This window comes from Fringilla coelebs, assembly GCF_963513975.1.
Source record: "Fringilla coelebs genome assembly, chromosome: 27".
Taxonomy (NCBI): Eukaryota; Metazoa; Chordata; class Aves; order Passeriformes; family Fringillidae; genus Fringilla; species Fringilla coelebs.
In genome coordinates, this window is record NC_140053.1 from 2,406,180 (window position 1) to 2,520,286 (window position 114,107).

At 59.4% G+C, this 114,107-nt stretch overlaps 10 protein-coding genes across 15 annotated transcripts; 7 read left to right on the forward strand and 3 right to left on the reverse strand.

Annotated features, from left to right (window-relative positions):
* Window positions 1-11,894: 11,894 nt before the first annotated feature.
* LRRC3C (leucine rich repeat containing 3C) lies at window positions 11,895-16,271 on the reverse strand. The gene is made up of 2 exons (XM_084222031.1): window positions 16,183-16,271; window positions 11,895-14,422 (listed from the first exon to the last, which is right to left on the reverse strand). Exon 2 carries the CDS (start codon window positions 14,367-14,369, stop codon window positions 13,575-13,577), a length of 795 nt encoding a protein of 264 aa, XP_084078157.1. The 5' UTR covers window positions 14,370-14,422; window positions 16,183-16,271; the 3' UTR covers window positions 11,895-13,574.
* Window positions 16,272-19,519: 3,248 nt separating this feature from the next.
* Window positions 19,520-29,042, forward strand: ORMDL3 (ORMDL sphingolipid biosynthesis regulator 3). The gene is made up of 4 exons (XM_084222294.1): window positions 19,520-19,620; window positions 23,524-23,724; window positions 24,902-25,053; window positions 25,166-29,042. The coding sequence occupies exons 2-4, from the start codon at window positions 23,551-23,553 to the stop codon at window positions 25,299-25,301; spliced, it is 462 nt and encodes a 153-aa protein (XP_084078420.1). The 5' UTR covers window positions 19,520-19,620; window positions 23,524-23,550; the 3' UTR covers window positions 25,302-29,042.
* Window positions 29,043-29,895: 853 nt separating this feature from the next.
* LOC311163286 (gasdermin-A-like) lies at window positions 29,896-36,526 on the forward strand. Of its 2 annotated transcripts, none has more exons than XM_084222071.1 (10): window positions 29,896-29,987; window positions 31,072-31,337; window positions 31,503-31,698; window positions 33,030-33,195; window positions 33,268-33,361; window positions 33,775-33,852; window positions 34,028-34,323; window positions 34,517-34,667; window positions 35,386-35,459; window positions 35,591-36,526. In XM_084222071.1, the coding sequence occupies exons 2-10, from the start codon at window positions 31,118-31,120 to the stop codon at window positions 35,825-35,827; spliced, it is 1,512 nt and encodes a 503-aa protein (XP_084078197.1). In that variant the 5' UTR covers window positions 29,896-29,987; window positions 31,072-31,117; the 3' UTR covers window positions 35,828-36,526. The 2 variants fall into 2 exon arrangements, with proteins under 2 accessions (XP_084078197.1, XP_084078198.1); XM_084222072.1 differs by having other exon boundaries at window positions 34,085-34,323.
* Window positions 36,527-38,584: 2,058 nt separating this feature from the next.
* LOC311163234 (gasdermin-A3-like) lies at window positions 38,585-43,373 on the forward strand (the record flags this gene model as incomplete). The annotated part of the gene is made up of 11 exons (XM_084222004.1): window positions 38,585-38,804; window positions 38,989-39,184; window positions 39,423-39,588; window positions 39,661-39,754; window positions 40,132-40,185; window positions 40,417-40,571; window positions 40,766-40,916; window positions 41,634-41,707; window positions 41,844-42,073; window positions 42,870-42,996; window positions 43,065-43,373. The coding sequence occupies 11 exons, from the start codon at window positions 38,585-38,587 to the stop codon at window positions 43,371-43,373; spliced, it is 1,776 nt and encodes a 591-aa protein (XP_084078130.1).
* A 102-nt stretch (window positions 43,374-43,475) lies between these two features.
* On the forward strand, window positions 43,476-49,113 carry PSMD3 (proteasome 26S subunit, non-ATPase 3). The gene is made up of 12 exons (XM_084222066.1): window positions 43,476-43,676; window positions 44,446-44,636; window positions 45,716-45,853; window positions 46,021-46,157; window positions 46,293-46,483; window positions 46,650-46,753; window positions 47,444-47,558; window positions 47,778-47,897; window positions 47,973-48,076; window positions 48,285-48,440; window positions 48,535-48,585; window positions 48,670-49,113. The coding sequence occupies exons 1-12, from the start codon at window positions 43,505-43,507 to the stop codon at window positions 48,745-48,747; spliced, it is 1,557 nt and encodes a 518-aa protein (XP_084078192.1). The 5' UTR covers window positions 43,476-43,504; the 3' UTR covers window positions 48,748-49,113.
* A 2,202-nt stretch (window positions 49,114-51,315) lies between these two features.
* CSF3 (colony stimulating factor 3) lies at window positions 51,316-53,249 on the forward strand (the record flags this gene model as incomplete). The annotated part of the gene is made up of 5 exons (XM_084222312.1): window positions 51,316-51,331; window positions 51,746-51,915; window positions 52,259-52,366; window positions 52,495-52,641; window positions 53,079-53,249. 5 exons carry the CDS (start codon window positions 51,316-51,318, stop codon window positions 53,247-53,249), a joined length of 612 nt encoding a protein of 203 aa, XP_084078438.1.
* A 2,898-nt stretch (window positions 53,250-56,147) lies between these two features.
* MED24 (mediator complex subunit 24) lies at window positions 56,148-73,477 on the reverse strand. Of its 2 annotated transcripts, none has more exons than XM_084222110.1 (25): window positions 73,101-73,477; window positions 70,809-70,891; window positions 70,317-70,355; window positions 68,909-68,982; window positions 67,619-67,842; window positions 67,021-67,132; window positions 66,386-66,536; window positions 66,081-66,194; window positions 65,309-65,356; window positions 65,081-65,163; window positions 64,677-64,763; window positions 64,266-64,377; window positions 63,561-63,703; window positions 62,886-62,923; window positions 62,178-62,260; window positions 60,781-60,959; window positions 60,575-60,674; window positions 60,096-60,271; window positions 59,389-59,653; window positions 59,113-59,294; window positions 58,773-58,866; window positions 58,331-58,430; window positions 56,820-56,897; window positions 56,564-56,712; window positions 56,148-56,477 (listed from the first exon to the last, which is right to left on the reverse strand). In XM_084222110.1, exons 1-25 carry the CDS (start codon window positions 73,228-73,230, stop codon window positions 56,361-56,363), a joined length of 2,961 nt encoding a protein of 986 aa, XP_084078236.1. In that variant the 5' UTR covers window positions 73,231-73,477; the 3' UTR covers window positions 56,148-56,360. The 2 variants fall into 2 exon arrangements, 1 of the variants encoding a protein (XP_084078236.1); XR_014616782.1 differs by lacking the exon at window positions 56,148-56,477 and adding an exon at window positions 57,236-57,353 and having other exon boundaries at window positions 56,675-56,712.
* A 4,438-nt stretch (window positions 73,478-77,915) lies between these two features.
* On the forward strand, window positions 77,916-91,021 carry THRA (thyroid hormone receptor alpha). Of its 4 annotated transcripts, none has more exons than XM_084222056.1 (10): window positions 77,916-78,052; window positions 83,286-83,334; window positions 84,195-84,497; window positions 85,670-85,731; window positions 87,274-87,374; window positions 87,458-87,605; window positions 87,936-88,141; window positions 89,025-89,171; window positions 89,258-89,516; window positions 90,410-91,021. In XM_084222056.1, the coding sequence occupies exons 3-10, from the start codon at window positions 84,445-84,447 to the stop codon at window positions 90,658-90,660; spliced, it is 1,227 nt and encodes a 408-aa protein (XP_084078182.1). In that variant the 5' UTR covers window positions 77,916-78,052; window positions 83,286-83,334; window positions 84,195-84,444; the 3' UTR covers window positions 90,661-91,021. The 4 variants fall into 4 exon arrangements, with proteins under 4 accessions (XP_084078182.1, XP_084078181.1, XP_084078183.1 ...); XM_084222055.1 differs by having other exon boundaries at window positions 84,247-84,497; XM_084222057.1 differs by having other exon boundaries at window positions 77,929-78,052; window positions 83,289-83,334.
* A 2,559-nt stretch (window positions 91,022-93,580) lies between these two features.
* NR1D1 (nuclear receptor subfamily 1 group D member 1) lies at window positions 93,581-100,710 on the reverse strand. Its single transcript, XM_084222053.1, has 8 exons — window positions 100,579-100,710; window positions 97,705-98,052; window positions 97,535-97,623; window positions 97,306-97,450; window positions 96,248-96,711; window positions 95,906-96,091; window positions 94,317-94,527; window positions 93,581-94,061 (listed from the first exon to the last, which is right to left on the reverse strand). The coding sequence occupies exons 1-8, from the start codon at window positions 100,604-100,606 to the stop codon at window positions 93,862-93,864; spliced, it is 1,671 nt and encodes a 556-aa protein (XP_084078179.1). The 5' UTR covers window positions 100,607-100,710; the 3' UTR covers window positions 93,581-93,861.
* Window positions 100,711-107,563: 6,853 nt separating this feature from the next.
* MSL1 (MSL complex subunit 1) lies at window positions 107,564-113,062 on the forward strand. Its single transcript, XM_084222188.1, has 8 exons — window positions 107,564-107,795; window positions 110,346-110,569; window positions 110,895-111,277; window positions 111,938-112,002; window positions 112,173-112,240; window positions 112,451-112,575; window positions 112,653-112,725; window positions 112,837-113,062. The coding sequence occupies exons 1-8, from the start codon at window positions 107,652-107,654 to the stop codon at window positions 112,925-112,927; spliced, it is 1,173 nt and encodes a 390-aa protein (XP_084078314.1). The 5' UTR covers window positions 107,564-107,651; the 3' UTR covers window positions 112,928-113,062.
* The last annotated feature ends 1,045 nt before the right edge of the window (window positions 113,063-114,107 follow it).

Here is a 114,107-nt window from a genome sequence, read left to right on the forward strand (position 1 = left end):
TTCCCCCCTGGTCCCCCTGTACTTCCCTCTCCTTATCCCACAGCCGGAAAAACCACTTTAGAGTAAAAGACACAGCTCACTGCGCATTGTGGAGGAGCGATGTGGGGTTGAAGGGTGACAACGGACGCGGGAGGGGGTGGCCGGGGCCGCCCTTCGCTGCCAAGCGCCTCAGGGGCCTGAAAACCAGACACAAAAAAAAAAAAAAAAACAACACACCTCCCCACAACTAAATACTCTTTAAAAATCTCAGTGAAATGCTGGCGAGGATGCTTTTAAAACTGTATAAAAAGCACGGGGCGTGGGCGAGGGAACGGAGAAGGAGCGAGGGACCCCGGCGGGGACACCCCACCCTTCCCGCCCTCAGCCCTGAGGGGAGGAAAAAGGGCGGGAAGCGCCGTGCGCGCGCGGGGCTGGAGGCGGGGGGAGGGGGGGCCGTTAGCGCCCCCTCGCGCCCGCCGCGGCCGTTGTGAGGGGCGGCGGGAGGATGGCGAGGGGCGGCGGGAGGATGGCGGGGGGCGGCGGGCGGCCCCGCTGCCCCCCGGGCGCTTTCCTCGGCGTGGCGGCCGTGGTGGTGGCGGCAGGATGGGGTGAGCGGGATTAGCGGTGGGAAAGCAGCTGCGGGGCTGTGTTGGTGCGAGGCTGGTCCGCTCAGGGGGTGGTAGAGAGGGTCGGAGCGCATCAGCGGTCCCGCTTGTTGAGCTGAGGGGGGGGGATCTCCATAGAACATTCCCTCAGAGGGGCTGATTGAAGACCCTCAAGAGGGGACAGAGTGAGCAGCTCCAGCGACAAGCCATTGGTGGGTGCCCCTCCACTGTGAGGGGACAGATGTCCCCCAAAAAATTTCCCTCAGAGTGGGAGATGAAGCCCCTCAAGACGGGACTGGTGGGTTCCATTAACACCCCATTGGTGGGTGTCTCTCCACTGTGAGGGGACAAATGTCCCCAAAAAACTTTCCCCTCAGAGTGAGAGATGAAGCCCCTCAGGAGGGGACAGGTGGGCTCCATTGGTGGGTACTGCTCCACTGTGGGGGACAAATGTCCCCAAAAATCCTTCCCTCTGAGGGATAAATATCCCCAAATAACCTTCCCCCAGAGTGGGAAATGAAGCCGCTCAAGAGGGGACAGGTGGGCTCCATTAACACCCCATTGGTGGGACAACTCCACTGTGAGGGGACAAATGTCCCCAGAAAACCTTCCCTCAGAGTGGATGATGAAGCCCCTTAAGAGGGGTTGTCATAGGTTCCAGTGACACCCCACTGTCCCCCAGGCTCTACCCTGGGACACAACAGTCAGGCAGGACCCCCCCCAGTGGGCCCATGGCCTGAAAAAAAAAATCCCTATTTCCGATAATTTCCACCTCTCCTTGGGATTCTTGCCACAGAAACCTTCATGCCCGCCATCAGCCTGCTGTTTTCCAGAAGGGAAAGGGCTGAGAGATCCCTGCCCTGTGTCTGCTCAGGGTCATACTGCATAATCTTTACTTTATAGTCAGATTTTATAACTGTTTTAGTGGTTTTTTTGTAAAGAGGAAGGTTCATCTGGTCTGGAACCCAGTTCATCCAGGCGGGTTTGCAACGTGGACACTAAAACAATTAAAAAGTGACAGGTCAAAAACAAGGGCTCCTGCTTGTTGCTAAGAAAAAAGCATAGGAAAAAAGGAAAAGTAAGGCAAAAGAAACAAAATGAGATGAAAGCCAGGGTGAAATAAAAGATTAACAATCACACATTTAGATTGATCTCTAATATTCCAATTACATTTCCCTGCAGTGAGAGCAGAACAGAAGGAAGAGCAATCTATTGATTTAATTGGAAAGAATGAAGTTTATGGTGACATCAGGCATGAAGGTAAACGTAATTTTTTCCTATCTAGATTTAATTTTTTACTAGAATTTGTAGTTGTAAGCCCAGGAATCATTATGTAGCACCAGTACACATGGAACCTTTTATGTGTAGGAACAAGAGAAAGAGGGATGGAAATATATTTCATCCCATAGTGCTGCTGGAAGCACTGATGAAAATTTAAAATCAAAGTGAGGGTTTCTCTGGAAAAATCTGGTGCTTTTTTTATCCCTGTACCACAGTTTGTGTGTAGGACACAAGTGTCTCCCTCTAACAGTCAGCACCAGCCACACTGTGGACAGTTCCAGGATATTAATTAAGAACAAATGGAGATTAATCTTAAATATTACACTTTGCAAGTCCAAAACTGAAAAACACACTTTAAACACAATTTTCAATGAGGTGGGGTTTTTTTGGTGATTTCATTCAATGTCAGCCTTTTACATAATTTACCTGATTCTGTGTTGCAGTGAATGTGTATGTTAAGGTGTTCACAAACAGCCCATTCCTGGTCTGTATGGATTTGGCTCTTTCTCAGGAAAGAATAATAGATCCCAACTATTTGTGGACGGGTCCAGATGGAAGAGTTTTACAAGGTTAGTTCAGACTAAAAATATCACATATTTTTCTTCTTTCTATTCACACCCCCAGTGGTTTCTTAGCCCTTTGCCAGATATTTCCACAAGTTCTGACATTAAACTCCATTTCCCTTCTTCCTCTAAAAGTTACAAATACTTTTGCTAAAAAGGAAATTTGTAGTAAATCCTAAAAGTCATAAATTTTAGACCATTTCAAGCTAACGTGAACCAGCATCATTATGCACAGGAGCAAGATTTCTTCTTCAAATATTCTAAATGCTTTAAAAAGTGGACATTTCTGGTAATCCAATATTTTTATTTTAGGGCAAAGCTATGTGAATCTGACAGATACAGGGAAGCTGATGGTGTTGGGTTTCATGGTGCCAATGTCTGGTGCCTACACTTGTACTCTCTCCCACAAAGTCATCGAAACCACAACACAGGAAGAAACAGAAATGGTTGAGGCCTATAAATTCATGGTTTATGGTAAGATTGCTAAGTTAGGAGTAAGCACATTGGTGGGTTTGTGAGCTCTGTGTTTATTGCAAGGCTTGATTAAAAAAACACCAAAATAATTAGTTAAAATTTTATCCCGGAATAGAAAATAATTTTTTTTACTTTTACTACACATGAACCTTTTTGTGGTTTTGGAAAAAGTTTAATATTACTGTTCCCAAGAATATATGGCAATAAAATAATATCTACTCTTAGGTACAGAATTAACTGCAAGAATTCCAGAGTTATCTGAGATCTGCACTCCAGCCCCTTCCACCTCTTGTAACCACTCTTCATCAACATCACTTCCCACCCACAGCACAACAACCCCAAAAATGCTTGAGAAACACTGATTGTTAAAATAATAATAAAATTATTCCTACACCATAATTGCATAGAATTGGCACCAATCTGTTTTAGACACACAGCTTTGCAGACATGCTGGTTCTGTGCCATTTTACTAGTCACCTCCTTTTTTTTGTTTTTATTACTGGGACAGAATCTCTAGTAAGTACACAAATTCCTGCATACTTCAAGCTAAAATATCTCTTACTATTGAGTCAGCTCTGTCAAGGACGAACATGTGACACAATTAATGACAGTGCTTTATTTATTTTATTTACTTTTGAATAAAACCCCATATTTCAGACACAAAGAACTGATAATCTAATATTCAATCTGTGATTACACCCCAGACTCACACCCAAGCTATTTCCTCCCAGCCTACAGGGAAGCTGACCATGCCTATCAGGTGTCTGTTCGCTTCAGCACGATGGGTTGCAGGCTGAGAAACAACGATTTGTTCATCAAGATATTAAAAAAAATCCTCAACAGCAGCATCTCCCACCTGACCTGCCACATCACAGGGTCATCCCACAAGTGCCACTCGATCAGGACACCAAAGGATGGCCTCCAGTATGAGCTGTTTGTCAATTTTCTAGGTAATCGATTTCAGTGCTTGTTTGGGAGGGATCGTTTATTGTTATGAGTAACTTGTGAGTGCTACAAACAATGTCTGAAAAACAGCAGAGTCAAGAGCACCTCTGAAAGTTGTTCCGGGTATTTTTCTTTTTGTTTGGGTTTGGTTGTTTTGGGGGTTTTTTTTGAGTCCCTGTATTTTTTGTTGCTGCCCACAGATGGAGCTAAAACGCAGTTTTTATGTTAAATTTAGCGTTCAACTTTTTACAGTCCTAGAGAGAGCTTAGAGAGGATTGTCAGAAGGAAACAGCCCATAATATACTCTAATGTCATTGTTGTATTTAGGTTTTCAGTATTTGATTTTTAGTAAGTCTGGGACTACTCTGGTTTTAGAATCATAGAATGATTTGGGTAGGAAGGGACCTTAAAGCTCATTCAGTCCCCCCCTGCCATAGGCAAGGACACTTCCCACTAGACCAGCTGGAAAGTCCCATCCAGCCAGCCTTGAATTTTTGCTTGATTCTAGGAAACTGCACAGAGCTAAAGCAAAGCCTCACAGCTCCCTCATGGCAATACTGAGGTGGTTTCACCTCTCAAACAAGTGAAATCAGCTGATGCTGCCTTGAGTTAGAGATGGTTTATCACTGAGAGAAGGAAATTATTCTTTAATTCTCTGACCACATTCACTCCTGTATCTGTTCTCACCACACACCAAGAGGGACCGTCAACAGGTTATGAAACAGTTTTGTGGATATTTTTTACTAAGTAAAGTCAAGAAACTTTCATAACACAAAGATTTTTAATTTTACATAAAACTTCAGCCCTTTTAGGACCCTGAGGTTGCTATGTGAGACATTCCTTCCACTCTCTCATGTAATTATGTATTTTCCCCCCCAGTTTTATATTGGTTGCTTTCTGACTCCTACTAAACAAAGGAAGGAACTGGATAGAAACCACAAGGACCTAATCTAGCTCTTTTCCCCTTTTTCATGGTTCTTTTTTCCTCCATCCACAGTCAATCCATTTGCACCAGGATGGGAAGAAATTTGCCCAGAGTTTCCTTATGATTGTGAAGATGTGACAAACAGGAGAGTCCGACAGGTTCTGTGTCAGTCACCTCGTGTCTTCTCTGCCTCTTTATCACCCACCTCTGCCTTAGCTCCCGCAGATATGACTGGTAGTAATCCATCTTTACCCAGATTTTGTGGGATTAATATTGTAAGTGACGATTCATGGGTTTAAAATAATTCCATTCAGGAAGAAAAATGGGTTTAGAAGTCAAATTGATACAAATAGCTTTAAAAAAACCAGTTAAAACATCAGGCTCATTACTTGCTTTGTATTTGCTTCTAATAATAAAGAAGGATAAACATTATAATTTATATTGAGCTCCCAGTCCTCTAAATGAAATTTTTTATTTATGGTTTGGTCAATGGAATGCAATTTAAAGTAAGTCTACTGTAACAAATTTCTAAAATCTGTTCTCTCTGCCTTCTAAATATTAAATCCTGAGATCATCTCACATCCTAGGTCTGAATCCAGCCCCCTTGAAGCCAAGAAACACTCCCAATAAAGGTGACAAGTCAGTGTGTGGAAATCAGGACTAGAAAATATTTCCTGTTATTTTTAAATCAACAAAAATCAACCAACTATGCTTTTTTTTCTCCCAATACTTCTGAATTTCAGGCAGCAGAGCAAATTGGGAAGTTTTTCCATCAGCTGAGGCATGTTTTGAAGTATGAGTTTCCGGCTGTTCCTACAATACAGTACGTAGACAACAGCTTCTCCATGACTCCCATCGACAGCTGTCGGCCAGGTTTTGGGAGAAACCACCACACCCACCAGAACTGTGCCAGCTGCTGTGGTAAATATAAAATACATCCATTTAAATATAGCTCATTGATTTAAATATAGCTGATTAGAGCTGAGCACAGAGCTCTAGGGAGGATTAGGGAAATATTGGGGTCAAAAGCAGGGATATTTCTGTTCATCCTTTGGGAGGATATTCACATTATGGCTTTAAAGTAATGATAGGAAATGAGCCAGTGGAGCGTGTCAGTGCATTCACAGGTGTAGTTGCATTTTCAAGCAAAGTAGAAGTAGTGCAGTGGGTTTTTTTCCTTCCAGGTGTCACTGGTGAGTGACAATCCTCAGGATCCAAAACCTATAAAAACCAATTCCCCTCATGGAAGTCCTGCTAGAAAATTCTCTGCTGATTTTTCAAGTTCTTTTGCAGCACCTGCTGCAGGATGTAGAGTTGGGGGGGATTTAGCCAGAGGCTGAGGGAGCTCTAGAAGGGTAGGAGCTCTCACAGGGCACTGGGAAGGCTCACAGGGATGTCTGATGGCCCCCCTGAGATGGGGGGAAAGTGGCTGGAACCCCGATTCTGTTCTCTTCACAGTGGTTTGTGATCCTGGAACTTACAGTCCCAACAATGAGGTGACGTGTCAGACCTGTGCAAGGCCTGAAGCCAGAATGTATGGAGCAAAATCCTGCCATTAAACTGGCAGAGACTGGAAAGCCAAAGAGCAGCTGTGAAAGAATTCTTGGTGTTGTGGTGTTCTTTTCATTTTAGCTGCCAATCCTGGAATCCTCCGTTCTCTTTGGAACAAAACATCCTCATTCATACACCCCTAGGTTTTCCGGTGTTCAGGGACCCCTTAACTGGAAAAAGCACTGCTTAAAACACAGTGTTCATGCAAGGAAAACTAATTAAATGGGAAAAAAAGGAAGTTTGTCACGTGGCTTAGTGCAGAGTCTGTTACTTGGTGGTGACACCAGACACGCCACAGCTTTGTGCTGCTCAGAGAACACAAAGGAGCTGCAAACAATTCCAGGCAGGATAGCAGGTGGCTGTGGTGGAGTTATGTGCCAGACTGGCATATGCCAAAATCTCTGTGAGGAATTTCTAGCAGATATTAACAGAAGTATTTGATCTTTGAGATTTAAAAACATTACGTTCCCCCCTGCTTTTTTTTTTCCCCTACATTTCTTTCACTGTTTCTGAAATGTTCCAGCCTGAACATGAGGAGAAAGGAAAATCAGGTCTCCAAGACAAAAGAGAGTGTGAGTAACAGATTACACAGCCCAGCATTCAGGAGGATTAAGAACCCAGATTATGGTTCTCTCCTTATCCCCAGAATAAAGATGGAATATTCCAGAGGGAAGCAGAGAATCTGCAGAGCCTCTTCCACCTCCTCCTGCTGCACCAAAGCTTCGTGCAGGGCCCGGCTGGCCCCAGGTGCTGCAGGAACAGCCGATCCTCTTACACCAGCTGTGAATTCCTGACGAGTTCACCGGATGATACAAATTGCCAAAGCACTGAGCTAATGGGAACGTTTTCTTCCCAGAGAAACCTCACCCCAAGCTGCTTTGGAAGGTTAGCTGCTGGATCTGCAGTGATCCATCACCCTGCTCACAGAGTGAGTAAAGATTATTTGAGCACTCTCAAGAACTTCATGCATAACTCCAACTGTTCCCCAGTCCCAGCTGAGCCTCCCGTGGCACAGCTCCTGGAACACAGGCTTTCAGAGCTTCTTTCTAAGCTGCTCCCTGTGGGAGTTCCTACCTTCCAGATTAACTTTATTGAGGGACATCAGAGAACTCTGTTTCTTGAAAGCAGTGCCCAGCTTTCCCTCCTTTCTTTCACAAAGCAAAACTAAATCAAGCAAAAGAAGCATCTCCCATTCAACCACCCCAACTCCTTACAACATCTTGAAATTCCTTGGTGAGTATTCATCCAAAAATCGACCCAATTCAACCCAGTTTAACTTATCCATAGTGACAGGAACACAGCAGGAGACAGCATGGGCACAGACCCTGCTCCGAGCTTTTCAGAGTCATTACTTATTAAATACTAAGGAATAAAGTGTGCTGTAATGAGCATTTCCACTGCCCTTGGGCTGATTATCCTGGCTGCCAACTGGACACTGTGCACAGCTCAGGCTGAGACAGATGAAGCAGCCAGGCTCAGCGGTGCTGCCTGCTTCTCTTGGCCTATTTCAGCAGGAGGAAATGCCACATGCATCAATTATGAGGGGAAAAAAGCTGTAAGTACCTACTAAGTGCCATGGAGAGTCATAAAGGAACTTCCTCCTGAAAGCTCTTACAGCACCTTCACTTCTTCAGTGGGTCTCAAACTGAGTGGGAAAATTTAAGTTGGATACACAGAGGAAATCTTTCCCTCTGGGGGTGGTGGGGCCCTGGCACAGGTTGCCCAGAGGAGCAGTGGCTGCCCCTGGATCCCTGGAAGTGTCCAAGGCCAGGCTGGACAGAGCTTGGAGCAACCTGGGATAGTGGAAAATGTCCCTGCCCTGACAGGGGGTGCGGCTGATGGGTTTTAATATTCCTTCCAACCCAAACCATCTTGGAATTCTATAATTCTAAAAGCAGAAAAATAGTTCAAATATTTAAGTATCACATTGCAAAGGAGTTTATGTCAGCAATTCTGCGGAGACTCATAAAAACCTGACAGGAAGTGGCTTCTCTCTGACCTTTCCTGTGTGAAAGTCCTCTGCATCCGGCTGGAGCTGGGTGCCTGGGGCAGCAGTTGAGCATTTCATGGCTGACACCATCCCTCACACCTCTCTCTTCCCTGTCACACCTCAGAATGTACAAATCCCTGTATCAGCTCTCACCTCAACTGTTCCCATCCTTCTCTACCTCCCACAGCTGCAACAGCTCTGCAAGATCTTCCCTCACTGCTTTAAACTCTCCCAAATCCTCCTCTTCTGCTTGGCTCTGGTTTTACAGGAGGAATCATGGAAAGCTGTGCTGTGCCTGATGCTGTTGGTGACGTGGGGCAACTCCATCACACCTGGAAGTCTCAGCCCTTTGAACCCCCACTTCAACCTGCCCTGGTCCCACAGCTCCAACCTCACTCTGTGTCAAGGACCAGCACAACACCTTGACAACACTGAGGAGTTGTCACAAAAAATAAATTTAGAATTTCAAACTTCCTGTCCTCTTCTCCACACAGACCTCCTGGATCTCAGCACGTACTGACAGCACACGAGAGCTTTGAAACATCCACAAATGGCAAAAATAACAGGAATAATCTGCCAGCTGGAAGCTGCAGCCCATTGTTTTCCCATCAGAGCTGCCTGGAACAACCCACTTGAGAAACACTTAAGGAACACGTGTTCAAACATTCACTGCAGAGCTGCAAGCAGTGATGGGACTCATCCATCGGGTGACAGTGACACTTTGGCTCCGGTGGGAAAGTTGTCTTGTAACTCCCTGCAGCATCTTCATTAACCCACAATCAAGATGTTGCTCTAAATTTAAGCCAAGAGGAGTTGAATGAGCCACAGAGCTGCAGAGGACACAACTCATGGTCCCTGCTCACAGGTGATAAGGAGAGGGGCTGTGGGAAGCAGGCAAAGCAGGTGCCCTGGGATTGGCACATCCCAGGTACTCATCACACCTGGCTAATCCAAGAACTCCTGGCTAATCCAGGAATTCCTCCAAGGACACAACCAGGAGCCATTTTGGTGGAAAGATGCTTGAAAACAAAGCTTGACCAAGAGTCGAGGATGTTCCAAGGGTGCTCAGGTGACACTGAAAGTGCCACAGACACAGATCCCTGGCGCTTCCACTGGAGAATGAAGCTGAGTCCCAGACCATGGATGCTGATGGTCCTGGGTCTTTTAAGACAGGAAAAATACCTGGAAATACAACATTTCCCTCTGAGAGTGAAAACTTTGAGGGTCACACAATTTTATTAATTGGTACAACTTCATCCTAAAAGAACAGCTGGTGGAAAATGAACCCTGGACTCAGCCATGCCTGCCTTGGACGAGTGATGAGAGGGAAAATCACCAGGGAGTCTGGAGGGGAGTGTGTGGCTGGCTGAACCGCTGAGCTCTCAACCACAGGCACAGGAAGTGCTATTGTGATTTTTAGCTCTGCTTCATTTTCCTACCCACTGAAATTAAATTTTCTCCTGCCCAAGCCCAGTGACCACACGATATGCCCAGCATCCTTCCTAGAACCACTGGCATCATTGGATTAATGAGTCCTGTGCAGGCAGTGAACAAGGATGATTCATTTTTGGCAGCAATGCAGCTGTACATGGATTTTTTTGGGGGTGAAAGAAATAAATAAGGTCCCTGAGTGAAAGGCGGGTGATGAAGTGTAGCCTGGCTTTAATCCCAGTGTAATTGCTGCCATCACTCCTAATTATTGATAAATATTTTTCTAATTGTGGAAATTAAACAATTAGACATCCTTCCTTCCCTCTTGGAAATCTAATCAGTTCAAAGTTCAGGATGCAGTCTGGGAACACGCTCCACTTGTAGGCAGGGGAAAACAAGGCTTCTCCCAAAACTTCCCCCAAAACTTTCTGCCAAACCCCCCCCTGCCTTTAGCTCTGCGGCTGGGAGCATGGACCCACTGGCAGGGTGTTCCCTGGCATATCCTGGGGGTTTCCTAGGAACACTCCTCCATCCCTGTGATCCTAAGGGATTCCAGGGCCAGGCAGGCAAAGAGTCATCCCTGCCAAGAGGATTCAGGTCACCAATCTTGCCCCAGTGACACGTTTTCCTCCATCCTGGAGAGGAGAGCAGGCCGGTTAATGACCGGGCGGGCAGAGCTCCTTGGAAGTTAATAACGGAGATTTACCGGCGTGCTGGAACGCACAGAAGGAGGTCACGCTGTTAATTCTCCTGCTGCTGATCCCTGTGGATAAATCTACATCAGGAAACGAATTACCCAGAGAGGGGTATTAAAAGGGATGATTCTAATTCCTTGCTGAAGGAGAAGTGCTGCCTTTAACGCTGAGCCCCTCGTGCCCACCGTGCCGAGCGCCAGCTCCCGCTCTCAGCAGGGTCTGGCCCCACAGCACCTTGCAACTGGAAAGAGTGGGGTGAGAAAAATCCCTCCTCGAGATTGAAGCCATCTGGCAAACTGTGTCCCCCTGCTCCCAACACCCCAGGTTGGCCACAGCACCCCCAGGAAATATCCTCAGAAAGTAATTTTTCTGTTCTTCCCCACTCCCTGTCACACCTGATTAAATATCTGACAGTACTGACAGCCTAAATCCAGCACAATTCCATCCCACACCAAGTGACCTTCCCACATCTTACTGCAGATTTTTGTTAGACTTCTTGTGTATTTTATCCCCCTGCACACCCACACAGGCCAGTGGCTGTTCCACATCCAGACAAACCCCTGGAATCCATTTCCTTTCCCCCGTGCTCATCAGTGTGGGCTGTAATGAGCCTGATGGTTTCTATCCAAGCAATTCCAGAGACAGGATCCAGAGCAGGGCTGACCCCGGGGGACTCAGCATCATCCAGCCCCGTGAGAGGGGACACCTGCAGGACTCCAGGGAGCCACGGCCCCACGGACAGGGTGGCAGCTGGGGACACGTGTCCTTCGTGTCCCCCAGCTCTCCCCAGCTGCTCCGGGAGCCGCGGGAGGAGGATCCCCGGGGAGTGACCGGAGAGGGGACGGCAGCCATCTGCTGCAGAGCCCGGGGTCTGCGTCTGGAGACAGCCGAGTGACAAACAAGGTTAATGTCCCACGAGCGGGAACTGTCACTCTGCGTTAGGGCCCGGCTTTCACCTTCCATGGCACAAGACTCCAGCACGGATCACGCGGGGAGAGGCGTCGGCAAACCCGGACGGGGCTGTGAGCGGAGAGGCCTCTTGTGGGGATCGGTGGGACCGTGGTGTTGGAAGGGCTTGTCCCTCCCGGCCGTCAGGATCCTGCCCGGGTACCACGCGATGCCGGGGGCTGCTCGGGTGGGGACGGGAGGGCAGCAGCGGAGCAGAGCCCTGGGACACCACTCCACGGTGTCCTGGGTGTTGCGGGGACCGGCACGGTGCCAGCGACCTGAGCCGGGCCGCGGGTGTTCATTATTGAAGGCTGGGGCAGGGTTACCGGAGGGACGGGTGTCCTGTTTCTGCAAGCGCCTGCCCACAAAGCCATCGGTTGTCGCGGGCACCTCCGTCCTTCCTTTGCAGCCACAACGTCACCAGGGCCCGGTGACCCACAGACACACACACCTGCACACGCCGGCCACCGGCTCCAAAGTAAAAGCCAACTTTATTGTCGTATAAAGTAAGAACTAAAATGTCCCTTAACCCAAACACAGATGGGTCAGGAGGTCCCGGCACAAGCGGTGGCCTGGGGGGAGCAGCCTGGGGGGGTTGAGTCGGGTCCCCCCCCGCCCCTTTTCTCTTCAGCCGGTTGTAGAGAGGGAAGGAGCTGCCGTGGGGCTGCGGGGATGCCCGGATGGGAGCTGGGGCTGAGGTGTTTGTGCGTTGCAGAGCTCCTGCTCTCTGCTGGAATCAGGCACTTGTGGAAGGGTGGGCCCTGCTCCTGGCCGGCTCAGTCCCACGGCTCCCACCAGCACCGGGACACGAGGGTACAGCTGGAGCTGCCCACACCAGGGGCTGAGGCTGGGCCTGGCAACAAGGCAGCTCTGGCCCGGTACAGAGGAGGTTCTAGCAGCTTTGGTTGGTGCTCTTGGTGAGTTAAGGCAATTTAGCATTGGTTGGTTTTAAAAAAGGCCAAAACCAGCAAAACCAGATGTGCCACAGGCCAGACAGGCAGGTGGAAGAGTCTGGGGCTGTTCTGGTTTTGCTCTGAGTTGCCACTTGGATCCTGCAGGCCCAAAAGTGGGCACTGACCCCTGCCTGTGCCAGCCCTGTGCTCAGCATCACCTCCACCACTGCCACCAGGGACCTGCAGCCCAATACTGGAAATGTCAAGAAGGGACTTTGGGATATTTTAGGGGAGATTCAGACTCCTGACAGCAGTGCAGGGGTGGGGAGAGGACAGAGGAGCCATGGCAGCTCCCTCTATCCTGCTTCCCATCACAGTGACTGGTCAGCAGCTTGTGAGGTGGGAGCTCCCCTCTGGCAGTGACACGAGCAGATGACCAAGGGTGCTGCCAACACCCTCCCATGTGGTGCCCGAGAGCACCGAGGGGAACCCCACTCCCCCAACATCCCAGCAGGGCTGGACCCACTGCCAGGACCCCCAGCTGCCCCTCCATCAGCACCCACATCCCTTGGCAGCCCCCAAGGGAGCTCATTCCCTGTTTGGTTCTCGTTCCCCACACTCCAAGAGGAAAGGCCCTGGGTTTGCCCATGTCTAAGTGGGGACACCGATACCCCTTGCCCCACCTGGCCTGAACACCGGGAAAGGGGCAGGGAAATGAAACGGAAGATGGGACGGCACCAACCGGTGTGTCCCCACCCCCTGCCCCACCTCTTGGTCCCGTTGGCTGCGGCCGCAGCCTGTGACCCTCCAGGGCCAGTGACGTGGCAGGGCACTGGCCTTGCACCCGTACTGCTCCTCCCCACTGCCCTCCCAGCAGGGATCCAGGCCCAGGCTGCCCTGGGCTGCCGTACCATCCCTTGGGCAGCCAAGGGGGAGCCGGGGAGAGATGAAAACACCGATTCCATAATGCCCCAAGGGATCTCTGCAAAGGAAATATAAAAAGTTTTAGATGAAGTCCAAATGTCCAAGTCAGTCAGAGCAATGGCCACATGCCAGGGGATGCTCCGGGTTGTTCCAGTCCTCCATAACTTGGGAGGATGCTGCAGATCCTCCGTGCTCATATCCATCCCTGACCTCAGCCACCAGAGCCAGGGACTCATCAGCCGTGGCTGCTGCTTCCAGGAGAACAGAACAAATCCAGGAGTATCTCTGTGCGATGCCAGTGGCTGGTGACAGCTCCTGGAGTGGCTGGTCCCCATCTCCACACGTCCCCATGTCCTGCAGGATGCCGTGCTCACACCACAGTGCTGATGGTGGACGACTCCTCCGATCGCCGCTGTTTGCTGGGCAGTGACTTGAGATACTCCAGGTGCCGCCGGGCGTCCTCCTGGTTCTGCCTCACGTAATAAACCAGGTAGGAAATCACCATGGCGAACCAGCCGAACATGGTGACCAGCATGGCGATGTCCGTGGTCTTCTTGTACACGTTGCAGAAGTCTGTGTCGGCAATGACCTGCAGGAAAGCTTTGCCCACGTGCTCCTCCTGCGTGGAGGAGTCGCACACGATGCCCCCCGAGGAGTCGGCCGCCAGCTCCACAGCACGGATCAGCTCCTGCAGCCGACAGTCACACAGCCACGGGTTGTTGGACAGGTTCACCTTGGCTTTCAGGCTGCTAAAGGCGTCTTTGCTGACCGACACCAGCCTGTTGGAAGACAAGTCCAGGGAGTGCAGGTGCTCTGCCAGGCCCTGGAAAGCCCCAGTTTCAATTCTGGTGATGGCATTGTGGGACAGATCCAGCTCCAGCAGGAGCGGCAGGTCCCGGAAGGCATCGCGAGGCAGGAAGGGGATTTGGTTGAAGTCCAGGTAGAGCTTGTTGGTGTCATTGGGGATGTCCCTGGGGACCTCGGTCAGCTGAGCGTTGCTGCAGCGAAAGGTCTTCAGCCCCTCCTCTTCTGAGGGGTAACAGCCCTTGGGGAAGGCAGCAGCTTTGTGGAGGCAGGAGCCCAGGAGGAGGAGGAAGAGGAAGAGGCTCTGCAGGAGCAGTCCCATGGTGATGGGGCGGAGGAGAACCCCCTGTGCCGCAGTCATGGTGCTGCACTGCCTTCCTCACACCCACAGTGCTTCAGCTGGACTTGGCACATCTGAGACAGGGACAACAAGGGGACAGTGTCAGGCTGAGACAGGGGCAGAACTGTCACTGAGCTGGCTGTGAGCACCACATTGACCCTAGCCATGAAGCAGGGACAGGGATGGGGACCAGGACAGCTGTCATGGCTCACACTTTCCCCCATGCCCGGCCATCACCTCGCTCTAGGCCCCTGCGTGGCAGGATCAGGCCCCAGGGGCTGGGCACGTCTCCTGCGCCGGCAGCTGGGTTGTAACAACCGGAGGCGCTCGGGCTGAGCCAGAGGCGGGGTGAGCTCCCGCCCTGCCAAGGTCACGGCGCCGCGATCGCTGCTCGCAGGAGGCCGATGCATCCTGCGGCGGCCGGAGGACGCACCAGAGCGAGCCCCGGCTCCGGGCGAGCGGCCGCTGCAGGCGGCCCCCGGGGAATGGCACGGAAAACATGTGCAGGCAGCGGCTCAGCAGGTTCCTGCTCCCGGCTCCACTCTCCGGGAGCTCCCGGGGCACACGCGGACGCGCGGCGGGTTTTCTCCTTCCGAGGGGACCGGCACAGGTGGGTGCTGGGTGCTGCTGTGCTCTGCCCGCTGCCAACCCACTGTGGGGTCGGGCTGCTCACACCACCCTGTAACCATGGGCCCCATCCAGCCCCTGATTCCGGAGGGGAAAAGCGTCAGCAGGAAAGAAACAAAAACAGAAAAAGGAAATTCACTGGAGCTGAGCGTGTAACGAGTTCCCAGGGTGGTGGCAGCAGATAAGGGCCGTGTCTGAGCGCTCCGAGCGCTGCCCGGCTCTCCCAGCCCTGGCTCCCACCACGGCCAGGGGTCGCAGCCTGTCCCTGTGCCGGCCGTGGCAGAGCAGCTCTGGGGGCAGGATCCAGGCGCTTTCCCACCCTCCCAAAATCGAAGCCACTGGCGCTAACAGGCACCTGTGTCAGCCGGTCGGGCAGAGTTCAGAGCTGCTGCGGGAGCCCCGAGCTATGCCACCAGCAAAGCTGCCTCTGGTCCCTCTGCTCCCCGGAGCACCCCAACACCGGCAAACCCGCTTCGGGGTGCTGACCGGGGCTCCTCGGTGTGGTGCAGAGGCGGCCACGCGAGGGTGGTCCCCAAGCACAGGCAGGAGAGCACCCGAGTGCTGGGCACTGTCACAGCCCTGCCACACCGACACACCCCAAGGTCACACCTGTGCAGAGCTCAGCCTGCACTGCTGGAGCCCCGGAATCCAGGAGGGTCCTGAGAGGGAACCAGAGCTCAGGGCACACCAAGGGCACCGGGATCCCGGAGCCCACGCTGCACCAGCCCCCAGGTCTTCCAGAGGTAACCCGGGATAAACACAACCCTTTGGTACCCTCTTCCCTCTGCCCGGGAAACCACTGGCATGAGCCGGGACCCGGCGTCCCGGGAGGGGGCTGCTTCGTCCACGGAACCGGGACACCCCTGCGGGTGGGACGCGGACCAGAAACGGCAGCGACGACTGCCAGCCAGCCCTTGCCCCTCCGCGGGTTTCCCAGCCCGCAGCAGGGCGTGGGGATCCCCAGCCCGACCCCGGGGGTCGCCGCCAGCGCCAGGAGATGCTGTTGAGGAGCCGGGGGTAATCCGGACGCCAGGATTCTCCGTGAGCCCGGGGATGCCCGGGGATCTCCCCAGCCCCGCTTGGCACCGGGGGCGTCGCAGGCGAGGGAAGCCCCAGTGCTTCCCCGGGGGAAGCTCCGCTCTGCGCGGCGCTGCCGGCCCTCCCCTCCCCGCCTCCCGCCCCACCGGAGGTCCCGTTGCGGACTCACCTGCCTGTGCAGCCCCCGGCGGCGGAGCGGCCCCGCGCCCCGGGCCGGAGCGGCCGCGCCCCGCGCAGCGCGGCGGCCCCGGAGCCGGCGGCGGCGGCGGGGCCGGTGGGCGGGATCCTCCGCCCGGGCCTCCCCGGGGCTCCCCGCCCCCGACCCGCCCCGCCGGGGGGGCCGTGCAGCGCCGAGCACCCTCGGCCCCACGCCCGAAGCCTTGCCAGCTCCTCGCCCCACGGGAGAAGCGCTGCCCCGGGTCCTCAGACAGGGAAGCGCGGGAAGACACCGGAGAGACCCAGTGAGGAGCTGTCGAGACCCCCGAGCCGGGGGCAGCTGGGGCCGGGGCGTCCCGGGACACTCCATGGCCTCCGTCCCCCCGCGTCCCCGCCGAACTCCGGTGGGAACCCGCCCGGCCCCCGGGCCCTCGGTGCCCCCCGGTCCTGCCCCCGTAACCCCCCAAGAATCCCCTCATCCCCTCCCCAGCTCTTCTGGGGGAGCAGGACCCCCCTACTCCCACTCCGGCCGGGTCACGGTCCCCCCCCCCGCCCCGCACCGGCATCGCTTACTCGGGGAAACCCGACCCGCAGCGGTGGCACCGGGAGGGGCGAAATCCAGGGGAACCGGAGTGGGTCCCCAGCTCAGCCCCCAGCTTTCCGCGCCGGGGGCCGCCGGGCTGGGCTGCGGCTCGGGATCCCGCCGCCCCGGGGCACCGGCGAGTCTGGCTCAGGACCATGGAGAGCGGCCGCCGTTACCGGCCCCCGGGGCCGCGGGGAGGGACGCGGCTCCCGCTGCCCCGGTCCCGGATCTCCGCGGCAGGGGAGCCCGGCCCCGGGCACTGACGTTCTCCCGCTGCTGCGGGGGGATAAAACGTTTAGGAGGCGCCTGGCCTGGATCTCGCTTCAATTAGGAAAAGGGAACCTGACGGCAGCCAGACCCGGCCGCGGACAGATCCTCCCCAGAGACCCCCGCTCTCCCCCGAGCCCTGCGCTGCCCCGGGGCCAGGCCATTGCTGGGTCTGGAAGTGTTCAAAAAACCTGTGGATGTGTACCTGGGGACATGATTTAGTGGTGAAGGTGACAATGCTTTGTTGTTGGTTGGAGTCGATGATCTTAGAGGTCTTTTTGATGTTTCCATGCCCGTAGCCAAGTCCGACTCCGACCCGATGCCAGGCTCACCGGGCAGAGTTGTCCCGGGACACCGCAGGCAGCAGCAGGCAGCCACAGTTGGTGCTCTTGAGCGCTTCTCTGGCATCTCCCCGTTCGGCTGGGGAGCGGAACAGCCCCGTGCTGCCCAGCACCATTCCCAGCGCCGCCGGGATCTCTGCACGCAGCAGGAGCAGGGATGGGCGTGTTGGGATGTGGCGGCTCCAGTGACACAGCCCCACGCCGCGGGACGGGGCCAAGGGGCCAGGGTGACAGGCAGGTGTGTGGGGGGACTGAGCTGGGAGAGATGGGTGATGCCGGCAGCGGGAGCAGCCCCAGAGCTGCACCCCACGGGGGTCCCCCACGGCACCCGCCAGCACAAAACCTGCAGTGCAGCACGACCCACACGGACCCTTCCCACCGCAGGATGGCTAAAAATAGCTGGCACTGACTTCCCGCTGCCACCACGGAGCTAAATATAACCGGCATCGACCGGGCAGCGGGACCGGCAGCAGGCAGAGCGGGAGCTGAGCACGGCCCGGCACCGGCAGGGGCCGGGAGCGAACGAGGCCTAGGAATCCACACGGGAACGGCTCCCTGAGCACGGGGGGAACGCGGGTGCAGCTGCCGGTGAGCGGATGGGGCCGGGTCCCCCCAGGGAACTCCCCGCCCCCGGTGCCGGTGTTCCCTGGGCGGGTGAACGCGGTGTGGGGAGCCCAGGGAACGGGTCGGGTCCCCCCCGCACTCCACCGGCAGCGGCGGCTGCTGCATCACGGAGAGCGATGAATATTTATGGGCGTTTAAAAATAGCTGCTGCATTGTGCTTCCCCCTCACGTGCGGAGCCAGCGGGGTGCGGGGAAGCTGCTAAATTAGATGTCACCGCGCAGAGAGCTGCTCAGTCAGGCAGGAGCAGGATAAAAATAGAGCCTGCTGTGCGTGCGTGGATCTCCTGCAAAGCAGGACCGCATCCCGTGGGATCCCCCGCCTCCGCACCGGCATCCCCGCACCGCGCCCTGCCAACAGGGCACCGCAGAGGAGCCGGGCGGGGACAACGCGGTTCTACCGGGTGGCAATCAGTGGCCTTTCATCTCCTTTACCCCACAGGCGCGTCTCTCCGTGCCCAAAGCCCTCTGGAGGCTGACATTGCTGAGCTCTGGCTGCGGCAAGTGACCCCGTGCCCTGCCAGCAGCACGGTGCCAGCATGTGACACCCTGGCAGCCCTGGCAGCCCGCGGGGTCTCCGTGCTCTCGCCGTGCCCTGTCAGGATGTGCGGCTGGAGCCGAAGCAGGATGGATGCTGACAGGATCAGGGCACACAGCTCAGCGTGGAGGCACAGAGGCACTCAGGGAACCTCGACCTGTGACTCCACCTGGGCCAGCACCAAAACCCAGCGTGGGCTGTGCCGTGCAAAGTGTCTGTGCCAGCTCGGGGGGCTGAGAGTGGCACCGGCAGAGCCGCGGGCAGCCGGGAGCACCTCGCTCGGGCCCCGCACACTGCCAGGGGCTCCAGGCAGGGGGTTTGCAGCCCAAAACGGGGCCGGTGCTGCCCCTCTGTTGCTGGAAGAGCCGGCAGCAGGCACTCACAGAGCCCTGCACAGATGGCTGCGGCACCCGTGGGCCGTGCCAGCCCCACGCGATGAGCTTTGATGGTTGTGCAAACAAAAGCGGAGCCAGATGGTCTCCCCCGCGCTCCAGCGCTGGAATCCTGCGCTCGCTCCCAGCCCCGACCTTGGCTGGGTGTCCTGCAGCGCTGCCGCTCTGCCCGGGCTGTCTGCACAATGCTGCCGCTGGGATTTTCATGCTATCACAGAATCAGAGTAGATTGGGTGGGAAGGGACTTTAAAAACCACCCAGTCGCACCCCATGCCATGGGCAGGGACACATTCCAGTACCCCAGATCGCTCCAAGCCCCGTCCAAGCTGGCCTCGCGCACCTCCAGGGATGGGGCAGCCACAGCTCCTGCTGGAAGCTGCCCCAGTGCTCCCCCACCCTCGGATTTCCCCTGGAAGAAACGGCAGAGGGGCAGCCCACTCTCCCCGGGCAGGTTGGCGGCATCCAGCCGGGTCTGGGGTCCCTGTGAGCGGAGCGGGGCTCGGTGCATCCGCCGATGCCCTTCCCAGAGCCGTTCCCGCCGGTTCCCATGACGGCCCCGCCTCTCCCGCTGCTGCCGGACTACAGCTCCCGGCGTGCCGCGGCGGGGCGGGCCGAGGGGCCGCCGGGAGCGCACCGGGAGAGCACCGGGAGCGCGGCGCAGCGAGCGCCGGCCCCGCCGAGCTGAGCCGGGCCGGAGCGGGCGGGAGCGGTGAGTGCGGGCCGGGGGCGTCGGGCGGGACCGGGGGGCTCTGCCCTCCCCGGGGGCGGCGGCGGCAGAGCCCCGCGGCGGGGCCGGGGGAAGGTGCCTGGCATGGGCCCGGCCCGTAAGGAAAACACCCCAAAAGAGAGAAGCGGGTGCTGGGATGGAGCTGGGATGGAGCTGGAAGCGGCGCGGTGGGAGCGGGGGGTCCCGGTTAGGTAGTGCGGGTCCCCGTGGTGGGGTCGCGCTGTGCAGAGCCCGGCCGGGAGCGGGTCCTGCCCCGGCCTCCCGGGGCACCGTCCCGTCCCAGGAAAACGGGGAAGAAAGTGGGGTCTGGGACCCCACGTGAGCCCGGAGGAGCCCAACTTCGGCCTTCTCTTGTTGTCCAAGATCTCCCGTTAAATCCAGCAGGAAAGGCCGAGGGGGCAGGATCCCCGCCCTCAGCCGGGGCAGCTCACTCGTGTCCTCGTCCCCGTGTTCCCCGTGTTCCCTCCGGGGCTCTGGCAGCCCCGGGTCCCCCGAGGAGGAACCGGGCAACGCTGGGGCTCTGACATGTCCAACACGGCCCCGGGCTGGAGGGACACGGAACGCTGTGTTCCCAGTCTCACCTCTCACCCAGCCCTGCCCAGTTCAGCAGCGTCCCCCATGTCCTCCGTGCTCTGGTTCATCCGTTGCCAGCGGCACAGAAGGGTTTAAAGGATTTGTTTGGGAGGTGGCAGCTGTTGCTGCTAGAGATTGGGATCTGTGATCCGGTGGGATCATCGTCACCTGCAGTCTGGGAACACTCAAGATCAAGATAAGCACCGGAGCCCTCCTTCCCTCACCAGGCCATTGAAGATCCTGCAGCAGGGTGCCAGGATCGGAGCATGATCCTGAAATCCCTGGGGAGGGGTGACAGCACTGCCAAATCACAGGATCATTGATTTAGGATGGAAAAGGCCTTTAAGATCATCGAGTCTAAGCATTAAGCAAGGGAACAGGAACAGATGGTGGTCACACTCCTCTGGGGACAAAGGTGAGGAAGGAGCTGCCCCTGGACATGGAGCAGGACAGGCAGGATGAGGCAGAGGGAGGGCTCAGCTCCACTGCCTCGTTGTGCCCTTTGCCACTGGCCACAGCTCCGACTTTTCCCCTCCTTGGATGGCCACTGTCCAATGTCAGCACAGCCCTGACCTTCACCCTCAGCCTGGTGCAACATTCAGGCTTTTCTGTTCCAAAAAAAAAAGTGGGAAAGCAGAGCCTGGCAGCAGCTGCTCTGGGAAGGGGGGCTGGAGTCCTTCCCATGGTGGGCTGTGTCTTGTTGTCCTGCAGGTGAACAAATCCTGGTGTGGAATTAGAAAGCAAACATGGGGTTTAGGATGGGGGTAGGGACAGAGCCCTGGGAGCTCGTGTGCCCTCAGCCAGGCTTGTGCAATCCAAAATTTGGGAGATCTGGGCCAAGGGCTGCAGAGCCCAGGGCAGAGCTGGTGAAATATTTAAGGTGGGGAAGGACAGAGTTGGAGATGTGGAGTCACCTTCATTGCAGCAGTGAGTGCTTGGTGTGTCTGTATGTCCTGCAAGAATGAATTAACCTCTTGTACGTTCCAGCATCCCACCCCTCTAATCCTTAATTTCACAAGGAAGGGAAACTGAGGCAAGGGAAGGAGAATTGCTTCACATACAGCTTCTAAGTTGGGCCCTTTGCCACCCAGTTGTGGGTCTGCAACTGCTGTTTTTGCAGAGGAGACCAAATCCAAGCTGCTCCTTAGTTTTTCGAAGTTACACTCATGGTTGGAAATTCCACAGCACCAGCCATGTGCACCTCTGGCTGCAGGAAGCCGCCACAGCCCTTGGATAACAGAACCAGGAAAGACTCCTGGAGAGAAGGTTTTTAACTGTTGATTTTAAGGTCTGTAGTGACAGCACAGATCCCTTTCTGTGGGCAGGCCCTTCTCAGTCCCTCCTCCTGCACCCCTCTGTTGCTCCAAGACACAGCCATGTGGTTCCTCCTGCTGCACAGCTGGAATCCCACAACTCTCTGTGGAGCATCCAACTGTTTCTCATGCCTGTCTCCAGCATCCTCCAGACTAAACAAACCCGTTTCCTTCCAGCTGTCCTTGCAGGTCATGTTTTTCCTACACCTCTGCTTATTTTCTCCAGCTCTTCCCAGGACTGGACAGTGTTCACCCAAAATCCAGGAGATCTATTTCCCATGTCTGGCACTCAGCACTCCTGTTTACACATTCCATAGGGTGTTTTTCTTTTTGTTGCTGTAACAATCTGACTCTTTTTTGACTCATTTATGCTTCACCCCAACCCCCAGTTTTCCTTCTGAGAGCCCTTGGGAATTGCAGCAGGTTTAGGACAGAGCTGCTCCCTCTGCTAGGGGGAAGTGCTGAACTCTGGCTCTCACTCCTGTTTCCAAATCAAACTTTGGGCTTTTCTCTGGAATATCCATAAGTTGGTGACCTGGGAGGTGAGCAACAAGGGAGTGAGCAGCCCACAGACCTGCAGCCATTTTCCTGGAAACAGAATCCTTCTCCAGGTATGAGCCCCCTGACAGAGTGAGGTGAGGATCTGCAGCTGCCTGTGTGCACAGAAGAGGTTTGGGAGTTACTTGGAGCATTCCAAGAGCTGTGGAGTAGAGGCTGGCTGTGAGTCCCAGCCCTGGGCAGGAATGGGGATGGTGCCAGCTCCTGAGACAAGGCAGGCCCAGCACTCCATGGGGAGCTGGGAACAGCTGGCAGTGAGGAGAGTGTGATGTTGGATCTGGCTCAGGCTCGCCTCCGGAGAGCTGGAGGGAACAGCAACACGGCTTCCAGCTGTGGGAAGCAACAGCAAAGCCACAAGGCCAGACATCAGGAAACAGCCCTCACTGTGGGGTGCTGCAGCCAAGGAGGATGAACTGGATCATCTCATCAAACTCCTCTTCTGTGGGACACAAAGATAATTTTACATTTCCCTGATGTTGGTGTGAAGACATTCAGCTTTACAGTGGGTTTCATTTGGGCTGTTTTCTGTAATCCCTGGATACCAGTGAGCCAGAGCTCTCCTGCTGCCACTGGCACTGTGTCAGTCCAGAAAGCCACTTGATACCTTCACTGTCTCAGAAGAACCACTCCAAGGACTTGCTCTGAGAGGGTGATACTCTTTTCCTTCCTCTCTCTCCTGGCATTGTCCAGAAACCCATCTTTGTGCTCCTCCTACATGGCAGTTGTTCTTTCCAGGTAGGGGAAGGGCTAACTCCTCCCCAGCTCTTCCTCCTGAAACATCCTCCCAAGGCACTTGGTGCTGTTATCTCTTCCTTTTTAGGTTCCTCAAGAAGAATCTCATTCCTTCCCTGGGGGCAATTTTTTTTGTTCCTCTTTTTTTCCCCTCTGTAAGTCTTAAATATGAAGGCAAAACGCATGAGCCAGATAGGAGACCAGCAAACCTCCCAAGCCGTGCAGAACTGTGTTGATTTAGTTAAATTAGTTAGGAGATCTGTTGATACAGAGCCTTTCCTCTGTAAATGCTCTGTTCCCTTCCCAAGTTTAAGGCATGCTGACTCCATAAACACACAGGAAGCTTCCTGTGCTGTGTGTTTCCATGATTAACACTGTGATGAGGATTTAAAAGTGCTTAAAAGTATTGCTTTGAGTTTTGTCAGGCAATCGTGGGATTGAACCTCAACACCTCAGCTCCAGGAAAACATCTCAAATCACAAGAAGCTTCTGTCACAGACAAGCTTCCCACACATAATTCCCAAATCTCAACCCCTCCCGGAGTCAGCGACGTCAGCTCTAAGAATGGCAATAACGAGGGGCAGAGGAGGGAACTGACTGGGGATTTTTATAGCAAACAGCAGATTTTGGGTTTGCTTGACAAGCAGCCTGTGCTCGGCCCCACTGAGCAGTTTGGATCCGGGCTCTGACCTCAGTGTTTCTGTTCCAGGGGCTCCTGCCAGCCAGGAGAGGCAGGATGAACGTGGGAACGGCGCACAGCGAGGTGAACCCCAACACGCGGGTGATGAACAGCCGCGGCATCTGGCTGTCCTACGTGCTGGGCATCGGGCTGCTGCACGTCGTGCTCCTCAGCATCCCCTTCTTCAGCGTCCCCGTGGTCTGGACCCTCACCAACATCATCCACAACCTGGTAAGGGAGCGGCACGGGGAACCTTGGCACAGCTGTTCCTCTGAGCAATCTGCTGAGATTCCTGTTGAAGCAATTCCTTTGTGTTTCCAAAGATGCCGGGTGAGTTGCTCAACCTCCGGCCCTCAGCCTGTACTGGTGCCTCTGGGTCATGGATTTAAATCCAGCCCAGGTACAGGTGAGGCAGCAACACCTGGTGAGGCTGCTCAGAGGGGACATGGATTCATTCCCTGTAGGGCAAGTCCTTCATTGTGTCCCCTTCCCAAAGGAATCTGTCTGTGACAGACCCCATCACTGGGGTTGTAAAACCTGAATTGGCCTCATGAGAGTTAAGAAAAAACAAGATTAACCGCAGATTTTGTTCTGCCTAAAGTAAAAGATTAGTCGAGGAACTGATTCTTCTCTCTGAAGATCAAGTCCTTACATAGGTCCCCTTGGGCACAGGGGACAAAAAACTTCAGCTGATGGAGCAGCTGATTGTCTATCTTTTATTTTAAGTAATACCTCAGCCTGGGAATATTCCAGAGATAAAAATTACAGGGATTGAGGACCCTCATGATAAGTTATTACTAGTGGGGGATAAAAACCTCCACAAACGCCCAAACTGGAGCTTCTCAGGAGATAAAAACCTCCACAAACCCTCAAGCTGGAGCTGCTCAGGAGATAAAAACAACCACAAAGCCCCAAACTGGAACTGCTCAGCACTCAGCTCACGAGCTGCTGGCTTCTCACCCATCTTCCCTGGCAGCTTTAGCTTCTGGGGACAAAAAGGAATTTAAAGGCCAGGACTGGCTGTAGTTGGGAGCTGTGGTGTAGCCGGAATGTTTGTCTGTGACTTGTGTTCCCTGGTAATCAGGGGGTGACAGACCTTCTCCCAGACATTTTCGGGGAGCCTTCAGGCAGCAGGCAGGCGCTAATCTCCCGATCGCAGAGATCCCAGGGCTGTAATCTTGCCACCGCCTCCTTGGCTCACACCCAGGAGTTCTGACGTGGAGCAGCCGAGCTGGCCCGGCCTTTCCCAACTCTCCTTTCCCTGCTTCCCTGGCCGCTCCGGGTTTTCCAGCAGCGCCACATCCCTCTAGTGGAACGGCGCGGGGGTGCAAGCGCCCGGCTCGGCTGCCCTGGATCTGGGGTTTGTGGGGTGCAGGGCCCCGTGTGCCTCACGCTGTGTGTCCTGCAGAGCATGTACATCTTCCTGCACACCGTGAAGGGAACCCCCTTCGAGACCCCGGACCAGGGCAAGGCCCGGCTGCTCACGCACTGGGAGCAGATGGATTATGGAGTCCAGTTCACCGCGTCCCGCAAGTTCCTCACCATCATGCCCATCGTCCTGTGAGTATTCTGGGCTGGTTGAGCCACCTCGTGTCCCAGCACCCATCAGTGTTCTGTCCTGGGAGACAAACACATGGAATGCCACAGCTCTGTTCTTACCCTCTCTCTGCAGGTATTTTCTAACCAGCTTTTACACCAAGTACGACCGGGTACACTTCATCATCAACACCATCTCCCTCATGAGCGTCCTGATCCCCAAACTGCCTCAGTTCCACGGAGTGAGGATCTTTGGCATCAACAAGTACTGAGCGGCGTGGCCGGAGCGGATGGCGGAGGAGTGGGGCCGAGGGGGGATTCTTCTCCCCAGCCCCATTTCCTTCCCCCACACAGACTGGGATGTGGTTTGGCTGTTTAAAGGCAGATCCCAACAGACACATTCCGCATGCTGGATCCTCGTGCCCAATAAATCCAAACCAGCTCCAGAGTAGAGTTTAGTGCGGAGCAGGACATGCGACAGCGGATTTCTCTTCTCCCAGGGTCATCAATAGATGCAAAACCACTGAGACTTTGAGGTACAACAAGGATGAATTCTGGGAAGAGTCTCATCTATTCCAGACATGGAATGACGAGGATAGGGATGAGGGGAAAAGCTTTTAGTGCTGGTACTATTGCTGTGGTAAATGCACTTTAAATACATTTCCCTTCCTGAAGGTGGGTGCTTTGAGCAGAACGTGAGGGAAATCCAAAGGGATACAGCCAGACTTTCCCAGGACTGGATTGTTTTGGGGTCTGATTTCCAGTTTTAGGTGGGAAGTGGGAGGGGGAAGTGAACAACAGATTTTTATTTTGCAATCATTGACACCACTGAGAAGGGAAGTTCTTTTCCTAAAAACAGCACAGGAAGAAGTGACCTGGAGTTTGACAAAGCTTTTGATTTCCTACATCACCATCCGTGTGGTCCAGGGAAAAGGTGGATAGATCCAAAATCATGCTTGTTACTTTCAGTTTATACCCAAATCTGCCCAGGTCACCCCTCTTCCCCACCCCAAACTGCTGTTTTTATGTGCACAGGGGCTCAGTGGGCATTTGGATCAAGGGCTGAGGTGATTTAATGGCTGACACCAAATGCCATGGAGCTCCTTGGAACATGGACAGGGACAGGTGTGGGAGAGGCAGACAGTGGGCAGGTACAGGAGGAGGGCTGATTGTTCTAATCAAGCAGGCAGCCATCCTTGACTTGGAATTTTTCTCCTCACTTCAGCTCCTTGGTTGTTTAACTGCTTGTGACTGGGATTTGCCAGTTCTCCGTGGACTCGAGGGTTGGATTTCTGGCTTACCTGGAAATCTGTCCTTCAGCTCCATGCCCAAGGGCTGTGTGAGCAGCAGCACCAGCAGCAGATGAATTGACCAGCAAAGGAGTTGTTTTGTCACTGATAGTAGATCCTGTCACAGAGGAACAAAATCAAGCCTTTTTCCTCTAAAATTACCACCTAAATAAAGCAGGCTTAGGTTTCCTGGCTGAGACAGCTTTTACTGTTTTACTGAAAATCAGAATGACCTGATTTCCCTTTGGGTTGTGTCCCAGATGGAATGGGTTTTCCCTCACTCTTCCCCTATAACCCCATGAAAACCTATATTTTTGTTGTCTTAGTGCTTATATTGTCTCACCTTTTTTGACAATGGTATAAATCTTTTAAATCTGCATTTTTTGTCCTTGCAGTAGCAGATCCAGCTTTAGAGGCCATGGGGGAGAATGCTGAGGTTTTGGACGGTCTGAGCATAGGACATGGAAGGAGGAATTTTTAGATCTGTTACTACTCCATGCATAATTTTAGCCAAGTTGCTTCACTTCTCTCTCAGACTTCCTTTGGGACTGCTACAGGGAAGGGAAAATATGGAGTGTACCTGAAAGGGCTGCTGGAATACAGGGAGAATCATTCCCTAATGTGTTTGGAAAGTGGAAATCCAAGTGAAAAGGAAGTTTTCAAGCAGGTAGAAGGAGAAGAGAATCTGGCTGGAGACCCCAGGGTATTGACAGATGTGCAATTTCCTTGATGGGCAGTTTAAACCTTCAAACCTAGGATAGAAGAGCTGCTGCTTTAGCTGAGGTACTCTCTACCCTAATCGGCTCTTTAAGCTACTAGACAATGATAATTGTGATAAAAATAGAGATATTTCATCAATCAGCTGGGAAATGACACAGACATGAGCAGTATTCCTGCAGGAGGGGCAGGTCCTGGCAGGGTGCCTGAGGCTGAACTTGAAATGTTGATTGTGGTGCTGCACAGACCTGAGTGTCTGCCCAGACACCACTTCCATCTCCAGGGGAAATGAAAGAAAACTAATTATTGTGATAGAAAACATGGGGAAAACCATCATTTTGCAACAGAAACAGCCTCTAGATGCTTTCAAACATGACTCCTCGCAGACAGACATATGCTGGGTATTTCTAAGCATATGCACATCATAGATTTGTGAATTTAGAATAATTATCAATTGAAAGGATCAGGTTTTTTTTATATGAGATACAGCAATAACACAGCTGTGGGTTTGAACACTTGTGTGGTCACTGATACTATCTGACCCTGTTTCCTTAAATTAAAGATCAGCTGGGACTCAGAATGGGATTATAAACTTCTCAAACAAGCAGGTTCTAAAGCATAAAGCCCCAAACTTGTAATTAAGACTGCCTAGCAACAAAAGTAAATATTTTTTTATTTCTCTCCTTCACACAAATGATCAAAACAGCCAATGGCAGACTCACGACATGACACTTTTCACAACACAGGTGTGGCATTTTTCCATGGAATAACTGACATTAATTTGGACTCAGTTAATCCAGTCAAGAGAAACAAAAATGGAAACATGACTAATATGGAAAGAAGCAAGTTGAAGAAAGATTTCATGTTCTGTTGTGGTGAGTTGAGTATCTATATATAATTAATAAGTATTTGAACAATTACACATCGGGTGGCATCTTCCTTAAGATCCCAACTTAAGGCTAGGTGTCAGGATCAATCAAAAATAAAAAGCAGGAAGTCAAATATAATTAAACCACCATTTTTGGGTGTACCTGAGTCTGAAGTGAAAGGACAGCATGAGCTGGCTGAAGGGTGGTCAGACATGTCCTGGCAGGGGACAGATCAGGGGTGAAACCACATTGTGGGAGGAGAAATGAAACATGAACAGATACGGTGCTGCAGGGAGGAGATAACTGATTGTTACTGATTTTAAATGGGATTCTGATCACATCACACTTGACAGATTTCCTCTCACACTGGTCCTGTATCATGATCAGGACAAGTTCCTACCTGGAGAGATCAAATCTCCTGTGATGGAAAAAAACCTCCTGGTAAGTTATTTTAAGCTTTTCTGTTTAGGTCTGCAATGAAAGAGAAAAAAATTTGAAAGGCTGGAAGGCTTCTCAGGAACTGGCAGCAGCCTGTCCCATCTTGTACTTGGCAAAGCCCCCTCAGCCACTGTCAGCACCACGCACGTTTCCATGGGGCACAGCAGCCCCTGCTCCAGGACACTCAGAAAACCAGCAAGTCCTCCCAGCCTGATGCTCCTGAATCAGGAATCCTGACCTGGGAGTCCTTTCACAGAGCTACCAGGCTGGCAAACAGTCCAAACCTTTGCAGGAAAAAGCCTATAAAATTAAAATAAATGGAGGGCTACTTATTCTTGAGTACTTTTATGTTTGAATCACTGTTCAATTTTGGGTTGTTTTTAGAAGCTCGGTACTGGCCCTCAAGGAGGGGACAGCAGTGGGTTAACACATTAATATTCCTTCTTGTGACTTATGTTGCTTTATCATTGCCTAGAATATCTTTTAAGCATGTGAGTGTTGGTGTGTCCATACCCTCCTTGGATCAGTTAAATCAGCTGAATTAGTTGGGAGGGTTTTTAAAGGAATGTTCTGTACAAAGTTTTAGGGTTTTTTTTTTCCCATAGCCTTCTTTTTGCTGTGGATACAGGAGTCTCATGTAGAGAACTTTCTAAAATAAAGTGTGAATATTTTTATTACTCCTTTGTACAGTATTCTAAGAGAGACTAATAAAAGTGAAGTATTCAGGTAAAAACTTGCACTTGAGTCCTGGAATCTTCACATGGATGGCTTCTGCTGTCAAACAAGCACAGCAATGTACCCAGGAGACACGGAATGGCTCAGGTTGGAAGGCACCTTAAGGCTCCAGGGCCATTCCCACCCCCTGCCATGGGCAGGGACACCTTCCACTAGCCCAGGTTGCTCCGAGCCACATCCAACCTGGCCTTGGGCACTCCCAGGGAAGGGGCAGCCACAGCTGCTCTGGGAAATCTGTTCTGGGCCCACACCACCCTCACAGAGAGGAATTTCTTGCCAATATCCCCTCCTGAGTCCATTTCTCCATCTGTCAAAGAGGAGCAACATTATCTGGCTCAATAAAGTTGGAGCATGGAAGGATGGAATGGTTTGGCTTGAAGGGACCTTAAAGCCATCCAGTCCCACCTGCTGCCAGGGACAGGGACACATTCCTGTCCAGTCTGGTCTGGGACACTTCAGACATGGGCTTACATCTCCTACATCTGTAGAATTTTGGGTTATCTACAGCCCCCATCACGGAATTTGTTCAAGGAAGACTTACACAAGCAATGGCCATTTTGAGGAAATGGAACACTGGGGAGGAGGATGGTAAATTGCTCCAGCTGAGAAGAACGCTGGGGAACAATAACTCAGGTGTGAACAGCAAGGAACCACCACATGGATCGGATCTAACACTGCTCCTGCCCAAGTGTTGCTTCCAGGAGTCTACTGTCAGCAAGAAACATCAATTTACTCTTTGTTCTGCTTCCTGTGAGCTTCCTGTGCAACTCTCGGCACCCGTACTTAGCAAACACTTCCACATCTTTCGCAGAGAGCCAGAGAACTCCTCCCCTGTCCTGCTAGTCTCCAAAGGTCACATCACATCAGCAGCCCCACGCTCTGCTCTGCACACCCACCACCCCACAAACAGGTAAGTGCCTTATCCCAGAGCTTTGGGCAGGGGAGAGGGCTGGTGGGAGCTCTCTGTTAAGTGCTCGTTTAGTTTTTCTTCTCTTCTTGGAGACCTTCAAGGGAAAGAGCTCAGAAATGCTATTAACATTGAGCACTGAAAGCTATTTGTCCTTGGAATTGTTTAAACTCAAAGAGAGCAGGGTTAGATGGGGTATTGGGAAGAAATTCCTCTGTGGTGTTCAGGCACTGGCACACCGGCCCACATCCCTGGAAGTGTCCAAAGCCAGGATTTGGAACAACCTGGGATAGTAGAAGGTGTCCCTGACCATGGTAAGGAGAGGAATGGGATGAGTTTTAAGGTCCTTTCCCATCCAAACAATTCTGGATTGTTCCATTTCTCCTCCCCAGCTCTTTCCCGTAAAACATCAGGAAAGTGAAACTGAAACTTTTTCATAAAAAGATTCTGTGTCAGAAAGGAAACTGAGATTTCCTTCCGGCTCTCAAACATCAGCTCTCCCCTGCAGACCACCAGGGCCTGCCCAACAAGGCTGGGCTGATTTCTCCCTATTTTGGGGGACATTTGCCCCTAATATCAGTATCCTCAGAGTGTGCCTGCTGGGCTCTCTCTGCACAATCACTGAGGCTCAACAGCAAAGGGGGACAAGGTCAAACAACCCACAGCCCCTGCTACTTCCTCTCCAAAAGCTCCCTGTAACAACCCTGTGAAACTTGTGTCCCTAGGTAATAACAGTCAATATTTTGAAAACTTCTTAATAATTAAAGAAACACTTTGTTACAATGTCCTGCTTAATCTGCACCAGGGGAAGTTTAGCTTAGACATTGGGAAAAAATTCTTTACTGAAGGAGTGATTGGCCACTGTAATCATCTGCCCAGAGAAGCGGTGGAGCAATCATCCCTGGATGTGTTTTTTTTTTTTAAAGACTGAACGTGGCACTCAGCACCACGATTTAGTTGATGAGGAAATGTTAGGTGATAGGTTGGACTGGATGATCTCGAAGGTCTTTTCCAAACGAGTTCATTCTTTGATTCTGTGCTATTATTTAAGGTCATTTGGCTTAACTTGTGTTCCCTCTTTCCCAAGGCACAAATCCACTTGGCTTTCCTTTAAAACTTGAGCCACAGCCAGAATGTTTAAAAAACTCAACAAATTCATTGTAAATCAAATGGATCCATACAAACAATTGGATCCTGTCGAGAGCATCGTACACAATGAGCACTTCAGACCTCTCTGTCTACTAATTAAAAAAAAAAAATCAAACCGCATATTCCACCGAGCTCCCTACTACCAGTGGACAGGCTTCACACTGGATGATGTGCTGCTGCCTGGAGAAGATGGTAAAAGCATAGGTAAACCCCAAATTTATCAATATTAATTTATCAAATATCATAGATAATGTTTTTGAACTGTTTGTGGCTGAACTCTAGTAAGTTCCAGCTTTCCTCTGTGTGTGATATACTTACACTGCTGAGTCTGTGTAATCCTGCTTAAGATAATGTATGGAATTCTTTCAGAGACGCTCCACCAAGAATCCAGCCAATTTAGTCTCACAAAAGCCAGTGTTGACGAATTTGATGGAGGTCTCGGCATTTCTTTTGACCCTGCAAATGTAGAGCTGAAAGGAGGTGCCTCCTTGTCCAAAGAGTTTTCTATCAAGTCACAGAAGAAGAGCATATCACTGGAATTACTGGAGGCACTCAGAAGAGAAAGGTGAGGAATGACAAAGGGAGCACACACACTCATCTCCTTCCAGACCATGCTAGGTTAAGAACGGGTTTTCGACAGCCAAAATCCAAGATTAAGACCTTAGGGCATGAATTTCCCCTAACTAGGTGAGGTTAGAAAGGGAATGGAGTGACAACGTCCCCCCTAATCCTCCCCTTCCACAGGCTTATCCCCCTGTCATGGTTAGACACTGGCCAGATACCAGGCACTGACTAAAGTCACTCACCCTCTCTCCTCTGCTACAGCTGGGCAGAGGAGAGAGAAAAAATTAAACGAAGGGTTCATGAGTTAAGGACCCTGAGAAAACACTCAAAGGGCAAAATAGGCTCAGCATAGAGGAACAAAGTGAGTTTATTACTAACAAAATCAGAGGAGGATAATGAGAAATTAATTAAATCCTTTAAAACATCTTTTTGTCCCCTAGTCCCTCACTCTTTCCTACTGATAGTGCCAGGGAAAGGGCATGGGGGTTTTGGTCAGTTCATCACCCGAGGTTTTCTTCTGCTGCTGAAGGAGAGGAAGCCTTCCCTTGCTATGCTCCCATGGGAGGCACTTCTCCATTAACTTCTTCAGCGTAATTCCAAATCTCACGAGCAGCAGTCCTGCCAAAACTGCTACAATGGGAGTCCTTCCCATGGGCAACAGTCCTCTCAGAACTGCTATGATGTGGGTCACTCTCCCACAGGTGCAGTCCTACAAGGACAGGCTGCTCCAGCCTGGAAGGAGGGGCCCATACTCTCCAATGGCTCCAATGGGTCTCCCACTGGATCACAGCCTCCTCCAGACACCCATCCACTCCAGCATGGGCACCTCCCACACAGGCTGCAGGTAGATCTCTGCCTTCCCTGTGGATCTCTGCATCCTCTGTGGATCCCTATGGCTGCAGGGGCACAGCTGCTTCACCATGGTGATCACCACAGCCTGCAGAGGAATCTTGGCTTTGGCACCTGGAGCACCTCCTGCCCTTCCTTCTCCACTGACCTTGGTGTCTCCATGTTGTTTCCCTCACATGTTCTCACCTCCTCCTCTACCCTGGCTAGGAAAAACTGTGTTCCAATTCATTTTGATCCACTTAGGTATGTTATCACAGAGGGCTTACCATCATCTCCAATTGGCCCAGGCTTGTCCAGCAGCATGTCCAGAGCCATCAGGTATTGGCTCTGCCAGACACAGTGGAAGCTTCTGGCAGCTTCTCACAGAAGCCACATCTGTGGACCCCCACGAATAAAATCCAGGCCATAGAAACCAACACATCCCCCCAGTTGTGTCAGCTGTTCCTGGTGCTCCAAACCCTTCCCATCCTTTTCCTCTTTTAGGAAAATCAACATGGATCATTCCTTCATCCGACAGCTCCAGAGAACAGGCATCAAGCTGTACGTGGTCACTGAAATCCTCGAAGCCTCAGAGGAGGCTGTCTACAAGGAATCCACCAAAGCAGATGGGGGCTTCATGGCCAAATTTTATGCCTCACTCTCTGCAAAGGTTTGGCTTCTCCTTCCTTTCTTCCCCAACACCTGCACCCAGGTGCTCTAACAGGCTGTTTTCCTTCACCAGGGCACCAGAGAGACCAACCAAGACATAGTGATACCCAAGGGCTGCACGCTGGCCTTCAGGACCATCCCGCTACACATTGAAGATGGAGAATGGGGTAAGCAACTTCCAAAAATGACCAGTTTCTCCCTTTTAGAAAAGGTGCACAAGAGCAAGCCCATTTTATGAAGAATCACCTGGCCCCAGACACACCCTAAATTTGTTTGCAAGGAGAGGGAGGCAGTGTGAGGGACAGAAATCACCTGAGGGAGGCCAGACAGCCCATGCAAGGTCAAAGAGCTACACAAGAAAGATGCTGTCTGGGGAGGGGTCAGTAAAAAATTGAAAGAAGGAAGTGTCAGATCTACTTTTGAGGAGCTGCAAAGCTCCTGGTGAAAAATGGCACAAAGAAGAGTTTGGATCTGAAAATTTCTACTTGGACGAAAAGAGCCAGGGAGAAAACAGGGTGGGTGACCACCACTGGGAAGGCTCATAGAGAAAACCATAAATGTCCTTTTTATCCTGCTACAGATCTGGACTATCTTAAAGGGGGAGGTCTGAGCAATCCAGGTGATATAGCTCTGGAAACGCACGCTTATGTAGATGATGGTAAGTAATGTATTTCACTGCTTCCACATGCACAACTTCTGGCTGCTTTGGGTAAGATGGAATCTCCCAGCATAAAACAAACCACCAGGAGAGATGCATTTCCCTCTCCCCTGACTGCCCCAATTCCATATTGCTTCAAAAACACTCACAGAAGGGTCTCAAACTCTGGGTTTAGAGCTGCCAGTGAACTCCTTGTTCAGAAGTGACAGATTTGGACTTCTTCTGGATGCAGCTGCCTCGTCAGACACAGAAGAAATAAAATTCGAAATGGAAGAAACTGCAATCAACCGTGGAATACGATACACAGAGGAAAAAATTGAAATCCACTTTGAATCAGAATTCGAACTGGAAGAAGTTGAAACCCACTGTCAAATCTTCTCTAAGTTATCTCCTGATCTGCTGCTCATCATCTTAAACACCATCAAAGCTGTGATGAGAGACAAGAACCTCTTTCAAGAGCTCAGCCAGAAAGTAAGTGAAGCTCTTCTTACTGCCACAATTTATAAATACAGACATCTACAACCACACCTCTTATCCCACAAGTCACCTGCCCTGTGCCACAGAAGTCCATCCAAAATTCCCTCTCTCAGCACATCTCCCTGCTCTGGACAAACAGCAGCCTCTGCCCTCAAATCCTGACATTTCTTTTCCATGTTCCCCACAGATGGAAGAGGTTCCTGAGAAAAATGATGGTTATGAGCTGAAAACTGAGAGCCCAGACTTAAAAGACCTGTTCAGCACCTTGCAGCATTCTCCAAGAGATCGTCTCCTCCTGCTGGCAGAAGGAATCACCTACGTCCTTGATGCTTTGCAGGGTGAGGCTTTGGGGCTTCAAGAGGGAAATCAAGGCAGGGATGACTCCCAGTCCTGCCATTCTCTCCTGCCTTCCTCTCATACTCCTCCTCCTCTTCAAGGGAAATCTACATCCAAGTCCCTTGGAGGGCAGAGGAGACAAACCCCCTCTGCACCCATCCAGGGCTCCCTGCTCCATCAAAGTCTGGTCACACCTTCCTCCCAAGGGCCAGCCCAGATCTCTGCTCTGGTGACCAGCAACAGCACCCAAGCAAACGGCTGGAGCTCTGTCTGGGACAGCTGGGTGGGATATCGGGGAAAGGTTCTTATCCCTGAGGGTGCTCAGGCACTGAACACACTCCCCAGGGCATGCTCACAGCCCCAAGGCTGACACACCTCCAGGAGGGTTTGGACAAGGCTCTCAGGCACATCACAGTGGGATTGTTGCGGTGTCCTGTGCAGGGACAGCAGTTGGACATCAATTGTCCTTCTAGGTCCCTTCCAACTCCATATTCCATGATTCTGTGAGTAACAGCCAGATCCCTCTCACAGTGAGCCTGCACAAATCATTTCTATTAAAACATCCAAACCACCTTGGACCAAACAAGCATTTCCTACATGAAATGATCACCCTTCCCATCCTCTTCACTCTTTCCCATCCTGCTCACCAGCCCCAGCCCACCAGCAACCTCCATCACCTTGGTGCAAGGTTCTGGATCCAAACCCACTTTATTTCTGCAGAGTTAATGGAGGTTCAGCTGCTGCTGCTGCTGGAATCTTTGGAAAGGAAGATTGTGTCCCAACAGCTCAACCTGGTGAGAACACAAATCACACTTGGCTCCTCTCAAGGGGGCTCAGACTATTGTAATTATAGAAACATCTCCATAGTGCCACAACTTGACTACTGTTTAAAATAATGATTTTGCCTTTTTATTGTCATTTAAAGGTTGAAAACCTACTGACACATGACCTGGAGTATCAGATGCAGCATTTCCATGTGGATCCTGGGCTGCTCTCCTTCCAACACAAGGAGGAACAGATATTAACCATTGCCCTGGTGGAGCTGAGTGGAGTGCAGCTCCACGAAGATGGATCAGCTGTCCCTAGGGATCAACCCTTCGAGGCCATGGCAGCCCTGTTTGTGGCCCTGTATGCCCTCAAACTCCTGAGTGGCTCCAAGTAGGAGGTACCTGGCCCTGCCCTGGGAACCCCTCCACAAGATATTGGGGAATCTCTGCTGACAACGCAATTTTCTCTCCATATCACCCTTGTTAATGCTCTAGGCTGCTTTGGCTGGCAAATTTAAGGCTAGAAAATTCATTATGGATACTAAAGACTGGATATCGAAGTGGATTTGTCTGTCTGTCTCCCCAAGAATACTGAGGGAAAACAGGAAAATCCATAAGCCCAAAGAATCACAGGCCTGGCACCAGTGATTCATGTAATCCTGCTTCCTTCAAAATGCTGCTGCTGCTTCTGCAATCAGTAAATGGGAAAGGGAAGGGCAAAGGGAATGGAAAGGGGATGGGAATGGAAAGGGGAAATGCAAGAGAGAAGGGAAAGAACATAAAAAGGCAAAAACGAAATGCAAAGGAAAAGGAAGGAAATTAAAAGAAAACAAAAGCCAAAGGAAAACATCAGCAGTGATTCACCCTGGTCCCTCTCTGGTTCAGCGGGGGCTCCATGAACTACTGCGTGTAGGAAGGTGGGGAAATCCCAAAGGTTTCATTGTCACCACTCTGGTCCCATCTCCCCAAGATGCTCAAGAGACTTGGGCAGCACTTCAGAGAGATGGCACAAATATTCCCTAAAATTATCACTTTATAAATAAAGAGCAGCTTCTTGCTAAGCAATTTGGTGTTCTCAAAGGCTATTTCTTAATTTTGTGTCTTTTCCATCCCATGGCACACCTGACAACCTCAGGACTGAGGCTGTACCAGAAAAAAGGGCCGTTGATGTCGATACAGCAGTCTCATGTAGAGAACTTTCTAAAATAAAGTGTGAATATTTTTATTACTCCTTTGTACAGTATTCTAAGAGAGACTAATAAAAGTGTAGTATTCAGGTAAAAACTTGCACTTGAGTCCTGGAATCTTCACATGGATGGCTTCTGCTGTCAAACAAGCACAGCAATGTACCCAGGAGACATGGAATGGCTCAGGTTGGAAGGCACCTTAAGGCTCTAGGGCCATTCCCACCCCCTGCCATGGGCAGGGACACCTTCCACTAGCCCAGGTTGCTCCAAGCCACATCCAACCTGGCCTTGGGCACTCCCAGGGAAGGGGCAGCCACAGCTGCTCTGGGAAACCTGTTCTGGGGCCACACCACCCTCACAGAGAGGAATTTCTTGCCAATATCCCCTCCTGAGTCCATTTCTCCATCTGTCAAAGAGGAGCAACATTATCTGGCTCAATAAAGTTGGAGCATGGAAGGATGGAATGGTTTTGTCTGAAGAGACCTTAAAGCCATCCAGTCCCACCTGCTGCCAGGGACAGGGACACATTCCTGTCCAGTTTGATGTTGGACACTTCCAGCAGTGAACTTACATCTCCTACATCTGTAGAAGTTCCAGTAACCCACAGCCCCTGTAACAGACTCTGCTCAATGAGTAAAAGGAAGCGTTACGTAAGCAACGGTTGATTCGTGGAAGCGGAACACGAGTGGTGAGGATGTAAAATTGCTGAAGTGATCTCACAGCTGGGAACAGCTCCTGATAAACCACTGGGTACAGTCAGGGCTCTTCCAGCACAGATCGGGTCTAACACTGCCCTGCCCAGGTGCTGCTTCCGGGAGCCTCGTTAGCAAGGTAAGAGAAATCAATTTACTCTTTGCTCTGCAGTTGTGGTGGTGAGAGCTTCCTGTGCGACTCACAGCTCCTGTATTTCACAAACACTTCCACACCTCTGAGCAGAAGGGAAGCCAGAGATTTTCTCCCCAGTCCTGCTGCTCTCCAGAGGCCACATTACCTCAGCAGCCCCACGGTCTGCTCTGTACACCCCCCCCATCCCACAAACAGGTAAGTGCATTATCCCAGAGCTTTGGGCAGGGGAGAAGATTGGGGGGAGCTCTCTGTTAAGTGCTCTTGTTTAGTTTTTCTTCTCTTCTTGGAGACCTTCAAGGGAATTAGACCTGCAAGGGCTACTAACATTGAGCATACAAGGCTATTTGTCTTTGGAATGGTTTAAATTGAGACAGGGTAGCATTAGATGGGATATTGGGAAGAAATCCCTCTGAGGATGCTGAGGCCCCAGAACAGGGGGCCCAGATAACTATGGCTGCCCCATCCATGGAAGTGTCTATAACCACATTGGAGAGGGCTTGGAGCAGCTTGGGAGACTGGAAGGTGTCCCTGACCATGGCAGGGAGAGGAATGGGAGGAGCCTTAAGGTCCCTTCCCATCAATACCAGTCTGAATTGCCCAAATTCCCCTCCCCAGTTCCTTCCCATAAAACACCAGAAAGTTGAAATTGAAACCTTTTGATAAAAACAAGCTGTGTCAGGAAAGAAACAGGGATTTCCTTCTGGCTCTCAAACACCAGCTCTCCCCGGCAGGCCACCAAGGCCTGCCCAATGAGGCTGGGCTGGGTAGATGTCTCTCTATTTTGGGGGACATTTGGCTCCAAAATCAGCACCCTGAGGGTCTGCCAGCTGTGCTCTCTCTGCACAACCACTGAGGCTCAACAGCAAAGGGAGACAAGGCCAAACAACCCACAGCTCCTGCTGCTTCCTCTTAAAAGACTCCCTGAAACAACCCTGTGAAACTTGTGTCCTTGGACAGTGAGGGGGTTTTTGAGTCCTTATTTTGAAATCTTCTTAATGATTAAGTCACACTGTTACAATGTCCTCCTATTATTTTAAGTAATTCAGCTTAGCTTGTGTTCCCTCTTTCCCAAGGCACAAATCCACTTGGCTTTCCTTCAAAACCTCAGCCACAGCCAGAATGTTTAAAAAACTCACCAAATTCATTGTAAATCAAATGGATCCAAGCAAAGAACTGGTCCCTGTCGAAAGCATCGCAGGCAATGAGCATTTCAGGCCGCTCTATCTACTGAAAAGAAAAAGCAAACCAAAAACAGTATTTCACCGAGCTCCCTACTACCAGCGGACAGGCTTCACACTGGATGATGTGCTGCTGCCTGGAGAAGATGGTAAAAGCATAGGTAAACCCCAAATTTATCAATATGATTTATCAATTTATCAATATGATTTTATCAAATATCATAGATAATGTTTTTGAACCATTTGTGGCTGAGCTGTACCCTGTTCCAGCTTTGTTGTGTATGATACACTGACAGTGCTGGGTCTGTGTAGTGCTGCTGAAGATAACGCATGGAATTATTTCAGAGACCCTCCACCAAGAATCCAGCCAATTTACTCTCACAAAAGTCAGCGCTGACCAAGCTGATGGAGGTCTCAGCATTTCTTTTGACCCTACAAATGTAGAGCTGAAAGGAGGTGCCTCCTTGTCCAAAGAGTTTTCCATTATGCCACAGAAGAAGAGCATACCACTGGAATCACTGGAGGCACTGAGAAGAGAAAGGTAAGGAATGACAAAGGGATCAGACATGCTCCAGTCATCTCCCTCCAGCACACACCAGGTTAACAATGGGTTTTCATGGCCAAAAACCAAGATTAAAACCTTAGGGCATGAACTTCCCCAAACTAAGCCAGGTTAGACAGGAAATGGAGTGACAAGTTACCCCATAAAGGCTTATTCCCCCCAGATGCCTCAGCTACTCTTGGTGCTCCAAACCCTTCCCATCCTTTTCCTCTTTTAGGGAAATCAACATGGATCATTCCTTCATCCGACAGCTCCAGAGAACAGACATCAATCTGTACGTGGTCACTGAAATCCTTGAAGCCTCAGAGGAGGCTGTCTACAAGGAATCCACCAAGGCAGATGGGGGCTTTAAGGCCAAATTTTATGCCACACTTTGTGCACAGGTTTGGCTTCTCCCTCCTTGCTTCCCCAACACCTGCACCCAGGTGTTCTAACAGGCTGGTTTCTTTATCCAGAGCAACAGCGAGGACAAACAAAGCATAGTGATACCCAGGGGCTGCACACTGGCCTTCAGGACCATCCCACTACACATTAGAGATGGAGCATGGGGTAAGCAACTTCCAGAAATGACCAAGTTTTCCATTCCAGAAGAGGAAGAACATTTTATGAAGTACCACTTGCCCCTAGAGCTACCTTCAGCTTGTCTGCAAACAGGAGGAGGCAGTGTGAGAGAAATCACCTGGGGGAGGTCAGATAAGCCATGCAAGTTCAAAGATGCTCTTTGGGGAGGCATCAGTAAAGAAGGAAAGAAGGAAGCCTCAGATCCACATTTCAGGAGCTGCAGAGCTCCTGGTGATAAATGGCACAGAGAGCAGAGTTTTGGTGTTTCTTTTCCTTTCCTACTCAGAGAAGCTAGTGAGGAAGCTGAGTGGGTGACCAGCACTGGGAAGGCTGGTATAGAAAACTGTTGTTTTATCCTCTTTTAGATCTGGATTATTTCCCAGCAGAAGCTGTGAGAAGGCAAGCTTATGTAGCTGATGGTAAGTAATGTATTTCACTGCTTCCACATGCACAACTTTTGGCTGCTTTGGGTAAGATGAAATCTCCCAGCATAAAACAAAACACCAGGAGATGCATTTGCCTCTTCCCTGACACATCACAACTGTCCAAATTCCATATCGCTTCAAATGAATGTTTCAAACTCCAGTTTTAAAGCTGCCACTGAACTCCTAGAACTCAAGTGACAGATTTGGACTCATTCTGGTTTGCAGGTCCCTCAGCAGGAAAATTAGGAGAAGTGATGACAGAAGTTCAATATTCCTGCCGAATTTTCCCCGAGTTGTCTCCTGACCTGCTGCTCATCATCTTAAACACCATCAAAGCTGTGATGAGAGACAAGAACCTCCTTCAAGAGCTCAGCCAGAAAGTAAGTGAAGCTCTTCTTACTGCCACAATTTATAAATAAAAATACATCCACACCCCACCTCTGATCCCACAAGTCACCTGCCCTGTGCCACAGAAGTCCATCCAAAATTCCCTCTCTCAGCACATCTCCCTGCTCTGGACAAACAGCAGCCTCTGCCCTCAAATCCTGACATTTCTTTTCCATGTTCCCCACAGATGGAAGAGGTTCCTGAGAAAAATGATGGTTATGAGCTGAAAACTGAGAGCCCAGACTTGAAAGACTTGTTCAGCACCTTGCAGCATTCTCCAAGAGATCGTCTCCTCCTGCTGGCAGAAGGAATCACCTACGTCCTTGATGCTTTGCAGGGTGAGGCTCTGGAGCTCAAGAGGGAAATCAAGGCAGGGATGACTCCCACTCCTGCCATTCTCTCCTGCCTTCCTCTCATACTCCTCCTCCTCTTCAAGGGAAATCTACATCCAAGTCCCTTGGAGGGCAGAGGAGACAAACCCCCTCTGCACCCATCCAGGGCTCCCTGCTCCCTCAAAGTCTGGTCACACCTTCCTCCCAAGGGCCAGCCCAGATCTCTGCTCTGGTGGCCAGCAACAGCACCCAAGCAAACGGCTGGAGCTCTGTCTGGGACAGCTGGGTGGGATATCGGGGAAAGGTTCTTATCCCTGAGGGTGCTCAGGCACTGAACACACTCCCCAGGGCATGCTCACAGCCCCAAGGCTGACACACCTCCAGGAGGGTTTGGACAAGGCTCTCAGGCACATCACAGTGGGATTGTTGCGGTGTCCTGTGCAGGGACAGCAGTTGGACATCAATTGTCCTTCTAGGTCCCTTCCAACTCCATATTCCATGATTCTGTGAGTAACAGCCAGATCCCTCTCACAGTGAGCCTGCACAAATCATTTCTATTAAAACATCCAAACCACCTTGGACCAAACAAGCATTTCCTACAAGAAATGATCACCCTTCCCATGCTCTTCACTCTTTCCCATCCTGCTCACCAGCCCCAGCCCACCAGCAACCTCCATCACCTTGGTGCAAGGTTCTGGATCCAAACCCACTTTATTTCTGCAGAGTTAACAGAGGATCAGCTGCTGCTGCTGCTGGAATCTTTGGAAAGGAAGATTGTGTCCCAACAGCTGAACCTGGTGAGAACACAAATCACACTTGGCTCCTATAGGGGAGGCAGGGGCTATGTTAATTCTAGCAACATTTCCATAATGATGCCACAAGTTGTCAACTGATTGAAATTCTGATTTTGCTTTTTTTGTTGTTGTTGTGAAGGTTGAAAACCTCCTGAAACATGACCTGGATAAGGGGAAGGAGACTTTCCTTGTGGATGACAGGCTGCTCTCCTTCCAACACAAGGAGGAACAGATATTAACCATTGCCCTGGTGGAGCTGAGTGGAGTGCAGCTCCAAGAAGATGGATCAGCTGTCCCTAGGGATAAACCCTTCGAGGCCATGGCAGCCCTGTTCGTGGCCCTGTACGCCCTTAGCTTCCTGAGTGGGATGTACCTGGCCCTGCCCAGGGAACCCCACTGCAAGATCTTGTGAAATCTCTGCTGACAAGAGTTTTCTCTCCCAATATCACCCTTGTCAATAATCAAGGCTGATTTGGCTAGCAAAAGGAAATTTTAGGCAGGAAAAATCATTATGGGTACTAAAGGCTGGATATCAAAGTGGATTTGTTTCACTGACGCCTCCCTTGTCCCAGCACTGCCATCATCCCTGAGATGTTCGATGGACACATGCAGCACTTTAGAGCAAGCATACTCTCATTATCACTCTATAAATAAAGAGGACTTTTTTGATACATACTTGGGTGCTCTCAATGTCAATTTCTCAATCTTGTGTGGTTTTGGTTCCACAGCACATCTGACAGGCTCGGCATACTACATGAAAAATACAGGCACTTAGCCCTGGGGGGAAGTCGGGGGGTTCCTCAGGCTGTGGGGCCCTGGGAGGGTCTCTGGAGGCCATGGGTGCCTGCAGCAAGGGGCAGCACTGCTCACCTATGTGGGGACTGGCGGCTCTGGGAGGATCTCCAGCACCAGGGCCAGGCTCTGCCTTGCAACAGCTACGAGCGGAGCCCGGCTCCAACCTGGAACCGCCATGAGACCCGTTGGCCCCGGTCCCAGACCAGACCCCTCACAGAACTCTCAGCTTCAACCCGGCCCCTCATGGGACCCCAGCTCCCCGCCCCCTCCTCACTCACGGGATTCCCGATCCCAGCCCAGCCCCTCACAGGATCCCCAAGCCCAAAAAGGGACCCTTTGCGGGGTCCGCGGTCCCAGCTCGATTCCACAGGGACCACAAGGGACCCCCTCACAGAATCCCCGATCCCAGCCCGGCCCCTCACGGGACCCTTCACGGAACCCCCGACCTGGTCCCAGCGCGGCCCCTCACGGGACCCCTCACAGAATCCCCGATCCCAGTGCGGCCCCTCATGGGACCCTTCATGGGAACCCCCGTCACACACAAACCCCTCACGGGACTCTTTAGGGGATCCCCGACCTGGTCCCAGTGCGGCCCCTCACGGGACCCTTCACGGGATGCCCCCTCACAGACAAGCCCCTCACGGGACCTCAAGGAAGACTCGCCCGCGCCCCCAAAAGGCGGGAACAGCTCAGCACCCGGCGGAAACGCCCGAAAGCTCTACGGAGATTCCCGAAGGAGAGCGGCGAAAGAAGCCGATCGATGCCGGAACCTTCCGAGAGGGCTCGGCCAAAACGCCCGAAAATGCGGACGAAAATCTACGAGCGAAGACGGAAAAACCCGAGAACATCACGGAACTCCACGAGCGGTGCCTGAACTATCCGAAAACGCGACGGAACAACCCGAGCGACGGCGGAAATGGCCGAGCGAAAGGCGGAAGGAGACGATCGTGTGTCGCTCGTCGCTCGGCTGGTCGCGCCTGGCGGCCCGTTGTGCAGTGTCACGCCATGAAGCAGGACGGCGCGTCCCGCCGCCGCGGCGACAAGGCCAAGGCACCCCCGGAGGGACCCCCGCCCGCCCCCCCCGACGTCGAGATGCACGAGGAGGCGGCGCCGGTGGCCCCCGAGGCGGCCGGAGAGCGGCAGCCGCAGCGGGAGCTGGACGCGATCACGCTGGAGGGTGAGGGGGGGTGTTGTTGTAATGGGGGTGTCTGTGGGGATGGGGGGAGAACTGAGGGAGGCTTGGGGGTTGAAGGGGCCTGGCACAGATCGGGGGAACCCCTGAGAGGGGGGTGTTGGAGGAGGGGGATTGGGGGGAGATACAGGAAGCCCTGAGGGGCTTGGGGAGGGGGTCGGGGTGGGGGTACCTGAGGGGGGGTGGGAAAGGGGCTGGGAAGGTGGTGGAGGAGGGGAATGGCGGGGTCAGTGGTGCGGACTCTGAGGGAAAGAGAAATGAGGTGAGTGTAGGATAGAGGACACTTTGGGGAAGGGGAGAGGGAAGGTGTATTTGAGGGGGTGTCACTATGAGGAAAGGGATTTAGGGAGGGAATTGGAGATGGGAGCTGCGTTTTCTGTGCGGGAGACACTGTGGATAAGGGTGTGTGGGGCAGTGTGTGAGGGAAAGGAAGGGAGAGGTTGGTTTTGGGGTCACTGGAGATTGGGGGATGGAGTTATGTTTTGGGACGGTCACTGTAGAAGGGAATTGGGGTGTGAGGGTGTGTTTTGGGGACAGACTGTGAGGGACAAGGGGGCTGAGGGAGAAAACTCTGCAAGGTCCTCACCAGCCCCCTGCTCCAGACAGTGCCTGAGGGCAGGTGGGGTTCCTGGGGACACCAAGGGCAGAGGCAGCTCAGAACAGCAGGACAGGGCGAGGGAGCAGCCCTGGCTGTGCCCCGGGGTGCTGCTGGCAGAGGATTTGGGCTGAGGGGGGTCCATGTGTGCCCCCGCAGACATCAAGGAGCACGTGAAGCAGCTGGAGAAGGCGGTGTCGGGGAAGGAGCCGCGCTACGTCCTGAGGGCCCTGCGGGCTCTGCCCTCCACCTCCCGCCGCCTCAACCCCAACGTGCTGCACAAGGCCATCCATGGCTTCTTCACCTCCAACTGCACTGTCAGGGACTTCCTGCTGGGATTCCTGGAGGAGGTAGGGACACCTGCTGCCCTCACCTCTGCCCTGCTCTGGTGACACTCCCCTACCCCCTGTGGTAGCAGCTCTCTGGCCACAGAGAGCAACCGAGGACTTCCCCAGGCATTTTCCTGTGAGAAAATCAGAGAAAAGAATGAGAAACAATTCTTGTCTCCACTTGCTGCACCTGTTGTTGTGCACTGTAGAATGTGTTATGGTGATTGTTTACCAAAGGGGGATTTCTTGATTAGACACTGGTGGTGGTGTTTAAAGAAACTGACCAGTTAAGTCAAAGCTGTATCAGACTGTCTGTAAAGGTGATGAGCTTCTTAATAAGTATAATATAATATAGTAGAATAAAACAATTGATCAGCCTTCTGCAATCATAAAGTCAATGCTCAGTATTTCCCAGCTGGAAGCCTGCAACAATGCTGCCCCAGCTCAGGAAGGATGTGGAGGTGTAGGAGTGAATCCAGAGGATAATCAAAGGGATGGAGCAGCTCAGCTGTGAGGAAAGACAGGGAGAATTGGGATTGTTCAGCCTGAAGAAGAGAAGGTTTAGGAGTGACCTAATTGTGGCCTCCCAGTATCTGAAGAAGCAACAGGAAAGATGGAGAGGGACTATTTACAAGGGCTTGGAGTGACAGGACAAGGGAGGACTAGCTTGCCAGTGACAGAGGGCAGGATTAGATGGAATATTGGCCTGAAATTCTTCCCTGTGGGGGCAGTGAAGCACCAGAATGGATTTCCCAGGAAAGTTGTGGCTGCCCCATCCCTGGAAGTGTCCATGGCTGGGTTGGACAAGGCTTGGAGCAACCTGGTTTAGTGGAAGATGTTCTTACCCATGGCAGGGTAGGGATGAACTTGAAGGCCCCTCCAACCCAAAAAAGCCTGGGATTCCATGATTCTTTCCCTCTCCAAGGGGCCTCTGGAGTAGGGCAGTGGGGTTTGGGGACACTGGGGACGAGCAGCCCCTCTGCTCAGATACACATGTGAGCAAGGACAGGTCCTTGCAGTCCTGGGCTGGCTGCTGTCACGCCTGGAGCGGAGCTGTGTCCACACGCAGACCGTGATCCCGAATTTCTCTCTCCCCTCAGTCCATGGACACAGAAGCTGAGCTGCAGTTCCGCCCACGGACGGGGAAAGCAGCCTCAGCCCCTCTCCTGCCAGAGGTGGAGGCTTACCTGCAGCTGCTGCTCGTCATCTACCTGATGAACAGCAAGAGGTACCCTGAGGTGAGACCCCTGAGCTGCCCCCACAGTGCTCCTGCTCCCCAGCCATCCCCTGGCTGGCCCCATCTGTCCTTCATCCCAGCAGTGTTTGCTTGTTCCCCACAGCCTGGGTGGGCTCTGCCCCTCCTGGGATCGTCCCCCCTGCTCTGACCTCCCTTCCTGTCCCTCAGGCTCAGAAGGTGTCCGATGACTTGATGCAGAAGATCAGCTCCCAGAACCGCCGGGCTCTGGACCTGGTGGTGGCCAAGTGCTACTATTACCACTCCCGCATCTATGAGTTCCTCAACAAACTCGACGTGGTCCGGAGGTGGGATGGGGCCTGTGGGGGGCTGTCCCTGAGCTTGATCCCCCTGTTTTCCTCCCTCTTCCTGTGGGGGGCTGTCCCTGAGCTTGATCCCCCTGTTTTCCTCCCTCTTCCCTGACTCCCTGTCCCACCCCGCAGCTTCCTGCACGCCCGGCTCCGCACGGCCACACTGCGCCACGACGCCGACGGCCAGGCCACGCTCCTGAACCTGCTCCTGAGGAATTACCTCCACTACAACCTCTACGACCAGGCTGAGAAACTCGTCTCCAAATCTGTGTTCCCCGAGCAGGCCAACAACAACGAGTGGGCTCGGTACCTGTACTACACAGGTGAGCGAGGCTCGGTGCCTGCCCTTCCTCCTGGCACCTCCGGTTCCTCAGAGAACCCCTTTGATCAGCTGGAGGTGGGGCTTCCAGGCAGGATTTGGAGCCCCATCCATGTAGGTCAGGTTGGATTCACTGGGTGGCTTTCCCCACCCGCCCCGTGTGGGCGCAGGGCGGATCAAGGCCATCCAGCTGGAGTACTCGGAGGCGCGGCGCACCATGACCAACGCCCTGCGCAAGGCCCCGCAGCACACGGCCGTGGGCTTCAAGCAGACGGTGAGTGAGGAGGGGGCAGGACGCCCCTGGGTTGGGGCTGAGACCCCTCGGGGTTGGGACCTCACAGGGCTTGGATGTGGGATCTTCTGGGATTGTCAGGCTCCATGGAATTTGGTTTGGGAACTCCAAGGTTTGGGACCTTCTGGGATGTCAGGCTCCATGGAATTTGGTTTGGGAACTCCCAGGTTTAGGACCTTCTGGGATGCCATGAAGTTTAGTTTGGGATCTCCCAGGATTGGGACCTCCTTGGATGTCAGGCCCCATGGAGTCAGGTCCCCTGGGATTTGGGACTTCCCAAGGTCAGGTCCATGACTCCCCAGGGTTGGGCTCCACAGGGATGATTATGGGATCTCCCAGGCTTTACACCTTTCAGGATGAGATCTGGGACCCCCCAGGGTTGGCCTCTGCAGGGACAGGTGTGGGATCTTCCAGGGTCAGGCCCCATGGGGACAAGTTTGGGACCTCTCAAGGTGTTGGGCCCTGCAGGGCTGACAGGTGCAGGATCTCCTAGGTTTGGAACTTCCCAGGGACAAATCTGTGACCTTCCAAGCCTCACAGGGACAGGAACAGGTTTGGGATCTCCTTGAGTCTTATGCCCCGCAGGAATGGGTGCAAGACCTCTTGGAGTGCACAGGGCCAGGGATGGTTCAGGCCCCACGGGGACTCACTCAGAGTCTTGCTCTGCCCCAGGTGCACAAGCTGCTCATCGTAGTGGAGCTGCTCCTTGGGGAGATCCCGGACAGGCTCCAGTTCCGGCAGCCCTCGCTCAAGCGCTCGCTCATGCCCTACTTCCTGCTGACCCAGGGTATGTCTGCCCACCCCTGTCTGTCTGTCCTTCCTGCAATGTCAGGGGATCATGGAATATCCTGAGTGGGAAGGGACCCAGTGGGAATTCTCCTCTCTCCCCTTGATGGGAGGTGGATGCAGATGCCACTTGGGAAGGAGGAGAAGGAAGAAGTCAACCAGCCCTGACTCACTTTCCCCAACCTTTCTCCTTCCCCCATTCCATCCTTCTTCCCTCCAGCCGTCAGGACAGGGAACCTGGCCAAGTTCAACCAAGTCCTTGACCAGTTTGGGGACAAGTTCCAGGCCGATGGCACCTACACCCTGATCATTCGGCTGAGGCACAACGTCATCAAGACAGGTAGGAGGGTGTTTGGGGACCCCCACCAGGCTGGGCAGGCCTGAGGGGCTGCATCCCCTTCCCTTCTCCCTGCAGGTGTCCGCATGATCAGCCTCTCCTACTCCCGCATCTCCCTGGCTGACATCGCCCAGAAGCTGCAGCTGGACAGCCCCGAGGACGCCGAGTTCATCGTTGCCAAGGTACCAGCACAGGGAATCCCATCCTTGTGGGATCCCGGGCTGCCCACAGCCCCCACCCTGCCCCGTTCCCCCACGCCCCTCCCTGCAGCACCGCTGGGTTTGGGTTGAGGCTCTCCAGGGAGAACTGGGGACGCTCAGGGCGCCACGTGCCCGCTCTGTGTGAGCCCTTGGGGACACCCCGTGCCCTGCCCCGTGCCTGGGCTCGCAGGCCATCCGGGACGGCGTGATCGAGGCCAGCATCAACCACGAGAAGGGCTACGTGCAGTCCAAGGAGATGATCGACATCTACTCCACGCGGGAGCCCCAGCTGGCCTTCCACCAGCGCATCTCCTTCTGCCTCGACATCCACAACATGTCTGTGAAGGTGAGCACAGCCTGTCCCCAGGTCCCAGATGGGCACAGCAGGACATGGCACCGGGCTGGCTCAGCCCTGAGCTCCTCCTCTTCTTTTTCTCCAGGCCATGAGGTTCCCACCCAAATCTTACAACAAGGACTTGGAATCTGCAGAGGTGAGATCTCTGCAGCCACCGCGGCCACAGGAAGGATGTGGCTCCTGTCCCCACCTGCCACCAACCTCAGCCTTTGCTTTCCAGGAGCGCCGGGAGCGTGAGCAGCAGGACCTGGAGTTTGCCAAGGAGATGGCAGAGGATGATGACGACGGTTTCCCGTGACCCTGGGCCCTGGCTGTACTTTTTTATTTGTCCCTTGGACAGATGGTGGCTGAGCAGGGCCCTCCGTCCCCCCCAGACCCCCTTTTATAAATCCCTGCATGTCTGTACTGTGGGAGGGGACACAGGGGGTTCCCTGGGCCCACACCCCCTGACCACCTGCACTTGTGGTGGGACCCCCTCCCCAATAAACATCCTTAAAAGGATCCCTGTGGTGACATCGGAGCCGATGCCGGGGGGCTGCGAGGGGAGCGGGGCTGGAGGGAGCAGGAGTGGGGTCTCCACTGGTGCCCTCCCAGCTCCCACAACAGCAACGGGGTCAAACTTTGTTAAACTTCAATTATGACTTTTAAAATAAAAGATGGAAAAACACCAGCCCAGGTGGCTCCTGCTGTGGGTTTGTTGGGATGGGGAAGGGGTGTGGGGCTGGTTTGGGGTCTCTGCTCCCTCTCCCTGGGGCCAGGCACCAGAGATGGAACTGGATCTGGTCAGGCCATCCTGGGGGACTGGAGCTTTGTCTCAGTGGTGCTGGGAGTGGCCCCAGCAGCTCCAGGGTGATATCCCAGGAGGATTCCTTTGGGAAAGGCACAGACCCCCCCCACGACACCAATCCTGGGGGTGATGGGGACAGGGGACATGCAGCCACTCCAGGTGGGTCCCATCAGTATCTGGGATGAATTCTCTGAGAAAATCTGGGAATCTCCCAGCCCCACCCATGCCGGGATGGCAGCCAGGGCTGCAGGTCAAGAGCGGGGCTGTCCCAGCCCATTCCTGCTCTGCGGGAGACCAGAGAAGGCAAGAGCCCAGCCAGGGGGGCTGGGGCTGGCACTGGGGACACAGGGACATCCCAGCAGCACTGGGCAGTTGGCAGATGTCAGGAAAGGGCTGAGGGTGCCCGGGTTGGACCCCAGGAAGAGGAAGAGTGACCACGAGGCCGAAACAGAATGGGGTGGGAGCCTGGGGAGTCTCTGGAAGGAGCAGCTCCAGCCCCATGGTGGGAAGGGGAGGGGGTTTGCTGGGCCACCTCCTTCCCCCTTTCCCCCAACACCCCCAGTTTCAGATTTGAAACCACTTCCTTCCTTGGAAAGCTGACAAGGCCTTTGGGCACTGATTCAACCCCCCCACGCCCCCAGCACAATTCCTGAAAGCACCATCCTGCTGAGAGGGCAGATCCTCACCCTCTGGGGTGGTCCTGTGGGTGCTCAGACTGAGGGGACCACGCTGAGCCCCTCAATGGCTCTCCCTGGCCCCAGGGTGGGGACAGGCACAGCTGGGGGGGCTGTTTCTCCCAAAAATCCCATGAACATTCTCTGCTGGTAAGGTCCTTTCATACATCCAGAGGGCAGAACGTTTAACGCTGCCAGGTTTGAAGGGAGGTCAGCAGTCCTTTTTAGAGTTCACACCTGGCTGTGCCAGGAAGGCTCTGCTTGGTACTCATGGATTGGCTGCAGCTGATGCGGGTTTATTTCCCAGCTGGAGGCTGTCCCCATCCCTGTCCCCATCCCTGTCCACACAGCCTCCAGGAGGGCAGCGATGGGACCCAGCCAGGGGTCAGGGGTGCAGAATGAGCCTCCCCAGCCCAATCCTGCCCTGGGCTCACCCTGGCCGGGGCTGTGAGGGGAACAGGCGCCTCCCGTGCTCCGGCCAGCCCGTGCCGGGCAGGACTCAGCCAGCTGGCACCCGCCCAACAGATCCTGGAAGGACTTGCGGGAACCGGCACGAGCCAAAATTCCCTCGTCAACGCAATGGGGCCGCGAGCAGCCAGCCCTTGCCAAGGGCTGCCCTGGAAGCCTCTTCCCCGTAGGGGCAGAGGGGGGGCTTGGCCCCTCGCAGGTGGGGTCAGCCCGATGTGGCCGGTGCTTGGTGCTGCACTGGGCACACCCCGGCCCCACAGCGCCCAGCAGGGCAGGATCTGGCCCCGTGGTGCTGCCCCAGGGAGCCACAGTCCTGGGCATGTGCCTGGACGGGGTCTCACCTTGGCCACCTCCAACTGGCACCACCACCATGAAGGTCACACCACCAGCACCCACCCTGATGTGTGGGGCAGCTGCCAGAGTGTGCTGCCCGCGTGGGCTGGGGATGGGGACAACCCCAGAGTGACAGCAGCATCGAGAAGCCGCCATTCCCTTGGCCGGTCACCTGCGAGTGACCCTGTGAGTGACCCTGTGAGTGACCCCGCTGTGCTGGGCACTGGCCCACCTGGCCAGCGTAGTGGGAGCTCGGCGAGCAGGTTAATGAGTCACCAAGGCACCACCTGCCCTGTCCCGGTACCCGCCCCGCTGCCCGGGCTCCACCGGGCGGCTGCAGCCACACCGAGGGGCGCCGCTGCCCACCGGCCCCGGGAAAGCCCCACGCTGTGGCCGCGGCCGAGCACCCGGCTCGAGATTTGCATGCTGTGATTAAGGCAGTGAAGCAATCGAGCTGTTGCCTCATCGGTGAGAATCCCCGAGGCCCGTGCGCTATAAATGCCACCCGATCAATGAGCACAGCCGGGCAGGAGCGAGAGGAGCCGGGACGGGCTGGGCAGGGCCGCACTGCACAGAGGAGGAGACACCGAGCCGGGCACCCACCATGTGCTTCCTCACCCGTGAGTAGCCAGCAGCCATGCAGCACCCCAATCTCCCACTGCTCCCATTGCTCCCGCTTCCCCTACTGCTGCCACTGCGCCCAAACCACCCCTAAAACCCACTTTGCCCACAGGACCCACTGCCTCCACAACCACAGCACCCACTGCTCCCACTGCCCCCAAACCACCCCTAAAAGCCACTTTGCCCATAGGACCCACTGCCCCCATAGCACCCCTAAACCCACCCTACCTGTAGCCCCTTCCTGCTGCCCTTGGCACTGGGAGCACTGGTCCCTCTCCCCTTTTGGGGTCTCTGCCCCTTCCCCAGGCCACTCTGCTGCTGCCACCATCCCCAGGGTGGTCCTGGTTGCTGAGCCCATCCCGGCTGAGGGGTCGGGGCTCCCTGGGGTGGGCGCTGAGCCGCTGTCCCCGCAGGTGGGCTGGCACTGCTGCTGGCTGTGCTGCTGTGGGCACCGTGGTGGGCGCTGCATGGGGCACCACTGACCGAGCTCTCAGGGGACCAGGACTTCCAGCTCTTCCTGCAGAGGAACCTCGAGTTCACCCGCAAGATCCGTGGGGACGTGGCTGCGCTGCAGCGCCTGGTGGTGAGTCCCACATGCTGCCGAGGGGGGATGGCAGCCACTGTGAGGTCACAGATAAGGTGACCCCCTCCCTGCCCTTATCGGCACCGCAGGGCCAGGAGCCAGCAGTGTCCCCTGCACTGCCCAAGGCTCAGCCTGGGGTGTTGGGGCACCCACCGGGGACATGTGGTGACCCTCCTGGGTAGACAACAGCCACACCTCTGTCCCCATTGCACCGGGTCCACTCCATCCTCTCCCTCCTCCTGGCTGGGCTGCACAGGGTCCCACAGCCCAGGATTGGGATGCTGGGGGGTGCTGTGTGTGTCGGGGTCCTCTGGTATCCTCACCCTGTCCCCTTTGCCCACAGTGTGACACCCTCCAGCTGTGCAAGGAGGAAGAGCTGCTGCTGGTGCGGCAGGACCTGGACATCGCGCAGGTGCCGCTGGAGCAGTGTCACAGGCGCACCTTCCAGGCAGTGAGTGCGGGCAGCCCACCCCTGCCATGAGCTGCTCAGCTCTGTCATGGCTCGGGCCACCCCAGAGCCTCCGTGTCTTGGTGGCCAGGGCACATCCAGCCCCACTGACCACGCCATGCCCACCACAGGAGACCTGCTTCAGCCAGATCCGTGCCGGCCTCCGCGTCTACCACGGCTCTCTGGCCACCATCCAGGCCCTGCTGCCTGGGCACGCTGGGCTGGTGGAGACCCTGCAGCTGGACATGGCCAACCTGTCCTCCAACATCCAGCAGCAGGTGAGGGGGCAAAGGGGGGCTTTGTGGGGACAGGTGGGTAAAGCAGGTGCTGCATCCCAAAGGAGGGGTGGGCATGGCGGGGGCTGTATCCCAAGAGATGGGTGGGCATGGCAGGGGCTGCATTCACAGGGATGGGTGGGCACGATGGGGGCTGCATTCACAGGGATGGGAGGGAATGGCAGGGGTTGTATTCACAGGGATGGGTGGGCATGGCAGGGGCTGCATTCACAGGGATGGGTGGGCATGGCAGGGGTTGTATTCACAGGGATGGGAGGGAATGGTAGGAGCTGCATTCACAGGGATGGGTGGGAATGGCAGGGGGTGCATTCACAGGGATGGGAGGGAATGGTGGGAGCTGCATGCCCAGGAGGGGCACACTAGGGCAGGGAGGCATCTCCAGGCCTGGAGCTGATGCCTGTGCCTCTGCCTGGCTGCAGATGGAGGACCTGGGGCTGGCCACAGTGACGTACCCCACAGAGAACCAGGACCCCGTCCCCACCTTCTCCTCCCACTTCCACCACCAAGTCGGCGGCTTCTTCATCCTGGCCAACTTCCAGCGGTTCCTGGAGACGGCATACCGAGCACTGAGGCACCTCACCAACCTCTGACCCCTGCTTGTGGATGTCCCACCTGAGGGACATCCTGGGAGCACCCCATTTCCTGCTTATTTAATATTTATGGCTATTTAATATTTATCTGTCTGGGGATGCTCCCCCCGCCAGGGGATCCCGCGGTGGATCCGTGCACAGGTCCCTGTGCAGCATCACCCTTGTTTAATATTTAAACACAAGCGTATCTCTGCTACGAGGTTCTGGAGCTGGGCTGAGCCCCCAGAGCTGCTGCTGGCACTGCCTGTGCCTCAGTTTCCCCATGGCTTGCACTGCTGGGGCTGCTGCATCATCCCACAGGAAAACATCCCAGGATGAGGATGCTCCAGAGCAGCATCTCCTCATCTGGGCTGCAGCCTGCAGGGACACATCTGATGGGTGTTATTTCTAATAATTAATATTTATTAGCCATTAGGGAGAGAGGGGAGGGAAGATGGAAGAACCATAGGGATGCAGCAGCCTCACCAGGATGAGGCTTTTCTGGGGAGCCCCAGCACTCTGGGGAGCTGCATCTCCGCTCTGTCCCCCTTCCCTGCTAAACTCAGAGCACTTATTGCAGTTTAACTTATTTGTGCCCATCCTTGGCCGGAAGGAGCCACTTGGACACATTCCCATCCTCCTGAGCCTGACGCAGCCCCAGTCCCGTGGTTGTGTGGGAGCTCTGGGCGTGGGGGGTTTTGTACTGTATTTATTGCTGCAGCTGGGTGAGCACCAACACCCGCTTTTTTCTATGTGATAAAAATGGAAATAAACTCTATTTTTGCACTCTCTCTCTCTGTTCCACTGTCTCCTGCTTGGGTGGGAGGGAGGCAGAATGGCCAGGGTGTGGGGACACGGAGACAGAGACAGGGGGGATGAGGGAATGGGACGTTGGGGCAGGGCTGCAGCTGCTGGTGTCAGCTCAGAAAGATAAAATGCAGCCCCCCAGTGCCCCCACCCCACGGCCTGAGCCCACTGAGGGTGAGGAGGTGCTGTGGGATGGCCACTTCCTCCCACACCCGGAAGGGCTGCTTGGGCAAGAGCCGATTCCTAGAAAGCTCCGGAAGCCGCCCGCACCCGCCGGGGGCAGCAGCACCGTGCCCAGAGCTGGTTTGTGGGCTCATCCCAGGCTGGTGGCACTGGGGGTCCCCAGCAACCCTTCGGCGCTGCTGTGACACGGGGAATCTGCCCCAGAGCTGCCCAGGGATGTGCCAGGAGCCCTCCCAGAGCCCTCCCTATGCCCAGGGATGTGCCATGGTGGGAGGAGGCTTTCAGCAGTGAGGAAGGCAGAGTGGATGGACAAAAGGGGCAACCCCAATGTGGCTGAGCAATGTCGGGAGAGCCCTCGGCATCTCCCCTGCCCTAGAAAGCCCCTATGGGCACCCCCAGCCTCTCCCCAGTGGGTGTTTGCCCACCCTGGGCTGTCCCAGCTTCCCCAGCCCCATTTCCTGCCACTGGGCCCACGCTCACATCCCATGACCAGCAGCATCCCTCACCACACTCATCCCAGTCACACAGGGACAGAGCCCAGTGCTGGGGGGTGTCAGGGCTCCCAGTTCCTGCCTCCCAACTTCCAGCCCTGGCCAGGAGCTGGCACAGGATCACGAACTGCCATGGGGAACCCTCACCCGCGGGGTGGGCAGTTCCCTCCTTCCTTCCCCGCCTCATGAGTGCTTACAGAAATCACCCTTCTCCTGCTCCAGCCCCTTCCTGTAAGGGGAAGCGCCGGTGCCAATGCCAGGCATGGGGCTGCCTCGGCAAATATTGACAGAGCTGGGAAGGCCACGCCAGGTCCTGCTCTTTGCTCCGGGCTAACGGTAAAGAGCCGCCCCTGGGCGAGCAGAGGTGCCCGGGCGGGTCGGTGCCAGCTCAGGGTGGGACTCACACCAGTGTCAGGCCCATCCCAGCCCATCCCGGTGTGTGCCACGGCTCCGTTATCAGCCCCACCCAGCCCCGCAGCTGCTCCCGGCTGCTCCGGACGGGGACCGGGGGCACGGGGAAGGGGAGGATGCTCTGTGTGTGAAGGCCAAGGACCAGCAACACCCACAGCTACCCCAAGAGCATCGGGGTCTCTCCTTCCAGCAAAGCCTGGGGGCTGCCAAGAGCTGAGCTCATCCTGGGATCAGATGGGGTCAGCCTGGCCCTGAGTCACTGTCCTGCTGCCTCTTCCCTGGCCAGCACTGACCCAGCCTCTGCAGCACCACTCCAGGATGCCCCTGTGCCCCATGTCCCTTCAGAGCCTCCCAAAACAGGGCTGGGAACCCCACTGGAGTGGGCTCAGAGTCACAGTGCCCTGAGGGAAGGGCTGGTACCTGCTGGCCCCACTTTCCTCTTTCTTGTGAGTCAACACCAGTGGAAGGGGCAGAGGTGCAGCTGCCCTGGCACTGCCGCTGCCTCGGGGACAAAAGTTCATGACACCTCTTGGAGGATTCACTGCTGGAGCAGCTGGCAGGGTGTGGGGACAGTCTCAGGGGAGCCTGTCCCAGCACGAGGCTGGTGTGGTGCTGGTGAGGCCACAGTTACTCATCCACTGCCCGTGCTTACCGTGGACTGAACTCACAGGGAGGAATCACAATGAGAACTCACACTCATGGGAAGGAATTCCAACAAAAACTCACACTCATGGGGAGGAATTCCAACAAAAACTCACACTCATGGGGAGGAATTCCAACAAGAACTCACCCTCACGTGGCAGAATTGCCAACAAGATCCCGTTTGTGGCTGACAGCACAGCAGGGAGCATCCCTGCCCCACCCAGTGAGAGCACCATAGGCAGCCCACCAGCCGCTCTCAGGTCCAGGACAGGGTGAGGGAGACTTCCCCTCCTGCCCAGCACAGGGCTTGGCCATCATCCCCAGGATCGAGGAGTTTTGGTGAGTCCCAGAAGCCCAAATGAGATGAGGCAAAAGCTGATTGTACAAAAGGATTGATTTATAGAATAAAAAAAATTAGGGGGTGTCTCAGTCTCAAAAGTGCCATGAGGCAGAGCAAGGAGATGGCTCTGCGTGCTGAGGGAGCAGCCCTCCAGCAGCTGCAGTGAGAGGGGCCATCCCAGGCATGCAGAGCACCAGGGAGATCCCTGGGCTGCTCAGGGATCCCCCCTGAGCAGGGATTCCCCCTGAGCAGCCCCGCTCACAGGGCAGCGATGGCCTTGGCGGCGACGCGGCGGCCCAGGGGCAGGCTGAGGTCAGTGATGGCCAGGACAATTTTGGGACTGGACATGGTGGACACCTTCACCAGCTCTGAAACCTGCCCAGGGACAGAGGAGAAGCACAGGTGAGTGTGTGTCCCACATGCCCAAGCAGGGACAGGGGTGTCACAGCTGCTGGACCCACCATGGTGAAGGGCATGAACTGGAGGATGCTCCCACGGCTGCCCTGCTCCAGACACTCCACACACTCCTCCATGAACCACTGGACAAACTGGGTGTGGCTGCCAGCTGTCTTGGCCCCCAGGATGGAAGAGATGAGCAGAAAGAGGTTTGCTGTGGGAACAGAGAGAGAGCAACAGTCAGGTGACTTTTGGGGGCCTGAAGTTCCCACTGGTGTCCCAGTGGTTGGATGGGACCCCACGGACCCATCCCCACCTTACCCAGCACCCGGTTCAGAGGGTCCCTCATGCTGACAGTGTGGAGCTGGGAGGCAGAGAGTGAGCTGCTCATGGAACGATCTGTGGGTAGGAGCAGAGTCAGGAACAGCCTCATGGTCCCCTTGGCTGAGCCAATGTGCCCATGCTGGCCAGCTCTGGCCACTCGTGGTCACCCAGCTCAGGGAGGGGCTTTGCCATGAGGCAACTGTGGAGCAGAAGAGGTTTAGACTCCCTGTACCCAAGAGTCTGTGCCAGTGGGGCACCCCAGAAACACAGCACAGATGGTCTCTGCCCCATCCCTGCCCCCTCTGCCAGCCTACACACAACCCAGGCAGGTTTCCCACACTATTTTTGGGATGTGACACGTGGTGCCATGAGTGTCATGATCAGGAACGGAGAAGAACAGCAGCAACACACACATTACACATCCTGTGTGCGAGCCAGATGTTCAACAGCTGCACAGCAGCCCTCTCGTCTCACTGTCAGGGAGCAATCCAGCTATCAGAGCTGAAGCACATCCAAATCTAGCAGCAAATCCTGGGGACAGACCAGGAGGATTGAGCTGACCCCAGATGTGAAGCACTGCTGGGCACTCCTGTGGGAAGAACTGGGTCAGGTCTGCTCCAATGGGATAGGAATCTCCTGGGGAAGGTTCTTGTGCACACCCCACAGCCCCTGCCCAAATCTGCAGGATCCACCTTGTGCTGCTCTGAAGATGCTCACCAGAAAAAGAAAGCCCTCCCACACTTTTCTCATGGAATCACATGAGTTACATGGTGGCTGCAGGAAGCAGCATTTCCACATCACTGCAGCAAATAGCCCAGAAAAGTCCTGAGTGTCACTGGGAAGAGGTGGGACTGCCTCAAGAGGTAAAAGAAGATAAGTGAAATAAAGGGAAAAGCCCATATTTCAAAAGTAATGAAACCAAACTGAAACTGAAGGTCAATGGATGTGTTGAAAACTAATATCTAGAGTAATTTGGGATAAAGGGAGAAACAATGATCTGAGAATGTCCTGACTCACTGCCCAGGAGTGTGGACAATGCATGTGGGAACTGTGACAGCACCCACTGGGGAGGACATGGACCCCCCCAGCAAATCCCCCGCCGGAACTGTCGCAAGCTGTGACACTGCAGGGACAGGGATGTGACCGGGGGCCTCATCCGCTCTGCCTCAGCCTTGCTAACAATACTGGAATGTCAGGATTTGGCCCCAGACACCAGGAATGTCACCTCCAGCTGTGGTCTCATGAGAGGACCCTGAGCCCCTAGGGTGTGGGGCACTGGCATGAAAGGAAAGGGGAATGTTACCCTTTTAAGTTGTTCTGATCAGAAAAATCAAGAAATTGACTTTTCCCAAATGCAAAAACTCTGAGATAAGTCAAAAAACACATGAGAACTCTAAATCCTCACCTGGCCAGTCTGGGAAGGGAAGGGGTTTTGTGCAAATACACATTACACACCCAAAAGGGACAGGGAGGCAGGGGAGCCATCCCCCCTCCCGTCCTGCACTTACTGGGGCTGGAGAGGATGTTGGAATCCTCCTCGTTGGAGCTCAGCAGCCTCATGAGCTTGGAGGGCTGTGTGTCATCCAGTGGGAACAGGCTGATGTAATCCTGGGGGGAGAGGGGGGTCAGCCCCACCAGCCCTTCAACCCTGCACAGGGCTGGTGACCCACCCTGAGCTCTGCACAGCCCCACAGCCCAGGATCTGACTCTGGTAACCCAGAGCACCCCAGTCTGGGCTGGACACATGCTGACCAGCTCGTTACAGCCCCTTGCCCAAAAAAGAGAAGGGAGAATCCTGAATTTTAAGGTTGGAAGGCCTCAGAGAACCCAGAGAAGCGGGGCAGGGAGTCTGGCTTTACCCACCCACTCCTTCCACCCTCACCTTGCCCAGCCATTGCTGCTTTTGGGCACAGAGAGACCCCAGCCAGCCCCTGCTCCACCCAGACACACCTCGATGTCCTCCCGGTGCCTCTTCTTCTGCCGGGCCGAGGCCTGGACCTTGCTGTGGGAGGAGTAGGAGCTCAGGGCACACCAAACAGAGAGCCTGGGGACAGAGCAGGGACACAGCCAGGTGCTGCCAGCCCACCCGACAAAGGGGTGTGGGACACAGCAGCTTCCTCCTTCTCTTCCTTGGGGGACAGCAGGAAATGGGGACCAGAGTGGGAACTGCTGGCACTGCCAAAGCCAGAGTGGGATTTGGGTAGCTGAGATCCTCATCCCAGCACAGATCATTCCCCCATCTCCCCAAACAGGTCTTGAGGAGACAGTCTCCATTGCTCTGGGGTCTTACTTGGCCAGAGCCTTCCCAGGGGGGTCCATGAGGGTGTGCCACTTGGAGGAGTCTGTCAGCAGGTTGGGCAGGATGTGGCCCAGCAGGGTCAGTGTCAGCTGGTGCATGTCCAGGCAGAAGATGGCATAGAGCAGCTCCACAGCCCTCAGCGTGTGCTCCTTCCGTGTCTCCTTCAGCAGCTCCTGCAGGGTGGAGGAGAGAGGTGGCCCTGCCCCATTCTCCAGTGCCAGAACTGGCCTCAGCACCCCACCCAGCACTAGGGGTCCCTCCTCATACCTTGACCAGGTTGTTGCAGAACCAGTACACCCCCCCCATGTGCAGCAGGGTGTCAAAGATGTGGATGGAGCGGCTGTCGACCCAGCCCTTCTCCAGCACCTTGGTGAACACGCTGGTCAGCACCTCCTTGATGGGCTTCTTGGGGGGAAGAAGATTCCAGTAGGGAATGGTGTCCATGCCAGTGGAGGGGAATTTGATCTGCGTGGCCGTTTGCTGCAGGACGTCTGCGCACATGTGCTCCAGGATGGAACTCATGATCACCACGCTGGGGTGGAGAGATGGGGTCAGGGCACAGGGAAGGGACAGCAGGGCACAGAGTATGGCATGGCACTGGAAGGGACAGCAGGGCACAGAGACAGCGCAGCAGCAGGAAGGGACAGTAGGGCAGAGAATGGCATGGCATTGCGAAGGGACACCAGGGCACAGAGAATGGCACAGCACTGGGAAGGGACAGTGGGACAGGAGATAGCATGGCACCAGAAAACAGAAACAGGGAAGATGGCGTGGCACTGGGAAGAAGAAGAGCAGGAGACAATGGCACTGGAAAGTAGAAACGGGGCAGGAGGCAGCATGGAACCGGGAAGCAGAAGCAGGGCAGGAGATGGCACAGAATCAGGAAGTGGAAAAGGGGAAGCAGGGAAGGAGATGTGGCCCTGGGACACAGCTGCAGGGCAGGAGATGTGGCAGGCCCGTGTCCCCGAGCTCACCGCTCGTTGTAGAACTGCAGCGTGCTCTCCCCGTACAGGGGGGTGGCGAGCTGCCGGATCATCTGCAGCGACTTCTCCCGCTCATCCAGGCCCAGCATGCGGACGTGGGCCACCAGCCAGGCCACTGCACACACTGCCATGCTGCACACCTTCCCCTTGATGTTTTCTGTGATTTTCTAGGAGAGGAGATAAGCACAGCCAGGTGGATGTGCAGCCATCACCTCCTAGGGCTGTGGGTCCTGACTGCAAGGTCCCAGCCCTTCTCTCCTCCACGGGTGACACTGTCCCTGTCAGTCCCACTGCCATCCACAGGGCAGTTTGGAGCAGGAACAAGGGGCTGGAGCCACATCAGTTTCCCACTTCTATGTGGCAAGCTCCAAGGCAGCTGCCAGAGTGATCAGGGCAGGAGAACAGGGTACCGCAGAGCTTCTGGACCCTTGTCCCCTCCTCAGCTCCACCCTGCCCCCCACCAGCCCCACCTGGATCGACTCAAAGGTGAGGACTCCATTCTCCCAGGCATTGAGGATCTCCAGTATGGCAGCTGAGATGCTCAGACACACCTCATGCCACTTCATCTGCCTGTAGGGGAGAGAGATAGGGATTCAGACCCAGCTGTGGGGCCAGGGGAGCTGGGCTGGGGGCTCCCTCCAGACCTGGCAGGGTGGGCACATGGGTGGGCTCTTACACCAGCTTCATCTCAGAGGAGTTGTTGAGGAGGGCAACCAGGGACTCCACCTTGGTGGAATCCGGGCGGAAGCAGGGGTGGTCGGGATTGAGGATCTTCCCCTCCTCGGGCATGCAGGTCAGCATCCAGGTCTCGAAGAAGGGCACCTCACCTGGAGGGTTGGAATCCGACAGAATCACCTGGAAAGGAACCAACACGTGGTCTGCATCCCACAGGGACCCTGCTGGAGACCCCCACCCGGGGGTCTGTCCCCACCCTGAGGTCTGTCCCCACCCGGGGATCTGTCCCCACCCGGGGGTGCTCACGGCCGTGGGAACAGCGCCGCCCTGTGGCCTGCAGGGAGGGACAGGCACCGGTCAGGCCCCAGCAGGGCACTGGTCAGCCCCTCAGAGGCACTGGTTTCCCCTCTGTGGGCTGTGGTTTCCCCTAATACCAGGGTGCTCCCCGGCAGAACACAGCCCAGCTCAGAGCAGAGATGCCAGGCCAGCTGTGAGTGCGGCCACGGGGTCACAGTGTCCAGCTCAAACAAGTCCTTGTTCCCCCACCCCACCAAGCCATGCAAAGGGTCCCTGGGGCTGGGGTCACACAGCCCAGCTGGGAGGGTCCTGTGGGGGCCATGAGCTGGGAACCCCACACGTCACTTCCTCCCCTCAGCCTGTGGCACCCAGGGGACACTATTTTTGTCCAAAAAAGTTTCGCACATCTGTTCAGCAGCAGCTGGGCAGGAAAGCTGCTGGGCTGGGGAGGGGGAGATGAGACCTCATTGGACAGCCCTGGGCACATCCATCCCTGCCTGGTCCCCCCCTCCTTGCTCCCAGGGCTGGCTGGGCAGGACCCTTCTCTCCCCCTCTCTGCATTCCCAGTGTTTCGGTATCGTTTTGCCTCCCAGCACTCACAGATGTCGAAACCTGGAAAATTTTCATGCAACTCAAGTGCAGTTTCCTGAGCAGAGCTGGGAGTTCCTCATTGGACGAGGAGGGCTGACACTGCCTGGCCATGCCAACCAGTACCAAACTGGAGGGGCAAACTGGGAGCAGTCTGGTGAGCTGCAAGGCCATTGGAAGCAGCATTCCCACTGATCCCACCAATGAGGCACAGCCCAAGTCCTCAGGGAGGTGACAGCCAGTCCTGCTCCATCACCCAGCACCCAGAGAACCCCAGGGACAGATTTCCAGGTGACAGGCACTGGGTGCTGTGCCCTGGGCTATGAAGTGGCTGCAGGGACAGGAGGGACAGTGGGAACAGTGGCAGGCTGGCCACTAGAGGAGGCTGATAGGCTGCAGCAGCACAGGGGATGAGCTGGCAGGTTTGAGAGCCCCTCTTAGGATCCAGCCTCATCCTTCCCCTCCCTCACAGAATCCAGTCCCACCCTCTCATCCCCACCGAAGGATCCTTACCTCTGAGCCATAGGTCTGGGCCACATGGCAGAGCATGAGGAAGGAGATGTCAAAGAGCAGAGCCCGGACTGGGCCACTCTTGGCTGAGGGAGGAGAAATAAAGACCTTGGGGCTCTCTGGCCTCAGCAGGAGGAGGGAAGCAGAACCCCACACGGGGGCCAGGGCCCTGTTTCCCCCACACAGGGTTTCTAACCCCCCCAGTGTGAACAAAGGGATCTTCCAAGTGCCTCCCACCACCTCATCTGCCTCTGCTTGAGCAGCTCTTGAGTGCTCCCCTAGAGCAGCTCTGGCCTCCCTCTGGGCAGCCCCAGCCCAAGCAGGGGCCCCCCTCACCATGGAAGGTCAGAGCACTCTGCAAGTTTCATCACACAGAGTCAGAGTCCTTATCTGGGCTGTGCTGACACATCACCCCTTCCAGGGAGGGAGCCAAGGGGCCCCCAGGCTCAGCTGGGGAGAGGAAACCCACGGCAACACCCCAGATTTGGGATGGACACACACATGAAGGCAGTGTGTCCCCAGGAGCCCAGATCCCTGCTGGCACAGGGCCCTCTCCCTTCCAGCACCCCCAGCCGGGCCTGGCACAGCTCAGCTGGCTCTGGTGCCACAGCCAGTCCCAGTTTAATCCAGCCAGACCCCAGAGCCCCCCAGCACGGGCAGCAGCGGGGGCACAGCTCCAATCACCCCACACACAGACAAACACACACTCACAGATTTCCCCGGTGATTTGCTTGGTGAATTCATTCAGCCTGGAGGGGCAGAGAGTGGCAGCAAAGCATGAGCAGTCCAACCAGACAATTCCCAGTCCTGACACAAGCAGGGGGCTGGCTGCCTGGCTTGCAGAGCCCCCCAAACTCCATCCCAGCACAGAGGGGCAGGAGGTGCAAGGCCCAGCTCTGCAGACACCCTCCAGCAGCACAGGGACAAGTCACCTCCTCCCTGTGGCCACACAGGTCCAGCCAAGCTGCTCACACCACACCAGTGGGCTCTCCCCAGAGCCAGCTCTGAGGGTGTTTCAGAGCACAGATCCCCAAACAGACCCCCCAGGCCCTTGGGGGAGCCCATCACACATCCCCACATGTGTACTGGTGTGTGTGCACTAACCAGGACACGTGTGTCTGCAGAAGGCATGGACACAGTGCCCTGGATCCACAGCCTTCAGTTTTCTAAACACCCCAGACCAACCTGGCTCCAATTCTCTGTCCTGCTCATGCAGAGGCAAAGATGGGGTGCTGTGGGGTGCAGCAGCCCTGAGATCCCAGCCCTCCCCAGGGCTCCACAGGGCCACAGGCACATCCAGCCCTGTCTAGGGGGCAGTTTAAGGGGCTGCCTGTTCCCCCCAGCCCCCTGGTCACCAGTCACAGTGCCACTCAGGTGGACACTCACTTGACAAACTTCCGAGCGAAGGATTTCAGCTTCCCAGTGGCTGCTGCTGCTGCCAGCAGCAAGTCCAGGCTCTTCCCAGACAGCATGTGACCCAGGACCCCCAGCAGGCCCTCAGGGGACTTGGAGTGATCTGCATCCATGGTCTACAAGCAAAAAAGTAAGAGGAAATGGAAGTCATGAGGAACGTGTGCTACAGAGTAGCAGCAAACTCCAGCTTTCTGGGTACAGAGATGATCAGCTGCAAGAGCTGTCCCTGAGACCTTGAGCAGCAGGCACCTGCTGGATTTGTGAGAGGTGGGATGGAGACCTCTGAGCCCCTGCCACCAGCAGGAAAACATTCCCTGTCATTCAGTAGCAGCAAAACAAGCAGAGTGACACAGGGACAGGGGGAGTCCCCAGGGAACAGGGGAGATGCACAAGAGAGAGCAGCTGAGCGGGACAGGCAGAGCTGGCTGGACTCAGGCTGCTGGCACTGATGACATGCCACCTGACAGCTCCTCCAGCTTCCTGGGAAGGAGGAGGGGAGCTCCTCATCTCCACAATGGAGCAGCAAGGCTTGAGTGATTCCTCCACAACTCCACCCCAGGGCAGGGAGAAATCCGGCGCCTCCCAACCACCCTGGCTGCCTGGTTAGACTGATGATGCTGGCAAAGGGCTCCAGGCCTGAGCCCAGCCAGCCCAGCAGGGCTGCAGAAGGGCACTGACCTTCAGGATGTTGGTGACAGTGGGCTCAGCCCTCAGGATGAGCCCAGGGTTTGGCTGGATGTTGGCATTCTCGGCCGATTTCAGCGACGGAGAGTTTTCCTTGTCTGCAGCCCTGGGGGACCCCAAAGAAGGGCCAGTGTGTAGGAATCCATCACCCTGCCTCCCTCCCTCCACCCAGTGGCACCCTCAAGGGACATCCACTGCCTCAGCAACCACCAGCTGCCTCTCTGAGGTGACAGACTCTGCCTGAACCCAACCCGTCCCAAAAGCAGCATCCCATCCCCCCAGGCCACCATGTATGTCCCAGTTGCAGCCCCCCAGTGTTAGCACAGCTGCTCCCTCACGCTCCCCCCAAAACCAGGTGCTCCAGCCCCACTTGTGGGGGTTCCCCAGACTTTGGGGTGGCTGTACCGTTTGTCAATGAGGTTGTTCATGTTGGCCTCGGAGAGCAGCCCCTGCTTGCTGCACTCCTGCAGGAGCAGGCTCATGCAGTTGCAGCTGGAAGAGAGAGGAGAGCTGTAGCCCCAAGGACAGTATTCCTGTCACCCCAGACAGTGCCACAGGGCAGGGACTCGTGAGCTGCCCTCCTGGCCCTGTCCCACCCCTCCGAGGGTGCTGCAGGATCCAGAGCAGCTCTGGGTGTCACACACGTGACTCAGCTGTCACACACTCACTGCCTCACTCATGTGGCAGCAGCAGCTCCTCAGGAAGAAGAAATGGGATCAGAAACTAACCCAGCCCTGCCAGGAGCTGCCCCAGCACCCCACACTGAGGACAGGGTGGCTGTGGCAGCTGTGGCCATGGTGAGCACTCACTTGCAGCGCTGGTCGGCTTTGTCGAGCAGAGGGGTCAGCTTCAGCAGGAACTCAAAGGCACAGTTCACATCCTCGGTGAAATCCTGACAAACACAAAGGCAGGCACTCAGCTCACCATGCTACTGGCACAGGCCCACCTCCCCCTGTCCCCACCTGCTCTGTCAGGAAAGGTTTTTGGGACAGGGAACATTTCCCCATGCAGGCCAGGCACAGCACCATCAGTCTCACCTTGTCTCCTTGGGGATACTTCTTGAGTTTAACCAGCACTTGGGGCATCTGAAAGGCACAGGGCACAGAGTGACATGAGGGCAGGCCCCATTTCACAGCTGGGACCCCCCTCAGCAGCACCAGCCCACACCAACACAGCTGCGCACAGCTGCTCTCCCAGCCCCAGGAAAGCAGCATTTCTGGAGCAGTGTGTGCACCCAAAGGACTTTGTGCCCCTGTTCCCCTCTGCAGTGTCCTCCCACCACCACCTGCAGCCATATTTCCCCCATAACATCTCAGGAAAACTCACTCTGCCTCACAAAATGAGGCTGGGTTGAAAGGAAGCCCCTGACAGCAAAGTTGATGCTCAGTGGGTGACAGGAGGGCTGGAGTGGGCTCCGGTGGGGTGGACCCCAAGGGACACATTGTGGGGAGTGGGCACCACCCTGACCAGCACATTGTGAGGAGTGGGACACCCTAAGGGGCACATTTTGGAGTGCTGGGGTAATCCAAGGAGAATTCTGAGTGGGTGAGGGGCATGCTGTGGGGTTGGAAGGCATCCCAAGGGACACAAGCTGGGTGAGTGGCACACTGTGGGGTGTGGGCACCCCAAGGGGCACACTGTGGGGTGTGGGCACCCCAAGGGGCACACTGTGGGGTGTGGGCACCCCAAGGGGCACCCTGCAAGAAAGAAGGACTGATTGCTCTGGCAGAGCTCAGGGTTCAGCAGGAGCCAGACCTGCAGGGAAAGGACGGCAGTGGGCAGGGATTCAGTGCTGGGGCTGGGCCCTACCTTCAGGAAGGTGAAGGCTGTCCACTTGAGCTCCTCTGTGCCCTCAGGACACTCGATGAGGCCCACAAAACAGGCCTTCCAGATCTCCAGCACAAAGAGAGGGGAGGGGATGCGCTGTGGGGCACAAACACAAACCCTCCCAATGCTGGGCTGCCAGAAAAGCACATCCCCCATCACAGCCAAATCCTGCAGAGGTGTTGATGGTCTCCTGCTGCTCCCCTGGAGCAGGACCAGCACAGGGAAGGCACATGGCCTGGCCCCACAGCCCCAGGCTGCCTGAGCTGAACACACTGTCACTTCTATACCTGCATCCTCTTCACCATCATCAACTGCTCCACCAGTGGCTGGGTTTCTCCTGTGAGGTTCATGGTGCCCTCCAGCAGCACCACGGCGTGCACGGTGGGGAAGCCTGTCTTGTTCAGCTGCTCTGAGTGGACTGAGAGCATGGTGGGGATGCTGTGTGGGAGAGGACAGCACAGGGTCACTGGAGCCCTGCAGGGACAGATTCCTGCTCCTCCTGTCCCACCCCCATTCCCAGGCCAAACCCCTGACCTTTGCTGCCCCGGGGCAGGACACTGGAACACCTGGGAGCTCCAAGGCTCAGCCAAGCCCTCAAGCCCTGGGAGCAATGCCAGGGGGATCCAGAGCAGGGACAGCAGCCCTGGTGTGGCCAGAGCAGCTGAGGGATAGTAAAAGGTCTCAGGGTCACGAGAGGAGCAACCCCTGGTAAGACTCTTCTGCACTACTAGCTCTGTTCTCTCTCCTCTGGGCAGCCCCTGCCGGAGCAGGGATCTGAGCTGGGAAGGGACGGGGAAGCAGGGAGCCAGTGTGCAGGGAGACAGGAGCCTCTCAGTCCTCAGAGCAGGGAGTTTGAGGGACTCAGAGTGAGGCTCAGACCCATTTTGCCCCCTCAGCCCATGGGGCAGCAGCACACAGCCACCTCTTGATGAGGGACACGCAGTCATCAGCCTGGCTCCGCAGCGGGGAGCTGCCAAGGTTGTTCAGGTTCTCTCCCAGCTTGACCAAGGACTGCTCCACGGTGGTCCAGGAGGCTGGGGAGGGAAGGCAGGGATCCAGTGAGTGGACAGTGGCACATGGGGAAACCAGGCAAGTCAGTTCCAAGGCCCACAGCAGCCCAGACAGGCTGAAGACACTGGGAGTCCCCACTGGTGATGCAAGCAGAACCCGGGGGTCTGTGTGCTCCCAGCAGGTCCCACCCCAAGCCCTGCCTGGCACAGCCTCCTGGCCAGGCACAGACGAAGGCGTGGGGCTGTGCTAGGCTGTCAGAGAACAGCGCTCGCCACGCACCCAGGAACAGCTCCCGCAGCCTTCACATTAATTCTGCTCCTCTTCCAAAGGCAGCATGCAGGGGAGGGGGCAGAGAGTGGCACAGAGCCAGGGAGGAGACGGTTACAGCAACAGGGCTGGAAGATGGATAGGCTTGGAGCCGCAGGGACAATGCGGCAGGAGCCGGGCAGGGGGAAGGGAGAGGTGCCAATGACATCTCTCCAGGGCCAGCATGCAGGGCAGGGACGTACATGTCTCCTCCAGCTTGGCAATGTGGATCAGGGCACGGTTCTTGGTGCTGCTGAGCATCTTCTCCAGCCGCTCCAGGCACATCTTCAGCTGGTTCTCTGCCGCCGCCTGCTCCAGAGGCTCCTTCACCTTTTCGGCGTAGAAGGTGGCGCAGCGCAGGAGCCAGGTGAGGGCACTCAGCAGTGCCCGGCACAGGCTGATGCACTCCTCGGCCTTGCCGTGGCAGCTGAGACAGGAGACAAGTGGGAATGTGCTCACTGTGTGTGTGGAAACTGAGGCACGGACGCTGGGTAGGCTGGGGAACCCAAAAGCAGGTCCTGTGCTCCCAGCCCACTCCTCTGCTGCAGACCCCAACCTGCTCACCCCACCAGCATTCCCGCTGTGCCAGGGGGAAGGAGACACCCCCACCCCCCACCATGCAGCCTCCTCGTTGGCCTCTCCACTACAGGGAAACTTTCAAAGCTTTTAATCAAATTATCTTGCTAAGGGAGGCTCAGCATTGATCAGCGCGCTGCGAGAGGTGAACGCTTTCCCCTCCTGATGCACAAATCATCGGGGCCAGAAGTTTTGATCAAATTAAGCAGAGGATCAGAGCAGGCAGGAGAGGATTAAGGGCCGGCTCTGCAGTTGGCCAGCGACAGCTCCTTGTCAACATCTGCCACTGATGCATATTCATTGCTGCTGCTTCATTTCATCTCATTGAAGAGCCTTCCTCATCCTCCTTCTCCTCCCACTGTCCCTGACACACGCTCCTGCCTCTCAGAAGAGGCTGTCAGGGGTTAACAGGAAGATTTCTGAGCTTTCTAAAAAAGTTTTTGTGGCCTGAATTGTCTGGACTCCCCTGGGTCCTGCAACACCAGCGGAAGAGCATAAAGGAAAAAAACAAGGCAGTGCCTAGGGCAGCACAGGCAGGACCAGACTGGGACATGCAGCTGGGGCCTGGGAAGCTGCAGAGGGAAAGGAAATAAAGACCCTCAGACCATGAGTCTTACACCCACCCCATCTAGCTGAACTGGGAAGGAAAACCACAGTGAGGTTTATCCCAGAATAGGGGGGTTTTTCTGGCAGCTTCCCACAAAGCTGGTGGGGCTCAGATTCCCTCTGCTGTCCCTGCTCTGGCACTCATGAGGCAGCAACTTGGTAAGAGACACAGAGCTGGAGGGGGAACCTCCCTTCCTCTGCCAGGGTGAGTATTCTGGGATCAGACAGGACCCCCAGGCTCTGCTGGATCCTGGTTTCTGCCCACGGCACAGCCAGGGCAGAGATGGCAGTGCTGGAACACCACACAGTACCTGAGGCGGTCACAGAACATGTCCATGATCTCCAAGAGCGACTGGACACACAAGTCCCGGGAGAAGTCATCGAACTAAAGCAGAGCAACACAGAGAGGCTTCAGATGGGGACTGCTCCGGCAGCTCGACACAAGCTCAAGCCCTTCCTCCAGGGCCGGGCCAGGCTCTGCGACCACAGGACACTCCCCCTGGCAGCCGCCCAGAAGCCACTTGAATGAGAAGTAGGTCAGGGCTGTCTGTCGGCCAGGTCGTGCCCTCCCGGGGTGCCGAGAGGCGGTGGGGCCGCGGCAGCAGGGCCGGGGCTGGGTTTTCTCCGCAGCCTCAGGCCGGGGCTGCGCTGCCCTGGCGCGGCGGTGGTGGCCGGACGCCAGCCCCCTGCCCACCCCCGGCTCGGTGGGGCTGGCAGCGCCAACAGCCCGGCCGGCCGCGGGGCTGGGGGCGGGGGGCAGCAGAAGCGCGGCCCCCCCGCCTCCTCCCGGAGCAGATGGGGAGCCCCGCCGGGCCGGAGCTTGCCCGCAGCTCCGCGCTGGGCCCACGCTGCGCTGAAGGAGGAAGGCTCGGCTGTCAAGGTCAGCGCTGTGCCCGCCCCTCCGAATGGGCAGCGACGAGGCATCGGCTAACAGCAACGAGAACGAGCCCGAGCCCTCCGGAGCAGAGCTGGGCTGGGCTCTGCTCTACCCTCCTCCGGGAGCTCCCCCGGGTCAGCGCTGGGACCCCTGGAGGGGTCCCCACCTCACCAGAGCTTCATGGTACAGCTCCAAGCTCAGCCTGCAGTCCCCCAAAATTTTCAATGCTGACTGCCAGCAAAGTTCTCCTCCCATCCTCATAACAACAACGAGGTGGGGGATGAGAAACCATTCTCCCTGAAGTCATTCCTCCTTTGGTCACCCTGACAAGGAGGGGAATGGGGGGGTCTGTCATAGCCTGTGAGGGGCTTCCCAACACCAAAGAGAGGCAGCCATGGAGGGTGCTCAGTGTCCCCAGCAGCACAGGGACACAGAGCACAGCTGAGCGTGGTGTGTGGCTGCAGCCGCATGGCCCAGGCTCTGGCAGCTCCTCCACGGCCAGCTCTGATCCCCACAGCGCTGCCAGCACCGCCGGCCACAGCGGGATGTGGTTTCCAGCAGCTGGGATGAGGTTACACACAGGCAGGAGCCTGCCAGGTCCCCCAGGGCAGAGGGAGAAGGCACTGACACCCCCAAAACCCCCTGAGACCCATGGCAGCCCATCCCCAGGGGGACACAGAAAGGCTTGGGCATTAATCTGTGCTGGCTGCCCGCTGCTGACTCAGCCCAGGATGTCGCTTTCCACTTGACCTATATTTGGCGGGAGTTTGTGGGGAGGGAAAGGGATTTGTGGGGTTGTGGGTAAAGAGTGAAACCTCTGAGAGCACCTGTCAGAGCCCTACCTTGCTGATGGCCATCAGCACCGTGGAATAAGACACCATCTACAAGAGAGAAAGCCAAAACAAGGATGGTGTCACAGGGGCTCGTTGCTGAGGAACGGCAAGGTCAGGGCACGGCCCCGCTGCCTGTCACCGCAGACAGGGCCGGGGCCGGGGCGCTGACCCGGCACAAATCCAAACAGACATTTTTAGGTGATGGCTGATGTGTTTCACACAAACTTTAGGCAATATTAAATGCCAGGATATGGAAGCGTGGAGCTCACAGCGAGTGCGGAGCCTCTCGGGGGGCAGAATTCCCACCCTGGGCGATGGCAGAAGCTATTTATGGAAACATCCCTGCCCAGGGCACGCGCTGAGCCCTGCACTGCCTGCCCCGGCCCCAGAGAGGCTCACATGGGGGATTTGGGGTACCTGCCCACCACCAACACCAGAGTTGCTTTGCCTGACCTCACTGAGGCTGCAAGGTGACCCCCAGCAGCACCAGCAGGTCCTTACCTGGGAGCTGATGGCATATTTCAGGTAGGACAAGATGAGTGGGTTTGGGGATGGCCCAATCATGGCCTGCTCCAGGAGAGCCTCTGCAAGGAAAGAGGGTTCCAGGTCAGCACACGGGGACACACAGACACACTCTGTTCTCCCCTCATCCCACATGGAAGCTGGCAAAGTCCAACCGTACCAACCACAGAGACTCCAAACCAGTTTTCTCCTAAATTCATTGAATCCCACAACTTTTTAATCCCTGACGGGCACAGGCTGGTGAATAATTCAGGCAGAGCTCACAGCCTCCTGCTCCAGCCCCGAAACTGCTGTTGCTGCTTTCCACATTCTCCTCCCTCCCACTTCTTGCCAGGAGGCTCCTGCAGCCTCCACTGTGTGTCTTTTACCCAGGCACCTAAGGCTGAGCTTGGGGCCACCAGTCCCCTGCACTGGGCGCAGCCCTGCCCGTCTGGCCCTCGGTGGCCCGAGGGGCTCTGCCCGTCCCATCTGCTCAGCCAAGCCTTTAATTGCCCATTTGAACCATGGCAGAGTGCAGGAAGCACCTCCCCGAGCAGGCCCCGGGCTGCAGAGCAGGCTGCAAGTAGGTCAGAGCACCCAGATGTAAAAGGGGGAGCAGCAGCCGGGTGGGAAGTTGTCACCCCAAAGCCGAGGAGGAGGAGCCACCACCGGATCCTCAGGGAGCAGGAGACTCCCTGGGTCTCCCTCCAATGCTGAATCCTGGGCCAAGAGAGTCTGGGATGAGGACAGAAGGCTGGTGGCAGCCATCCCCTCCCCAGCCCATCCCAGAGTGTCACCACGAGCCAGCCACATGCTGCTCCCTGCTACAGACGTGTCAGCAGTGATCTGCCAGGCCCTGCCGTGATCCTGGCAGCTCGTGCCAGCTTTCCCTCCTTTGTACTTCCAAGCTGAAAGGCATGAGCTTGGGAAAGGACAGCTCTGGGGGCTGTGGTGAGGAAAGGAGCTGCTGTTCCAGCCATCAGGACCTCGGGAATGGGCTCTCCCTGTGTGCAAACAATGCTCAGAGTCAGGGCCAGCATCCTGCTTGTGTGGCTCCTAAAAGGAAAAGTAGACATGGCTCCTTCTCCTCCTGGCACAGGAGCCGCCCCAAAGAAGCCACTGAGCTCTGGCTAAACGTGGGCCAGGAGAAACCCATTCCTGCAGAAATAATAGGGAATTATCCTCTCTGTGTCTGTTTCTGGGGATACACAGATGAGCCCAAGCCAAGCACCCCGCAGCCCTCGCTGCCAGAGGAGCAGGAGCTGGTGCCACCAGGGTGGGAGCAGACACCTGGGAGCCCCAGGGACCAGCTGGGCAGCAGCAGGACTGGCCCTCGAGCCAAACACCCCCACCCCCAGCAAATCCATCCACAGCAAATCCATCGCCCCGTGGCCACAGCTCCATTTGGCCCCTCCAGCCACACCTCAGAGATGACAAACCCAGCAGGGACAGCTCAGCAGTGGGGACAGGGTGTGACAAAAAACAGACACTGACAGAAAATCCAATGTGAGGATGGAGAGAAGGGAAAAACATGAACAGAGGAAAGATCCCCACACTCAGAGGAGTGAGAGCTGCTGCCTGTGTGGGGCTGGTTCCTTTAAACCCCCTGGAGCAGCAGCTCTGTTTATTTATCCCGGGACTTGCTGCACAGGGAAAATCCCAGCACCAAGTTTCTATAATTAGCAGGAGAGCCTGGCAAATCTTTAAACCAGTCCCAGCCTTTGGCAGGATTTCTGTGAAATGCCCTTGAATTGGGCTGGGAAGCAGCCTTGGGAGCAGCACCTGGCTCCTGTGCAGTGCTAGAATCAGGAAATCAGGGAATCATTAAGGCTGGAAAGACCTCCAAGAGCATCTCACCATAACCCAAATCCCCTGGAGCCACATCCACATGATAACTCCACCACAGCCTGTTCCAACACCTAACCACCCTTTCAATGAAGAAATTTCTTCTCATTTCCAATTCAATTCTCTCCTGGCTCAACTCAAACCTGCTTCTCTTGTCCCAAAAGCTACGCTGTGCTGACCCATGAACCCTCCCATGGGAAAAAGGAGGGAATAACTCCAAAACAGTGGGAACAGTTGAGAATGAGCTGATATGGTTGGGAATGGGAATTCTGGCGTGAAAAGCAGTGTGGGAAGGTGGAGGGGGGGGTGGTCCAAAACGCAACAAGGACCCCCATAATACTCCAAAGGGGGGAACACTGGGGGTAACACCCAAATACACGCGTGGGGACCCCCAAAACAGCCCAGTGCGCCCAGCAAGGAGGGGGAACCCCCCGCCTCCCCCCCGACCTGCCAAGTTGAGGATGTCCCAGGTGGCTCCACGGGGGAAGAACCGCTTCATGTTTATGGCCCATTGATAGTCGCTCCAGCGCTCCTTCCAGGCCTGCAGGATGGCCTGCTTCAGGTTCACCACCTTCATGATCACCCTGCGGACGGACAGCTCAAGGCGAGGGGGACGGAGCGCTGACCCCAGAACGGGCCGGCGAGCGCGGGGAAGCGGCCCGGCGGCTTCGGAGGGCCGCAGCTGGGGGTCTGCCCGCTCCCCGGGCCTGAAGGAGCTCGGAGCGGCCCCGGAGCCCCCCGGTGCCCCCGAGGTTCAGTGCCTGCGGGTCCCGCCGGGTCCCGCCGCCCCTCACCGCGGCCCGGCACCGCCCTCAGCGCCTGGGCACCGCCATTGCGGCACCTGCCAACAAGCCGCACGCTGATTGGGCGGCGGGGCAGGGTGGGCGCGGGGGGTGATGGGAGTTGTAGTTCGGGGAGGGCTAGGCCTGGCGGGGGCGGGAGTGAGTGTGCAAAGGGTGGGTGGGAACGGGGGGCGAGTGTGCAAACAGCGGGGTGAGAGTGCAAACACCGTGTGGGTGAGCAAACGGGGGAGAGCGGGCTGACGCGGGATGTGTGTGCGTGTTGAAACGTGGGGCTGAGTGTGGAAATAGGACTTGACCGTGCAAACACCAGGGGTGAGTGTGCAAATAGGGTGTGTGTGCAAACACGGGGTGAAAATGGGGGGTTGTAAACACGGAGGTGTGAAAGCAGGAGCGGGTGTGCAAATAGCAGGGGTGTGGAAAGGTGGGGAGGTACAAATACCGGGGGGGAGTGCAATTATGGTGTATACGTGAAAAGGAGGAGTCGTGCAAAACCAGGGTGAGTGTAAGAGCAGGGGATGTACAAAGCGGGGGTGAGTGTAAAAACAAGGGATGTGCAAACGGTGCAGAGGGGTGAGTGTGCAAAGGCTCTGAGGTGGCAGCACAGGTCTCTCAGCGCTTCTCTGTGTGTGTGTGTGTGTGCAGGTGTGCAAATGTGTGCACGCACCCAGGCAGGTGTGTTCACACGTGTGGATGCACAGCAGTGTGCATGTGCGTGTTCTTGCACACGTGTGCAGACACCAGCACCCCCGGGCAGGTGTTGCACACACAGGTACCAGCGCAGGGGTGGGCACACGCGGGTGTGCAGGGCCCTGTGCTGCAGACACGTGTGTGCACACACGTGGCACAGCCATGGGCCCGGGCTGCCCCCACCCCCTCCCTGCAGTACCAGCAGCTAAAAATATCCCCAGGGATGGTGCCAGCCGTTGCCATGGCAACGGGAGGATGGGGAGCAAGGCCGGGGGGCAGCCCCCCAGAACTGCCAGCGCCCCCCACCTGAGTACTCCCAGCACACCAAGCCCCCCAGAACGCCCCCAGTAGCCCCCCAACACCTCCATCACCCCCAGAACCCCCTGCAACCCCAACACCCCCAGGCCTCAGCACCCCCAGAACCCTCCCAGCTCCCCCCAAACTCTCAGCACCCCCAACACTGTCAGTACCCCCAGAACCCCCCAGGGGAGAACCCCAAGGGAACCCCCAAGGCTCAGGAGCAGGGTGAAGACCCCCAGGGGGGAGAGCTGGGAGCTCAGTCACCCACTGCCCCCATTTTCCGAGGGGGTGGGGGGGGCTTCGCGGCCCCTTAATTCCCCGGTTAATCATTCATGGGGCCGGGGCGCAGCAAATCCCCCCGTGCCGGGGCCGGGATTAGGCGGGCAAGCAGCGGCTGCCCAGCCGGCGAGGGGCCCCGGCAGCGGGGGGGACACCCCGGCAGCGGGGGGGTCCCGCCGGGGGCAGCCCTATCCATGAGGAGGGATTTCCTGTGCAGGGGGGGCCACTTCCCACAGCTGGCCGGGGAACAGACACCACGGGGGTCTCCAGGCTCTGAGGAGCCCTGCTGGACCCCCCCCCCCCCTTGGCACAGCACCCCCAAAGTAAGGGGTAGGCAGGGCGGGGGGTGCTGGCGGGGTGGCAGGGTGTGCTCGGGGGGTCGCAGCTCCCCGGGGCGCCGCGGGGGCGGCCGGGTGGGGGGAAGGCGTCGAGGCTTCGGTGCCTTGGCAGGGCGCCCCGGCACAGCTGCCTCCGGCCCGGGGCCGGGGGGGCCGGAAGGGGCCGGGGCCGTTCCCAGCGCCGGGGGCAGGCGAGGGGCGAGCGGGGGCCAGCGTGGGGGGCTTCCCCTTCCCACGGGGGCACTGGGATGGCTGGGAGCTCTGGTGGCACATCCTGCTGGGGGGCACATGGCTGGTGACTGGTGTTTGGTGGGGTGTGAAGGATCTGATCCGGGCTGGGGGGACACCCCCGTGGGGCTGTCCATGCCCTCCAGCTGGTGGTGGGGGGCATGGACAGCCCCATGGGGGCTGCCCAATGCTGGGGATGGAGGTGCTGGGTGTCATCCTCTTCCTGGGGGTCCTGGGGGGGGCACCACTGCTGACTTGGGGCTATATTTAATGTCTCTGCCGCAGAGCAGCGGGATGAATTTTATTGAGCGTGTTTCGGCCGAGTGCCTATGCCCCAAGAGCAGCACGGCCCCTCTAAATCCCAAATCCCCCCAAATCAGGGTCTGCCACAGGGTACAGGGTCCCCACCCTGCTGGGGCAGTGCAGAGAGACTTGTGGTGGCCTTAGGGGCACCTCATGGGGGACAGGGAGCTGGTGATGAGTGCGAGAGGCGCCTGCACTCCAGAGGAGCCATGAGCAAACTCCGGCCCTGCCTCAGTTTCCCCACTGGGATGGGGGCTGCCAGGCAGCCTCGGGCAGGGGGATCTGGGGACATGAGGTGGTGTTGAGACGGCCGAGCCCCACGGGCTGGGGGCAGGCAAGCTCGGCCACAGCCTTATCGCGGGCAGACGGCTGCGGGGGGCCGTGGCCGTGCCGTGTTTGCTGAGGATAAAGTGTACGGAACAGGCGGGGAGGGGCGGGGGGGCCGTCACGCTGCCGCTGCCCCGCCACGCTGGGACCGCCAGGCAGTGGAGGAGGGCCCCAGGGTGACCCAGGGACCGGGGGGACCATGGGAGCTCTGGGGACACAGGGCTGTGGGGACCAGCGGTAACAGGAGCTCCTGGGGTCCGTCGGGGTCTGTGGGGACAGCCACCAGCAGTCCCAGGTGTCACTCTCCCCCATCCCCTGGGTACCCCCATCCCGTGGGGACCCCCATCACCTGGGAACCATCATCCCCTGGAGATCCCCATTCCCCGGGTAGCACTGTCCCCTTGTTGCCCCCGTTCTGAGCAGCACCGTGCCCTGAGAGCCGCTGGGGACCCCCTTCCCTGGGTGTCGCCTGCTCTCCCCGAGTATGGGAAACCATCCCCTGGGCACATCCCTGCCAAGGAAACCTTCATCCCTTGGGAACCCTCCTCTCCTAGAAGCCTTCATCCCTTGGGGACCCTCCTCTCCTAGAAGCCTTCACACCCAGGAGACCCCCATCCCCCACATCCCCTGGGTGTCACCGCACCGCCTGTGCAGCCCAGGGAGGGGGGTACCCACGGGGCTGGGGGAGGGGGGGGCGGCCAGACTCAACCCCCCGGGGGTCCCAGGGCCGAGCTGCGGGGCTCCGGGCGGGGGTGGGGGGGCGGCAGAGCCGCTTTAAGCCCGGGCATGACGGGACGTGTAGTCCGGGGAGGAAAAGGGGGGGCTGGGAGCAGGGGCTGCTGGGAAGGGGGTGGGGTGGCACGGGCGGGTCGGGGGGCTCCCGGGGGCGACCCTCAGCGCCCTCCCCAGTGATCCCCCCCCCGGTTCCCGGTGCACGCCGCCATCCACGGCCCCACAGCGGCTCCGGCTCCGGCCCCACAGCGGGGTACGACCCCCGTCCTCCCCAGTCCCACACATCCCCCGGGGGGCGCAGGGGCAGGGCCCCCCGACGTGCGGGATCCTGCTCCGGGCGGTGGGGATCTGAGTGGGACCCCCGTGTCTGGTGTGTGCCCCTCCCCGGGCCGAGCTGGGCACCCCGGGGTGTGGAGCTGCCCCCTGCCTCGTGGGGTGTGTCACCAACCCCCGTGGGGACCGTCCCAGATCTCCATGAGCATCATCTCCACCCCACCGCCACCCAGCGAGGGCACCGTGCCAGCCCTTCCTGGGTGCTGTCCCCAAATCCTGTGGGCAGCCTCTCCAGTCCCCACGGTCACTAGCACAGCATCGCCGTGGGCACCGTCCCCAGCCCCCTGCGGGTGCCGTGCCCTGCCCTCGTGGACACCAGGTTGTCCCTGTCACAGCATCCCGTGGGTGCTGTTCTCAGTCCCTGTGGGCACCATCCCCACCCTGCCACGGGCATCCCCCTGGGCCTCCCTGGGCACCATCTCCGGTCCCACTTCGGTACAGCCCGCCAGGCTGTGGTCGCCATCTCCCGTCCCCGTTGTCACTGTCACGACATCCTCGTGAGCACCGTCCCAAACTCCTGTGGCCACCAGCTTCACCCCAGCACGGGCACCACCCCGGGGACCCTGTGGGCACGGTCCCCAGCTCCCTGTGGGCGCCATCCCCAACCCCCGTGGGCACTTCCCCTCGCCCCCCCTGCACACAGCCCCCCACCCTGCGCTCACCACCCCCCGTCCTCGTTGTCGCTGTCACCACATCCCCGGTGGGCACCGCCAGGGCTCCCATCACGCACTCTGCCACTGCCACCGTCCCCACCCCGCCATCCCCGCGTCCCGCGCTCCCCATCCCGGGGTCACCCTCCCACGCTACGCCCGGACCCCACCGCTCCCCCGTGGGTCCCCACGCGGGGCCGGGCGCGGCGGGTGCAGGGAGCGGCTGCGGCCGGCGGAGGGGGCTGCGGCCGCGGCGGAGCGGAGCGGGCGGGCGGCGGGGCCGGGGGAGGGAGGAGCCAGCGCCGTTCGTCCGCCGCCGCCGCCGCTGCGCCCCGCTCCGCTCCGCGCCCCGCACCGCCGCTCCGAGCCCCGCTCCGCACCCCGCACCGCCGCTCCGCGTCCGCCGCCGTCGACCTCAGGTACGGCCCGAGCGGCCCCGCCGGCCCGAGCGGCCCCGCCACCCCCCGGTTGTTTACCGCCGCCCCCCCCGGGCCCCCCCGGCTGAGCACGGGCTCAGTTCGGTGCGTGGAATGGGGGGGCGGGGGGCGATCGCTTCGGGAGGCTCGGGACCCGCGGAGGGCTCGGGGGCCGCGAACCGCGAGGAAAAAACACGGGGAAAGATTTTTTTTTTTCTTGGAAAATCCGGGCGTTTGGCGTGGGGCGGGGGGGCCGCGTTCCCCCGTGGGGGGTGGGGGGGGGCACCGCGCCCCCCACCCCCACCGCACCCGCCGTTGCTGCATGCGGGGCACGGCGCTGCCCCCCGCCCGCCACGCCACGCCACGGGGGCAGCCCCCCCCCCGGCCGTGGCCCCCCGGCCCCGCGGCCCCCCCGTGGCCGTGGCGTGGCGGCGTGGCGGGGTCCGGGCCGCGGCGTGGCTCTGCGGTGATGGGCGCGGGGCCGCGCCGTGGGCAGGTCGCGGGGCCGGGCCGTGGGCAGGCCGTGGCCCTGTCGCGGCGGGGGGGGGAACCGTGGACGGCCGGGCCGTGACGGCGCCGTGGGGTGTCCGTGAGGGTTTTAGGGGCCCCTGTGTCCGCTCCCCCGCACCCACCCCGCAGGGCGGCAAGAATGCTGCGATTTTTTTATTTTTAAAATTTTAAAATATTTTTTAAATTTTTTTTTTGCACCGAGAGCGGAGCGCGGGGGGGGCGGGGGGGGGGCGGTTCGGCCGCTCCCGGTTAGGGCGGGGGCAGCGGGGGGGCGTCCCCGGTGCGGCGGGGCGGGGGGGGGGGGCCTCGAGCCCCGCACCACAGGCTTCGCCCTGAGCGGGGCGCGGGGCGTGGCGGGGGCTCCCCTCTGCACGGCGCCCCGCGGTCCCGCGGGATGTCCCCCACCCCAGCCCTGGGGGGGCGGATCCTGCCCCCGGTCCGGTGTCGCCGCCGGGGTTAGGGATGCGGTCCCAACCGGACCCTGACGCGTCCCCACTGTACGATGCGGGGAAACTGAGGCAGGGGCGGGCGGGCGCCACGGCCAAGGTCACCCCGGGACCGCGACCTTCAGCCGTAACCCCCCCGCCCCGCCCGGGGCTGCCACCGGCACCGACACCGGAGCCGCACCGGGAGGCCGGTCTGCGCCTCACCCCGCCTGACCTCCGACGGCACCGGGGACCCCCGCGGCTCCGCTGGAGCGCTAGAGGGGCTGGGGCCGCCGTGGGGCGCGGGCAAACCCCGGTGGAACCGGTTTGGGGGGGCTCCCCTGCCCGGGGGTCTTGGCGCAGGGTGGGGACGCGGCGCGTCCCCCCTCCCCACGGCAGTGCCGTGCGGTTGCGTGTGCCCCCCGCAATGGTGCGGGCCCCGCGGGCCGGCGGAGCGGGATCCTCGCGTGGGGGTTCTCCCCAGCACCCCTTACCCTCCCGCGGCCGTGACCTTCGCGGGGCCGCGGCGGGGTCGCCCCGCGCACGGGTTCCCGGAGCGGGGAGCGCGGGCCGTACACGCCCGGTATCCCGCACCCTGCGGTGCAGGCACGGGGGGCGGGCTGCGGGCGCACCCCCGGACCCCTCCTGACGGGCGGCGGCTGCAGGAAGCGGGACCCCCCCCATCCCCCGGCTCCGCTCCTCGCCCCGTGAGCGCATTCCAGGGTCAGCGGAGACCGAAACAGCGGCGGTGCCGCCCCGGGGGTCCCATCCCGCGGACCCCCGGCCCCGCCGGACCCCGCGCAGCCGCCGGTGCGTGGGGGCGGGGCCGGACGCCTGGGTCCCCCTCCGGACTGGGGGGGAAGAGGAGGAGGAGAAGGGGGGGCGCGGTGTAGGCGAAGGCGGGCGCGGGCTGCGCTCCCAGGGCCCCGCTCAGGCTGGATGCTGGCGGGGGGCGCAGCGGGGTCGCGCCCCCTGGGGCGGTGCCGTTCGGGATGTCCCCCGCGCTGCAGACCCTCGGACAGGGTCGGGTGACTGCAGGAACACTGCGAGCGCTGTCCCTTGCGTCCCCTTCTCAGGGGACCCCGGCTCCCACGGGCCGTCTCGGTGCTGTGTCCTGCTACCTGTCCCTGTGTCCCCTCGTGGGTGCCCGCGCTGAGCACCTCGTGGCGTCCACCTCCCCCCTTCAAGCAGGGCCCCGCGGGGAGGGGACCCAGGAGCTCCCCCCCGTCCCCATGCACGTGAACCAGAGCCCCCGATTTAGAAACGTCCCATGCCGTGCCAAGGGCTGAGAATAGCTCTCGGCGTCCCGGCACACCTCCTGGGGCCAGGGGCACCCCGCGGGGCTCAGGGCCCGCAGCCACCCCAAAGAGCTGAGCCTGGGCACACTCAGCACACACCAGCTGCTCGGGGGTCCCTGTTGAGTGACCTTTGCAGCCTGGACAAGCAGTGACATCGGGATGAGCCACATCCTGTGTGCTGGCACAGGGGACACGCTGCTGGGGATATGGGAGTGTGGCTCTTTCTCTGCCAGGCAGCTCCAGTGGGAAGGGAAGCTGAGGTGGGATGGGGAAAAGGAGACACAGCTGAATGCTCACACACGGCAGGAAGGAGTGGCTGGTGTGGCCTTGGTTGGATGCAGAGTTCCTGGGAATCCTGGGGGCCTTGGTTGGATGCAGTGTTCGAATCTTGGGGGCTTTGTGGGGGCTGCGGGGCCAGGGCTGGGTCATGATTCAGGTCCACTCTGTGGTGATGCAGGACCCGTTGGACACAGGACCTGTCAGAGGCTCAAGGCCACAACGTTGGGTGCCCAGTCAGTGTTGGGACAGGTCACCAGCTCTGCAGCCACCAGCTGTCCTACGAGTGATGGCTTCAATGAGCCGTGAGCCACAGGGAGGACACAAACCCAAGCTCAGCCGTCCTGTGCCACAGCACGGCCCAGACCCCACATGTCTGGGGAGGGGGCACCATGCAGGACCCCAGGGCACTGGGTGGGCTGCCCTGATGTCAGGTCCTTGGCATCCCCCTCGCTCGGGTTGCCCAGCTGCTGTGCATGCCTGGGATTCCTGCAGCCTCCTGACACAGCACAGCGCAGCACAGCACGCTGTCCCCACTGCCACACGTGCCCGTGACACCGCGTGGCACTGGGCATGATGATGTGCCAGGCACTGGCACAGGTGTGTGACGAGCGCCCAGCACCAGACACGCGTGTGGCACTTGGCACAGCCTCACACACGGGCATCGGCGCGTGCCGGGTGCCGCCAGCCGTGGCACGGCAGGTGCCCTGTGCCTGGCCACACTCCCACGGCACGGTCGTGCCAGACGGTGCAGCCAGGGTTTGTCAGGCAGATCTGTGCCACCCCGGTGCCCACCGTGATGCCGCGGTGCCCGCGGTGCCGCTGCCCCGGTGCCCGCATGGCCGGGGATCCCTGGCCGGCCGGCGGCCGCGGGTCTGCCCTGCCCCCAGCCCGTGCTAATCACGCTAATTGGCACCGTGGCTAAAGCGCTTAGGGCCTCACCTCCCTGACCCGGCTGGCAGCTGGGCTGGGGGGGTGCTGGGACCCCCGGAGCCCATCTGTGCTGGGGGGCAGGGACACGGCAGTGGCCCCGTGGGGCGGCCCCGGTATCCGCCACCCACGGAGGCCGTCACTGTCTTTGTGGAGGGGCGTCCCATTGTCTGGGGTCCCCGTTCCGGGGGTCCCCCGGGGTGGGGTCCGTGGGGAGCGGGGTGCTGGGTGCCCCCGCTGGGGCGAGGTAGCTCCCGCCGTCGGCCCAGCCCCGGACTTTGCCCCCGGGTTGTTTTCAGCCGCCTGCAACCACCCGACTCAGCAGAAACGCTCCCCTGGGCGTGGGGCTGGGCTGGGGGGGCGCCGGGGGGGCTCCCGCCGGCTGCCACCCCGCTCCCACCCAGCACCCACCCAGCACCTGGTGCTGCAGGTGGGACGCGCAGGTTTGGGTGCCGGCGGCGCAGGGTGGGCTGAGACCTGACTGCGCTCATCACACGTGTCCCGCTGGAGGAGGAGGAGGAGGAGGACGAGAAGAGCCGCCTCCCGTGTCTGTCTGTCTGTCTGGGCCGCCCCAGCGCGCCCGGGATTCCTCGAGTGACGGTTCCTGGAGCGGCACCGCAGGCTCCGCCGGGTGATCCCAGGGTGCCGGTGATGCCGAGGGTGTCAGGGGGCTGCTGGGGTCTCGCTGGGGTGGCGAACCCCGACCTAAAACGCCGCCGCCCCCCGCCTTTAGCCCTAAACCTCTCTCGTTTGACCCACCAGGCCACCTCAGTGGGGAAACTGAGGCGGGGCGGCCAAGCCCACCCACCGCACGCTGGCTTTGGGGACAGCCCATATTCCACCCCACAGCGGTTCCACCGCCACGTCGCTGCACCCCGAGCCCCACACATGCACCGAGCGTGTCGGGGCTCTGCCGGGTCCCGGGGGAGAGGGGCGGGGGGCGGCGGGGGGGCCGGTGCCCGGCGGGGGCCGCGCAGCTCTGGATCCCTGCCAGTGCCTATACTTGGAAGTTCTCGGCGCGCCGTTCCCATATGGAACAAACATTTGCTGCAGCCCCCGGCTCTATAGGTACCGCCGGCCCCAAACCCGGCCTGAGGCTGCGGCGAGGGGCGCCCAGGCCCCATGAGCCCCCCGAGGCGGGGAGTGTACCCCGAGCTGGTGGGGTGCGGTGCGGTGCCTCAGTTTCCCTGAAGAGGCTGCGGCAAGCGACGCCCCCTCCTCATTCTGGGGGACCCCTCATGCAAACCCCCCGTGCGGCGCGGGGTGCTCTGTGCACCCATGGGTGCAGCATCCCTCACCCCCCATCCTTCGCTGGTTGGGGTGTGCTCAGCTGGGATGGGGGGAACAGCAAGGGGGGCCGGCGTGGGGGTGTCGGGGGGGGGGCTCCCAGCCCCGTCCGCCGCGTTTTAAATCCGCCGGAGGAATTTCTGTGGCGGCCAAGACAAACGTGACCTACTTTCTGCTGTCCCCGCGCGGAGCGGAGGAGCCCGGGGCTGGGCACCGCGCCCGCCGCCGCCCCCCCGCGCCCCCCCCGGCGCGGGCTGAGGGCCCCCCGCGCCCCTCACACCCCTCCGCGCCGGGAGGGTCACCGGGGGGTCACGGAGGGGGGGGTTGTGAGCAGGTCCCCCCCATCGTGGTGCTGGGTGGGTGCTGGGTACCCGTGGGATGTGGAACGGGGTGGGCACCAAGAGCCGGGGGTGCTGCTGTCGTCGTGTCCCCGTCATGTGGCGGGGTCGGGGGGTGCCCCCCGGTGCTGCCCGTGCCCTGACTTCCCCCCACATCGTGTCTTTGCCACAGCAGAGCTCGCAGAGGAGGGATCGCCCGGAGCTCCGGCGCCCCCCATCCCGTAAGTCTCCGCCTACCCCATAAATCGCCCCGCACCCCATAGGTCGCCCCCCTCAGCAAGAGTCACCCCCAGCCTCAGATTTGGGGGTGTTCAACTGTGCGATGCCCTGTGCACACCCTCCCCAAGGCTCTCCTCTTGGGCCCCCCCCCCCAGCCCTGCCCCAAAGGTGGGGGGAGCTCCCATCTGTGTGCGCTTGTGCTTTGCTGCACGCTCACAGCCCTGGGCATGTTCTCACACAGCCTTGCACCCCCGGGTGTGCTTTTGCACACCCACCCACACGTGTGCACACTCGCAGAGCCTTGCACAACCCTGCACACACACTCTCACACACCTTCCATGCTGCCACAGCCTCACACACCTGTACATGTTCTTGCACACCCCTGCACACACTCACATGCCTGTACATGTTCTTGCACACCCCTCACACTCTCACACGTGCCCTGCACACCTGTGCATGCTCTCCCACGGCGTGGCACACCCGCACACAAGCTCACACACTTGTGCACATTCTTGTACGTCTCTGCACGCTCTTCCCCAACCCTGCACACTCTTCCCCTCCCTTAATGCTCTCACAGCCTTGCACACCTGTGCATTTCTCACACCTGTGCATTTCCACTCCCCTTCCTCCCCCGTGCACACTCTCACCCCGCTCTGCCCTCTGGCCCAGCCCCGCTGCTGTCACACCCTGCACGTCGCTCCCTCCCGGTGTTCTCACACGTCCCTCATGCCCTTGCCCAGCCCTGGGCGCCCTTACACACTCCACACGTCCTTGCACACTCACACCCACCCCCCTCCAGCAGCCACACCTCCTGAGGGTACCCCATACATCACACCCTGGGTGTCCCCTCTGTGTCCCCTAGGGCTGCTCCCTCCCCCCTCCCGGAGGTCCGGGCTGACGCCGCCGTCCCGCAGGGTGCGGCCCGGGATGCTGCGCGGTGCTGAGCACTGAGGGGCACCATGGGGTGCGCGGCGTAGCCCCCCGCCGTGGCCCCCCCCCCGCCGTGGCCGCCCCGCCGTGGCCGCCCCGCCGTGGCCACCCCGCCGTGGTCCCCGCGTGGCGCCGGAGCCCCCCCGGTCGGTGCTGAGCGCTCCTTGATGGAATTGCGGTGAATGGAACAGAAGCCCAGCACCCTGGACCCGCTGTCGGAGCCAGAGGACACCCGGTGAGCCCCCACACCAGCACGGGGACACGCGGGGGACACGTGTGGCACTGTGCTTGGGGTGTCCCTGCGCGTCCCTGCACCTGGCTGTGCCCTCTGTGTCTGGATGTCGTGTGTGTCCCCATACCTGCTGCACCCCTGTGCCCACTCTGTCCTTGTGTCCTCGTGCCCGGTGTGTCCCCCTGCACGGTCATCTATGTGTCCGTGTGTCCCCGGGTGGTTGTGTCTGTGTCTGTGCCCCGTGTGTCCCTCTGTCCTGGGTGTCCCTTGTGTCCCCGTCACCCCCATGTGTCCCCACGCACGTTCCGTGTGTGTCCCCATGTCCTGTGCACCCCAGCTGACCCCCAGCCCCCGCCCTGTACCCCACATGTCCCCAGCCGTCCCTACGCGCCCTCCCGTTCTGAGTATCATCCCCACATGTCCTGGATGTCCCCCCTGCACCCCACATGTCACAGGTCTATCCATGCCCAGATGTCCCCACTCGTGCCTCTCCCCGCGGGGGTCCCTCGCCTTCCCCCCCTCCCGGGGCTATTTCGGGGTCACCTTGGGCTGAAGCCCCCATGGGGGGGTGTGCGGGGTCCCCGGGTCACCCCCCCCGCCCCCCCCCCCCCCCCTGCAGGTGCCGATCCCCGGGGCCTCGGCTCCCCCCCCCCCCCCCACCCCGCGGGGACGGGCGCGCGCGGACCCCCGCCGCCCGCCATTGGCTGAGCCCCCGATGACGTCACTTCCCCGCTCAGCCAAAAGGACATTTTGTCTTTGACTGTGAATGAGCCCCTCCCCCACCCGCCCCTCCCCCCACCCTTCCCCCGCCCCTCCCCCACCCCCCCACCCTTTCCCTTCCCCTCCCCCACCCGCCACCCTTTCCCTTCCCCTCCTTCCCCCCCCACCACCGCCCGATCCCACCTCCCCCGGGCGGTGCCGTGTCCCGGAGGGGGGGTCCCGGGAGGGCTGTTCTGGGTGGGGGGGTCCCCAGGGCCCTCTCCACCCCCCCCAAACCGCACCCCAGGGCCGGACCCCACCCGTGGCATCGCCGCGTTGAGATTCCCGGGGGATGCTGCCCGATTCCCAGCAGAGAAAAGGGTCCGAGGGGGATTTAGGGGGGCTGTTAGAATTTTGGGGGGGCAGCGGGAATCTGTGGGCACCGTCCCAGCCTGTTATCGCCCCCGCTCCCGCAGGTGGCTGGATGGGAAGCGCAAAAGAAAGAGCAGCCAATGTTTGGTGAAGAGCAGCATGTCAGGTACGGGGAGGGACCCGCGGCTCCCGCTGAACCCCCCGGGCACCCCCTGGCCCTGCTGGGCACCCCCGTCATGAGCCACCCTGGGGGTCCCGAATCCTTATCAGGGTCCCCTGGACACCCCATGTGTCACTTGGGTCCCCCAAAGTCTATGCACACTCCGGTCCCCCATGGGCACCCCAAGACTCCTGTGTCTGCGCACCCCAGTGTCCCACGGACACCCCAGGTCTCGGCTGGGTTCCCCGGAGTCCCACGGACACCCCTTGTCCCCTGTGGGCACCCCAGGAGCTCCCATGTCGCTGCCAGGCTCGCAGGGACACCCCCTGTCCCGGGCACCCCAGAGTTCCCCCCGCACCCCACATCCCTGCAGGGTCCCCCGGGGTCTCAGCCCCCTCGGCGCCCCGTGGGTCGGGGCGGTGTTATCGGGGCGGCAGCGCCCTGGGGTGGGCGATAAGGGGGGCCCCGCGGGCGCTGCCCCCCGCCCTGCCCCATTCCCCGGCGGGGAGCGGCCGGCGCCGGCGGGACCTGCCGGGGGAGGGCCGGGGGGAACCCGGGCGTGCGGCTCCCGCCCATCCCCTGCACCCGCCCCGCTCCTGAGGGAGGGAACACCCGGGGACCCCCACATCCAGCGCCTGCGGAGCGCCGCAGTGAGCTCGAGGGGTCCCCACGCCTGGGTTTGTGGGATCCCGGGTGGGTGCGGCGGTGCCGGGGTGCTGGGGACACCCCCCGAATTGTGGGTGCTCTCTACAGGGGGGCACCCAGGCATTCAGCCCCCGCCCCATCTCTCACACCCCTCGGGGATTCCCACGTCCTGCCCCCCCAAAACCTGAGGGTGGGCTCCTGGGGGGGTGCTGGAGACCACGCCATGCATCATGGATGATCGTGCCTCAGTTTCCCTGAGCAGTTGGTGGTGGGGAGGCTGGGGGGGCTCTGGCAGGGGGGTGGTCCCCGGGCTGCCAGGCAGGGGGACCCCGGACAGCAGCAGGGACAGTGTGTCTTTGTGTGCCAGGGGGACAGGGACCCCCCCCGCTGCCGGTGCCCGGCTGGATAATGGGATAATGGGGGCTTTATTGGTGCGGGGGGCTCGGGCACCCCCCACACACCCCCAGAGTTAACCCTTCCCGTACTGGCCCAGGGGCAGTGGCAAGGCAGACAGAGCTGGGTGCAGACAGAGGGGAAACTGAGGCACACAGAGGGGAGGATGTAGTGGGCATCCCTGGCATGGGGGGTGATGTTGCATATGCCAAGGGTCTGTGATGTGGGGTGTGCAAGAGGGTCCCTGACTCAGGGTTTCTGGGGGATCCCTGATGTGGGGTGTGTGGGAGGGTCACTGGTACAGGGTGCTCCAGGGGTCCCTGATTTGGGGTTGCCCTGTCATAGAGCACTCTGGGGGCCACTGACTTGGGGTTCGCTGGGGGTGCCTGACATTGGAATTTCTGTCATGGGGTGCTGTGGGTGTCTCTGTCATGGAGCACCCCAGGAGTCCCTGCTGTGGGGGCCCACCCCGGGGTGCCCTGGGGGTCCCTGACTCGGGGGTCCCCACAGGGTACATCCCTAGTTACCTGGACAAAGATGAACAGTGCGTGGTGTGCGGGGACAAGGCCACCGGCTACCACTACCGCTGCATCACCTGCGAGGGCTGCAAGGTGAGCTGGGGCAGGGAAGGCTTGGGGGGCTCGGGGGGGGGGCTCAGCAGGGCTCACTGTGTCCCCCCCTGTGCCCTCCCCAGGGATTTTTCCGTCGGACCATCCAGAAGAACTTGCACCCCACCTACTCCTGCAAATACGATGGGTGCTGCGTCATCGACAAGATCACCCGCAACCAGTGCCAGCTGTGCCGCTTCAAGAAGTGCATCTCCGTGGGCATGGCCATGGACTGTGAGTTGGGGGGCACGGGGGGGCTCAGCTGCTGGGGCAGGTTGGGGTCCTGCCACCATGGGGCACAGCGGGGTACCCACATCAGCTGCCAGAGCAGTCTGGGATCTCAGATGCAGCAGTGGTGTGGGATGTATCAATGGGGGGGTCCTAGCTGATTGTGGGGGTCCCAGATGATAGTGGGGGGGTTTGGGGAGGTGGGTTGGGGTCGTGGTGCTATGGGATGAGTTGGGATACCCGGAGCAGCCACAGGGGGAGGCTGGGGGTCACTGTGGGTGTAGCAGTGGGATGCATGGCTGGGGGGATCCCCGCTGATGCTGGGGGTCCCGGCAGTGGTGCTGGATGACTCCAAGCGGGTAGCCAAGAGGAAGCTAATCGAGGAGAACCGGGAGCGGCGGCGGAAGGAGGAGATGATCAAATCCCTGCAGCACCGCCCCAACCCCAGCGCCGAGGAGTGGGAGCTGATCCATGTTGTGACAGAAGCCCACCGCAGCACCAATGCCCAGGGCAGCCACTGGAAGCAGAAGCGGAAATTCCTGGTGAGGGGATGCAGTCGGGGGACTCAGTCACCACCTCGGCCCCAGCTGGGATCTGCTGGGCACTGGCACACTCAGCACACACGTGGTGGCAGTGCCAGGGTTTGGGATGTCACTGTGTCCTTGGGCAGTCGAGGGGGGTTGGGACATTGCTCAGTGTCCTTGAGCTGGTCACCCCCAAAGGGTTCAGGGGTGAGCAGTGACCGAAGGGGACAGCTGTGCCCGCGGGTGGCCCTGGGCTGGCCCTGCCGCTGGCCCTGTCACTGTCCCTGTCATGCAGCTCCCTCTCCTGGCTGCTGCACTGGTCCTGGCACGACTGTTCCCGGTGACATGGGGGCCCCAGAGGGGGGGCAGGGTCACATCAGAGGCTCCCAGGGAGGGGGAAACAGGGTCACACTGCACCCCCAACACCACTGCCCACCATGGGGGTCCCAGAGGGGGGACAGGTCACACTGCACCCCCTAACACCACTGTCCACTGTGGGGGTCACAGAAGGGAAAGAGTCACTTTGCACCCCCTAATACCACTGTGGGGGCCACAGGTTGGACATGGTCACACCACACCCCGAGTGCCACCATGGGGGTCCCAGGGGTGACATAGTCAAACTGCACCCCCAAACCCAATGTCCACTATGGGGGACACAGTCACACCACACCCCCCAGTGCCCCCAATGCTGTGGGGGTCCCAGGGGTGACACAGTCACACTGCACCCCCAAACCCAATGTCCACCATGGGGGACACAGTCACACCACCCCCCCCAGTGCCCCCAATGCTGTGGGGGTCCCAGGGGTGACATGGTCATGCTGCACTCCCCAATGCCACCATGGTGGTCCCAGGGGACACATGGTGACATGACACCTCCCCAACATCACCGTGTCCCCCACAGCCTGAGGACATCGGCCAGTCCCCTATGGCCTCCATGCCTGATGGGGACAAAGTTGACCTGGAGGCGTTCAGCGAGTTTACAAAAATCATCACCCCGGCCATCACCCGCGTGGTCGACTTTGCCAAAAAACTGCCCATGTTTTCAGAGGTAACGGCGGGCTGGGGACTTTGGGAGGTCTGGGGTGCTCAGCCCAGGGTCTGAATCACGCCAAACCCCCCCAAAACTGCCCCCAGCTGCCTTGTGAGGACCAGATCATCCTGCTGAAGGGGTGCTGCATGGAGATCATGTCGCTGCGGGCGGCCGTGCGCTACGACCCCGAGAGCGAGACGCTGACGCTGAGCGGGGAGATGGCGGTGAAACGGGAGCAGCTCAAGAACGGCGGCCTCGGCGTCGTCTCCGATGCCATCTTCGACCTGGGCAAGTCCCTCTCTGCCTTCAACCTGGATGACACCGAGGTGGCCCTGCTCCAGGCTGTGCTGCTCATGTCCTCAGGTAATGGGGTGATGGACCCCAGTGCCCTGGGAGTCAGAGGGTTTGTTGGGTGGGCACCCCAATGTTCAGAGTTCTCGCTGACCTGGGGAGGGGCTGGGTGGGCACCCTGATGCCAGAGATCCCCATCAGCTTTGGGGGGAATTGGATGGGCACCCCCATACCCAGAGGCTGTGCATGGGGATTGTTGTGTTGGCATCCCTTTTGCCCACAACCCCCAGAATTTGGAGGTGCATTGGGTGGGCACCCCCATGCCCAGAGTCTTTACTGTCCTAGGGGGTGTTGGATATACACCCTGATGCCAGAGCCCCCCAACACCTTCAGGGTGCATTGGGTGGGAAATCATACCCCCCCGCCCCGGATTTTGGGGTGGATTTGGAGTGGGCAATGCCAATTCCCAGAGCTTCAGGCAGCTGTGCCAGGCTGGGAGGGGCCCCAGGAGCATGAGGTGAGCACCCAGGAGCACAGGCTGAGCCTCTTGGTCCCCTGGGGACCCCTGCCAGGCTGATGTGGGTCTGTGGGGTGGGCACCCCAACAGCCAGGGGGTGTGTGGGACACAGCCCTATGGGAGAGAGGATCCCTGCAGTGCTGGACTGGGAGAGGGACTCCTCCACGGACAGAGAATGCCAGGACAGCAGGGAGAGGTTTAAACTAAAAAGGAGAGATTGTGATGGGCTATTGGGAAAAATTTCCTCTCTGTGAGGGTGGTGAGGACCTGAGAAAGGGAAGTGTCCAAGGCCAGGCTGGATGGGGCTTGGAGCACCCTGGAACAGGGTGGAACGTGGACAGTGGAAGGTGTCCCTGCCATGCAGAGGTGGGACTGGATGAGCTTTAAGATCCCCACCCACCCCATTGTGTGATTCCACCATCCCCTGACAATTCCCTGGTTCCTGCAGACCGGACGGGGCTGATCTGCGTGGAGAAGATCGAGAAGTGCCAGGAGACCTATCTGCTGGCCTTTGAGCACTACATCAACTACCGCAAACACAACATTCCCCACTTCTGGCCCAAGCTGCTGATGAAGGTGACGGATCTGCGGATGATCGGCGCCTGCCACGCCAGCCGCTTCCTGCACATGAAGGTGGAGTGTCCCACCGAGCTCTTCCCCCCCCTCTTCCTCGAGGTCTTCGAGGACCAGGAGGTGTAGGGCTGACACCCCCCCACCCTGTGCCCCCCCAACCCCGCTCTGGCCCCCCCCCCAAATTTTTCTCGTCCCCCTGTAAGGACAAGGGGATGCTGCGCCCAGGGTGGGGGTCCTGCTGTGCCCCCCAACAGCCACCCCCACCCCCCCCCCCGCCCCAGGACTTGACGAATTTTGTTTGTTTGCACAGGGAAGGGCCCCGACGGTCGAGCGTTCCCTTTATTGTCCTTCTCTTCGTAGATTATTATTTTTTAAGCATTTATTTCCCTCCCTGAGAGGCTAAAATATTAAACTAACTGCACTTTGGAAGGAGGAGGAGGAGGAGGAAGAGCAGGGAGGAGAGGAGGGGGCTCTGGGCTGCACAGGGAGAGGCTGCCCCGGCTGGGGGGCCGTGGCCATATGCACTTTTGGCCGGGCAGCAATTTGGGGGGCTGGGGTGGGGGCCAGGACCCTCCCCCATAGCAGGGCAGGGGCTGGGACCCCCATCCCCCATAGTGGGGTGAGGGCCAGGACCCCCCCACAGCAAGGTGGGGGCCAGGACCCCCTTTCCCCACAGCAGGGCGGGGGCTCAGGGGGGCACAGCAGTGACGAGGGGGACCCTGGCCCATCGGGGTGCAGGGCTGGTGGACCCCCCCCCCCAGCTCAATGGGTCTGCCCCGGCTGGGGTGACCCCCCCTGTGTCCCCCCCTTATCCCCAAATTTGGGGCCAGAATTGGGGTTTTGGGGGTTCTCTTGTCTTTTTTTTGGGCTGAGAGGAGACGATTTTTGTGCCAAGCGCCGCGGATGGTGGGCGCTGCAGGACACTGGGGGGGGGGGCACTCCCCCCCCCAAACCCCCCCAATTTTACGTTGTCCTTTTTTTGTTGTTTTTCCCCTTGTCCTCGTGGGTTTTGTCGTGTCAGTCAGGAGTTGCAAAGGCCCCGGAGGCGCTGGCTGGGGGGGCTTTGGGTGCCCCCCGGGACCCCCAACTGCACTACTGCCCCAGCCCCCCGGCAGCAGCACTTTGGGTGGGCTGCACCCCCCAACTGCCCCCCCAATGCTCCCGGGGGGGCTGGGCTGAGGCGGGGGCCGGCAGGGGGAATCCCACAGGGGGCTTGAGTGGGGGGGAGGGGGGGCACAGCTGCGAGGGGGCACCCGGGAATGGTTTGATCACCTTTTTAAACCCCCCCCCCCCAAATTTAGGTTTGTGAATTTTTTCTTACCTCAGGCGGAGGCCGAGGGGGGGTGCGGGCCTGGGGGGGGCCGGCAAGGCAGGCCGGGCCCACCTAAGCTAATATATATATATATATATATATATAAATATATATAAAATATATAATTTTTGTAATTAAAAAAAAAATCTTTTTACGGGTCGTTTAAAAGCAGAAAATCCCAACACCAGACACGTCCCCCCCCCCATAGGCACAGGGGGCCGGGCTGGGCTCCCCCCACATCCCAGACTCCCCCCAACCATGGGGTCGTGGTGTCGGGGGGCCCTGCCAGACCCCTTGCAGCTGGGTTGGGGGGCACGGTGGGGGCACCTGCCCCCAGCCCCAAGTATCAGCGCCGGATTGGACCTTGGTGCAAAATGTCTTAAACCCCCACCCAGGGGCCTGGCTCGGGGGGGCCCGGCTGGGGGTCCCCGGTTTGGGGGGTCCCCGGTTTGGGGGTCCCGGCAGCACCGGCTGCGGGCGGTGCAATAGGAGCCGAACACTAACACCCGCACTTGGGGGGGGGCACAGGGTTTGGGGGTTCGCCCCCCACCCCTGGCAGCACCGGTCCCACCTCGTGCCTTCGGGCCACGGGCGGGGCCGCGGCACCCGGGTGATGCCCCCCACGGCCGGTGGTGGCCGTGACGGTGCCGTGGCAGTGCCATTTTGCTGCCATGGCCACGCATCTTGGTGCCGTGGCCACGCGTGCTGGTGTTGTGCCAGCGCCGTGGCTGTGCCATGTCGGTGCCAGTGCGAGGCACGTTGGCGCAATGCCGGTGCCACGGCCGCGCGTGTCGGTGCCGTGGCCGTGCCAGGTCAGTGCCATGGCAATTCCTGTTGGTGCAATGAGGGCGCGGTGCCGGTGCCGTGGCCGTGCCGGTGCCGGTACCGTGGCCATGCCATGCCGGTGCCGTGGCCGTTCCGGTGCCGGTACCGTGTCCCCGCGCTGCCCGCGTGTTCCCGCGCACACTCCGTGTGACACCGCGCGCTCCCGTCGCGACACGGCAGCGCCGTCGCGGGACGTGTCTTAATCAGCCCCCGTGACCCCCCCCCGAGCGGGCACACGGGGCCCTGGGGCAGCTTGTCCCGGGGTGGGGGGCTCAGCCCAGCCCCCCCCACCCACTGCCCCCCGCACGCCCCCCCATCCTGTACTCCCCCCACGCTCGCCCCCGGGCCGTCCCCGCGTCTCCGTCTCGCGTCGCCATCGCACGTCCAGCATCCAGCGTCGGTCCCGGGGGGCCACACCGGTGCCCCCCACCCCTGAGCCACCTCCCCCGGGCCACCCCCGCCCCGCGTCCCCCCCGTCCCCGCGCCCCCCGTCCCCCCCCCAAGCACATACCTCATGGCTCCCGGAGCTGCCCCTGCCCGCGGGCGTCGAGCCCGGCCAGCACCTGGCCCAGCACAGCCCCGGCACGGCCCGGCTCGGCTCGGCGCGCCCCACGCGGGGTCCCCCACTATGCAGGGTGCCGGGGGGGGGCCGCGGCCGGCGTCGCTGAATGTAGGGGCGCGGGCCGGGGGGGCCGTGGAGGCCCCGTGACAATCACAGTCTGTGACGTGCGATTTTAAACCCTTTTGTGTTTTGGTCAGGATTTTAAAGAAAGATATTTTTATGGTAATTGTTGCTGGTCTATTTTACTATATATTTATGTAATAAATATATGATGAAAAAAAAACCAACCAACCAAACCCCCCCCCCTCCTCGACCCACTCCCCCCTAGACCCACCCCCCAGCACGGCTGGATCCGGCCTCTGCGTCCCACCCCCGGCCGCCAGAACGGGGGTGTCGGGGCGAGGGGACCCCCCGGCGCTGCCAGCGGTGCCGTGGGGGCGGTGCCCGACTTGGGGTGGGGGTCGGGGGGGTTCCCAGCATCCTGGCGCCCACCTCGGGGTGAATCCCTGCGAGTCCGACGGGCGCCACGGGGTCGGTGCTGCCCCGGGGGAGGGGGAAGTCTGTGTGTCCCCCCCCCGCTGTGGTGTATGTACAGGGGTGCGCGGGGGGGGGGGGGTCCGGGGGGGCACTACTGGGCGTCGATGCGGAAGGAGAGCAGCTTCTCGGAGTGGAGGTTGTTGAGGGTGCGCAGGTCCGGCAGCTTCAGCAGCAGCTTGGTGAAGCGCGAGGTCTCGGCCGGGCGCGTCTTCAGCACGAGGGCGCGCAGGGCCCGCAGCAGCGTCTCCTGCAGCTGCTCCACTGATGCCGTGTCCTCCATGCCCGAGCGGTCTGACAAGGCAGGGGAGGGGACACCTCAGTTCCACCCCAAAAACCCCCTAATGCCACCCCAGCATCACCCCGATCCCAGCACTGAACCCCCTGATATTCCCCCATATCACCTCAATATCACCCAAATCCCATCCCTGAATGCCCTGAACACCCCGCTAACCCCCTGATCCCAGCCCCAAACCCCTCGATTCTTTTCCAAACTCCTCTGATCCCAGCCCCAAACTCCTCAATGTCCCCAAATCCTCCTGTCCCCACCTGCTGAGACCAGGACGACGGCGGTGAAGAGCCCCAGCTCCTCGTCACTGAGCTCGAGGGCGCTGAGCTTCTCGCTGAAGTCGAACATGGCCCCCAGCAGGTCTCCCATGCCCATGGCCCACAGCTCCTCCAGCCCGTACCGCGTGCGGCTCATGAACGTCACCGTCTGCTCCTTCACGTCGAACAGCGATGCAAAACGAACCATCAGCACCTGTGGGCAGGGGGCAGATATGGGACAGGGCACCAGGCAGAGCCACGGGCACCGTGCTTCATGCCAGGGGCATCATTCTCCATGCCACAGCTCCCAAACGTGGGGCACTGGCACGCCATGGGGCACCAGGCAATGCCAGGGGCATTGTGCTGTGCCATGGGCTCCGTGATCCACATTGTGACCACCAAATGTGGGGTACTATGCCATGGGTACTGTCTGATGCCAGCGGCACTGTGTGTCATACCACAGCTCCCAAACATGAGGCACTGGCATGCCACGGGGCACCAGGCAATGCCAGGGGCATTGTGCTGTGCCATGGGCTCCATGATCCACATTGTGACTACAAATGTGGGGTACCATGCCATGGGCACTGTGTTGCATGCCACAGCTCCCAAACGTGGGGCACTGGCATGCCACAGGGCACCAGGCAATGCCAGGGGCATTATGCTGTGCCATGGGCTCCATGATCCACATTGTGACCACCAAATGTGGGGTACCATGCCATGGGCACTGTGTTTCATGCCACAGCTCCCAGATGTGGGGCACTGCCATGCCATGGGGCACCAGGCAATGCCAGGGGAATTGTGCCGTGCCATAGGCTCTGTGATCCACATTGTGACCACCAAATGTGCAGTACCATGCCATGGGGACTGTCTGATGCCATGGGTACTGTGTGATGCCAGGGGCACTGTGCTTCATGGCACGGCTCCCAGATGTGGGGCACTGCCATGCCACGGGGCACCAGGCAATGCCAGGGGCATTGTGCCGTGCCATGGGCTCTGTGATCCACATTGTGACCACCAAAAGTGGGGTACCATGCCATGGGTACTGTGTGATACCAGGGGCACTGTGTGATGCCAGGGGCACTGTGCTTCATGCCACGGCTCCCAGATGTGGGGCATTACAATGGGGCATGGGGCTCTGTGTTAGCCCGTGGTCCCCATTTGTGGGGTACCATGCCATGCCTGGGGCATCGTGCTCCGTGCCACAGCTCCCGAAAGTGTGGCACTGCAGTGCCATGGGGCACTATATAATGCCAGGAGCACTGTGCTGCATGCCACAACTCCTGATTGTGATGCACTGCAGTGCTGCAGGGCTCCATGCCAGTCCTCAGGGCACTGTGCCATGACAGGGACATTTCTCTGTGCCACAGATCCCAAATGTGGGGCACTGCAGTGCTGTGAGGCACCCGGCAATGCCAAGGGCGCCATGGCTCTCAAATGTGGGGCACTGCAATGCCACAGGGCTCCTCCTGTGTTCTAGTCCACTGTTCCCATGCTTTGGGGCTCTGTGCCAGTCCATGGGGCACCAGGCAATGCCATGGGGCACCCTGTCAGTCTGTGGGGCACTATCAACTCCTCACCATTCCAGGACGTACCTCAAAAGTGCCAGCCTTGAGCAGGGTGACCTGGTCATGCTGGGAGAGCGCCTGGAAGCCGGGAATGTGCTTGGCGAACTCCACGACCTCGCGGACGGCGGGGGTGAAGCTGAGGGAGAAATCCTCCCAGATCTCCTGCACGGAGCGCCCGCTGCGCCCGGGCACGTGGCTGTTCATGGGGCACGCCTGCGGGTGACCAGCGGTCAGCGGGCACCGGAGGCTCCCCCGGGCTCTGCGGGGCTCCCGCCACGGGAGGGGGTGGGGAGGGGGCACGGACAAGGGGATTAATGTGATTAGCAGCTAAAAATAGCCAGGGGGGAGCGGGAGCCCCCGGGCGCTCACCGGCAGGACGTCCTTGGGGCCGCGGGGCCAGGGGCACCCCCGCGGGGCCGGGGGCTCGGGGTAGGCGGCGGGGCACAGCCGGGGCTCGGGGGGGCCGGGGGCCCAGGCGGGGGGCGCGTCCCAGCGCAGGAGGCCGCTGTCGCAGGCGGGAGGGGGTCCCAGCTTGTCGTGCGCGTAGATGAAGATCTCCTTGTGGGCCTTGGCCACCTGCGCGATGACATCCTCGGTGGCCCCGCCGGGGCTGGGCGAGCGGGGCGGCGTCAGCTGCTGGGGGAACTGGGAGAAGCAGGCGGGGGGAGCGAGCGGCGGGGGGCCGGGGGGCGGTGCGTGTCCCCCGCCCGCGGCGGGACCCTCGCCGGGCCCCGGCATCGGCGGTGGGGCACTGGCCATGCCGCCCATGGCGCTCTGCATCTCCGCCAGCATCCGCTGCTTCTCCCGCTTGGGGATGCGCCCGAAGCGCACGGCTGAGGGGGGACACCGGGGTTAGGGGGACATCAGCGGCTGGCGGTGGCCCACCCATGCCCCCCCAGACCTGCACCATGAGGGGCTGATGGGAGCAGGGGTGCATCCCTGCCCCGGGCTTGGAGGGGACACGCAGCGCATCCCGGGAGGGGATGCACACAGCCTTAAAAATGGGAAGACCCGGTCCTGGAGGGGACACAGAGCCCTGAACATAGTGGGACCCATCCCGCGAGGGGATGCGAAGGTCTGAGTAGCGGGGGGAAGCATCCAGGGAAGGGACATAAAGCCTCAATGTTGGGGGACCCTGTGTGGGAGGGTGTACACAGCCCTGGCCATGGGGGGGGACATGCAGCTCTGGGCACGGGACACCCAGTCTTGGAGGGGACACGCAGCCCCACATATGGAGGGGTCCCAGGAAGGGGGGACACATCCCGTGGGACAGGCACAGCACCCAGCACAGGCGGGGGGGGCGGCTCCAGAGGGGAGATACAGCCCTGGAGACATCTCGGGAAGGGACCAGCCGGCTGGGCACGGGGAATCCCACCCCCAGAGGGAATCCCCGGCTCCGGACGTCACGAGGGTCCCTCCGAGCTCACCATCACGGGACATGCCGACCAGCAGGCACTTCTTAAAGCGGCATTGCTGGCAGCGGTTGCGGTTGATGCGGACGATAGAGCAGTTCTCGTTCTTGAGGCACTTCTTGTACTGGATGTTCTGCTGGATGCTGCGGCGGAAGAAGCCCTGCGGGGCGAGCGGGGGGAATCACTGGCGGTCCCCGCAGCGTGACAGGGGCTCCGTGCCCTATCCCCGGCCCCATCCCAGTACCTTGCAGCCCTCGCAGGCGTGGACGCCGTAGTGGAAGCCGGAGGCGACGTCCCCGCAGACCTTGCAGAGCAGCACCATCCCGTTGAGCTCTGGGGGGGGACGGGGATCAGCGGGGTCCAGGGGTGGGGAGACCCCCCCGCCACCCCCCACCCCCGGGGAGCTCCACTCACTCGTGACGGTGCTGCCGGCTTTGCTTGGCGAGCTGCGGCGCCGTTCGTCCGCGGGGACCGGCTGCACCCCGGGGAAATTCACCGAGGAGCTGTACGAGGAAGAGGAGGTGGAGGAGGAGGAAGAGGATGACGAGGAGGAGGAAGGGGAACCGTCTTCATGGGGGGCCAGCGTGGCTCCGCCATAGGCGCGGGAATCCTGGAGGGAGCCGGTGGGCGACGGTGGGAAGTAGGTGGGGAAGGGCTGCGAGCCCGACTGGGAGCTCCCGTTGGAGCTGTCGCTGCAGAGGGACACAGGGCTGGTGCGGGTGGGAGAGGCGCCGCTGGAGCCCACGTAGCTGATCACCCCACCTGCAGAGAGAAGGAGCCACTCATGCACCGAGCTGTGCCGGGCTCAGCCTCCCCCGACTCATGGGAGTGGGAGGGATGCCGAGGGAAGCACCCCAAATCCATAGGCAATCAGGATCCGTGGGCATCCCGCGGAGCCACACGTGCACTGAGCTGTGCCAGGCTCAGCCTCTGCCAGCTGAGGAGGGGGAAACCCCTCGGGGGGCGATTGCAGCCTCAGGTGGGGTGGGATCCATAGGGAAGCATCCCAGATCCATGGGCATCCCGGTGGGCCACTTATGTACTGAGCCCCACCAGGCTCAGCCTCCCCCACCGAGGGGATGGGGGGAAGCCCCCCAGAGGACAATCGCAGCCCCACGCGGGGTGGGGTCTCCAGGGAAGCGCCCCGGATGCATCCCGGATCCGTGGATATCCCGCTGCGCCGCACGTGTGCCGCCCACCCTGAGTCAGGCACCGCACCCACCGGCCGCCACGGGCCACGGCCCCACGTGGGACGGGGACTGCCGGGTTTATCCGGGTACGTGCCGGCTGGGGACACGGGCAGGGCACCCCGGAATTGCCTGCAGGAGGAATGTGGGCTGGGAACCCTCTGGAGAGGTGAAATCAGGAGGTCACAGAGTTAACTGCTGCCGTTCCTGGCTCGGTGCCTGCAGCTCCCGCCCCACAGCTCCCGGGACAGTCCCACGGCGCAGCCCCGCAGGACGGAGCCCCCCACGGCACTGGGGTGCCCCCAGTGCAGCCCCCCAGGGCACCGGGATGCTCCCAGCGCAGCCCCCCCAAACTGGGGGGATAAGTCCCCACTGCAGGACTGAGGAGCTGTGTGAAGACCCCCAAAAGTGGGGAGCAATGGGGGGGGGGACACACGCGTGGCCCCTGGCTGCAGTCACAGTCGTTGTCACCCCACTCACGGGGCAGGGACAGCAGCACCGGGACACGACTCCGGGCTGGGACACGTGGATGGTGATGTCGGGGACACACGGGATCACCAGGGCCATGTGTCTCCCACCGCACACGGTGCCGCTGGCACAGATGCCACGCGCCAGAGCCAGCTTGTCACCATCCCCCCTCACTGAACCACCTCCAAAGGGGGTCACCGAATTGGGGACAGTGGGTCCCACCTCCAGGGCAGCTGATTCTGGGGACCCCCCGCTGCTAAAACACGAAAATAATTGGGGGATCCCTGCACCCCAAAGCCTCGGGACACCCATTTTAGGGCTGGGGGTACGGGGATTCCCCAGAAAGGCTTGTCTCGGAGAGAGGGAAACTCTCTTGACCCCAAAACAGAGGGAACCCCCCCAAACAGCCTCCCCGCAGCCCCCCCGAAGCTCAGGCGGCCTCACGCCGCCGCCCCACGTGCTCCAGCCGCACGTGGCCCCCCTAAACCCCGCCCCTTCACGCTTTACCACGCCCACCCGCCTCTCATTGGCCAAACGTCGCCCCGCCTCCTCTCGTTGCCCCGGAGACAGGGCTCCCCCCCAATGAACGGCGGCGTCCCCAGTTCCGTGCGTGACGTCATCGCTGATGTCATGTGCCGACCAATGGGAGGGGGCGGGGCGGGGCTGAGGGGAAAACAAACTCCGCACGTGGCAGCGGCGGGGAGGGGGACACGTGCGGGGGGGGACACGGGGGAGGAGGGGGGGTACCGCCTCCGGTCCCCCCCTCCGTCCCTCCCGGTGCGCAGGGAGCCCCGACACGCGCGGCACTGCCTCGGCCGTGCACGGGCTGCCCGGTCCCGTGGCCCCGGTGCCGCTGATAGGGACATCCCGCTCCAGCCGCGGTCCCCTCCAGTCACCCTGATCGGTCTCGCCGCCCGGTACACTCCGATCCCTGTGCGCTGCCCTGCGGTCCCGGTTCCTGGGACAGCCCGGTCCCGCTGCCCCGGACCCACTTCACTCCCCTCCGGTTCCTCTGCCCAGGAGACAACAATCCCTGCTCTCCCCCTTCCTACCCCTGCGTCCAGCACTCTCCGGCGTTCGGGAATCCTCGGTCCCGGTCTCCGGGACACCTGCGTCCCGCCGCGCTCCCCTCTGATCCCGCTGTCCGGGACCCTCCGGAACACAGATCCCCGTTCTCAGCCTTCCTATCCCCGCGTCCCGCACGCTCCGGCGTTCGGGACACCCCAGTCCAGTCTCCATCCCTCCTGCCCCGATCACCGGAGCGCTCCGGTGCTGGTGTTCACGTCGCCCCGGTGTGCAAGACGCCCGGTACCGGCGCGCAGCCCTCCCTACCCTCCTCCCGGGGACACCCCGGCCCCGCTGTCCGAGCCTTACCCCGCTCTGCAGGACCCCCCGGTCCCGGTAGGACGGAGCCCCGTTCCGGGACGCGGTCCCAGTGCGTATCCTGCCCGGTCGGGCGTGCGGGACCCCTCGGTCCCGGTGTCCGGACCCCTCCAACTCGCGTCTCAGCGCGCAGCCCCTCTCCGCGGTCCCGGGGCGCTGCCCCCCGATCCGCTCCGGTGCTGGGGACCGCTGCCGGTGCCGGTGCCCGCACGGTGGTCCCGGGGATGGGGGGCTCCGGCGGGGCACTGACCTGTGCTGCCGGCCTCGGGGGCCGCCATCCTGTCCCGGCCCCGTGAGCCTCCCGGAGCGGAGCCGCGCCGAGCCGTGCCGCGCCGCCGCCCGGTGCGGGCTGTTGTGCGCCCGCCGCCCGCGCCGCCGCCCCCCGCACCGGCCGCGGCTGCGCACTGGGCCGCACGCGGCGCCGCCGCCTCCCCCATGTGATTCCCGGGGACAGCCTCGTGCCCCAGTGACACACTTTCCGCCGGCGGCCCCGGCCCCGCGCCGCCGCTGGGGAGCCCGGGCTCGGAGGGGACCCCCGCACCGGGGCCGCCTGACGGACCGCGGGAACCGGTACCTGCACCGGTACCCGCACCGGGGGACACGGGGTGCCCCGTCAGGCAGCACAGCACGGTCCCTGCACTGGGGATCCCCGGGCGCAGCAGTGTCCCCTGCACTGCGGACACTTGGGTGCAGCACTTGACACATCTGTCACCTGGCACGACGCTATCCCCCGCACTGGGGACCCCCAGTCAGGCACTGGCAGCCCTGTCACCTTGCACAGCGCTGTCACCTGCACTGGCAACACCTGACCGCGGCACTGGCTGTCCCCTAGAGCGGGGACATCCACGCACAGCACTGTCACTCTGCGCGGCACCTTTCCCTGGGGATACCTGCCTCGCACAACACTGGGGACACCCAGGTACTCTTGTCACCCCTCAAAGCACTGTCCGTTGTCCTAGGAACACCCAGGTACCCCAGTAACCCCGCGTGGCACTGTCCCCTGCACTGGCGACACTCAGCTATCCCTGTCACCCTACATGGCACCGTGTCCTGTGCCCACCTGTTGGGCTCCAGCACCGCAGCCCCCCCCGCTCCAGGGGCGCCCGTGCATGGCACAGCCCTCGGCACGGCTGTCCCCCTGCCCGCTGTCCCCTCCCGATGGTCCCTTGCCCAGCCCCTGCTGTCCCCACGCTGCCCACGGCGGGTGCCCGCTGTGGCACGTGCCTGGCATCCACGTCCCAGCCTGGCCCCGCTCCTGGCTGCCGCGGGGGCTGCGGCAACACCGTGCCAGGGCAGACTTGGTGGCAGATCTGGGTCGCGGCGCCGGCCGGGGCCAGCCCAGACCGGTGGCATCGTGGGGCTCCGTGAGTGCTCCTGCTCCCGCCGCAGGGAAGGTTTTGGGGGTGCCGTGCGCCGGGCTCTCCCCTGGCCCCCAGCCAGGAGGAGAAGGAGCAGAGCGCGGATGTGCCCACGCCGGGAAATCCTCCGAGCTCATCCCGCAGGAGGGGAGGCCTCCGGTGCCACGGCTGTGCGAAGAACCCGGGGAGAGGCGCCAGAGCTTTGCACCCCAAAGACCCCCTGGAACCCCTCAGCTGCCGGTGTCCGGGGCTTGCTGGGGGTGGTCCGGGATTTTGGGGCTCCCCGAGGCACGGGGGCAGTGGGAGCACCCCGACACCCCACAGGACGTGCCCTTGCCCTGAGTCACGGGGCGGGTGCGCTGTGCCGTGGCACCTCCGGCCGGGAGAACCGCAGCAACTCCCGGAAGGATGTGTGGGGCCAGGCTGGCATGGGAACGGGGGGACCCGGGGGGGTCCCCGGTCCTGGGGGGAAGGGACCCGCCTGCCCGCAGGGCCGTGCCCGGACGGTGCAGGTGTCCCCGGCCCCCGCAGCTCCTCGTTCCCCTCCCGGCACGTTCCCGGTGATTATCCGTGACTCAGCCGCACGTCTGGATTGGGAAAACATCCCCGCGCACGGCGCTGCGGCACACGGCGCCTGTGATGCTCGCCTGAAACCCTGATCCCCCAGGAATCCCCGGGACTGGAACGGGGCTGCGAGGGACGGGACAAATCCCTTGGGGTCTCTCTGTGGGGTCCCGCCGTAAGGCTGGGAACCCGGCACGGAGGATCCTGGTGAAGGTGCTGTGAGCAGGGACCCCAGGCTGGGCACAGCTGGGATATTTCCGGGATATCCCGACTCCGGGACCACCCATGGGGAGCAGAGTGAGGGAGAGGGGCCACCGAAACCACCGGGACAGGGGGGCACTGCCGCTGACGTGAGCCGGGAACGCCCCCAGAGGCCGGGTCTATGCCTCGGGGGGCTCCCCGCAACTCCCTGTGCACCCCGTCATGACAATGCCCATGGCACGGAGGGGGCACCTGAACGCCCTTCAAGGTTGTCACATGCCAACGGATTCACCCCTAAATCCTGCACTTCCACGGATCTGTGCACCCCTGCACCCCTAAACCCTGCGCCCCTGCATCCTGCACCCCCAAACTCTGCATCCCTGTACTTTCCTGGGGGTCCTGTCCCCCTGTATCCTGCACCTCCCGGGTCTCCACCCCTCAATCCGGGTCTGCCCCAACCCACCGTGCCAGGACCCCGCGGGGTACCCCCACCCGCCGTGGGGTGCCCGGACTGTCGGGGGGCGACACACCACCCGTCACCCCGTCCGTGCCATCGGCTGTGCCCCTGCCCTTCCCGTGCCGTATCCCCCCAGGTGCACCCCCTGCACCCCCCACTTCAACAGCCCACGGGGGACGCAGTCCGCATTTCCCTCCCCTGCCACTGCTCCCGGGTGCAGGAGGCAGCGGAAGGGCGGTGTGGCCGGTGCCCGGTGCCCGGTGCCCGGTGCCGGTGCCGGTGCCGTGGCCGTGCCGCGTGACGCTCGCCCCGCTTCCCGACCGGCGCCTGCGTGCCGAGGGTTTATTTTTACTCGGGGCTGGAGCCTTGTTTACCTTGTTGAACCTTTTCCAGGAAAAGGCGGGGGGGTGGGGGTGTCTCCGCCGGGAGCGGGGCTTCGTTCTTGCATATCACTACCTCGGCCCCCAGGCTGGACACCGGGGGCTGACACGGGACAGGACCCACAACCCTGCACCCCCAGCCCCACTTGAGCACCCCCAGACCCACCATGGGGCTGCAGCTGCCCTGTGGGTTTGGGGACACCGGGTCCAGCTGTGTCCCCGTGTCACCCTACACACATCGAACCTCAGTTTCCCCACCCATAACTGAGCTTTGGGGGGCAACCAGAGGTGCTGGGTGCCACCCAGTTTGGGGGTCCTGCACCCCTGACCCCCCTTTCATCCGTCCCCACTGGGGGGGAAGGGTGGGGTAGGACCCCCTGTGCTGCTGTGGGGGCCAGGAGAGCCCTTGGAGGGTTGGGGTTTGGGGTGGTTTTGGGGTGTTTTCCTGCAGGGAGCAGCCCTGGCTCGGCCCCTGGCTCTTGGCTGGCGCAGCAGGTCCCGCTGCCAGAATCGTCCTCCCTGCCCGGGAACGGGAAAAGTCGGGTAAACAAGGCATTCCTGGCCCCGGGCGGGGCACCCCACGGCAGGTGGGGGCACCCCAAGACAGGCGGGGACACCCCATGGTGTCCTGGCACTGCAGAATGGGGCAGACCGGTGTTGGGGTGCAGAGAGACCCCAGGAAGTGCAGGGTCTGGGGGTGCAGCGTTCGGGGATACAAGGACACCCCCAGGCGGGGCAGGAGTGCAGGATTGGGGGGAGCAGGAGTGCACAGATTTGTGGACGTGCGGGATTGGGAAGAATGCACCCCTGGAGGTTGCAGGGACCCCAAAAGAATGCAGACTCAGGGTCTGCATTCCTGTAGGGACCCCAAGAGGATTGAGGGGTGCAGGGTCACAGGAAAGGTGCACGGGGATAGAGTTTGGGAGTCTCAGGACCCCGGGAGAGTTCGGGGCACAGAAATTGGGGTGATATTGTGACATGGGGGTGCAGAAGGGGTGCAGGACCCCTGGGGGAGGGGGGACCCCAATGTGTTCATCATGTGGGGGGGTCTGGGAAGCACGCCCAGGGGGAGTAGCCATGGCAGGTGGGGATCCCCCTCACCTGCCCCCACCCCCCAAGATCTCACGTGCTGATGTTTGTGTTCCCTCTGCAGCCTTGGGACCCCACGGAAGGGGGGGGGGCGAAGGGGGGTAGGGGGCGGGACAGCACCGGGAACTCCTTCAGCCTCCAGATCCCCCACCTCAGACCCACCACCCGCGAACCCTCCTCCCCTTTCCCGTTCCGCCGTCACCCCATGTTTGACCTTCCCAAAAGTCAAATCTGTGAGGAAGTGGGGAGGGGGCCACCCCATTAGCCCACCCCCCCCAACCCACAGGTCACAGAGAGGCCACGGCGTCGTGGCCAGCGGCCGGGTTGGCATCTGTGCCAGCCCATGTGAGCGGGCTCCCTCCTCTTCCTCCTCCTCCTCCTCTCGCGGGGAGCCCTCTCCATGCGCGTCACGTGGCGCTGGCATGTGCGCCCTGCTCCATTTTTAGCCCCAGCAGCCTCCCTGCTGCAGAGCCATGTGCGGGCGGGTGCCGGCCGGCACGTGGGCCTGCCGCAGCGGGGATGGGCACCGGCACCGGCACCGGCACCGGCCCGGCCCGGCAGGACGGGCGCGGCGGGGACACGGCACCCGTGTGTGCGGATAGGGACTTGTGTGTTTGTGTGTGTGTGAGCGCTGTCATGTGTGTGAACATGACCGTGTTTGTGTGTGTGAACAAGGTCATGTGTGTCTGTGAACATGGTTCTCTGTGTGTGCATGCACTGTCATGGGTGTGAACATGGTGGTGTGTGTGTATGTGTGAGCACAGCCAGGCATGTGTGTGAACATGCTCTGTGTGTGTTTGAGCACTGTCATGTGTGTTAACATGGTCATGTGTGTGTGTGTGAACATGGCTCTGTGTGTGAGAGCACTGTCATGTGTGTGAACATGACCATGTGTGTTTGTGAACATGGCTCTCTGTGTGTTTGAGCACTGTCGTATGTGTGAACATGGTCAGACATGTGTGTGAACATAGTTCTGTGTGTTTGAGCACACTTGTGTGTGAACATGGCTCTGTGTGTGTGTCTGAGCACTGTCATGTATGTGAACATGGCTCTGCGTATGTCAGCATGGTCACATGTGTGTGAACCTGGGTTTGTGTGTGTATGAACATGGCTCTGTGTGTTTGAGCACTGTTATGTGTGTGAACATGGTAATGTGTGTGTCAGCATGGTCATGCATGTGTGTCAGCATGACTCTGTGTGTGTGTGAGCACAGCCACACGTGTGTACAGCCACAGCAGTGTACGTGTGTGAGCACAGCCACACATGTATGAGCACAGCTTTGTGTGTGTGTGTGAGCACAGCCACACGTGTGTACAACCACAGCACAGCCACTTGTATGTACAACCAAGTTATGAATACAAGAACAGCCATGCATGTGTGTAACACAGAACCAGCCATGGCTCTGTGTGTGTATGAGAATGGCCACACACATGTGTAAACACAGACGTGTGTGTGTGAGCCCAGCCACACAGGGGGACAAACACTGCCACCCCTGTGGGTGACCACAGCCGCATCTGTGGATGTGCACAATCACACGGGGGGGGGGACAAACACAGCCCACCCCCGTGTCTGAACACCACCCCTACATGTGCACACGCTGGTGGGGACAGCTGCTGGCAGGGCTTGATGTGACCCATGGCACAGCAGGAACCTCGCAGGGGCTTCCCCAGTGCCACAGCGCGGGGGTGGCACCGCCACTGTGACCCGGCCACCAGGACCAGGGGCACCCTGCGGCTGGCAGGGGGGGCTGGGTGAAGGGGGATCTCCCCCCGTGTGTTTGTGTGTCCCTGAACGCAGCTCTGCAGAGAGAGGCACGTCCCCCACGTGTCCCCTGTGCGTCCCCAGCACGTGCCACGCGTGTCCCCTGTGTGTCCCCGGTGACACGGCCCCGTGTGCTGCGGGGGGGTGGAGTTTCAGCCGGGAGAGGGGGAAATGATCCTCCGTGTGTGTCTGTGTGTGTTTGTACGTGTACATATATGTCCGTGCCTGCCCGTACGCGTCCATACGTGTGCTGTGAGGCTGCAGTCGGGGCTGTGCGTGTGCGTACACGCGTGTGCATGAGTGTGCTCTGCGACTGCAGTCGGGGGTGCGTGTGCACGGGCTGCAGTGTCTGCGCCTGTGCTGCAGCGGGGGCTGCGGTCGCTCCCTGCAGGGGGACACGCGTGTGCATGTGCGTGTCCGTGTACGCACCAGTGTGCTGGGGCTGCAGCCCCTGCAGGGAGGGTGCTGCGGACTTGTCTGCGCGTGTGTGTGTGTGTGTGTGTGTGTGCGCGCGTTCTTGCACACGTCCAGCAGGAACTGCAGAGCTCTGGGTGTGCAGTCCCTATGGGGGGGTTCAGCCCCCGTGGGGGGGTGTGCGCATATGGGGAGGTGCGGACCCCCAGAATCACAGCACAGCCGCCCCATCCTCGGCCCTGCCCGCGTGGGGGGCTCGTAGCGGTGGGTCCCTTTGTGTCGTTCCCCCCGCCCCGCCGTGTCCCCTCCCGCCACGGGACCGGCCCGTGACCCGAGCCCCCCCCGTGGGGCGGGGAGCCGGTACCGCCACTCTCGGGGGCCCCCGAGCGGCCGTCCCCGGTACTGCGGCGCGGGACCCCCGCCTCACGCGTGTCCGCGTGTCGCGACCACCCCCCCCCGGCCCGGGGGAAGCGGCGCGGGTGGGCACCGCCCCGGGGGTCCCTAAGCGGGGACCGGCCCCGCTCCTCACCCCCGGGGATCCCACCGCCCCCACCGCCGCCGGCGCATGCGCGCCGAGCCCCGTTCGCCGGTACCCGGGGTCCCGTGCCCGGTACCGACCCCCGCCCCGCCGCCCCCCCGCGCGGCTCATCCCCGCGCGGGTCATCCCCGGGGCAGGGGCCGCTCCGCGCCGATGCCCCCGGCGCCCCCCGCGCCGCCGCCCCGCGGTGCCGGCGGGCGGTAACGGGGCCCGGCCATGCGGTCCACGGCGTTCCGGGGGGGCGGGCGGCGGCGGCCCGAGGGGGCGGGCGGGGAGGAGGAGGAGGAGGAGGGGGAGGAGGGGGAGGAAGGCCCCGCTCCGCCGGCCCGGCGGCCCCGGGCCCCGCCGCCGCTGGGGGCACACACGGGCCGCGGCTGCGGGGTGGCGGAGCGGGAGCGGAGCGGGGCCGCGGCGGGGCCGGCGGCCGGCGGGGGCAGGGCCGCGGCGGGGGATGCGGGCGGGCTGCCCGGGGAGGCGGCGGCGGCGGGGCCGGGAGCGGGGCCGGGGCCGGGAGCGGGGCCCGCGGAGCCGGGGAAGCGGCGGCCCGCGGCCCGCGCAGCGATGGGCGCCGGCGGAGGGTCGCCCGGGCAGGCCGCCTGCCTGCGGCAGATCCTGCTGCTCCAGCTGGACCTGATCGAGCAGCAGCAGCAGCAGCTGCAGGCCAAGGAGCGGCAGATCGAGGAGCTCCGGGCCGAGCGCGACACGGTACGGCGGGGGAACGGGGTGGGGGGGGCACCGGGGGAACGGGGAGGTAGGCGGGAATGCGGCGTGGAAGGGGTTAACTCCCGCCAAGGTTAACTCCTCCTTGGGTTTAACCCCCCCCAGATTTAACCCACTGCCCTGTGGGGTAACCACCCCCCCCCCCCCCTCAGGGTTAGCTCCCCCTCAGGTTTAACCCCCCTCAGGTTTAACCCCCCCACCATGGGGTGACCCCCACCCTAGGGTTAACCACCCCTTGGTGTAACACCCTCCTATGGGGTGACCCCCGCTAGATTTAAACCCCCCCTTAGCTTTAACACCCCTCCCGTAGAGTGATGCCCCCTCCCCCTAGGGTTAATGGCTCCCCCACACCACCCAGGGGTCCCTGGGATTGTGGTGGAATTCTGCCCACCAAAACAGCAAAATTCTTGCTCCTCCTGACACCCAAGGGGTTAATGCTGCCCCCCTTTTTGGGGGTTAATACCCCACTTTTTGGGGGTTAATTTCACTTCTCTTTTTTTTAATTCCATCCCCTCAATGCTTAATTTACCCGCCCCCCCCTTGTTGGGGTTAATACCCCCCTTGTTTGGGTAATACCCCCCTTTTTGGGGGTTGATTCCACCTCTTTCTTGGGGGTTAATTCAGTGCCCTCTTTGGGGGTTAATGTGACCCCTTCTTTGGGGGTTAATTCTGCACTCCATGGGAGTTAATGCCCCCACCTTTGAGGGTTAAATCTTTGGGGTAAATGCCCCCTCCTCTTTGGGGATTAATTCCATCCCCTTGAGGGTTAATGTCCACCCCTCTTTGGGGGTTAATTCTGCACCCCGTGGCAGCTAATGCCCCCCACCTTTGAGGGTTAATTCTGAGCCCCTCTTTGGGGTTAGTGCCCCCCCCACCCCCTTTTTGGGGGTTAATGTTAATTCCACCTCTCTTTGGGGGTTAATTCTGCACCCCGTAGCAGTTATTGCCCCCCTATTTGAGGATTAACTCGGCTCCCCTCGAGGGTTAATGCCCCCCTTTTTTGGGGGGGTTAATGTCCCCCCATAGGGGTTAACGTCCAACTGCCGTGTCACCCCATGGCTTAGGGCACCCCCACAGGGATTCATGTGCCCCTCATGGCAGTTAACCTGCACCCCCCGTGGCACCCCAGGGGTTAATACCCCCCCCCACCTTGGGTGTTAATGTTCTCCCCTCATGGCACTCCAGGGGTTAATCCCCCCTCTTTGAGAATTCCCTCTCAGGGGGGCATCTGATACCCGGGGGGAGGGGTTAATGCCCCCCTCCCCAAAGGGTTAAACCCTCGCCAGGAGCAGTTCTGCCCCCCCCCCCCCCCCACCCCGGGGGTCTCTGCCAACCGCAGGGCTGGGTTCCCTCCCCTCGGGGGTCGCGGGTGCCCCCGGGGGTCGCAGCCCCCCCCAGACAAAGCGGCGGGGGCACAAAGGGCGGGGGCGGGGCGGGGGTTAACGGGCCGCCGCCCGTTACCGTGGCGACCGTTCGGGGGGGGACCTTAAAGGGGCCGCGTCACCGGGCGGGACACGGCCACAAGGGATGTCGCCTCGCTGCTTGGCCAGCTCGCTGCACCTCCACCCCGGGGATTTGGGGGCCATCACAGCCATGAGAGGCTGCCAGCCTTGGGGGGGACACTGTGGGGTGCTCACAGCTGTGCTGTTCTCCCCCCCCCCCCCCCCCACATGTGTCCTGTGTCACCCCAGAGATGCCATGTGTGCCCCTACCAAAGATTGCCTATTTGTATCGCCCTCCCCACGTTGTCTCACCTGCGTTGTCCCCCCGTGGGTGTTGTGTCACCCCACGGATGCTGCATGTTCCCCACCCCCCCCCCCACCAGCCATGGGTCACCCCCCTGCCAGCCCCACGGCCCTGTGGCCATGTGCCATCAGCGGCGGTGGCCATGCCCAGCTGCAGTGGTGGTGTCAGCAGTGGTGGCCCCGTTGGTGGCAGGAAGGATGGGGACACCCCACGTGGTGTCACCGCAGGCAATGCTGCGTCCCCCAACATGGAGGAGCCACTGCGGCAAGTCCGTGGTGGGACTTCAGGGGCACAGCCTCCCGGGGTGACACTGCTGGGGACATGGGACTGCCACACCCTGCGTGCACTGGGCTCTGCTCCCCAAAGCTGGGTCCCCCCACAGCCACACCTTTGGGGGGTGCTGGGACACCCCCCCCACTCTGCTGTCCAAAAACAGTGCAGGCCCTGGCTGGGGATGGCTGGGGACAGGTGACCATGGGCTGGGGTCACCAGGTGCTCTTTGAGCCCACAGCTAATTCCAACCCCCCTTCTTCGTCCTGCATTATCAGGGAGGACACACAGTGGGTGGGACCCCCAAATTCTCTGCTTTCTGCTGCCCCATCTCGGGAAGTATTCAGGGCTGGGTTGGACAGGGTTTGGAACAGCTGGGATAGTGGAAGATGTCCTTGTAGCAGAAGAAGTAGACAGAGAGTGGCCATTTTGTGCTATTGGACATCCAGGGGCGGCTGCCCTGGGGTGCCTAGGGGGTGACCCCACCCTGAGGTGAGCCCTCCCTCCCCTGCCTTGCAGCTCCTGGCGCGGATCGAGCGCATGGAAAGGCGGGTGCAGCTGGTGAAGAAGGACAGCGAGCGGGAGAAGCACCGCATCTTCCAGGGCTTTGAGGTGGATGAGAAGCCAGAGGCAGAGGCCTGTGAGAAGCTGCCTCTGGAGTGTCCCCAGGAGCTGCTGGAACCTCCCCCGACCCTGCAGCCCAAGCACTTCCCCTACGGCAGGAACGGGAAGGGGCATAAAAGGTACAGAGTGCATGGGGGGGCTGCCTGGGGAGGAAGGGGGACACTCCCTGTGGCTTCACCCTCTGTTTGTGAGGCTGGCACTGCCCAGTGGCCGTTGAGGTGTTTGGAGAGGCCACCCAGCACCAGGAACACATCAAGAAGAACCCAAAGAAGGCCTTTGTGGGGGAGTGCAGGGTCACAAAATGCTGGGGAAGCCCCTCTGTAAGCTGCTTAAATCTGGCCCTGGTGCAGCAGCTCTGGTTTGGGGATGCCAGGAGCCCCCCACAGCATCCCTGGTGCAGGGTGAAGATCCCTGTGCCTGGCTCAGCTCTTCCTCCTCCTGCAGGAAGCCAACATTTGGGAGCACAGAGAGGAAGACGCCTGTGAAAAAACTAGTGTCAGAATTCTCCAAAGTGAAGAGTAAAACTCCAAAACACTCCCCGGGGAAGGAGGAATCGGGCGGCTCCTTGGCTGAAACTGTTTGTAAACGAGAACTGCGGAGCCAAGAGACTCCAGAAAAAACCCGCTCGCTCTTGGAGACCCCACTGAGAGCATCAGCCCCACCCAAGGGTCCTGGCACCCACCCCAAGGAGAAAGGCTTTGTCAGTGAGGCCGACGACCTGCCCTACCTGTCCACCACAGAAATGTACCTGTGCCGCTGGCACCAGCCGCCCCCGTCGCCGCTGCCGCTGCGGGAGCCTTCCCCCAAAAAGGAGGAGACTGTAGCAAGTAAGGATGGAGAGAATGATGGAAATGTTCCCAAGCTCAGCCGGCCTGGGAACAGGGCTCAGCACCCTCATTTTGAACCTGGGAAAGGGCTCCCACATTCCCAAAGGGAGTGCCCGTGGTGGTAGAAAGATGCCGTGCTGCTGGCTCTTTCCAGTGCTGGCTCTGGGCTATCCCAAATCTCATTTTGGGGTCACCCACTCTGGCTGCTCTCTGTTGGAGCAAGCAGTGAAGCAGCTTCCCATGGGTGGGTGGGAAATGTGTCTCTGGCTCATGCCTTGGTGTCACAGCACCAGGGTCACCTGCTGTCCTCAAATCCAGTGCTTGTCCTGCCTTGAGCCCAGCGAGGTTGGTGCCAGTGAACTGGACTGTGCCAGGTGGCTCAGCACCGTGGCTCAGACAGAGCCTGGCACATCCCTGGGAGTGGTTTGCTTGTGTGCTTGGCTAAGGGGGTGAAGATCAGCTCTGCTGCCCTGTGGCTGGCTGGGGATGCGGGGTTGTCAGATGGTTGTCAGCCAGATGTCCACTGCTGGCTCAGGATGGGGGTTTGTGGCATGCCAAGCCGTCCTCCAAGGGGAAGGATGATCAGGAAGGGAGTGGGGAGGTGGTAGGATGGAGCAGGGGATTCTGGTGTAGGGTAACACCCTTCTCCTTGTCCTGCAGTTCCGTCTTGGAGGGACCATGTCGTGGAGCCCCTGAGAGACCCCAACCCCTCGGACCTCCTGGAGGTACGTGAGCCATCAGTGGTGCCACAGGGGCTTTCCAGGCTATCTCCCACTCCCAGAGCTGGTGGCATCTCATCCCCTCATCCAGCACAGACCCCATCTGTGGCTGGGAGGCTGAGGTGGGGGATCTGGCCCTGGGGTGATGTGCTGATCCCTGTCTGGTGTTGTTGCAGAACCTGGACGACAGCGTCTTTTCCAAACGGCACGCAAAGCTGGAGCTGGATGAGAAACGAAGGAAAAGGTTGGAGCAAGGGGGGTCTGGATCCCCAGTCTCACAAGAGAGGGTCCTGGGGTGCCACCTGGAGCAGGGTGCAGCTGGGATGGGCACCAGGAATTACTGCAGGAGGAGGGATGCTCTCACATCACTGGCAGCCAGTGCAGCGCCGTGATCACCCTGGGGGAGCCTGGCAGTGCCGTGGCTCCTCACTTTGCCAGCCATGCTGTTTTCCAGGTGGGACATCCAGCGGATCAGGGAACAGAGAATCCTACAGCGGCTGCAGCTCCGAATGTACAAAAGGAAAGGGATTCAGGAGTCGGAACCTGAAGTTACCTCATTTTTCCCTGAGCCAGATGATGGTGAGGCTTGGGAAAGGGGTGTTTGGGGTAGGGGTGCAGATGAAGGGGGTCTCACACACTCTGGTGTCTCTCCACAGTGGAAAGTTTGCTCATTACCCCTTACCTGCCCGTTGTCGCCTTTGGCCGGCCCTTGCCCAAACTGACCCCACAGTGAGTACTGGGGAGGGGATGGGGCTGGGGAGTGCCAGTGTCACTCCTAGCAAGTCACCCTGCCCATTTTGGGTTGGGAGGGTGCTGCAGTGACACCAGCTGTGCCCACAGGAACTTCGAGCTGCCCTGGCTGGACGAGCGCAGCCGCTGCCGGCTGGAGGTGCAGAAGAAGCAGACACCACACCGGACCTGTCGGAAATAAGGGAGATGCTGGGAGCTCCAACCACCTCCAGGAGCTCCAACCACCTCCAGGAGCTCCATTCTCAGGGGCTCTGAACACCTCTAAGGCACCAGAAGCTCTGCCATCGGCGGGTCACCACCAGCTGCTGCCTGCTCCGTGCTGACGGATGGTTTCGTTCTTCTGCGATCCCAGTTTTGTTCGTTTGGGTTTTGGAACGTTTCCCGGACTCATCCCCCGCACTGGCGCCGCCTTCCCAGTGCCACCAGCCTGCAGCTCCACTCCTGGGGGCAGTGGGTGGATCCCAGCCCCGTTCTTGAGTCCCCCTGTGCCACCCCTGCACTCCACAGCCCGTGGCCTTGGGATCTGGGGCTCTCCCGTGTCCGGTGGGAGCACAGGGATGACCAGCACCAGATCCCGTGTCTGGGGGTGCCACATCCCCTGGGACTCACCCGCTGCTGCCTTCATGTTATGTTTAGTTAGAGAGCAGGATAAACAGCGGATTGTGTTGGAGCCAGCTGGGAACTGGGAAGCGCCTGGGATTCTCTTTTGGGGAGGTTTTCCCCCTCTTTGGTGGTTTTCCTCTCTGGAGCAGGGTTGGTGGGGGCAGAAGGGAGAGTTAAAAAGCAAAAATTTTTTCTTTCTTTTTTTTTTTTTTTTTTTGTGAAATAGAAACCCTGTGCGCACAATTTGGGGGGTTTTAATGGTTTTTTTAAAATGTAATTTAAATGTTTTGAGGCGGGTGAGGGGTTTGCTGTGAGGGGGGGTGATTATTGCCTGTCTGAGCCCCTGGGTGCTGCTGGACCCTCTTGGTGCTGGATGGGTGGGGAAGGGGGCTCCATGGGTGGGGGCTCCTTTTCCTCTTTTTTCTCCCTATCTCCCCCCTTTTTCCTCACCTTCCTCCCCTTTTTCCCCATTTTTTCCTCCTTTTTTCCCCCCCTGCACTGAGCCTGTGCCCCCCCAGTCTTATCCCCCCTGCCCCCCTCTCTATAATTAACCCCGAGCTTATTGAACGCCGGAGAACTCGTTTACAAAAAAAAAATTAGAAAAAAAAACTTTAAGAAAAACAAACTTTAAAAAAAAAACACCGTAAAAAAACCCGGAAATTGTTAAAAAAAAATCGATAAAGTTCTAAAACCACCGAGTTCTAAACAAACGTTACGGGGAGGGGGTGGGGTCACTCGCGGACACACCCGCTCGCTGG

Excerpts from the sequence above, each read along its gene's own strand:
- THRA (XM_084222056.1), top strand. The coding sequence starts at position 84,445 with ATGGAACAGAAGCCCAGCACCCTGGACCCGCTGTCGGAGCCAGAGGAC. Across the intron at positions 87,375-87,457 it reads TCACCTGCGAGGGCTGCAAG|GGATTTTTCCGTCGGACCAT; the intron begins GTGAGCTGGGGC and ends TGCCCTCCCCAG. Across the intron at positions 87,606-87,935 it reads CGTGGGCATGGCCATGGACT|TGGTGCTGGATGACTCCAAG; the intron begins GTGAGTTGGGGG and ends GGGTCCCGGCAG.
- MED24 (XM_084222110.1), bottom strand. The coding sequence starts at position 73,230 with ATGAAGGTGGTGAACCTGAAGCAGGCCATCCTGCAGGCCTGGAAGGAG. Across the intron at positions 68,983-70,316 it reads TGCTGATGGCCATCAGCAAG|TTCGATGACTTCTCCCGGGA; the intron begins GTAGGGCTCTGA and ends GCTCTGCTTTAG. Across the intron at positions 64,378-64,676 it reads AACAACCTCATTGACAAACG|GGCTGCAGACAAGGAAAACT; the intron begins GTACAGCCACCC and ends GGGGTCCCCCAG.
- MSL1 (XM_084222188.1), top strand. The coding sequence starts at position 107,652 with ATGGGCGCCGGCGGAGGGTCGCCCGGGCAGGCCGCCTGCCTGCGGCAG. Across the intron at positions 110,570-110,894 it reads AACGGGAAGGGGCATAAAAG|GAAGCCAACATTTGGGAGCA; the intron begins GTACAGAGTGCA and ends CTCCTCCTGCAG. Across the intron at positions 112,241-112,450 it reads GATGAGAAACGAAGGAAAAG|GTGGGACATCCAGCGGATCA; the intron begins GTTGGAGCAAGG and ends GCTGTTTTCCAG.
- LRRC3C (XM_084222031.1), bottom strand. The coding sequence starts at position 14,369 with ATGACTGCGGCACAGGGGGTTCTCCTCCGCCCCATCACCATGGGACTG.
- ORMDL3 (XM_084222294.1), top strand. The coding sequence starts at position 23,551 with ATGAACGTGGGAACGGCGCACAGCGAGGTGAACCCCAACACGCGGGTG. Across the intron at positions 23,725-24,901 it reads CCAACATCATCCACAACCTG|AGCATGTACATCTTCCTGCA; the intron begins GTAAGGGAGCGG and ends TGTGTCCTGCAG. Across the intron at positions 25,054-25,165 it reads ACCATCATGCCCATCGTCCT|GTATTTTCTAACCAGCTTTT; the intron begins GTGAGTATTCTG and ends CTCTCTCTGCAG.
- NR1D1 (XM_084222053.1), bottom strand. The coding sequence starts at position 100,606 with ATGGCGGCCCCCGAGGCCGGCAGCACAG. Across the intron at positions 96,712-97,305 it reads GGTCGGCATGTCCCGTGATG|CCGTGCGCTTCGGGCGCATC; the intron begins GTGAGCTCGGAG and ends GTCCCCCCTCAG. Across the intron at positions 96,092-96,247 it reads GCCCCAAGGACGTCCTGCCG|GCGTGCCCCATGAACAGCCA; the intron begins GTGAGCGCCCGG and ends GGTCACCCGCAG.
- PSMD3 (XM_084222066.1), top strand. The coding sequence starts at position 43,505 with ATGAAGCAGGACGGCGCGTCCCGCCGCCGCGGCGACAAGGCCAAGGCA. Across the intron at positions 45,854-46,020 it reads ACAGCAAGAGGTACCCTGAG|GCTCAGAAGGTGTCCGATGA; the intron begins GTGAGACCCCTG and ends CCTGTCCCTCAG. Across the intron at positions 48,077-48,284 it reads CCGAGTTCATCGTTGCCAAG|GCCATCCGGGACGGCGTGAT; the intron begins GTACCAGCACAG and ends CTGGGCTCGCAG.
- LOC311163286 (XM_084222071.1), top strand. The coding sequence starts at position 31,118 with ATGTTTAAAAAACTCAACAAATTCATTGTAAATCAAATGGATCCATAC. Across the intron at positions 31,338-31,502 it reads AGAAGATGGTAAAAGCATAG|AGACGCTCCACCAAGAATCC; the intron begins GTAAACCCCAAA and ends GAATTCTTTCAG. Across the intron at positions 34,324-34,516 it reads TTCAAGAGCTCAGCCAGAAA|ATGGAAGAGGTTCCTGAGAA; the intron begins GTAAGTGAAGCT and ends TGTTCCCCACAG.